Consider the following 144,179-nt stretch of genomic DNA (forward strand, 5'->3'; position numbering starts at 1 on the left):
TGTCTCTGTGATGTATTTTATATTTGGTAAACCAGGGGAAATTTCAAGATCAGAGCCCATGAACACCTAAGGGATTAAGCAGGATACACATAGCTCTGTACTCAGCACTTGCCAACTTTGAAAATATTTTAGACCACACTGTGATGGAGAAGCAGAATAAGCTGGAAAGTATCACCCAGAAATAAAGGAAGCTATGTTACTTTTAAAATTATAAACCTTGGACTCCAGAAGTCTGAATGCTGATTTTAATTGAAAGACACTGATGTAACTGATAACTGTTTAGTTGTTTTACTGTTATACATTTCATTAGACTTGTTATATTCTAAAACATCTGGAATGAAAGAGGCATTAGGTTTTAGAACATTTTTTCTAGTTGTTCTGCTGGTTTTATTTATTAGAAAGTGAGAGATACAAGCACAAACGAAAGGACAAGGAGAAGGTATTTAATGTGGTAAGACATGGAAAAAACAGCAGTAGTAAGCGAAGAATGGAAGTAAAGCTAGATGTAATGGCTGTTGTCTCCACATGATTGTAGCAGTCTTGATTTTTAGCTTGAAATCCCAACTTCTACACCATCTATGTTTGGGATATTAAACGCCCCAGTTTGTTGACATTTCCAGAAGATCACACTGTCTACATTCAAATTGAAAATAACAGCTGGATGCAAAATATATAAATTCACAAACTTCTGCATTTTGTGTAATAATGGTAACTAAAATATGGTCTTCCTCAGGTTACGGTCAGGTTACAGTCATAGGTTCATAGGTTCATAGGTTGATACTAGGCTATCTGCCCTAGGGCATTTATAAGTCTAGACAGAGTGTGTTTGGCTTTCGCCACCCTTTTAGATTAGTTGACTGTGCCTCTGTATAGTAGGTCACAGAAGATAGCCCTTTTAAGGTTAGTTTACTGTGCTTCTGTCTAGTAGGGACACAGAAGAGATCCCAGGAGTAAACCTATGATCTCCCATCCACTCGTCAAGATTTCTCTTGAAGAGAGTCAGTGAGGGGCTATGTCTAACATGAACTGGGATTCTGTTCCAGAGTGAGGGAAGCCTCTGGGATATGAATCTGTCCCTCCAGCATGTCCTATTTATTTCTGTGCTGAGGTTTAAGTCCCTGGAGCGTGTAGCTCTAAGGGATTTGGATTTCCTGAGGTGGAGCATGTCCATTAGACATGGCTTTATACGTCAGGCACACTTCTGAATAGTTGGTGATCTAACTGGAATAATGCTCCTAGACTGCATCAGTGCCTAATTTAAGCAAAACAGATGATATCCACATTATTTGCTGGCTACCTGCATGTGACTCTCAAGTCCAAAAAAGTGGATGTCAAAAATGTCTCTTATAGAAGTAGGTGTGTGTGGGGGGGGGCTGACAAAAATTGTCGATTGCACCTAAAGAACTTTTTCCCCCTGCTCTGTCTCATGGAAGACTGTCTTCAAAAACTAGAGTACAGGAAGGTACATATGTTTTTGTAAGTGCTGAGAGCTGGACTCCAATAAACTAAATGCTACAAGAGGGAAAATGGTCATCTGGGCAATTCATTACATATCACACTAGGAAATATTTTATTTTTTGACACTTAGTAAGAAATGGAATGCTTGTAGGCTGTGGATTAGATCTCAGAAGAAAACGAACAACAGAAGTTTAAGTTCTCATCTGATATATATATTTGTTTTTTAGGTATTTAGTTTTGATATTTTCTTAACTTTGCTATTTCCTATCTTTAAATGAAAAAAAAACACTCAAATGAGTATAAGAGGTACAGCCATTGTAAAGTGACTGAAGGCTTTCATAGAAAATACAGTTGTGTAAAGTCTTACCATAACGGTAGATGATCTTGCCTTCACTGCTGCAGTATTCTTAACATATAGGGGATTCCCTGCTTTGAAAGCTTGACGTCTGGACAGTCTATCAAAGAATACTGTTGCTTTAAGGTATGTCGAATGTCACCCAAATGCTCCTTGAGTAGTGTAGGGCATAAAGGTGACCTTCAGGCCTACCATAGTCAGAACTGAATGTCCCAGTAGGAACACCAGTCCAAGAAACCCAAGAGGTAATCTATACAGGAAGGCGAAGGACTAGGGGGATGGTGGGAGGGAGCAAATACTGCAGCAGTGAAGGTAAGGACATCTACAGTTATGATAAGATTTTACACAATTGTACTATGTCCTTACATTCATTGCTGCAATATTCTTAACATATGAGAAACTGCCAATGCTCAAGAGGAAACTTGGGAGAGTAGGAGCAGAACCGTCCCCTAAAAAGCCATGAAGAACAGCACTAGCAAAACCAGCCCTAGCTCTAGAGACACCATCCTACTTTTAGTGCTTGGTAAAGGTATGCACAGAGGTCCAGGTAGCTGCTTCAAGAATAGAATTAGTATCTAAGCCCTTGGAAAAAGCAGCAGAAGAAGAACCCACAGCCCTAGTAGAATGAGCCTTAACTGAAGAAGGAAGGCACTTGCCATAAAAAGCTTAACAAAAAGAAATACCCTTAGAAATCCAAGAAGAAATAGATTGCTTGAATATAGCAAGTCCCAGAGATCTAGGATGAAAAGAAACAAACAGCTGATCAGATTTTCTAATAGCCTTAGTCTTATCCAAATAAACCCCGAGTTGCTAATGCCCATCCAAAGTATGCAGCACTCTCTTGTTGTCAGATTGTGGAGAGGGGAAAAATTAGGCAGATTAATAGATTGATTAAGTGATAGCTCATTACCCACCTTAGGCATAAAATAAGGGTTAGTGTACAAGGACACCCTGTCCTCATGAAAGATAAAAAAAAGGAGGACAAGCCATAAGGACCTGCAACTCAGACACCTATCTGGCAGAAGTAAGAGTAACAAAACAAGCAAGAAAAAACAAAAACCCCAACGGGGCATTTATCTGCATTTGCTAGAAGTCAGCAAACAGGGGTAGGTAGTCACTGGAGAATAAAAATGTGTCCAACTAGTGGAAAATGGATGCAGGAAAACAGACCGACGGTGAAAAGATATGTTCAAACTGGCAGCAAAGAAGTTCTGATTATGGTAAGCCTGAATGTCACCTTTATGCCCTACACTATGCAAGGAGCATTTGGGTGACATTCAGCGTACTTAAAGCAACAGTAGTCTTTGGTAGACTGGCCAGACATTGGGCTTCCACTGCAGGGAATCCCTCATATGTTAAGAATACTGCAGCAGTGAACATAAAGACATCAAGAAGTCTCACCACTCACAAACTGCAGCAATTTTGTAACTAATGACTGTTTGCAGCAACTTCAAATTGGAGTTTTCTGAATGGATATCAGACAAATCTGGCAAAGATACACGTGTATATTTTGTCATTATTTTTCCCTATCTAGTTTAGATAGATGGCATTCAGAAAGAACTATGTATTTGTACTGTTTGATAAAGATATGACTATCTCTCATTTACTAGGTGCTCACTAAGTATAGGTTAGTTGACCACTTTCTTTTATGGAACATTATTTGTCAGATAAAGTGTTTTGTCCCACTTTTGGAAAAAAAAAAAGTAATTCACATTGCATGGTTAGTATTAAAGTCTTATTTTTAAGTATGATTATATCTTAGTACAGGTAGCATGAGGTGCTCAGGACAACATTTAAGGAACAGTGTGGCACCGTGGCACAGGCAATTTTGGCTTGACTTGGCTTTCAACAGCTTAGTGTAAGGATTGTCCAGCATGTTCTAATAGAAAGATGAGTGTGAGAAGTAGTCTTACGGTCCTCACTAAACATATGACAATAATAAATCAACTCCTGTCAGGTAGCCGATTGCATAAGAGCAAAGGTCCTTGTTTTAATAGCTTCTTAATGGTAAAAAAAATAATTACCTTGCCAGTGGAAAAAATGCTGTAGTTAATTATAAATATTTGTACAGCTGTATGGATGTTTTATGCCATGATTTTTATGTTTCATTATATTTACTGCAAAGCAAACTAAAAATAAATCTACCACAATCAAGTAACTTGACTGAATCCAGTTGTTGGGCATTTTATTTATGAATACTGACAAAAGCTTTTGCTGCTTTCTTTGTCTCTCTTTTAGGCAGGATCCATCTACTGGACCTTCCAACCTAATTTCCAAAACAAAACAAACACTGGACTACATCAAAGTGGCTCTACTTAACTGTAGAAGTCTAAACAACAAACTGCCGGATTTTGAGCCCACAGAACACTCCCTCAGTAGCTGGGTTTTGAGCTTTCCACTAGTTTAGACAAGATGGAAACTGGTGGCATATCTGTGTTTGTTAGAGACTATGTTAACTTGTAACAGATATCTAGACCCACAAGCAAAACTTAAAGAAACTTAAATTACACACGCAGGAACAGCTATCAGATCATAGCATGCTACAGGACCTCCTCTATGTCCCCAGAAAATAATAAAACATTCCTAAATATTCTTCTTGGACTCTCCTGTACGTAGGAGCACTATTTTCCTCCATGACTTTAACTAACCAGTGATAAACGGGGACCTATGCCACCAATGTAGCATATGCACAAAAATTCTTAGATTATAGAAACAAGACCTAGAAAAGATTGTTAAAGAACCCACTTAAAGCAAAACATATTTGAATTGGTCCTAAAGGTATTCCCCAATAGTCCCATCAGATCACAAACAAGTAACATTCTCCATCAAAATCTCCAAACTATCAGAAGCAAATGGTAACCATTTGAAATGTTGGTACTTGCTACACAGAGTTGCAGAACACTGAGACTGAATGGCTGTAAAACAGACTTACATGTACTAAGTCAAAGATGGCCACTTCTCGGAATATTCCCTTTTCTCTGAGGGAGAAAAAAGAAGTTTAAAGGAGGAGTGATCTTCAAGATTTGCTCTTTTTCTGGGTTTTGTGGGTTTTTTTCCTGCTTGTTGGCACTCAGAATTTTGAGTGCCAATATTTCAGTAAGGAGCTGAAGCAAATATCACAGAAATTCAAAACCTTCAAACAAACAAATTAGCTGGAATGCTATGATGAAGAGCCCAAATTTGAGTATAACTTCTTCTTCTTCTCGGCTTTTCCCGGTTAGGGGTCGCCACAGCGGATCACCTTGTCCGCTCATGATTGGCAGTGGAATTTTACGGTGTCGAGTTGCCAGCCCAGCGCCCAACCTTCCACAGAAGGCAGACACACGCATGTACTCACGCCTAGGGCCAATTTAGAGTGTCCAATCGACCTACTGCATATATAACTGTATCACCCAAAATGTTGATACTGCAAATAGTTATGTGGACAAGCTCTATTTCCACCTGGACATTAGACAAATTAATGCATTCTTGAACACAAACTAGCTACAGAAGTTAAAGACCACTTTCCCAGTAAACAAATGTAATAAAATAAAGTAAAATAAAAAATAAATAATCTACATATTCTTCTTTAGTTACATCAGGAAAATAAGGAACAACACACATTTCTCAGAGCTTATTTGTAATGGTACTACCTACTCAAGTCCAGTGGATTTTGCCAACATACTGGCAGATAAATTTAGTGCCAACTTCACCCTGGGGAAATCTATTCCAAGCCCACTTATCACACATGGGATAAAACCACCAACCATTACAAAATAATGTGTACTGAAAGTACTTTCCAAAACAAAAAACACCTTATTCATGAGTCCTGGGAACAGTTGCCTAGCAAATGGCACTGAACAAGCACTGGCAAACCTACTCCTCAAGTCTCTTTAAGATGAGCCTAGCAATGGGCTTTGGCCTACAGGAGTTGCACACAGTTGTTTTTATGCCACTCTATAACAAGGGTAGTCCTACCACTGACCCCAGGAATTACAGAATTATCAGTCTAACTAGTCTAATATGCAAAGCCATGGAAAGTATCATAACTGACCTAATTAACTATGACATCAGAAATGTCATAGGTTCATAGGTTGGTACTGAGCTATCTGCCCGAAGGCATATATTAGCCTAACCACATTGTGCGGTATTCACAGCCCCTTTAGTAGTTCCCTAGACCATTGTACTTGCAGTTAGTACCCTTGGCCCCTAGCTAGTAGTGCTGTTGGTGTGAACTTTCTGTTACCCATCCACTCATCAAGGTTCCTCTTGAAGAGTGATAGTGAGGGGCTCTGTCTTATGTAGATCGGGACCCTGTTCCATAGTAAGGGAAGTCTCTGCGAAGGGAATCTATCCCTCCAGCATGTTCTATTCATTGTTGTGTTGAGGTTTATATCCCTAGAGCGTGTAGCTCGAGTAGATTTGGTTTTGCTAAGATGGAGCATGTTCAACAATTCTGGGTTGGACATGGCTCTGTACGTTAGACAGAGATCGCCTCTGAGAAAGCGGTATGGAACAGAGAACAGTCTTAGCTTTTTCAATCGTGCTGCATAGGGCAACTGTTTGAGGCCAGTAATTCTCTTGGTTAGGTACCTCTGTGGTCTCTCCAGCTGCTGGAGATGTCTAGCCAGGTACATTCCAATTTGTGCATTGTACTCAATAATGGGTCTGATGCGGGAAGAGTAGAGGGGCACCATTACATCATCATCATCAGAATCAACCCCTTGCAATTTGATTTTATCAAGGGTAAAATCTAATGAACTTTGATAGAGTCACTCAGGTCCATACCTCTCAACCTTGTCACGCAAGAAATCTGTACAAAGCCTAAAATAATAGGGGTACAAAGGCCCAAAAACAGGAACCGATTTTAAATACTCTTATAAACAAAGAAAGTTGGTAGAATAACAGGATTTGTGTTATCATTCATTTTCTGAAGGATGTGAAGTCTGAAAATCAAATGTATGTCATTATTTAGTGACTTCAACCCTCAGTGATTTGCCAGAAAACCACGCATTTTATGAGGAACAGGCCAAAAATATGAGGGAAAAAATCTGGATATTCTGCAAAAATCTGAACAGCTGAGAAGTCCACTCAGGTCATAGACTTTGGGCAAGCCTTTCAGATACAGTACCTTGACTTCTTCAAGCTATTTTATACCATATCACATGCAAATATAATAAACAAGCTAAAGGAGCTCTAAACTGTCCTGCACATGGTTAGCTGGATAGCCAACTTGATTAAGTACAGGACACAAATAGTAAGAGTAGGGGTGCATCCTCTCACAGTAAAATGGTTACCAGTGGAGTCCTCAGAGATCTGTGTTGGAACCTCTACTGTTTGGTATCTACTTCTCAAATCTCCATAGATGAAAAAAGAATCCACAGTTAACAACGTTCATGGATGATTGCAAGCTGGGAGTCATCATCAACTCCCTCTCGGGAATAAAAGCACTCTAACATGAGCTTACACATGTCAATAACTGATATGCAAAAATGGCCTCAAACTCAACCCTAAAAAGTGCAACATTGCTGCATTTAATAAACAACCTGTAGCTTCAGCTTCTAGTAAAGAAAGCACACCACTTCAAAATGAGAGAATAGTGAAAGACCTGGGTACTTTGATGGATAACTTGCTTTCCTCTGACCTTCATGTTACAACAGTTGTTAGGAAATCTTTTTACCTTGCACAACTCATTGCAAATGGCATTTCTTCTGTATCAAAAGAAGTTCTCAGCGTTTTGTACTCTGTACTAATTAGACCCATCGGAGTACAATATACTCTTTGGGATGCACCATACTAAGCATGTCAGGCAACTGAAAAGGGCCCCTGAGTGCTTAAAAGACCTGAGCGACCATGAAAGACTGGAGGCTATATCTTTATATTTAGTATCATATAGACTCCATAGGGACAATCTGTGCTTGCTTATAGGACCATAAGGGATCCAGTAGTTCAAGAACTCATTCACCTCCAAAAATCAAACAGTCTTAGTAACACTAGTGTCAGAGATCTAACTCTACGCCAATAAATAAATACGACAAGGTAGAGGGATAGAGTTATCACGCAGCACGTACCCCTTCTCTGGAACAAACATATTCTCCAAGATAAGCACTGTGATGCAATGTCTGCCTTTTAAAAGGAGCGGGCTAAGTGAATGGATATTCAAAAATTCACCCCTGGTATGATTGCCCTGTTCCTCTTTGAAAAGGGAGATAAGGCCTAAGAGTCTGCAGTGGGAAGTTGGAAATGGCCTTTTGGATCAGTTGCCTTGTAAAGCCTATGATTGTATAAGGAATAAAATGATAAATAGTTCATAAAGTATAGAGAAATTGATGGGGACAGAGGAGAAAACAGCACCAGGGGGGGGGAACAGAATAAAGCAGAGAATCAGAATAGCAAAGGGCCTTACTGTTGAAAATATTTATTTCTTAACTGGGTGAGTAAAATTGTCCAATTTTCAGACATAGCATATTCAAGAAGACTGCAATAAACAGGGTTCAAACATTCTATACAAGGAATAACATGCCAAAATAACAACAATTTTAAGAAAAACAAGCAGCAGTGCCATTTCTGAGTTTTGCATTTACTGTTCATACTGCTGCATACATTTTTGTCTATATGATGTACGGCCATGATACTATGAAGTTTAGTACTTATTTACGGGGTAAATGTAATTATAGTTACAATTATAGTAGGGTACTTGTAAAACAGAGATAAGGAAAGGGGTTTAATATGAAAGGTGAATTAAACATATTTAAAATGCGATACTTCATATGATACATGGAGACAAAGAAAATGACAGAACTACTAAGACTATGAGAATTAAGATATAGGCAGCTAGAGTATACATTTAAGTCCATCAATAAAATTGCACTAACAGGGTCATTGTCAAGATTTATGGAACTGATACCAACTTGCACACCAACTATCAGACTGTAACTACTCCAATGAAGTTGTGGAAGTTAAATATTTTACTGTTCAAGTATTATCTGAATCAATAGTGTAATGTTGTTATGCATGGAGATAAAATTGTGTACATTACTAAGAAAAGCAAAACTAATGGAGATATACCAATACTGAATAAAATGGAGGGAAATGTGTTAAGGGTGTGGCAGTAATAAGGAAAGACAATGAAAAGAAATGTCTGCCAATATTCCCAAAATATGATGGAAGGTAACTAAAATCAAACATATTGATTACTTGACTGGTTGATATCTGTCCTTCATACATAAACACATTTTGGATTATCTGCTGCTATTAAAAGTGTACAAATCTATGAGACCAGTTAGGATTCACTATGAAACTGTGAGATAAATAGGTGAAGTACCAAGAGCAACTATTATTTCTTTGTCAAAAATCATAGAAAGAAGGGGTAAAACCTAAATACTTGAATAAAGTAGACATAGTTTCACTTAAGGCATGGAACATGAGATATGCAGAAAACTATGTGCCAATTATGTTGATGTCAGTGATTGTTAACGGAATGTAATTACCTACAAGAGAAACATAATTTAATGAGTGCTTACCAGCCACAGGGGCAGAGGAACAAAGAAAACATAGATTTAGAGCAGGAAGGTCAAGCTAAGCTAATACAGATGATTTATGTGTGACAGAAAAAAAATAAGAGTCTAGATTTGGCCAACTCATATTTTTGGATGGCTTTTGAAATGCTCCTTAATGAAAGATTGATATGCAAATTAGTTCACTGTGGACTGGATCCTGAAGGCATTTGACATAACCCCTCACAAAAGATAACTGCAAGTTAGTTTAGTGTGTCCCACAGTAGTACTCTAGATGTAAGAAACAGCAAAAACGCAGGGCATGAGGTGATAAGTTAAAGGGATCCACAGTTACAGCAGGGGGGGAAGATGCAAGTGCTCATCTTCTGGGGTCAGTTGGATTAAAAGGAAAAGTCTTGGAAGTGGGCTATATAGACTGACAAGTGACTTATTTTACAGGAATGATCAAATGCATGGCAGGTCAGATTCAATGGAAAGATGTGCATGGTAAGGAACCTGGGTTTAAAACAGGCAAACTATGAAATGAAAAGTGAGATATTAACAACAAACGCAAAGAGAAATCATTGTACTGCTACATGAGCTAATCCAGATGTGGACTATCAACATGAGAAAGCATTATGGGAAGCTGAAGATTAGTTCAGAAGCACAGGGACAGACCGTGCTGAACAAAATATTCTTCCACTGCTTAAAAAAATGACTGAGACTACATCAGGTGTATCGTGTACACCTAAGAAGAAACTATAAAGGAAAACATAATGATGCAAACGGGACAATGCAAATAATGGCAAAGAGTACGCTACTAATATATCAAGACAGAATAAAGGAACACAAATTGTGCCATTTTGGTAGACTCGTGTATCACTGTGATTTACTACAGGACTACAGTTGTTGCCAAACATGGCCACTTTTCTTCTAAGTGCACTGCTGTTCAAAATATTAAATGTGGGACATTGCTCCCACTATATGTAAGTAAAATTACCATTTAGAGAACAAAGCTGTTTATTTAGAATCACCTCCAAAATTAAGTTAACCTAACAACCAAAATAAGAAGTGCTAGCCCGAAAAAAAACAAAATGAAGTTAAAAATCAGCAAACCTTGGAGGCCTTTAAAGCTTCATTTAAAGAACACCTCCTAAAAGTAGCCTTGTGTACATGTGTTTGTGACAATGGTTAAGTGAACTGAATTATTTCATTTTGTTTAATAATTTGCAGAACAGGAACTGCAGATACCGTTTTAATGTTGTCACATGGTGAATTGAATGTGCTCATGTCAGCTTTGTAAAATATGTAACTTCATTGTATATTGCTTATCTGCTTTTTTATTTACTTGTTTTTTAATCCTTAACTTCCATGTATATTCCTACATATGTTTTGCTCTCTAAGCACAGGTCATGGTTGGAAAAGAGTCAGCAAACCAGTTCACTTACCCAATGAAGAAAAATAATAAATATGTAAAGTAAAGAATAAAAGGGTATGCCTGAGGCATTTAAGTGCACGATTTAACAAAGTACAGGAGATGAACATGTTTCAGACAAGGACATTAGGTAAGAAATGCAGCTGTGTTTTTGGAAGACAGATGGACAACACTGCAAAGGCAGTGGGAGGAAGTACTTTTTTTTTACAAAGTGAGCTGTAGATTCATGTAATGACCATCTCAGGAAAACTAGAATCAAAAATTGTGGCCAAGTTTAAAAAGTGTGGGACATACACAAAGCATTTATAGGAGAATGAACAAACAGAATATTAGAGAACTGTAGTTTATCTGGTGGGTCAGACTGTAATTATTTGCTAAAAGTTAAGTTTGTCTTTAGACAGTGACCGTTTTATCATTTCTTAAGATAGCTGTTATGAAGTTTAATTTTCAGCAATATTCTATGGAATAAGAGAGAATGCTTAATATTGCACCTGGAGCCATGCATTTTCTGATAATTATCAATCTAGATTATCTTGGACAATAGACATGCTTCCGTATTTCTGACAATCCAAATTATCCTGCAAAACAAGCATATTTCTATATTTCTGACATTTCTTCTGCTGACAGAATGCTTTCCGGTTCAGTGAAAATGTTACACCCTCAATGTTTAGTAAGTCTGCTGAAAGCAGTGTCTTCATATATGGCAGTTTCCACATTACCAAGGCATAGGCAGATGTAGCCCCTCTTTAGAGCTGCTGTCCATTTATATTACTTTAGGCTGCAGCCTGATCCCAATCATCAGCTGTTTAGCTTCCTCTATACTTTTATTTTATTTTACATTTGTTTACCTGGGAAAGTCCGACTGGGACAAAACCCATTTTCAGCGGAGGCCCGAGGAGAAACGCTCCAGATGCATGTCTTTGGAATGTGGGAGGAAACAGGATACAGCATTTGGTTGAGATACAGCAATGGCATTAAACTAAACAGGGTTGTTATATTTTGAGCTGGTCTTCTGCATGAGATACTTATCACTTATCTTTTAATCAATTAGGCAAATTCACAACTTTCCTTTTCCCAATATTTTCCTTCCTATTTCTTGCTTCTAGTAATGCCATTTTCTACATTGACAATGCTTGCTGTTATATTCTTTTACCAATCCATACTCCCAAATCCACTTTTTGTGTCTTACTTTTTAGCGAATATTCCTTATTGCTGCTTACAGATATCAACAGGTCATATTGCTTCTGGTTGTGCTGCCTTTGCACCACATGAAACATTTATTAACTTTCCTGGGGGTTACCAACAGCTTCAATTTGAATGGTAATACAGTTTTACATAATTCAGTTTACTGGATTCAGTGCTAAATTGTGTGGCAAACTCTTTATCTGCTTGCATTAATTGCAGAAACAACAATGCACTAACTAATAACCAGTTTATTAGTACAAACAGTGACTTTATTATGTGCAGAAATTACATTTACAAGTTGAAGCATTTTACTAAGTTCATTTCTCTCAAATATGAGATTATTTAGAGGAAAATATTGCTCATTCAATTGTTTCACAAGGTTTAATGTTTTTCTTTTTAATTTCCTAACTGTGTTAAACAAGGGATCCCCCTTACACTGAATTGGTTTCACTGTTTAATAATACTAGACTATCACTGATGAGAACTTTGCTTAAGCACCATAAAGATGAAATTGGAAGTTACAGAATTCAGATGGAAAAAATTGATGCTATATTTAAAGTTCAAAATAGTTTTCTTTCTCTCAGTACATTGTATTCTGGTCTTCTCTTTCGGCTGTTCCCGTTAGGGGTAGCCACAGCGGATCATCTTTTTACATTTCTTCCTGTCCTCTGCATATTGCTCTGTCACACCAACCACCTGCATGTCCTCTCTCACCACATCCATAAACCTTATCTTAGGCCTTCCTCTTTTTCTCTTACCTGGCAGCTCCATCCTTAGCATCCTTTTCCCAATATGCCTATCATCCCTCCTCAGCATATGTCCAAACCAATGCAATTTTGCCTCTCTGACATTGTCTCCAAACCGTCCAACCTGAGCTGACCCTCTAATGTACTGATTTCTAATCCTGTCCATCCTTGTCACACCCAGTGCAAATCTTAACATCTTTAACTCTGCCACTTCCAGCTCTGACTCCTGCTTTTTTGTCAATGCCACCATCTCCAACCCATACAACATAGCTGGTCTCACTACCCTCTTGTAGACCTCCCCTTTCACTCTTACTGGTACCCGTCTGTCACAAATCACTCCTGACCCTGACACTCTTCTCCACCCATTCCACCCTGCCTGTACTCTCTTCTGCATCTGTCTTCCACACTCACCATTACTCTGAACTGTTGATCCCAAGTACTTAAACTCATCCGCCTTTGCCAACTCTACTCCCTGCATCCTCACCATTCCTCTATCCTCCTTCTCATTCACACACACATATTCTGTCTTTGTCCTGCTGACCTTCATTCCGCTCCTCTCTAGAGCATATCTCCACCTCTCCAATGTATCCTCAACCTGGTCCCTACTCTCACTACAGATCACAATGTTATCTGCAAACATCATAGTCCATGGGGCCTCCTGTCTGATCTCGTCTGTCAACCTGTCCATCACCATTGCAAATAAGAAAGGGCTCAGAGCTGATCTTTGATGTAATCCCACCTCCATCTTAAACGGATCTGTCACTCCCACTGCAGACTTCACCACTCTCACACTACCCTCATACATATCCTGTACCACTCTTACATACTTCTTTGCCACTCCTGACTTCCTCATACAATACCACAACTCCTCTGTAGGCACCCTACAATATGCTTTCTGCAAGTCAATAAAGACACAATGCAACTCCTTCTGATCTTCTCTATATTTCTGCATCAACACTCTCAGAGCAAACATCGCATCTGTAGTGTTCTTTCCTAGCATGAAATCATACTGCTGATCGCTAATCATCACCTCCCTTCTCAACCTAGCTTCCACTACTCTTTCCCATAACTTCAAGCTGTGGCTGATCAGTTTTATCCCTCTGTAGTTACTACAACTCTGCATATCATATCCCATACAATAATCTGAACTCCCTACGTTCTTCTAACAAACTCCTTGCTAGCTTAACAAAGTCTAATAATGCAGCTGGTGACTCTCTGTTTACCAACACAGCAGGAAAAAACTGGAACCTGCTACCCAATGAACTAACTCTAATAACATCCTTGCCACTTTTCAAGCTAGAACTTAGAAAACACCTCCAAAAGCACTGGCTTTGCCCTTGTAGTAACCCTGACTAACCACCCTCATCACCCCTGTTTCTTCCTCTTCTAACCTAACTTCCTCTCTTCTAAACACTTAGTCTTGTAAATAAGACTGTCACTAGTTAAACTCTAACCTATTGCTTAAATCCATGTACCTTATGTGGAGTATTGCTTCCTTAATCTGTAAATAAGACTGTCACTAGCTAAACTCTAACCTATTGTTTAAATCCTTGTACCTGATGTGAAGTATTGTACGTAACTCTCCTGTACTACAACTGTTTTTAGCTTCCTTAAGTAATATTCTGTTTATTGCTACTTTATATCTTGAATGAAAAAGCATCTGTTTTATTGTTTATTAATCCTTTACTTACCTTGTAACAATATTTTTATACTTTGTATATCTGTGTGGAGCTTTTCTCCCCGGGCCTCTACTGAAAATGGAAATATGTCCAGCTAGACTAGCCCGGTCAACAAATGTAAAATAAAAATAAAAATAATAATATCACCCTTATTCTTAAAAATAGGTACCAAAACACTTTTTCTCCAGTCCTCAGGCATCCTCTGACTTTCCAAGATTTCATTAAACAATCTAGTTAAGAACTCCACTACCATTTCTCCTAAGCACCTCCATGCTTCCACTGGTATGTCATCTGGACCAACAGCCTTTCCATTCTTCATCCTCTTCATAGCTGTCCGTACTTCCTCCTTGCTAATCTGTTTCACTTCCTGATTCACTATCCCCACATCATCCAACCTTCTCTCCCTCTCATTCTCTTCATTCATCAGCCCTTCAAAGTACTCTTTCCATCTACTCAACACACTCTCCTCACTTGTGAGTACGTTTCCCTCACTATCCATTATCACCCTTACCTGCTGTACATCTTTCCCAGCTCAGTCCCTCTGTCTAGCCAATCAGTACAGGTCCTTTTCTCCCTCTTTAGTGTCCAGCCTTTCATACAACTCTACATATGCCTTATCCTTAGCCTTCGCCACCTCTCTCTTTGCCATGCTCCTCATCTCCTTATACTCCTGTCTACTTTCTTCATCTCTCTGACAATCCCACTTCTTCACCAGCCTCTTCCTTTGTATACTCTCCTGTACTTCCTCATTCCACCACCAGGTCTCCTTGTCCTCCTTCCTCTGTCCAGATGTCACACCAAGCACCTTTCTAGCTGTCTCCCTTACCATCTCTGCTGTAGTTACCCAGCCATTCGGTAATTCTTCACTGCCCTCCAGAGCCTGTTTTAACTTTTCCCTGAACTCCACTTCACACTCAGCCTTTTTCAACTTCCACCATTTGATCCTTGGCACTGCTCTCACACTTGTCCTCCTCTTCTTGATCACCAACATTATCCTACAGACCACCATTCTATGCTGCCTAACTACACTTTCCCCTCTCCACACTTTACAGTCTCCAATCTCCTTCAGACTGGCCCTCCTGCATAGGATACAATCCACCTGTGTGCATCTTCCTCCACTCTTGTACGTCACCCTATACTCCTCCCTCTTCTTAAAATATGTATTCACCACAGCCATATCCATCCTTTTCGCAAAATCCACTACCATCCAACCTTCTGCATTTCTCTCCTTAACACCATACCTGCCCATCACTTCCTCATCCCCTCTGTTCCCTTCACCAACATGCCCATTGAAATCCACTCCAATCACCAGTCTCTCACCCTTGCGTACACTCACCACCACTTCATCCAACTCACTCCAAAATTTTTCTATCTCATCCATTGCACACCCAACTTGCGGAGTGTATGCACTAACAACATTCATCATTACACCATCAATTTCCAGCTTCATAAACATCACTCTATCCAACACTATTTTCACCTCCACAACACTCTTGGCATACTGTTCCTTCAGGATAACCCCTACCCCATTTCTTCTCCCATTCACACCATGATAGAACAATTTGAACCCACCTCCTATACACCTGGCCTTACTCCCCATCCATCTGGTCTCTTGCACACACAATGCATCAACATTCCTTCTCTCCATCATATCAACCAGCTCTCTCCCTATACCAGTCATACTGCCAACATTCAAAGTTCGTACCCTCACTACTACACTCCTAACCTTCCTCCTCTCTTTCTACTTTTGGGCATGCTTTCCCCCTCTTCTTCCCCTTCGGCCAACAGTAGCCCAATTTCTGCCAGCACCCTGTTGGCTAACAGTACTGGTGGCGGTTGTTGTTAACCTGGGGCTTGACCAATCTGGTATGGAAATCTGTATTGTTGTCTGCATATTTTATTTGGCAGAGGTTTTACATCGGATGCCCTTCCTGAAGTAACCCTCCCCATTTATCTGAGCTTGGGACCGGCACGAAGAAATGCACTGGCTTGTGCATCCCCAGTGGTTGGGTTTTGTATTACATTTACATTACATTTTGCAGTACACTGTATTCTGGTATTGCAGCCAAAGCTTCTTGTTTAAGAGCATCTATAGTATAGAGAAAACAGGGTAAGCTTAGAAGGGATTTTGCAACTTATTCTGGAGGGACAGCTTATCCCTTAAAAACCCTTGTTATGTCTACACAACAGAGTAGGGGTAGCAAAAACATAGCCACTTTAGTTCTGCCTTGTGACACTGCAACTTTTGATGGAGGTGTGCCTGATGCGTCTCTTAATGTTGCTCCCAGTACAAGTGGTAATGCACCTCAGGATAATTTCTCCCCATTACCTGTTGGTTCACCAGGTCCTTTTTTAGTGTACCCTTCAGGGCAAATTAGGACACTGAAGTGGTCAGCCAAAAAAAACAAATGAAAGGCAAAGGGAGGGGGAAGAACAAGGGGAAAAATAGAATATAAAATTGGAGTGTTGAGTCTTAGTGAAATTCCTTTGAACCTAGTGGATGTTTCTGTTCTACAAAAAGGGATAACATTAATTCCAAGCAACTCAGTTAACATCACAAGGTTGCTTATTGATTTCAAGCTTGATATAAGGAAGATAAATTTGCAATGTGTTATGGATGATGGATCTACTGCCTGATCATTTAAAGAAATTAAGCACATTTAATCCTATACTTAATGGCACTCTTCAAACATTTAGCAACATCTGTGAGGATGAGCTGAGGGCCAATTTAGCTCTAAGATCCATATACTACAATTTGAGTGCCACTAGCAGGACTGCCTTGAAAGACCTTTCCGGTAATAGAAATTTAAGGATTATGAAGGTGGATAAGGGTGGAATGTTGGTCTTTATGAATAATAATGATTACAACCATGAGATACAGAATATGCTCATTGATGAATCAAGTTACAGACTAGTTTCCAGAGATACCATTAAGAGGAGTTTTTCCATTGTTATTCATATGTTGTTCAACTTATACAATTTTGGTCAACTGGCTGTGGACACCTGCACCTATCTTCAAGTAGATTTTCCCAAAATGGCACATTTTATTTTTGGGATACCAATGGTCCATAAGGATAAGAACAGATGTCATTTTAGGTTAATTGTATCAGCAGCACATTTAAAGACTGAGCCAATTTCTACTTTTTTGGACCACAACCTATACCTGATAGTACAGAGTTCACAATATTATTTAAGGGACTCCTGGCACCTTCTGGAGCTCCTGAATTATTTTTTTCATTAGCAACTTTAATTTTCATTTTACCTTGCTAGATGTACACTTGTATTCTGCAGGAGGCTGGAGTAGAGTTTTTAAGGGAATACTTGACTACTCATACCACTTTTGAGGTGGGCAAGATTAATATGATTTCTTCCCTTTTGGATTTGGTTCTTGACAATAACTACTTTAGTTTTCTTGATAAACTCTACAAACAGATCTCAGGAGAAGCCATGGGGCAAGGGTCACCCCTGGTTTTGTGAACTTGGTCATGGCTATGTGGAGACAAACTTCTGATGAAGCATCCTTTAGTGGAGAAAATCTTGTTCCATACATAGATGATCAACTTTTTCTATGGAGTAGGACTCTGGATGATTTTTTATGGTTCAGTATCAGTGGTTTTGGTGATGCCTTGTGTGAGGATATCAGATATTGTTACCTGTGCTAGCATGACTGGCTGAAGTTTTGTAAATAATTGAAAATTACCCTGCATTACATATGCCAGCATGACTAGCTATAATGTTGTAAATAAGTTTATGTCTTTTGATTATCACTCTGATTTATGCAAGATGTTTGAATGTCAAACAGTGTTCTTCTGGGTGACCAAACGTACATGTTCTTTTAAAGAAAACTCTGAAAGTATGGTATGCAGAATCAGCTGACCTAGATGTGATGTCATGGTTTCCAGGGCTGGGAGAATAGAATTTTCACTGCAGCTGTTTGTTTACTTTTCAAAGTTTGATATGAGTGAGTAGAATTCTCATAGCAGCTTCCTTTTACTTTTAAAAAATCTGCTATAAAATCAGGTTCTGAGTAAGTTGTTCAGTTGTTTTCCAGAGCTGTTCAACAGTAGTAGTCTAGTTTTTCCAAGAGTAGTTGTTCCAGTCGCTGAGGAAAGACAACAGCCTGGAGTGTGGACATAATTCCTCATCTTGCCTTGCAGAAGTAAGAGTATAATCTTGCCTTGCTAAGTTCTTTAGATTAGAAAGGGGCAGTTAAACTTTAGATAGTCAGGGAACTACAGCTAGTTAGTTAGAAGTTTTCTAAAATCGATGTGAGATCTATCCTCCAGTATTATTTTCATATTTCCTGTGTGTGAAACTCTGTTGTTTATTGGAATCAGTTATTCAATATTTACTTTTATTTATTATTAATTGTTTTATTACCTCTCATTGTGGCTGGTTATTTAGTGAATATTTTAATAACTTGACAGTGTCTGTTCTTACTCTGATAACCAGGACCATTTTGAAAAGCCTTACTGCTTGGGATACATGCTACCATTTATTTCAATATCTATTTTACCCAGTATAATTGAATGCCCTTTTTGAAGGGGCTTTGTATTTATTTGATTGGTGGCAGCCATTACCTTGTAAGTTGGGCAAAGAAACACAACAGATAAATTTGTGTCAGTCTTTCCCAAGAATGTGTGCATGTGTGAATATCAGACATTTAAGAGTGACTGTGTCAGATACCTAGAACTGGGACACAGTGTTCTGCAGTGGTTAATGTGGAGACTCATTTGGGGACATGGAGTGAAGCATATAGTCCAGTCCTGGGTTTGGAACCTGTTCCCGGTGTACTCTTAGGGGAAATTGTGTTATTTCTATTCCCGGTTTTAGTGACAGTCCCTTACTGGAGGCAGTGGTGAGGATTGAGACCCCTTACTACCCTGAGGTGAAGAGGGCTCGTCACACCTTGGACTTCCTTGACCTAAGTATTTTATATGACACCACATCTCATTCTTTTGTGAGTAAGGTCTTTCACAAAGAGATGTTTGTTAACCAGTACCTTCACAAGGACAGCTTATACCTCTCCCACATGAAAAGATGGGTGATTAAAGGACTGATGATTAGACTCAGTAGACTCACTATGGATGAGTTTACATTTCTGCAAGAGTTGACTAAGCTAAAGGCATTTTTTTCATTGACAGGGGATATAATTCAGACTGGTTAGGTACCATCAAATGTGAGGTTTTGGTGCTACGGGCATCCAAAGCCGGTCCTATTTTGAAAAAGAAACATTGAAAGATTTCTGCTTGTCAGGCCCCTGATGTTTTTTCTGAAGTCCCTAGAAAAAGTTTTTTGTTTGGCTTTTCTTTTTCCAATTTGTAATGAGATGTGGTTGATCAAGAATATAATACAAGAAAACTGGAAGGTCATTTTGGGAAACACAGACTTATATAAAATCTTGGGTGACAAGCCCAGGTTCACCTTTAAGAAATCTGTTCATTTTAAATGTATGTTTGAACATAATAACTTTGTCCTGATGGTGTACCTGCAAAAAAAGGTCACCTTTTGAACTTACAATTGTGATTTTTGTAAGCAATGTGGGTTCATTAACAATTCATCCTCAGTAGTTTTTTCAACACTGTAACATAGTGGTTTGAGCGAGGGAAGGTTCAGCTGCATTTCAAAAAATGTAGTTTATGCAGCTGTCAGTGTTTCTTGTAATGCATTTTACACTGTCAGAATTTTGAACAGATTTATGAGAATATTTTAGCTATTACAGAAAATAACCATAAAAAGGCACTAGCCAAACATGCTGCTTTTTGTACGGCTTTTAAGAAGTTTTTCTTTTGTGTAATTGACTCAGTTAATGCTGTCTGCTTTAATGGAGATTATAAAATTCAGTTAGAATATAAGGAAAGCAGTTGACAGATTAGAATAAGGGCAGACAGAGCCCCAGGTCTTAATGAAACAATGAACATTAAATGCTTTTTACAAGCTTTAAGGATTTAATGTTACTTGGAAGTTAACTTTGTTTATATATGCTTTTAACAAATTACAGTTGCTCTTTAGTCCTATCACTTTAAATTTTCAAGGGAATTTTTTCAGGTTTGTGACATCATCAATTTTATCTTTCATTGGCTATATGGATTACATGATTTATATGCAGCCTTTTTAAATTCTTGTGGTGGATCTACATTTTACATTTTTCTTATGAAGATCTGCTCTGATTAAAGTAGAACAAAAGCATTAAACTTTGTGTCCGGAGCCTTGCCTTGATATTTCTGTGGTTTTAGTTCAGAGTTTTTAAGTTTGGTTTGTTTTTGGAACACTGCTACAATCTTATTGCTATATAAGTTATAATTATGTTATTACAATACTTACACTAATGATTGTAGTATTTCTTGATTTTATATATTTTATAACTGTCTTTACTGTAATACAATTTGTTGTTCTACTTTGTTATAATTAATCATCTTTGGAGCTTTCCTCACCAGGCCTCTGTGAAAATGGGTCTTATGTGGCCCAGGCAGACTATCCCAGTAAATAAATACAATTAAGTAAAATAAATAAATAAATTTGTTGATTTCTTGGACATTTCAAATCTGTAAGTGGCTGGCAATTAAAAAAAAAAGATCTGTACTGTTTTTTAATATGTTATTACTGCAGTAAGGAGTTCCCAAGAAGACTTGAACCTTAGAACAGCTGGGCGTTAAATACATTTTGCAAAGTTTTCATTATAGGTAACATTTTAAGGTGTAATTATTATTCCCAGCTAAAAGAAGAAAAACTCACAAAATGAGTTGAGAGAGTAGAGGAGGTGGCAGCCGATATATCCTTTTCATGTTGGGTAGTGTTTGCACAGCTAATGCAAGACCCAGAAATTGACTCCAGAATTTCAAACTACTGCTTGTAATTGATACCAACACTTCTGTTCGGTTGAATACAACTTTTTGTAGCCTCAAAAGACTATTCACTTCCCCTCTAGAAATGCCAAAAACAACCGCTTTCAGTTAGAGTACCAGAAATAGTATTTGTGAGTGTGTTCCTCAAAGTAAATGTAGAAGACTGTTGTAGGACCCATTCAGCAGACTGTTATTCCCACCAATGGGACACTGTATTATATCACTGACCCAGAAGATGGCAAAAAAAAGAGTTTCTTGTACAAGTACACCAACACAATTAACAAACAAGCAAATAAATAGAGACGAAAACACTCTAACAAGTTCTAACTGCGATGATCAAAGACAAGGAAAGCTGAAACTGAAAAATCTGTGTTTTATGTAAACTTATCATCAGCAATAAATTGTGTATTAGAGCAGAATGCAATAAAAGAACACCACTCAGATGTACAGTTAACAGGGAGTGAGTTTCACTGCATGGGGAACTGTTTATAATGCCAGACTTGCACACTCAGACAACACAGAATTAGAATAAACAGCATGGATGTGAGGGGCACAATCCACATGCATGCATACACACACACACACACACACACACACACACACACACACACACACACACACACACACACACACACACACGGGGTACTGAGGGACTTCACCTTGCTTAAACACGTATTTTATGTTTTTTATGTTGTTGCTTGATTCTTAATACTTTCTTTCTGTTTAGAAGCACATAGTCCCTGGGATTTTGTAGCTAGAGATTTTCTTCCATTCTTGTTTGAGTTTCTGTGGATCAGACTTATCTTACTTATTGAGTTCTGACTTAATACAGGGTATTGTTTTATTATTTCTATTACCATTACCTGAATACCATTAGTTTTTTATTCCTTCAGAGCCATCACCCAGGCAGGCATGGGAGTTTTCTACTTGAGAACTAATCCTATTGCTACCACTGCTACCTAGCTACACGTCCCACTTTAGCAGGGATGGCAGTGCCAGGTGCACTATTACACACAAAAGTCAACCGAGCTATAAAGCGTGACATTACATGGCAGTCCTTGCCTGTAGCTGGCAAATTATTCTTGGCAGATTCTCCTAGCCTCTGTTTAAAACCAACAGCATGATGGCTTAGGCAGTATCCTCCTCCAAGATGAGGGAGATGCCATCAGCCTCTCCCTCCCTCCCAGCTGATTTAGCCAGCACACAAGTTGCTAATCAGTCCTAGGCTGCCTGGATAACAGTTAGGACTATCCTTCTAGGTCAGTAGATCAACCATATTTGGTAATGTGTAGCAACAGAACAGGCATTTAACAACATATTCCACAGAAGACAAAACCGGGCATTGCCAAGTGACTCGCAACACAGTACAATGAAAGTATCCTTTGTATCTATTACACGATGGCAATTTGATTCTACCCCAGTTAACTATGTATATGAAAGAATATTTGGTAATCCAAGCAACAAACTGTTTTTAGTCATGTTTGTCATCATTATAACCTTCTTACGATCAGAGTGGGGTCCAACCTGTTCCTAGGAGCTTTGATATTGCAAGTGCTGCAGAATACATCTGCTTCTACCTAGTCAAACATGGTTATAGTGCAACAGACAACATGGTAACTTTGTAAGGTGGACGGATAATAACAGACATGCTCTTCAGTAATCCTTCAGTACATCAGGTTTGAAAAGAATTCAGTTTGAGGTCTTCTGGAAGTGCCTGCAAATCTATAGTGCCAGTGTATCCTAAGGGCAAAGACTGCCTCCTTTACCTCGGTGAAGCTATATATTCTCGCAACACACATCAGGAAAACAACAACGCCAATAGTTTGACAGTGCAGTGCCTTCTGAATCATAAGGGGAGGGGGCATTCCATTGAATCAGCTGTCTAGAAGTGGGAGATTGATACATGATAGGGTATCCTTGCAGAAACCTAGCACCGCCATGTCATGCAGGAATAGTATTACTTTAATGATACCCAGTGCAAAATAGGCATATGTAAACACCTGCACTTCCCATACAGAATTTCTAACTTATTTCTCATATGGGAACACTTTACCAAAAACTACAGCTGAGGATGTAACGAATCTTCAACCATTCTGTAACAGAATGCCAAGTAGAGAGAGTATTTAAACACAGGAATGGTTGTTCTTTCTTTCAAAACTGAGATAAGCTAAATTATTAGGCATCAAGAAAATTTGGTTTAAAATAGTTGCAGATTGCTAGAAGAAACACTATTACACATCTTGAAAAATTAAACCACACATTCATATAACTGAAACATTTTCTCTGCATGCCAAAGACATTTTTGATCCTGCTAAATGATTTAAAAGAAGACCAGAACTTATATCAGCTAGCTTTGTTTTTGAGCATTTCCAAAGAGTGAGCTATGGTTGTCCCTCTACCAGTCACTGTGTGCTGGCTGCCCTCTAACTTATGATCAAACTGCTGGCTCATAAGTGCTACCATGGAACTAGTGTAACATATGATCAGTGTGATTTATCACTTCTTCTGCTGTGAAATGTGCACTTAGTTGTGGAGAAGATACTTTATTTTTATACACTTCTAACTGAAATAACTGTCATATAAAGCTACCTAACTAAAATAAGTTGAGCTCCAGCCAAGAAAAGAATAGGTGTATTATTAGTGATGGTATTAATAGTAGCATTAATTGTTTGCATTATTGTAAGATAACTGCTTTAATACTGTCAAATTTATCAGGAAGGAGTAACTGCAAAAAGGAAGACATTACAGAATACAGGAAGATAATCTGATGAAGTCTGAATGAATATTGCCAATAAGATATATATGCAAATAAAATAAAACATTTTAGGGAATACTAAACCAACATGGAGCTTGGCATGTGTGTGTGTGTGTGTGTGTGTGTGTGTGTGTGTGTGTGTGTGTGTGTTTATGTATATATATATATATATATATATATATATATATATATATATATATATATATATTTTTTTTTTATTAAACTCACTTGCTATCTTTTTGCTTTAATATGAACATATGTGTTATTGTGCAAGATGTGGAGAAAACTGCTAATCTCACATAAAAGCCACAGATTTCATTGTTTCACTTTTATTTGTATATGAACTACAGAAACAGAATTCCTTACATACTACTGACTGGATAAAGGATGTGATCAGCACAAAAAATAATCTTGAAAGTAACCTTCATACCGCAAAATAATCAGACATTCATGACATAAGTCTTTAGATGTTACAGCTCAGTTGTGCCTTCAGGAAACCCAGAGGTGGGCTAGCCAGATAATTGAATGGTAAGATATAGTTTATGCCTTCTAACATTGTGTCTGACTTAAGGGACAGCGATATCAACACTATCTTTCAAATCATTCACACTTCATTCATATCTCAGACAGATATTTTCTTCTTCAATGCAGAGTCTGCCTTCCATACGGAAGAAATTTTGTGCTACCATCTCTGAACTGTTGTTTGCCCAAAGGTAAGCTGTTCTTTATTTTATTTTGTCATAAAGGTTGAGGCATTCAATACTACTGATCTATATAGGTATTGCTTTTATATTAGTATGTGCAACTGAATTAGTTAATAAACAAATATAGTAGTATGATGCCAACTCTGCTTGTTTGTATGATTTTGCTGTATTATTTGGCTCAGTAAATAATGATAAAATGAGCAATGGCTAACAATTTTCGTAGCACTTATGGCATGAGGAACATAACAGTAACAGTGTATGTGACAGCAATTGCTGTGGCTGTCATTGAATGTATTTAATAGACACATCACACATGACAGCATGTGTGAAGAGTTTTAAGGATTAAAAGGCATATATGAAAGGAAACAGTTCTGTGAAAAGTTGTAACACATCATCTAATGTACTATATAAAAAATGATATCAACACCAGCAAGAAAATGGGCAGGTTTGTAGCATAACACCTCGCAAGACTTTGGGACAAAATGCCTTTACACATATGACTAAATACAGCTCTGGGTAAATTTAAAAAGCAACTATGCAACTGCTCGTGAGATTAAACACTACAAACAGACACTAGTAACTATAACAGTCCTCATTAACCTTTGGCTGAAGCTTGACCTCTTACAATGAAATTATGAGTGGCAATTAATTTATCTGATTAGTCTACAAAAAAATGGGTGGCTGAGGAGTTTTGGGGTTTGGTTATGTACTATACTGCATGCATCATAGAGTTTGTGAGAAACTGTGCATTCAGCCATTAAGATAAGACAACAGATGAAGGTATGCATACACTGGAATAAGAGGTATTGTATCAAAGTGCAAAGAGTACTGTGAGTGTGTGGGAAGGAAAAGAAACATTTCCTGCACATTGCAGTGACACTTTAGCACAAGAAGAGTAGATGAATATTTTTGTGTTTTACTACTATGGCAATCTGTTATTTTGTTCTAATCTATGGTGTATGGGGACATAAAAGGAATGTGATGTTACACAAAAATAGATAAATAAATAAACACAGTCCTGCTCTGTATCACATGAAACTTGGTCTAGAGCCTAGTACTTTACACATGTTAAAATAAACAAGGAATGACTACAGAAAGACAGTTGCCACATTTGAAACAGTACTATTAAATTAACAGAACATAGCCGCAGTTACCTGTTACACTTTAGCTGATAATGTCACTTCAAGTTTAACTAATCATGTTCAAGATTGTTTCAACATTGTTCGTAGGAAGACTCAGTTTTATCAGTGAAATGTTATAAGCCAATCATGGCTCCTGTTTGGCACCACTCTCAGCCAATAAGCATTCAAGATTTGTGAAGCAGGCCCTTGACCAGTTACAGCGCAACATTTATGAAAATAAGGGTAGTTAGGCACACTGAAGGCTAGAGAGCATGTCAGTAAAGCTCAGTGGGACCATGCTGTTCTTCAGGATAGGCGTACCAAGTAACTGCTCTTCTCGCCTAAGCAAAGGATCTGACAGTGGGTCAGAGCATGTCTGATTGAAATCAGAACATTACATTCGCCCATTATTTTTGTTAAAATAATAGAAATAAGATTTCCTTACTGTTAGAATCAACTATTATGGCTTCAATGAAACCCTTCTTGAACTGTCTAGTATTCAAGATATAAAAATTCAGTACAAATAATTTCTGTTTTTACATCTAATTACAATGTAATTGTAAATTCTAATGCATTTAGATCAGAATAAAACACTGGCTTTCTAAAATGTACTTAAGAGGAGTGTATTATCAGATAAATATTTTAGGTGTTTGACCATTTATTGAGTGGCATGTCACTGACTTTGTTACAGTCCATTTAAAGATGACAGGAATAATATGTGATAAACACATGACCAAATATAATTCTGATGATGAACAGCTTAATAACTTAAGTAAGCACACTTAAATAAGGGCTCCTTAACTACCCTATAGGAAAACTGCATAAGTTCATAGGTGGTTACTAGGCTATTGGCCAAAAAGCCATTTAAGCCTAGCCAAACTTATCCAGACTTACCAAAATATTGCTGACCTGTCAATGCTCCAAGGAATGTTATGGTTATGATACAAGCTTATACACATCAAGTTTTAAAGCCTGCCCTGTCCATTAGGGACACAATTGCCAACCCAGGGGTAAATTTGCGATGACCCATCTATTGGTCCAAGTTACAGTTGAATATGGTTAGGGATGAGCTTTGATTCATGTGGATAGGAAGTCTGCTCCAGAGAAGGGGTAATCTTTGAGATGTATACCTGTCCCTCCAACATGTCCTGTGTATGCTGCAGACAAGGTTTAGGTCCTTAGAATGGACATTTCTGATGCTATTTGTTCTGTGGATTATGTTCTGGTTTCCTCCCACATTCCAAAGACATGCAGTAATTGGACTGGGCACTGTAAATTAGCCATAGGTGTGAGTATGCATGCAAGTGTGTGGCGTGGAATAACTACCATGCTGGGGCTGGCCAGCTGGTGTTGTAAACCTTGTCTCTAGATGATTGTCACTGTCGAAGTGACACCCTGACCCCAAGTGCAAATATGGGAAGAAGGGGTTGTGGATGGATGGATGGATGGCTGGATAGATGGATGGATTGATGGATGGATGGTTTTGTTCCATCGATTCGCAACAAATCCATCAGTGTGGGATCAGAAGGTACCTTGTAGGGCTACACATATATCATCATACAGCAGTCTGTAGGAGACTGAGTACAGGGATAGGGTTCTAAGACTGTCTGCATAGGACTTTTTACTCCCTATACTGTTTTTGTGTGGAACCTCTGTGGTCTCTCAAGCTGTTTTAAGTGCTTTGTCAAGTACATGCCAAAGGATGAGTTATACTCAATGAATGGTCTGATCAGAGTTGAGTAAAGCTGAACAATGGCCACCCTGGACCTGGATGCCATGTCCTTACTTATAAGTTGTGCAGCACTGTATGACTTCCTCATCACAGTAGACACATGGTGATCAAAGGTCAGGTTACTGTCAACATCTGTTCCCAAATCCCTAAACACTCGGTCTATTTTTAGGGGTGTATTACCATTGTGATAATTTCCAGGGTGACCCTCTTTTCAAAGGGTACTAATATGCATTTTTCACATAGTTTTAAGCTACAGTTCTGACACCAGTTGTTGTTTCTGCATCAGACCCTCTTGAAGTATATTTGTGTCTTTAGTGGATTCAATGGCCATGCCTAGTTTGCAATCATCTACAAACTTGGTCAACCAGAGGCTCTTAATTTTTGCCTTGACTTTGGAAAAGCAGATGTCAAAAAGTGGAGGCACCAGCACTGATCCCTGAAATACACTGCTAGTGACTGGCCTCTTTATGGAGGTGGATTATCCCATCCTAACTTCTCATGTCCTATCACTGATATTTTTTTTTCGTTCAGGCTTTAAAATATTAAAACTGGCACAGTTCCTTTCTATAGTTTAGTCAATTATTAAAAAGTAGACAAATCTAAAGCACTCAACATTTCAACTGCATGAATATGTACCTGGGAATTCAATAAACTCCACATAGGCTTTGTGGAGTTTACATGTTAGTGTGATGAGCAGCAACGTTAATCGCATATTCATGCTGCTCATTGCACTTACATGCATACAAGCATGGTTTCATGGTGAGCAACAGTGCTGCCACTAGGAAATATTGCAGAGCATCAAAGGCATGAAACAAGAAGCACTGAAGTTTGTTTATGAACAAACCTACTGAGTGAGAATGTGCGGACCGCCACAATGACTACCAGGGGTGAAAATACTGCAATAGCAGCAGTATTGACACAGTGAAGAAAAGCATACTGAGTTTAATGTATGGCACAATTATTTGCAGAATGAGATAATGGTTGAACATCAAGGGCAAATACAATGAAACATACACTATTCAGGGAAAATGTACTGGTGAAAATGGGTACAGTCATGAATGATAGGAATGAGGAAAGAGGAAAGAGGAAGAAGGCACGGTATATATGGCAATGTCCTCAAGATAAGATACATCGATATATGTACACTTCCAAGACAAGGCAGTAGCGTTACAATAAGCACATATGTAGATAACACAGTACATACTGCTGTCTACACATCCACTGCAAATATATTATATCTTCACACACATGATGGTATATATGCGATGGTTACAAAAGGTTATATGTCAAGGAGATGAATGGTTGTGATATAAACATTACTGACTTGCTCACTGAAGCGAACATTTAGCAAGGACAGTATATACAACAGGGGTATGTGCATAGTGTGAAGATCTGCAAAGTGACTTGCTTGAATATGACATGTCAGCATACCTTAACACCAATCATGCACACATAGCAACAGACTCGTGGACAAATGTAGACAAAAACAGGCACAATCATGGACACTTTTAAAATATTATGACCATTAATCTGCAGCATTGACAGAATATGTGAATATGACTTATTACACATCTTCTGCAGAAACAGACATGTACAACTATAATGATTGTCAGTATTCTATACTGGGAATTCACCACCCCTTCCCAAAAATCTACCAATTTTTGAAGGAGTTAAGAGGGACAGCATTAGACCTGGAATTTAAATTATGGGGAATCGTGGCCAGTTGAGAAGTTTGCATGATGCAGAAGCCACAATACACACCTGCAAGAATCAAACCCATGTCATCAGTGTTGTTACTGACCTGTGTATTTACTGGGTACAACACAGAAAGACGTATCACTCTTGCATCTAATAGAACACCTTGAAGGGAAGTCTACATGTCAAATCCTAATGCATCCCAAAGAATAGTACTGTATGGCTGGCAAGATGTGTGGGAGCTCACTGTGACAAATGTGACACATTTGACTAAAACATCCATGGCCAACATAGGTATCAGCCATACAGATAACATTTACAAACAACACACTGTGATGAGTGTATTCCCTATACACAGTTGTGTACTGCGTGCATCTGCCACATGTAATAGAAATGAATATCACTTGATGCATCTGAAATTGATGTGTGAATTAAGAAGTGATCCATTAGATTGAATGGTACAGCAGAATGTGAGACTGATGGCAATGCATCACGTATGCCCATGTGGACAAAAATTACAGCAGTGTAAAGTCTAGTGTCAATGAGCATGGAAGCTGTCACTGTGATATTGTACACATACCAAACAATATAGGGAGCCCCCTCTAATAAGTACATGCCAACACTCAGCACATGTGCCACACAATCACTTTTCCCTTGACATTGCCAGTGAAAATGCAAACTATCAAGTGGTAATTCTAATGTAATGCATTGATACATGCATTACGCAGTACAGTCACAATACAGCTGTACCTATGCTGAAATTGGATTTCAGCCTGCACATTCTCATTATTAAGCTGCCATGCTCTGCAGCATGAAGTGACTGATATAAGGTAAAGAAGGGTAGTTAGCTGTTGGACAACTGGCTTATGACAATCAGAACAAGGTGGGATAAACATGTAAAAGTTGTGGGTATGAATGTCAATCCAAATAATTTGTTTTGGAGAGTATCCACCATATCTCCATGAGAACTCATAACTGAGGAAAATGTTAAGATGTGGGTGATTAAACATATCATAGACATATAATAATCACAGTAAGAAATTATGTGAGAGGCATCTGGAATTGAACTCTTGATGCTATGGGCAAAAAAAAAAATCTTCAGTCATGTGATTTATGTCAACAGTCCACTTTGAAAGTTAGACTTTGTTACACCCAGAAGTGTACAGAGCTGTCAGACTGTTTCAAAGTAGTGCCTTTACCCTGCTTTAACTCTCTATTTCTAGAGCACAGCATATTCAAGCACCATTCTACATAGATAACCATACTAGTGTGGCAAACTCACCAGGTGTTTCCATAGGAAATGAGCAGCCATTTACCACTGTTCAGCACTGGTGCACAATACCAAACTCTAAGCAAATACTGAGGACAAAAAGTGAAGGCTTTTATGGGCCATTTCTGGCCAAGTTTGTGGTATGTGATTCTATTTTTGACCAAATTAAAGATGTAAAAATAGGGTAGATAGGACAGTGGTAAAATGGGGGGACAAGCAGGGAAAAGAACAAAAGAGAAGCAATAAAGAATTTGCGGTGGAATTAAGAAAGAACCATGGATATCCACTTCTTCACGAGAGTAATGTACACATGTAACAAAAAAATCTGATGAATTTGGACTGTCAGCACAAAAGAGATGGGTGACAACAACACAATTATGTTGGATATTCAATGGGATCAAATAAAATATATCAAGAAGACACATATGCAAAGTGGAGAGCTATGCATGGGACGCATTTTTTGTGGAACAGGTGCCCATTTTTTTTCAAAAAGAGAGGAATGCTGAGGAAGGGACATGGGGATATCATGGACAGCTAGGTAGGGTAGGTGAGGAAGCAGGTGAAGACAGGACAAACAAGACAGTCACATGGATGGTCATTGACAGAAATGGTTGGGGGCCACCGTGATTGGGGATAAGTAGGGGATATTGGAGCAAATGCCCATCAAGCATGTGAACAATGACAATCTAGACTTCACCCTCAGAATTGTCATCACTGTCCCCTTCCTCAGTTCCTGTGAGACTGCTTGAAGTGGGAGTCTCTTTTCAATTGTAACAAGCAGCCTCTCCAGGCAACTGATGTGGGCACCATGGACAGTTTCTATTAGCTCATGCACCATCCCTGGTAGCTCCTGGAAGTGACATAATTACTGCCTCCAACAATATGCCTGGAGCATACCAATGCACGAGCACCCAGGCAATACTACCTGATGTGGATGGGCCAGGTAGTGCAGGGGCTGCACAGGCAGTAATGCCAGGTTGCATCCCAGAGTTGCTGGGTGTTGGTGCAGCAGGTGGTGGAGGGTTGGCAGGCTGAGCTGCAGCAGTCAACCTACCTCTCTAGGCTGAAAAGCATTTGGTTTGTTGGCAGAAAGGTATGACATCAGAATGATGTGATTCTAAATAGCACACAGACACACACACACACACACACACACACACACACACACACACACATGACAGATAAAGAGGTGGGGTAAGACAAAAAAGAAAAGAGATTATTAGAAACATAATGTGTGACTTTCATGCTTTATTACAATAAGTATCTTTTTATTATTATACAAGGTATAGCACTTTCAAAATAAAAAAATGATTGTGAATTGCTACAAGTAATCCTTGGAATATGCAGATATTCTACATATGCTTTAAAAGATACTACAGATTAACTTAACAGCATGGCATTAAAGCCAATATTGCTATACATCAAATGTAGAAATGATACTTGAATGTCAAACTGTCAGTTACTTGTGGGAATTGAGCCCACATTATCGGAATACACTATTACACTTGCCTAGTACAATTACCAACAACTAGAGCATACAGCATGCATGCTTGATGTTACAGTTAGGGTATGCATGCTGAACTTGATACTGATCAATGGAATCACAATATAGTTATTACAGTCAGGATCAGTTGTGCCGCACACATATTCCTTGCCTCTCTGAGTTGCTCCAACCTCTCAGCATGTGCCTTTCTGTTCATCAAGATTACCTCTGCAGCTGTAAAATAGAAATTGAAGGAAAGGGACACAAAAACATTATGCATACTAGTTTTAGCTATCTACAACTTTCCATAACATTTAGAGTTGCTTGAGCTGTATACTAACACAAATTGAGGGTGTCAGCAATTCTAAACTGATACAGCCATTTGTCAAGTTGTGTCTGCTTGCACCTCTTTAGGTCACTGTACCGGTGCCCACACTGCTCCCAGTGCATGGTATGCCAGTCCCGGTATAGTCCCCCAACAGCAGCAGCCTACAGCTGTAGTGCTTCATGAGGAGTGCAATAAATATTTTTGACTGCACTCAATTCTGTGCCCTGAATTTGGCACCATCCTTCCCATCTCCTGTCATGTCTGCAGAGGTCCTACAACAACAGTTGTAATGTATTCCCATCAATTTGTGATATCCTGTTTTATGACCAGTGTAAAAACATACACAATCATGCCAACTGCATTTGCAAGATAGTAAGCAAAGAGAAACACTGGAAAACAAATAGGAAAGTAGTTTATGAGACAGCAATGATAATATTTGGCATATGGCATGTGTGCTGCTATACCTGATCACACTTTGTCTAATGGTCAACACTGAAATGCTAAATGCCTTAGCTTTTAAGCCATGACTTTGGAGGGATCAAAAGAATTACATGGAATATATTTCACTGGGATTTACATGGTGTTAAAAGTAATTTGTACAATGTAGGATTCAAACCTATGTAAAACAGAATGCATTTAATTCCACACTAGTGATTATTCCTCTTTGCCACAGGAGACATGTTTGTTAACTATGGTCATTACAAATATACGGCTTAAATAGTGACTGGTACTAAACTTCAGTTAGATATGTGTGTGACGGTAAAAGGTTCTGGCTTATGCATTCTCAGGTTTGATGCAGGACTAATATCTGACAATATACTAAAAATGGATGGACTCGCATTCCTTAATACATTCTGTTTTATACTTATACTTGGGTTCTGTGGGGTCTAGATGATTGCCAATAAACTATTGCCTCCATCAGAGATATGCAACTGCATTTTCTATTACATAATCATCATTGTTATGCTAAACCAGTGGCATGCATAACATATAACACATATGATACATACAAAAGTATGTGCATGCAAGCAGTAATGATATCTTTTTGTCAATCAACCTGCCATACATAGCTATTTATATGAACTATTACCCTTATAATCAACATTTTGTGAATATTTACAGTTGGATACCCTTACCAAAAAGTGGAGAGTGCTGGTTTGAGCCTGACTTACCAATGTTTTGACCATGAACTTACTGCACTTATACCTGGTGCCATAGGGAAAGCTGGGCAACAGGTGTATTTTCCACACTCAGTACTGTCCAGAGTGCTGATGGCCATGCATTGCCACTGAGCCTGTTCAATGCAAAGGAAGGTGAACAAAATTAAATGTTTTACTTTTTTCTTTAAGTAGTGAATCTTGTTTGCACATAGGTGGGCAATGTGCAAATGTAAAAGGAAATAGTGAACATATATTACTTGTATAAATATTCATGATGACCCTTCCCCAGTAAAATATAACTACTGTGGGACTCTAACCATGCTTTACCTGTGTTCTCTGCTTTTTAGCTCAACGTATTTACACCTTGTGCTACAGAGACATCCGGGTAATAGGTGGAATTTCTGCAGTTATTACCATCTATGTTGCTGACCACTCCACAATGCTGCTAAGCATGTTTATACTCTAGAAGACAAATGACATAACATTTTCAGTTTTAAGCAGCTAAATGTGTTTGTGCTATATCACACACCATGTACATGGAAAAAATAAAAAAAAAATAAAAAAATAATAAAAAAACAAGGGGAAACTAAGGGTAAACAATTATACAGCTCTGGATTTGAACCATCAGATTACTGCACTTACACAACACAGTTGTAGTGGGTTATCTGTCTTCAGCTTTGCAATACCAATCAAATCATGTGCATACAAGCAATTCACGTTTCATATCCAGTATTAACAGTTCATACAGTTGGACATTCTCATTTGGTTGTACATGTTTGGCTAACATATTCAATGCAATGACTGATCACACAATTATTTATGAATATGTTTACAAAATGTAGCTCTGTCTTCTTTTTGTATTCTGGTCATTCTTCCCTTATCTCTGCTTTATCATCAGACATACAATCTGTAGAGCATTTCCTATCATTTTTTATCAAGTTGTGATACAAATACATAACAGTGGACAACATTTTTCAGCAAAGGCTGCAGGCTTGTGCTATTATGGCCAAAAATTATACAGGTATGATGTTTGATTTTTGTAAAAGTTAATTCCACACTTTGTAAGTGTATCTTCACTGACAGTCAGTGCATGGAAGGGTGTCTGACATGCTGCTGTGTTTTCCTTTGCTCACACTAATCATTCACAGTTGCAAGCCATTAGCACCTAACAATGGTGTAAAAGCTACACTATGTTTACATCTAGTACACAAAGCCAAGAGTTTGGTATTCAGCATTTCTAATGAGTTTGCAACTCATTAGCATCTTCATAGTGCTCAGAGGGCTGAATCTACACTATAAAAAAGTAACCATGTAGCTGGTGAACTTGAAGGTAAGGAGTCTTGTTTCAGACAAAACAGCAGCTTGGTATTTCTTTGAAGGAGATTTTTTGCAGGGAAGCACTTATTTTGCTAAGGTATGTTTCTATTATGCAAAGACATTTGGATTGTAACCTTTTACAAATGTAATTATATGGCCGGTAGAAAAATGAAGTTTGATATGTATGCACTTTTTATACTTCACTGTTGACACAGGCAGTGTTTGCAGGGCTTTGCATTTGTGAGATACACAGTTTATGCTTACAGTTGTTTCCATTTGCTTTTGTAATTTCACATGGGATTGCAGAGAACTATAATTATGTTTTTCATTTAATTAAGTGGCTGTACATGTGGCTGATAGTGGTGTTAGGCTTCTCAGATGCTCCAGGGCAACATCGCACAGTTTAAAAACTGACTGGCATGCCTAATTTTCATTCTTGACTATTTAGCAATGCTAAGTGTCATGCAGTAATCAATGAGATAACTGTATTCTTCAGTATGCAAATGTTTACAGAATGGGGGTGTTTGTCCAGACCTTTACATTTGTGTTGGAGGGTGGGGGGGCTGCAACCTACCATTCTGTTGTCCTAAATAAAAAGTGTGTTTCAAGTGCTTTATGTTAACAATGTGTACACAGCATGATTCTTTTTTGGAAAAATACATTAGCTATGTGATATTAATGTTTTTTGTCCTTCTCTGTTACATAGGATTATGGCACCAAAGCCAGGAAATTCATCCCTTTAGTGAGACTGAGAATGAGGTCATCATTCAGGCTGTGAGGTGCCATGAAGTCTTTCTACTTGAGACAGGTCGGGGGATATGACTGCCAGAAAGGGCACATGGAACCAGGTATATGCTGATGTCAATGCAGTTGGTGGTCATGGCTGCAATTATGATCAGGTGCAGCATTCGGCCACTGACAAGATTTCATCAGCATGGAGGAGGGTGGCTGCAATTGCCCAAGAATAGCTAGCTATGGGGGGTGGACCTGCTACTGAGCCACCACTGACACCAAATGAGGAGTTCCTGTCCACTGTCAGAGATCCCAACAGCTCAGGGGAGCCTTCACACTGTGTGATTGATGTTGGTGCTGATGTGGCTGGGAGGCCAAGTGTGTCCCAGGACCAGATTCCCAGTAGGCTTACATATGGCAAAATTATACTGTCTTGCAGACTAAAGTACATAATTTAGTTGCTACTGCTTGTGATACTTTTATATCTGTACCTATTGATAATTCATAGTTATACAAGACAATAGGGCAATAGACATGGGGGCAGAGGGATGGCTCAGACAAGATTCAGTTATAGCTATTGCTTATGGAACATATAGCCAATTGTTTATTCGCTGTCCCTGTGTTATTCATATTGTGATGCTTACTAGCCATCTCGACATTACTTCATTTCTTCCAGGTCCATCATCCCTGCAAAGTGTTGAGACATCTGCACATGGTAAGCAAATGTTTCTTTTCTTATTACTAAGCATCACATAGATATATCACTGGTATGTGTGAGGAGGGTGTAATGAGTGGCTGTATTGATGTAGCATCTACAGTTGTCTGACCAGTGCTACTTTTTGTTCAGATATTTTGGGTTAATATTTAGGGGAGTAGTAATTTCATTAACAATGTTGCTTATTATCTCAGGTAATCCTGACAGTGGAAATGTAGATCTCCTACCACCTGATGTCGGAGTATCATTAGGTTCTGATGATGGTGGCCAAACAGAGAGACAGTCTGGGAGTGTAGAGGTTTGGACTGAGACTAAGGTTGTGACTCACACATCCTCTGGATTTCCTTCAGACACAATCAGTATGCCTATGCATACCTATTCCACTAAGCTGTCAGATAGTGGACAGGTTGAAGGTGACACAGTTGATCAATGTAGTGTAGTTACTGCAGTTTCAGTGCTGGTTGACTGGCTCCAGTCAAAGTTTTCAAGCAGGAGGGTTGCTAGGGGGGTTCGGAGGAGCCTGTTGCCCGCCTTCTGCTTGACATATTTATAGAGCCATCATGGAGGCACAGGCATGTTCCACTAGGGCCTCTGTGGACATTCTTAGGGTTCTAGATGTGGTACAATCTGATGTGCATGACTGCATCCACCATATGGTGGATTTAATGGATCTGATGAATGCCACACTGGAAAGAGCAGTGTCTGTGATGGAACATCTGCTGGAAGGGGAACTGCATCCACATGGCCATATGGCCACAGTATCATCTGGTGTTAACTGATGTGGCAGTCCCTGCTCTTGTAGTGGCACTATTTCCACTGCTCCATCATTGGTTGAGGTGCCCACACCCAGACATGGTAGGCCATGGGGTCATGGACCTGGGTGTAGTCATGAGGAGAGTTTGTCCAGCAGACATCACTTACATTCAGGTAGCACCAGCACATCTGACCAAGGTCATGAACGTGCCAATGCAACAACTGCCGGAGCCACATCTTGTGGTTGGGGGTGAAAAAGGTGAACTGATACTCCTAACAGGCTCACACCTGTCCAACATGCTAGAACTTTGTGCTACCACAGAACATGGCTGTGTTCATGCACACACACACACACACACACACACACACACACACACACACACACACACACACACACACACACACACACACACATTTCACAGAGAGTGCCTATACAGACCCACAAACATATACCAGCTGCACAAGGCATTAACGAGGGTGTCAGGTCATCCTGTCTCAGTAGCCCTTTGATATTCTCTATATTCCTGCCTGCCTGTGTTTCTTACTTGCATGCACTCACTATTTTGGTGTCAGCCTTGGCCTACTGCCCCCTAACCCTCACCCCCACCCCCACCCTGTGCAAATGATGATTACTGTACCATGACCTTGTTTCTATCTTTTGGATTCAGGATTACATTTGTATATATCTGCTGCACAGGGTGGAGAGCTAACTGAGAGCGTAGGATATGTATTGGTGATGTAATTCTGAATTTTTTTCTGAATTATTACAGCATTTTAGTTTAGTGATTCCTACCTTGAAATGGTTGATACAACATTCATGCTTATCGGTCCACTTGTGAGAATATAGGAAAGTAGACTTTGGACTACTTTTTCTATGCTGGGTCTTTTAGATGCCTGAGATAGGTTAGTTGTTAAACTGCATAAATATATATTACAGAAGTCAGTCACATCACATATTGATATCATTGCTGGACAACTCATACATATTCCATTTACGTACGCATATAAGTAATGGTATGCAGGTATCTGCAATTCATTCACATTATTTATTTATTTATTTATTTTACATTTGTTGACCGGGAATGTCTGACTGAGCTGAAGCCTTTTTTCAGCAGAAGCCCAGGGAGAAAAGCTCCAGTTTATACAGATTACATTTAGTCATTATACAGATATTATATAAGTAGAAAATGGCAAACAGCTAGATGATAGCAACAGCATTTTTTAAAAGTATGCAGATTACATTTAGTCATTATACAAATATTATATAAGTAGAAAGTGGCAAACACCCAGATGATAGCAAAAGCATTGTTTAAAAGTAGTAGTAAATATAAAACAGCATCGTAAAACAGCAACATAGGAGCAAAGTATTTTTTTTTTTTTTTGCAATTGATAATACTGGATAACAGTAAGGTAAAAGAGAGAGAGAGAGAAATACATAGATTATCAGAGTGTTATCAAGATGAGTTTGAGCAGTGGCAGATCCATTGCCCTTTGAAATATTCTTTTAAAGTTAGTTTAAATTGTTTGGAATGTGTGAGTGTTTGAATTTCAAGAGGAAGTTTGTTTTATTCAATAGAGGGGTGGTAGCTATATAGGTTGCACCCTGCTTTAGACTTGGACTTATAGATATTTAAGAGGTTTTGGGAAGAGCTGCGGAGGTTTCTTGAAGGAGCATGACAGAGTATAAAGCTGGACAGAAAGATGGCTGGTAAACGATTGTATGGTTTGAAGCTGAGAGAGAAGGAGGTGAGGCAGCTTAAGCCAGTTTAAATATTTTAGAGAGACAGTGGTGACAGCTATAGGATTGTTGAGTTGCAATTCTAGCTACTTTGTGGTATGTAGTCTCAAGTCTAGTAAGGAAAGAAGAGTTAAGGTTAGTAAGGATTTGTGAGCAATATGTTAAGCAGGGGAAAAGGTAAGCGTGAGTGAGAGCAATTCTTGCTTACACATTTATTTTTCTTTTACAGGTTCAGCACTTACTGTCATAGTCCTGCAGTTATAACTGTTGTCATTCAGGGCTGAGTCTGTCTCATACTAGCAGTACACAGCCATTACATTGGTAAATAAAGGTTTTGAGGGTTGCCTGAATTCAATTTTACTGTATGCATGCACACAGGTTGAAAGGTGTACCTCTTAGATGGCAGCATGTTTGCTGTTACCCCCTGGCCAGGGTGAGGGCTTATTGTGCATGCCTACATCTATCTACACCCACAGCAGCTGGGATTTCCCCATCTGACTCACCACCTGCATGTGGATATGGTGACCTTGCCAGTGGTGGTGGAACATTTGCTGCTAGGCCCTGGTGTTCCTGTTGCGCTGTTTTCACAGGATGATATTGTGTAGGATAGCACAGACTGTGATAATTTTGGCACAAGTAATAGGATTGTACTGCAGAGCCCCCCAAATATCTAGACACTGAAATGGTGACGTCAACAGCCCAAACACACACTTTGTGATATTTCTTGTTTGAGCATGTGCCTCATTATAGCATTCCTCAATGGGTGTGTGTGCATTTCTGATGGTCATCATCATCCATGGCTTGAGTGCATCCCCTGAATCCCCCAGTAAATGGCCTTGTGGGACATCACCCCTGGAAAACTGCTGGTAGAGCTGTGAGTTGTGCCAGATATGGGAGTCGTGGTAACTGCCGGGGTTGCCAGTACACACACATTCAGGATGGTTCCCTTAGGATTGCACATGCTCTAGCAGTTAATAGAGTGAAACCTTTACTGTTGATGTAGACCCTTCCATGTTCCCCAAGTGGTGCCTTCATCTCAATCTGTGTGCAGTCTATGGCACCCAAGACTTCAGGAAAATGTGCTTTGGGGTTGAAATCCTACATAGTTCTAGCTCTGTCCTTAGGGGGAGGGGGAAATATATAGAGTCACTGGCATGCTGTAGCATAACATTCAGGAACTGGTGTGGGATCCTGGATGCTGATGTTTGTGACACCCCCAGCATGTCCCCTGTGGGTCACTGAAAAGTTCCTGTAGTTAATAGTCCAAGTGCTACACATACTTTGTTCTTCACAGGTATTGGTTCCTCTCAGTTTATCCTTGCTGTCAGGTGAGGATGACAGAACTTGCAGAGTTCATGGAGTGTCTCTTTATCAACGCTGTAGTGTTCTATTTCCATCTCATGCAAACCATGACAAGTTTAATAGGATCTAAATCCCCTTCTCCTCTTTGCCAGAGGTCTATCAGCAGCAGCAGCACCATAGACTTGAGCCTGTTGCACATATACATGCAGATGAGCAGCAGCAGCCCCTAACATCCTTTATCTCCGGTGTAGTTTCTGTGGATGTATTCCAATATGTTTTGGAGTGCAAGGCAAAAGGCTTCACCAAGTGTACATAATTGCTTTATAGCTTGTTGAAGAGCCCTGGCATCCTGGATTGACTGATTAGCATACAGTTCAGCTGCTTGTGCTGTAATTAACATGCCACAATGTTTACCGTGTTTGAGTGGTGCTACACATCATATAGAGCCACTTACTGAATACAAATCAGTGTGCTACCATGTGCATGTTGCAGCATGACATGCACACAGTTTCAGCACTTTGTAGGGTTTATTGAATCCTGCCCACAAACTTTTATTATCAAAATATTGCTTCTTACCTTGTAATGGCTTGCTGAAAAATACATTAGACGTACCTTATGCTTTTCATACTAAAATAAACTTTTTATACTTCTTCATTTAACATGAAAGCATGTTCAATAAAGTTGTAAACTAACATGTTTAGACAATCCCTGGGATTCATGAAGCTTGTTCCAGGCGCAGGCGTAGCGTAGGCATTCTAACACCAAATATGGCCGCCGAGCGATTCAGGTACGATCCGATTCCACGTGCACTACCAGCGTATGCCAGAGCTGCGCAGCTCTCGGCACATGTATGCTAATCACCCCATGTGCAGTAGTGCAGCATGCAAATGAAGGTACATAGCGATTCATGAAGTGGTGCAGGCGTAGCGTAAGCATACAGAAATGTAAACCAAAAAAAAAACAGTTTACATTTTTTCAAACAGAACATCGGAGCCATGAAAGCGGACCAAACTTACGTATTACAAAGTTATAGTTATACAGCCAATGGCATAAAAAAACACACACAACACATAAAAAATAACATTTAATGTCATGTCCACACAAATGCAAAGTACAACCGCAGGGCATGTGTGTGCAAATGGGAACACAAGGAAAATATATATAGATGTCATAAAACTGCAATGTAACACAAATCATGATTTCGCCATAATAGTCAATGGTATGCATGCCACACCACAACCAAGGCGCAAGGGTTGCTAAGGGTTTGTGACAGTGTTTGGCATGGTAACTATGAATTGGTAGTCAATGCCATGCAAATGAGGCAAGTAATACTGAATCGCAAACGCCTTGCCGGCATAAGGCTGTACCACACGGCGTAGTAGTATAACACCAAGGGTGGCCTGGAGGTATACATGACATCAAGAGAGGGGTGTACCACCGTAGCTGTAAGCACACTGGAGCATTGCTAATCCAGGTTGCCCATTGCGAAGTGAAGCCACAGGATAGGGGTGAGAATGTAGCCATGGCTTTGCTTAGCTGAGAGCACACAAGGTGACTGAAAGCGCATGTGTACGCGGATGACAACTCGCTCAAAACCCGGTAAATGGCTGCATGCGGCGTGCATCACAGCTGAAACAAGGTTACGGGAAGACAATAAGGAAATGCCGCAGCAGGATAATTGGAGTACAACTGAGTAATTAACACCTATTAACTCACAATAGGCCATTGACGGTAGCTAACAAGGCTGCTAGCAGCAACCTGCAGAACAGGAAAGGGGAGGTGCCAGATTGCAAAGAAAAGAGAACTGTCACAGTAGAGCAAAGCAAACCTGCAGTAGATTGGCTATAGAACACATTTCGCAACACAATCCTGGGTTGGGAAAGTATAAAACAATAAAGCAGGCTGCTGGATGCATGCCTGACAATGGGAGGGGAATTGGTTTGAAAAATGAAGGCAAGAGCAAAAGTTGATCCACGGCAGCCAAGTGTAATTCAACACTAAAGGCACCACAATAGCTGTACCTGCGGTAAAACACATAAGATACCCTGCAGTTCGGATTGTACATAGACACCCTATGACATCATCAGCTTCCAAAGCACAATAGTATAAAGTGTGAGGGCACCTCACACACTCTTGTGTATTCCCAAACACTGCACCATTGGTGTAAACAGATGGGAAACTTTTACAATGTACATGTTGGGAGCTGCCATAGCTTTGATTCATCAGAATGTGTTGGAGACTGAAGGTGATGTGGAGGATGATGCTGACAACCACCTCAGGCACCAGAGGAGGAGAAGAGTGTCCAGACCAAGGGTAACCTACCAGGGGCTTGATGATCTGGAGATAGAGTGTTACACAGTGGACAGGGACATCATACAGCAAATCATTGAGCTGTGCCGACCACGCCTCAGAGCCAGAAACAACAGAGGGGAACCCATCCCAGTGGACACGAAGGTATGTGTAAGCTTGAGAATACTAGCCACAGGTACCTTTCAAAGGGCAACTGGAGATATCATGGGGATCTCACAGGCATCAGCATCCAGGGTACTCCACCAGTTCCTGGATGCCATGTTACCACATGCCAATGAGCATATATACATCCCCCAAACTCACGAGGAGTTGGCCAGCAATATGCACCTCTTCCACCATGTGGCAGACTTCCCGGAGGTACTGGGTGTAATAGACTGCATGCACATACACATCAAGTCACCACCCGGTGAGCAAGGTAGGTGCTACATAAACCACAAGGGATACCACTCCATCAACTGCCAGGTTGTGTGCAATGCCCAGGTCATTATCATGGATGTGTGTGCTGGCAGCCCTGGAAGCTACCACGACTCCCACATCTGGCATGCCTCACAGCTGTACCAGGTATTTGTCAGGGGGGGTCATCCCATATGGCCACCTTGTGGGGGATGCTGGCTATGCACTGGAGCCGTGGATGATGACTCCCATCAGAAATGTACACACACCCATGCAAGAACGCCATAATGAGGCACATGCACAAACCAGAATCATCATAGAGCATATGCTTGGGATGCAGAAATCACTGTTCCATTGCTTGTACATATTTGGTGGAGCCTTGCAGTACTCTCCAGGCACGTATGCCCATATCTTTATAGTATGTGCCATGCTACATAATATGATCCTGCGGAAACAGCTGCAGCAGGGACATAATGGTGAAGGCCCTCACAGCCCACCGCAATTGCCAAGGGTACCACAGGCACAGAGGGACTCAGACCACGAACACCCTGAGCCAGCCCCAGTAGGCAGATGGAGGCATGTCCAGTATGCCCATGCCTTGGCAAAGAGGGAACGTATAGCACATACACTGACAGTGTAGTTCCCTACGGACTGACACACTTCTCCACCTGCACACACAGTAAAAGGGATGGCACACACACACGACCACCTGTAAATTGTCATGTATAGGTGGTCTACTGTGTGCATCCTACATAGGCAGCCCTCAACTATTACACACACAACTGCTATTGGCACAAGGTAAGTCAATACCTGAACAGTAAATTAAGGTAACAGCATGTGTTGATACTGTATGTATAGGTTCCTAAGTACAGCGGTAGGTACATGCCTAACTGTCAGAGGCCATTCATAAGCCTAGCCAAAATGTGTCTGCTGTCGTCACCCCATTGATTAACTAACTGTCCCTCTGTGGAGCAGAGCCAATTGTGGGACCCCTGGGGTGTAACCACTGTTCTCCACCCACTCTGCAAGGATTCCCTGGTGTGTTAATCAGGGGCTCCATATAATGTAATCAGGGATGTAGTTCCAAAGCATGGGGAGTACCCATGACAGGTATTTGTCACCCCAGCATTCTCCAGTTATGGTTGTGGCAAAGTGTAGCACATTACAGTGTGTGGCTCACTGTGACATGGATTCCCATAGCTGGAGAATATCCATTAAGTATCACTTGGACATACCATTAATAGGTATCATCCATATGTACAGCAACTGAGTTACACATATGTTTGCCTTATGGAAGAACAGCCATAGTACACTCTACATACTAAACACCATGACACTTGTACATATCCCAGATGCCTCAGTGGTAAAGCCACTGACTGTCTCGTTCATGGTCCCGGTTCCACGACCTGCAAGGGCTGTTACGTAATTCTGATGTCCCTAATAATGGATGTTGGATGCAGATCATTACAGCACGTTTAAGCATATGTTAGCGGGTTTTTGCACTGGTAAGTGCCAGTAAGGAGCATTTAAACATGACTACATGGATATGCACAACACAGGTCTAATCTTCGATGAATGTCATGCAGATAACGGGCAAAGCTGCCCAGAACCACTGAAATGTGCGTTATTTACCCTTGTACTAATAGTGCCTGCTCTGAGAGGTAAAAGGAACACTGCCAGGAGTAGAACACACAACCATGTATACAATCTTCGCAATAATCTACCACTAAGCTACCTGAGATGTACCAATGACAAGTGTGTATTGTGAAAAACACAAAAGGGAGGAGTTTGAGGAAATAGTATACACCGTCATGTACACAATGAAAGGTGTATTCTCCCTCTCTCTATCTCTCTCTCTATATATATATATATATATATATATATATATATATATATATATATATATATAAAATATATAGAGAGAAAGGGTGATAGAGAGATATATGTCGATATATATGGATATACATATATATGCAAATATATAGATAGGTTAACAACATCTACAGAACAATGAAGGTACATATAAATAGGATACTACCAAATACCGAATACCAACGCATGTAATCACGAGGCTTAAAGACCGAAAGACCACAGTACCGGAACACCAAAACCGTGAGTACTATTATCACAATGTTAAGGTACATTTAGTTAGTACTTCTGGTGCTGCGGTTCAGATAGGTACTGTGTGTAAGTGTGTTTCTGATTGCTGTAGTGTGTGTAAGTGTGTGTTCTGAGTTTGGTGTGTGTTTCCGGGGGACTGTAATGTGTGTGTGTGTGGGTTTGCTTCATGTGTCTGTTTGTGCTATCTCGGAGGTATATTATTAAGTAGGTGTGGTGTGGGGGGAGCAGTCACCCACATGGGGGTGTATGGGGGGGGCATGGCCACCTGGCCATACGTAGTGTAGGATGGCTTGTTTGGATGTGATGGTTAGCAGTGTGTCTGTGCGTGCGTGTGTGTGTTCCGTGTTTGTGTTAGTTCCGGGAGTTTGACTGTTGCGAGTTTGAGTGTTCGGTATTGTGGGGTTTGGGAGTCTGGGAACAGTAATGTGATCATTGGAAGTGTGTGAGTTCCTGAATCCATGGGTATGCCGTATACAGCAGTTGAAGTCTTCAAATATGTGCATAACATGGACCATAGCAATCACACATTCCATCACAACCGAATGTTATGAACAAAGGATATTGAGAGTATATATGTCTATACACTATTACAAATATGTGCTATGGACATGAGCCAAAGATAGGGTTACCACCTGTCCCACCTTGCGAGGGGCAGTCCCTCTATGTGCAGTAGTGTCCTGACCAAAATGAGTACAAATACTAATGTCCTACAATCTCGAGACATTTGGCATGTTCCATATTTAATGTAATTGTTGCATAAAATAGTCATCTGTATCTAAAATACCTACATGTAACAAGAAACAGGATAAGCAAGTAAACCGCTACAAGAATATAAGCTTTTATATAGGCATATATGTAAAGTTCTATACTTTGTACTGACCGTGGGTATGTAAATTCGATGTGTGTCCTGCAAATGTCCCACTATGGCTATTTGAAAAGGTGGCAACCCAAGCCAAAGAGGTTCAGTCACCAACACAACTCCAATGAGTGGAAATATCTGTGACAGAAATACACGAGACAGCTTTCATGTAGCAACATTTCATTACATACCGATGTATTTCCGAAGGGATTGAAGGACCAACATCACCTGCATGCTATACAGGAACCAATTAACAATGGCTTAATGAATCGGCCTGCAATTTACATAGTAGTAGTCGATTAAAGGATAGGTCTTCAAAAAGGGAAGGAGCCCTCACACACATATCGAATATTTATAAATGCAGTTTCTACACACCTGCATCTATGTACACTCACCTACATCTCCCCCACACCCGAAACAATTGCAATACAGACTGCACTAACATCACAAACATCCACTCACTCTATGACATCTGCAGAAGCCTTAACATACCTTGTCAGAGACACACTATAATGGCCCTATGTGAAATCTTTGCTGTTGTACAATGGATTAGACGCCGATGTTACAGGGTTTGGTTGCAATAATCCCATATCAGACGGCTGATATAACAGCTAGATTCACATGTAGAACTACATACTCTAGCCATTACACACAATCCATGGGGGCCATGAAGTTAATATATCTCTGTGTGTCTCCATGTAGCTGTTGCAATTCATTACAAACAACACATCCAGGCCGTCTTTCTCGAAGTTAGGGCAAAGGGACAACGCCCAAGTGGAGTATTCAACTATACCCCACTGTTGCCATGTCATTGGCTAATGGAGTAGCTGCACAGCTGATGTGCATGTAACCATCTACTCTGGAACACCAATTGGTGGCAGGATACCACATGTTACTGATATCTAAGTATAAAAGGATGGCTTGTCATACATTCAAACTGTATGTACATACCAGAAAAACGTTAGAACAAGGATTGCAACAGAAAACTAATAGGATTTATATTACCATCAACTTGAGATACTAATAAGGTATGTAGAACACTCAGTATGTCAGTGTATGTAGTACCTGTTCTGTAATAATTAAAGTGTACGCAATGCATATAGTGGGAAAACGTATTATGTATGATGTATTGTTGAGCATAGTAATGCTCATAGAAATTGTGTGTACTGCTGTAGGCCATAAGGTAAACACCTCATACACCACAAGGGATGCTATATAAGGACTTCGAACACAACAATTCCACTCCAGCCACTGTCAGTGGCAGGGTTGGTCCAACAAGTACGTGCCATAACAGGGGATAGTATATGTTGATATACTGTAACAGTAGGCATATGTATGGGCATATAACTGAGAATAACCTGTCTAAGGTGGTCCTGCTGTGCAATTATGATTTGCATTGTGGGATATTGTGGACAAAATGTGAAATGTGCAGTATTGTAGGCAGATATGTCTAACATTTTACATAGCATTACTGTTATGTTATGCAAACATCAGGTATGTCTATTGGCATGTACAATACACAATAACAGGATACACTGTCTGGTGACTACAAGTCATATGTATCAGCATGATAGCTAATTGAAATGGAAGAGCTAGTCAATTATCCATGTACAAAGGACATGTAATAGCTTCATAGGTTCATAGTTAGGCACTATGCTGTCTGGCCAAGGCCATTCATAAGCCTAGCTACAGTGTTTTGACTTGCAGCACCTCCCTAGGTTAGTGTCCTGGCCTGTGAACAGCAGAGCCATTCATTTTTGTTCCTCTGTACAGCAGAGCCACTGCAGTGATCCCTGGTGTACATGTCTGTCTCCCATCCACCCATCGAGGTATCTCTTGAAGAGTGCTAGTGAAGGTCCCTGCCTGATGTACATAGGAATCATGTTCCAAAGCATGGTGAGTGTCCGGGTCAGGAATGTATCCCTCCACCAAGTCCTAGTCATCGTTGCATTTAGGTACATATCCCAGAGCATGTGGCTCTCAGATGCTTTTGCTTATGTGGAGCATATCCATCAGTACTGTTTTAGACATGGTCCTTGTATGTTCAGCAGAGATCACCTCAGAGTATGCGGTATGCAAACGAGTTCAGTTGGAGTTTCTGTAGTTGGACTGCAAACGTCATCCTTCTGAGGTCAGTATTCCTCTTGGTGTGGTCATTTTGTGGTATTTAAAGCCGTTGCTGTTGTCTCGTAAGGTACATCCCAAATGGGGTGTTGTACCCTTTAATGTGTTTCATAAGTCATGAGTAGAGAGGCACAATGTCTGCCTTTGTTCTGGCTACAAACCCATTAGAGATTAGGGGGGGCACGTAGCAGGATATCCACACCACCTTGGCAATATGGTTATCAAAGGAGTGAATGCTATCTACTTGGATTCTAAGATCCCTTATTATGTCTTATATATGTAGGGGACTACCACCTATGTGATAGTCCATGGGTGATTGGTGTAATCCAAAGGGGATGTCTATGTACCTTGTGGCATGCAGCTTGAGGTCATGTTACTGACACCAGGTATCCGTCCCAGTGACACCCTTATGGAGGGTGTCTGCATCAGCTGGGGAATCAATCATGGCCCCTAGTTTGCAGTCATCTGCAAACCTTTTTAGGGTAAGTCCTCCTGTGCTAGCCTGTACCTCAGAGAAGCATATACCAAACATGAGGGCCCCTATGACCGAGCCCTGGGGGACGCCAATTGTAACTGATTTACAGTAGGACCTAGGGTATGCTACCCTCACTATGTGGGTTCTGTCCATGAGCCACTTTGCATAACATCTCGTGACATAGGGGTTAATGTGCAGGTGGATGTGTATGTTGACAATACCAGAATGGGGAATGGTGTTGAAAGCCTTTGAGAGGTCAAGGTAGGCTGTGTGAACCTCTTTACCCTCATCTACTGCCTTGATAACTGTCTCAAAGGACTCCACCAGGTTTAGGAGGCATGGTCTGGCCCTAACAAATCCAAACTGGGTGGGGATCAAAGGTTTGGAGGCCACCAATGTCTCTGTGAATGAGATCCATGATGATGTGCTCCATAGCCTTGCAGAACAGTCTAGTCAGGCATATAGGGCAATAGTTCCCCTGGTCAGTTGTGGCACCACCTTTGTGGAGTGTGATAACTGTTGCTGTGCACTATTCAGGGGCCACAATGCCTGATGCAAGGCTATTAGTGAATATGGTGCCCAAGTGGGGAGCCATTTTGTTCTGAAGTTCGTGGAAATCACAGCCTGGGATGTTGTACGGTCACATGGATGCTGTGTTCCTGGCTTTGGAGAGTGCAGCTTTGAACTGCTTAGTTGTGATCGCAGGGACTCTGCATCATTCTTGTATAAATATGGGCCCTTTAGGGTGTGAGAGGGGAGTGAAGTTAGCACTGAACCTATCTGTCAGGATGTTGCCAATATCAGTCGGTTCCTCAATGTTCATGCCTTACTGCTGTATGTCAGAGCAGATGTGGGTATCGCCATCGAGAGTAGTGACATACCCCTAGAACACTTTGTGGTAGTCCTTGGAATTAGTCGCGGTTATATTTACGTAGCTAGCTTTGGAGGATGTGATAAGGGATCTCAGATTCTTAGTAAGACTGTCCAGGGAGCTCCTCCACTCATGGGATTGTACTCTACTTTGCAATAGTCTCCTCCTTCTGTTGTACATTATGTCCATGGCAGTGGACCACCAGAGTGGCCTCTGTTTTCTGGTGGGTACCGTCATGGTTCTGTTTGGGATAGCATGATCCATGCAGTCGTGTAAGTGCTAATTAAGTGCAGTTGTGTATGATTCAGCGGTTGTAACTGTATTGTCAATCTGCACGGGTGTGATGACGTTTACTACTGCTGTCATAAGAAGCCTGAAGATGGCTTTGTAGTAATATTGCACTGTATTTTCCATAAAGGGTGCAGTTCTGGGATGTGGATAACAAGGGTGATTAGCGTACGTTTGGATCTGACCAATGAGGAGATAACCCCAGGTGTGGAACACCAGTCACACATGTTGTTAATGACCAGGTCTAGGATATTGTTGGCCCTGGTGGTGGTGTGGATAGGTTGATCCAGACAATTGGAGGTTATGAATCCCAGAAAGCATTGGCCTAATGTGTCAGTACATGAGTAGATATCCCAGTTAATGATGGGTTGCACATCAGTAGTGTGTCTGTTTGAACCCTACTTTCCAGTACACCAAGAAGTGAGGACCGTTAACTGTGGGGTATGGTGGGGGATATGTAGCAAGCTACAATTTGTTTAGAAGTTATGGCCAGAGTTAGTTGCACTTGGATAACCTCTGATGCATTGTGTTAAGCAACCAGCCTGGAGGTGTGGATATCCTCAGGAAATATGGACACACCTCTGCCGTGGGTGTTCCGGTCCTGGTTACATGACTGAAAGGTGTGGTATGAATAATAGCCTGGTAGTGCAGGGGTGCTCTCAGGAGCCTAGAAGCAGGTCCCAGTCACTGCACAGATATCAAAGTGGTCCATTACAAGGAGTGCCTCTGGTGAGTGCATTTGAGATGAAGACGTCAAGCATTGAGTAGCATTACCCTCAGGTTTTGCTTGGCTATTCCTGTTATGGTGGTGAATATGTTATTTGAACCATGCCTAAAACAGGCACTATAGGAGCAGCAAGAGCCTTAGCCATTATCAGGAATCCCAGGGCTGACAGGTGCAGGCCATCTGTGCCAAATCATCGTGTTCTGTTGACCATGTCATTCAAAGCAGACAGATACTGGATACCCTTGGAATGACACCAGAAGCATAGCCAATTGTTGAAGTAAATAATTTTGTCCTTGTACTGCGTTATCAGTCTGGATGATGGCAGAATGCTACTCAGGGCTAGGGTGATATCTGCCTGGGCTACAAGATCGGAGAGCTATTCCATGTCTCTTTACATGTAGTCCAGGAAGGTACATCTCAGGGCATTCACACTAACATGGAGAATGACACAGTCATATTGTACCTGTTGAGGAGTGACCTGAGTGCATAGGTTATGTTGCGGATCTTGTTACCCGACAGGCAGCTGACAGTAACTATCACCTTGTGTAGCCTGGTGAGTGGGACATCAGTGTGACCGCCTATAGAGTCACCTATGACTAGTGTGTTGGGTACGTTATATCACTCTATTGGCTGTGGTTGATGGGCACACTGAGTCTGTGGGCTATAAGTAATTGGTGTTGTGTTGGGGGATGGGGGCTGCCTGCGTTTATGCTTTCAAGTTCTCTGTTTCCTAGATACAGTAGTATTGAGAGGCTCCGCAAATGTTGTAGTCTTACTATGTGTGGCCTGTGGTGGTGGAGATCTAGTGAGACTATGTGATGAGTGTGGTGTGGTGCAAACGTTTAACATCCTCACATGATTGTCAGGTTCAGTCTGGGTTGGAGAGAGCTTTACCTCCAGCATGGCTAGATATGTGCATATCCCACAGGTTGTAGTGTTGTATGTTAGAAGGGGAGTATTGACTGTGTACACGAGACACTTTCTATATTGCCTCATGATGCCCATATTCATCATATAGACAGGCGATAACACTGGGAATTGACACTTGGACATGCCTGAATATTTAACTATTTCCCACTAGATAAGTGTGGAAAGTGTGTACAAGAGCTGTTTTACTCTAAGCAAGCATGAAATGTAAGTACAAACAGTGTTTACCTGTAGGTAATGAGGAGTATTGAGTGCTATAGTAATTAGTAGCTCATGTAGTGCTTACATGGTCTGAACAAGTGCTGAGCATGAATAAGCAATACAGATAGGGTGTTGGATAACATAAACACACTGCCCCCCCAACAGGTACACAATCATATATCCATGTACAATACAGAGCCCCTGTAACTATAACTATGATGGTACAAGGTGCACTCAGGCTGCATGGGACCTGTCCACATCCCTGTTTGTATCATACACATATGGCAAAACAGTTTGCTCTACACATACACATCATGTAAAACATAGCTTCATGTCAGTCTGTGAAAACACTGAATGGTGCACACCAACAGTTATCACAACCCACAAAGTGGAGACATCACTCATAATGGGAGGCACTGCACTACTACCCTGCTGAGTCTGGTCTGAAAGTCCATGAACCTTAATCAACGTATATGATGTTAGCAGTACAGATGTAGATGACGGTACGGATGATTTCACACTGCATATCATACCTGTGACAGGTCATAGGACATTATCACCCATACTGTGCTCCACCTACACTCAGTATACTAGATGTACATTTGTATGTCACAGGAGTGTTCTGCCAGTGGACTGTTGACAGAACCAACATTACAAAAGGTGTCCGAGTAATATGTGCATATCACACCAGTGCCAGCTATAGAAAAACAGGGTTAATTCATTGTACTCCCCTCTTTGTAGCCCATACCATACAGACAAATGGGAGGCATCTGCCTATGTAAGTATGTGAATGGCTATGCCTTAGGAGCAATAGCTGACTCAGTGTTGAGGACAACATACAGAAGGGGCTTTGTGGGTGAGGTGTGTGACATATGTGCACAATCTGACAGCTGCATATTGCATTGTCACCGCTAGGTTAATAACCCTGTACCCATGAACTATCACCTAGGCAGCAGTCAACATAATGGACACTGTGTGTAAGGGATGCTGCTGTGCAGTTTACCTCCCTGACATCACCAAGCCTATTAGGTAGTCATAAGAGGCAATCCTAGTCATGACAGGGTGCCATCCATGAACATGGAGATCATTGTACAGCCATACTCATCACTCAAGTGACCAATATCAGATCACATATCACCTTTAAGGGGTATTGGCCATGTTTGGATGGCCGACACCAGCCTTCACAATCCTCATCTCCACTATGTAGCATGATGCCTACCCTGCATAAAGACATGTCCAACACTGTGATGTTGGACATGCTACACATACATATCCTGATCTGAAATACATACGTCATGGACATCCACCTTCCTAGTACAAGGATCGCCACATGCTGGACAGATCCTTGTGCCATACACGTTACATATTCCTGCCATACTATGCAACCCTGTCCAGCAAAGCTGCACATTTCAACTCTGTCAGACATGGTGTGATGACCGCATGGTAGATGTATCATTAACCGTGTAGATCAGTTATGTGGCACTGCTTCACTGGTGCCAGAAACACGGCTGTCAGCTACAGCTATTTAACCTTACATCCTAGGCTCATACATGGCCAGGGCATACAGACTACTAGATGACCTTGGCTGTACATGCTATAGTTGATAACCATTCCTGCAAATACCATCAGGCTAACCAGTGTCCCATGTGTATCACGTGCAACACAGGCGATATGCGGCAGGATGCTGAACTGTTGTACAGTGCCGTGTAGATGTATATGGCAAAACACATGCATGTAAAGGCTTCCGTGTGTATGTCTGTATTGTCACATGTCATGTCCATTAAGGCAGTGTATGTGTTTATATGTGACATATACACAGCATCAAGGTTGACAGCATTAATGTGGACACATTGAGGCATGTGCTGATAGGTAAGAACACCAGTACAGGCAAACAGGCATGCCCACATCAAGACAGCATCCACATGGAGTATGAGCAATGTAATCAGGTGACACACATATATGGTGATAATATCCAATCCCCATTGGGTGTCACATGTGTGCGACACAAACATGTCAGTGGTGTCAGTGTCATGAAGATTTGCAAAGACAACTATTTATATGTAATAAATGTGATACACATGTATATGCAGCTGTATCTCTGTGCATCTCTGAGATACTGTGACCTGTCTCCATCATTATGTCTTCCAGGTATGCCACGAGCAAGGTTCCCAGCCTATACAGACTTGGAGGATGCGGCCCTTATACCTTACCTCCAAGACAACTATGATGTCCTGTTTAGCCATGTGCCACAGGATGCCCAGCAGTGGGATGACCTGTGGCAGGAACTTCGCAGGAGGCTTAATGATGTGGGTGGCCATAACCACACATACCAGCAGGTGCGCAGACACTGCACAGACCTGATCAGACATGCAAAACAGCATGCAAATGCAATCGGCAGGGAACTAGGTGCAACAGGTGGTGGGCCACCAAGCCAGCCCCGACTCATACGTACCGAGGAGCTACTGGCCAACCTGGGGACACCGGCAGAACAGCATCCACAAGCCTTAGCTGACATCTTGGAGGTGGGTGTCTCTCAACCACCAAGCCTGGAGTTGCCTGGTAAATCACTACTACACATATAACTATTATATCCCATATAGTTGCATGTGTCACTGTACAATATGTAATGTAACATCATATGCAAGGCATGTATACACACATGCTGCATTCTATACATGTGCATACTCCATAGTATATCCTATTGTACTGGCAAATTTGTTAACATGCACATTGCACCCTGTAGCTGTCATACAGGCGTGGATAATGATCATACTGCTGTGTCACCCCTATATAGGTACCTCTGGCATTCCGCTAAGATAGCAGGCCATTGCAGATGAGACAGTTATAAGTATCAGGCATGTTAATGCACAGATCTATTTGCCATGTGGCCAGTTAACACATGTACACATAATATATGGTCCGGTCACAATATACAGGTCGCATCTGCAATCCATCACAATGGCTACCCATGTGCAATACTTACAAACTAAGTGAAACACTGACATGAAACCTCAGAAACTGTCATTGCTAGATGTGTGGCCAGCTGTGCATACAACGGTGGAGGTATTGTTCAATGTAGGAACATGTACTACACATCAGAACTACACATGTGGGGTACGCAAACAGTACTACACAGTGAGCTGAAGTATGGGCAGCCCACAAGATTCACCATTATGGATTATGCCCCTGCTATGAGTGCACACACTGTGATGTGCCATCTGACATATCCATGACATGTAGTAGGCCAGCTGCAACATTGTCTCACTATCCCATAAAACATACCCCACATACCAAACATATAACCCTTTGTCTGCATAACCCTGTGGACAGTGGAGTATATGACATCTATGGGTGCATGTCATATGGGACAGCACAAACGTGAGATAGACGGCCATCACAACTGTTTGACCAACACATGTTCACACATGGCCATGGAGGATGGCCAGAGACATGTAGCAACACACAGTAGATGTGATGTGTTTGTGTGTATACCCTGTTGTACATTGGCTACACATGGTCAAACTATAGCCTTTGTTGAATGGTTATATTGCAGATGTGGAACACTGGACATCCTACAGGCCTGTGCACATCTTGTGGAGGCGTAACATCATTCGACCACATAAGATGTGTTGAACATCATGACTGTGTCACAGCATGACAGTAGTAGTCTGTACAGCATCCACATACATACACAGACAACCACATCAGGCCACAGATATAGTACATTTCCTCGCTGCTGTTGGACATCACTGTCAGCCTTGCACCTCATGTGTATGGTACACAAATGTCATGTGGAACATGGTGTATTGACAAGTCTGCCATGTGTGGACATGGTTACCAGGCAGCTAAAATATGTTTGCAGATGTGCTGGGGTGTCATCCGTATGGCCTTCAGTGACCTGTGTCACACATTCCACATCATGGTTTAGTGTGTATACACCTCAGCGATGTGGGTCAAAATCCACAGTATACATGTATTGTGTATGCACACAGTCATGGCTATGCACTGTGTCTGTAATTCACACTGTATAGCAATAGAGATGCCTCATAATGCCCTGCAATGGTCATGCACATCTGCTAAATGTGCATTTAATCTGTAGGGCAGAGAGACAACACTGCAATGTGACACCATTTCCCCACTGTATATGTGACAGGACACCATTGTGTTAAACATGTATGCATGTCAATGCACACGTCAGCAGATTACATGTCATAATACATGTTAATGTCAAGGTCATATGCCACACATCAGCCATGTGTACAGTTAACCTGTGCTGGTCCACATGGTGTAACTCAGGGATGTATGCTTACTACCATGATTGTGTGAAATGCATGGCTTCTGCTATGACACATGCATTCTGTTGTGTGCAACCCAGGGATTTATGATAACTACCACTATTATTGTCTGAGTTGCATGCCGTCTGCTGTATCACATGCATGTTGCATGCCTTCTGTCAAATCACATGCATGGTGTGTGTCTGTGTGTGTGTGTGTGTGTGTGTGTGTGTGTGTGTGTGTGTGTGTGTGTGTGTGTGTGTGTGTGTGTGTGTCTGTGTGTGTGTGTGTGTGTGTGTGTGTGTGTGTGTGTGTGTGTGTGTGTGTGTGTGTGTGTGTGTGTGTGTGTGTGTGTGTGTGTGTGTGTGTGTATGTGTGTATTGTAATGTAGTGTCTTTATTTGCCTTCACAGGTGATGTAGGTGCGTTACCCTCCTGCGGTCCATCTGATGTTAGTGTCCCCACAGACTCTAGCAGTGATGATGAACATATGTTTGAGGCACAGGCAGGGTTGTCAGGGGCTGAATCTGTGCCATTGGTTGCCATTCCACCTATATCCCCCTCATCAGCACACACAGATTTCATGCCAACACATACCACATCACCAGTGGCCATAGAGGAAGGACATTTGGCGTGTGGTAGCTTGGAACAGGAAAGTGTGGTGGCTACAGAAGGTGTGCATTCACACCATGGTGTCAGGCAAATGACTAGAGATGGGCCACACAGGCATGTGGCCAGTACTGCTTGTAGGAGTACCTCTGGCCGACATGCCCCTACAGGACAGAGCGCAGCAGCTGGTGTCACCAGACGCATGTTTCAGACTGTAATGGTGGCACAGGCACGTGCTGAATTGCAGAACAGAGAAGGGCAGAGGCTTCAGAGGGCTGCTATCCATTCTTTAAACGACAACATCCAGGCATTGGCAAATGCTCATCAGCCGATTGCTGAGGTTTCGGACAGATGATTGGGTGACATGGTAGGAATCCTTGACCGTGGCATGACAATCCACGAGCATGAGCTGTCTGTGCTGGAACATCTGGTAGGAGTGAGGCAAAGGGCACATGGACATAGGCCAGCTACGTCACCTGGTGCAGGTCTATGTGAATGAGCTACCTCACATGCCCGCTCCCATAGTGGCAGTAGCAGCAGCAGTGCAGCTGGTGCTGCGCTGTCCACACCAGGACACAGCAGGCCACGTGCACATGGCCCTGGATGATCCCAATGGGGACACGGTTCCAGTGGACATGTGTCATCGGACAGTACCCAATCTGCACCTCTGCCTGGTAGTGCCCGTGCAACCCCTGGCAGGCACAGGTCACATGGCCGAGGCCAAACACTGTGAGCTGTATAACCTGGTCTGTACAGTCTGGAGCTGTCAATAATACCCTTGTGTAGGCCAGACACATGGCAGAACTGTGTGCACACATACACACACACACCAGAAACATCTGTAGGGCACCGCAACACTCACATGTGTAACAACCACACATGGCCAATTAGATCACAGGCCCTAACTCACACACATGATGTCATCCACTGGTGCAGACTAGACCCCTGGCAAACATTATCACCCTGTGCATATGATGATGCCTGTGCCGCATCCCTGTCATCCACACCATCGGTGCAGGGGCATGCTCATATGGTCTGATGCACAGGGTGAACAGAATAGGGAGATAAGTGTAGATTACAATTGTGTACTGTTGACACGCAGCAGACATACCATGTAGTATAGGTTTAGAATGCACTGTTTTCTGTTCACAGTATGTGTCTTGGTAAAAACAGTAACAACATGTTGGTCATGTTGTCCTGCTTCCCTCCTTCAGGTCTAATTGCATGTGCCGTTGACTGCCAGTGTTTGCAGTTTCCCATGTGTAAATGTGGACTACTCACAGGTATGTATGGCAATACCAGCATGCTATTCATATCTTCAACCTCACTGTTAGAAAGGCTGACATTCCAAAGATGTCTACACATCTACTGATCCAGGAGCATGGGAGCTATGTACTAAGCTACAGTGGCTAGAGACGTGACATCAATACCGGGTGACATCACAGGTACATTTACATGGGGCGGAGAGTTTACATAGCAGTCTAGCTGATGAAAAGGGTAGAGGCCAGTTGATAGCTTGAGGCCTCACTGTGTAGCGGTAATGCAGATTCACATTACAAGATGAGAACACACAACTACACACACACACACACACACACACACACACACACACACACACACACACACACACACACAAACACACACACACACACACAGGTATTCACATACATGTATTCAGACACACAGTAACACGCCTACACCCACAGGGTCAACGACACTGTAACACACACACACTTGATAGTGTTGAGGTGAGGACTCCTGCCTATGTGGTAATCACCATTACAATACTGTGCACCCACATGACGCGACACAGAAAATACACATGTACAGGTAGTCAGTAATGCCTAAGATCGACGGCATCAACAGGGTAGTAGATTGCATCACCTGGAGGGGTTAGGGGTCCTATCTGTTCACTATAGTAACATACATCCTCACTCCATGGACCAGACAGCCATACATACATATACACACACACACACACACACACACACACACACACACACACACACACACACACATACTGTGGAGTCCACAACTGAATGCACCTATGTCATGCACATACAGATAGCTCACATGTGTGTTTTACACACCCCACCCTTGCCTATGTCTTGCTTCCTACAATGCAGTATGTACAGATCTCTACAACAGTGTACAGGACTGTGAGTAACAATTGGGATGTATTCCCCACCATACCTGGCATATATGGACACACAAGCAAACACACATGGCAGTACTGTGAATCACACACCTGCTATCTTATGATATGTATGACAGACATGCAGCAGTACTGCCTGCATTACAATGTGTACCGATGCTACCTTTGGCAATTGTGTTGATATATGCACACGGGAGGTCCTAAGTGTTACAGGTGTCAAGTGATTTACAGTCAGTGACACCCTGACTGCTGCATAGATTGTATGTGTTCCCCTTCAATTAACAGAAACATAGCTTAGTGTTTGCACATGTTATTGTAGGATGGCTTGTGACACACCTGTGAGCTGTCATCAGCAAACATCCAACTGCAAAGATGGCCCACCACTTAGTAATGTCCACACATCCGTCCATACCTGATGTGCATCTTACTGTACTGTTAGTATATCACCATATACAGTTGGCAATGATGGGGCTGCATTGCAACTGCATGTTGTAGTAAGACACACGTCACCTGCAAACATCAGCTACTGCACACACATGATAGCTGAATGCACACCACTACATGTACATGTGTGTAGGACCTACATTCCTGTCATTTAGCCATGTTTGTAGGCATTGCAAATGGTGGACATGTGTGATGACATACATGACACATGGACTGTTGTATGATATGATAGTTGTCATGGGTAACCAGTACAGGGGGAATGTTAACTCAGTCAACATAGAAATCACACCTTATGTACTGTTAGCATTCAACAGCCATAGATCTACCTTCCATGTTTCCATGTACATGTGTGTAATTGCTGTAGCCACCTGTCTGCATGAAGGACAGCAACAGCTATGCTATGTACATATGTGTTTTGTGTGTGTGCGTGTGTGTGCGTGTGTGTGTGTGTGGCATGTACATATTCACGGCAGGTACATGTATGTCATATCCAAACATGAGGGTGTTTACTAGTGTACAGCAACAGTCATCTGTTACTGCTGTATATGACCCAGGGCCCCTGTTATGTGTACAGCCGACCTGGTTACGAACTGTGGTATCATTGCATTGCATAAAACATGATGCAACTGTGTCAGTACATGGGTAGTCTGCACAGTTGATGTAGAGCTAGGTACAGTCCACTGGTCATGGGTCACATGGTGTTGTACTAATATATGTTCTACCACATGTATGGATGTATGTTGCTGGTCCAAGGACATGGCGATGTCTGAGGGCTACATCCTAGAATCTGGCTTTTAAAACTGTGATCTTCACCTGACACATCTGTGATGCCTTTTGAGGGTGTACTGGTCAGTACATGTGAGAGGTCTTCATGTATGTGGGGACACCACCACTAGGAGCGGTCTGTACCGGTGTTATGGTCCACATGTCTGTATCTGAAGTATAAGGTGGTAGTGCTATTGTGCACAACTGAGCCTTCAGCCAGGTGTTCCTCACTGCACAGATGTTAGTATTCCCCATTGTTGGATCTACATTGGGCAGCTGCGATTACGAATGCTACACATCTAGCACTGTTTAGCATACACATACAATGCAGTTGTCATCTAGGTGTCAGGGTGTTAACCTGGTCTCAGGACATTTGTCTATCAATGGCACTTTATGGGCGAAGTAGCCACTCCTGGCAGGACATCACCAAGGGTGGTAGTAGTGTGCCAGGTTTAGATTGGTACATCTAAGGTGACGGACAGCAGCAGATGTTGTGTAGAAGACCAGTGTCAGATATATGTAGTGCAGCGTTCCTGCTAACAATAACAACTATCAACACCAGAGTCCATTACAATGTGTTGTTCATGTCTAACTGTAATAGTATGGCCACTGTGCCCTTCTGTGTTTAGAATCAGAGTGCATACAAAACAGCCTTGTGCTACTACTAAGTGTTTGAGCATGCCCAGTATAATGTTGTGTAGATGGACACATAGTGCATTCCAAACGGCCGTGTGCTACTAAGTGTGTGAGCATGCCCAGTGACACCTTGTGTTGGTTATGTGCCTCTATGTGTATGGGCATGGCCATTGTAACCCTGTATAATGATAGTAGTCACCCAGTCAACAGATGGCCATACCCCACTTCAGGATGGATTCCTACATTGAACACACAGGGTCACAGGTATGTACATCGTAACTGCCAGCATCCATGTCGAGGTCCACATTCCTAGAAGGTCATATTGACAGTTTTGAAAGGTGTAGTGTCTGTGGTGCAGCTCGTATCTATGTAGTACTGTAATAGTGGTCCATAGATAGGCAGTTGTTCTGATCACACCACTGGTGTCTGTTTGTCCCTGTCTGCTTGGGGACAGAAATATGCTTTTAGACTGCTCACACTCCATACAATCTCTATCGCCGTCTTTGCCAGTGCTGATGATTTCACCCACATAGAAGTGCACATCTGGGAGTGCTGTGCCCCAGTAATCTCGGTAGCATGTTCTGTAACTGTGTAATGCTGCAGTATGATAAGATAGTTAGGTCGCTGTTCTAATCCCAGCCATGCCAAGTGTGGGTGTCTCTGTCTGCCTGTGGACAGAATAATGCTTTTAGACTGCTCACACTCCATGCAATCCCTATCGCCGACTTTTCCATTGCTGATGATGTCACCCACCTAGAAGTACACCTCTGGGAGTGGTGTGTCCCAGTAATCTCGGTAGCACATTCTTTAACTGCATTAATGCTGTAGTGTGATAAGGTAGTTAGGTCAGTGTTCTAATCTCAGCCATGCCAACTGTGTGTGTGTGTGTCTCCATCTGCCTGGGGACAGAATAATGCTTTTAGACTGCTCATACTCCATACAATCCCTATCACCAACTTTTCCATTGCTGATGATGTCACCCACCTAGAAGTACACCTCTGGGAGTGCTGTGTCTCAGAAATCTCGGTAGCATGTTCTGTAACTGCATAATGCTGTAGTGTAATAAGATAGTTAGGTCAGTGTTCTAATCCCAGCCATGCCAACTGTGTGTGTGTGCGTGTCTCCATCTGCCTGCGGACAGAATAATGATTTTAAATTGCTCACACTCCATACAATCCCTATCGCTGACTTTTCCATTGCTGATGATGTCACCCACCTAGAAGTACACCTCTGGGAGTATTGTGCCCCAGTAATTTCGGTAGTGAGTTCTGTAACTGGGTAATGTTGTAGTGTAATTAGGTAGTTAGGTCTGTGTTCTAATCCCAGCCATGCCAACTGTGTGTGTGTGTCTCCATCTGCCTGGGGAGAGAATAATGCTTTTAGACTGCTCACACTCCATACAATCCCTATCGCCGACTTTCCCATTGCTGATGATGTCACCCACCTAAAAGTACACCTCTGGGATTGTTGTGTCCCAGTAATCTCGGTAGTGCATTCTGTAATTGCATAATGCTGTAGTGTGATCGAATAGACAGATAGGTGCTCTATTCCAAGGTATGACAGGTGTGTGTGTTTGGCAGTCATATCCTATGTGTTGGTGTCTGTGAGTGGCTAGCTACTGGATGTGTTGAGAAGCGTGTTTTGTTGTTTTCCTATATAGTGGCCATAAATGTCACAATCAGCCAAAAGACTGGGTTGGCAAGACATACACATACATTCAGCAATAGGTCTGGTGAGTCATGTCAGCAGTCCTAATCTTACTCTTAATATAGTCTGAACCCGTGTGATGCACAGAAACACACTTGCCATGATATTAACAGCAGTACATAATGCAGGAGCCGCATGTGGTTTCCCTTTCATTCCTGCCGAATGCTTTGGTGTCACGTGGTCCGCTGTTGAGATATCTATTCTATATCTACGTATGTATATCTGTATATATATATATATATATATATATATATATATATATATATATATGTGTGTATATATATATATATATATATATATATATATATATATATATATATATATATGTGGACATTAGCACACATAAATCTAAATGATGGAAAACATGTCCTATACTGTTGAATGCCTGTGCTGGATGATCTGTATGTGATAACCTCCGATGTATGTATATCTGCCATGGCTTAGTGGTAAAGCACATCATCTGTGGTGTGCAGGGTCCCGGGTTCAAGACGTGCAGAGGCCGGTTGTTTTGTTGCTGGGAAGAACAAGGGATATCGAATACGGTGATTGTAAGGCACTTTTGACCAGTTGTGTGTGGGTCTGCGCGACAGCAAGCAGTGGTTATTTTTGGGGAGGCTCAGTATGGGTCATGTAACTATGCATTAGAAGACAATACTATGCAAATGAGGTGGAAATTAGTGAATCCCGTTTATCCCCAGAGTGTGGTGCAGATCCCAAGAGTGTATGTCTATAGATAGCTGGGTGCAGGACTCTAATATAGGTGAAAGCATGGGGGGGTTGTCAGGCATACTGTACGTACACTGGAGCCCTGTGTCTCGGGATTGCTCCTGGTTTAGCACGCCTAAGCTAGGGGTGTGTCTATACCTGCCTAGTGCAACTGGGAGGGACAACAGTAGTAGGAGAGTAGTCAAGGTGAACAAGCTGGGCAAACAAGTGATAATTATCACAATCAGTAGATTACAGGCCCAGCCTGGCCCAGAGCACCATACAGTCAGGTTTTTTCCACACTCTACACTACCAGTGTTTATATGCGGGAAAATTTTATAAAACAATCCAACGAAATGTGAAGGGCTGAAGCAGGCAACATAGACCAACATGTGCAGGAGTCTGAGGGTGGTGAGGATGTGAATGCTGCCAAACAACCCTCAGTGAGGAAACAGAGAAGACTGTACAGACCCAGGGTAACCTACCAGGGGCTACAAGAGCTGGAGATAGTGGAGCCCTATGGGGTGGACAGAGACCTCCTACAGCAGATTGTTGAGCTGTGCCGGCCACACCTGACAAATCAAACAGGCCGAGGGGAACCCATGCTAGTAGATACCAAGGTATGTGTAGGCCTAGGTATACTAGCCACAGGTGCCTCCCAAAGCACAACTGGGGATATCATGGGGATCTCACAATCATCTGCATCCAGAGTATTCCACCAGTTTCTGGATGCCATGTCACCACATGCCAGTGAGCACGTACATTTCCTCAACACACATGAGTGTTGACCAGCAATATGCGTCTCTTCCACCAAATGGCAAACTTCCCTGGGGTAGTGGGTGCTATAGCCTGCACGCACGTACACATCAAAGCACCACCTGGTGAGCAGGGAAGGGCCTACATTAACCACAGGGGCATCCCCTCATCAACTGCCACGTCATATGCGATGCCCAGGGCATTATACTGAATGTGTGTGCTGGCTGCCCTGGAAGCTATGACGATTCCAATATACAGCATCTGATGCAGCTGTACCACAGCTTTGCCAATATGGGCATCCCCTACGGTCACCTACTGGGGGATGCTGGGTACCCACTGGAGCCATGGCTGATGACATCCATCAGAAATGCACACACACACAGGAACAACTATGCCATAATGAGGCACACGCACAGGCCAGACATATAATAGAGCATGTGTTTGCGATGCTCAGGTCAGGGTTCCGGTGTCTGGACACATCCGGTGGAGCCTTGCAGTACTCACCAGCTACATACACCCAAATTGTTATGGTTTGTGCTATGCTACACAATATGATCCTGCGGAAATAGCTGCAGCAGAAACAGCATGGGGCAGGGCCACACAACCCCACCAATGCCAAGGCCTGTACAGGCACAGAGTGACTCAGAGGAGGAACAACCTGAGCCGGACCCAGTAGGCAGAAGGAGGCATGCCCAGTATGACCTGGCCTTGGCAAAGAGGCAATGCATAGCATATGCACTGACACAGTAGGGACCCAGGGAATGTCACCCTCTCTGACTCGCACAGACAGTAAAAGGGATGCCAAACATGACACTACCTGTGCTCAGCCATGTACAGGAAGTGTACTGTGTGCATCTAACATAGGCAGCCCTCCAGCACCATCCTCAGGTCTGGCACACCCTCAAGGTAAGTCAATCAACCTACCAATTGGCAGTTGTATTAGAATGTGCTGTTACCTGTAACTATGGTATGGATGTGAGCATGCAAGGGAATTTGGTGGCCGAATGTTAGGGCAGCGGACAGTAGACATCCATAGTGGCACCATGACATCTGTAGCACATACCAGGGTCACCATAGTAGCCAGTAGTAGACAGGGTGTCTTTACCCACTGTGGGTAATGGGCTGAGCATCATGTGTGTCCATACAGCCCACACAAGTCTCAACCAGATGGACATGTGTAGACCAACACAGACAAATGCTGTACTGTAGCCTCTGAATATGCCCAATGGATGACCCCCCCCCCACAGACCCACACAGACAGACTACAGCAGGCCAGGCAGTTGGATGTAGGTTGTGAAGGCTAGGACGTCTGAAACTAATATGTTGGTAATTAAAGCTAAGATCTGGAGAACACTGGTATGCCTCTAGCCAGTACACTAGGTAGGTCTACACACTGAAATGCTGTACTTGACATACCAGTACAGTAGTAGCAAAAGTGTACAAGTGTCAGCTGTGCCCCCCTTCCAAAGTACACATGTAACAGTCAGGTGTGCCCACTCCTGGTGCTGTGTAGGAATGTGGATACAGTCAGATGTCCCCCCACGCTGTGCAGAAATGTAGCAACAGTCAATGCCACTTGACTGATAGATATGCTGCAGACACAGCATGCCACCTGTCAGTGTACAACCCAGAGGTCGGCACCACAGTACTGACTACCTGGACATGTAACACATGCAATACAGTTGACCATACTGGGCATGCTCAAACACATGAAGGTATGATGGCAATGTCAGTCGACAACATGCAGAATGGTCATACTGGGCATGCTCACACATATAAACACAAGATGGCCAGGTCTGCAAACACCAGTGGTCCGGACATATCTGCCGGTACATTGCTATACTGTTGGATGATTGTGCTGTATGGTTTGTGTGTGGTACTGTCTATTGTCTATATATTTGCCATGATGTATTGGTAATTCACATTAGCTATGTGCACAGGGTATTGCTACCAACACTTGCAAAGGACGGTTATTTGTTTGCGGCCAGAACAAGCCCATTGGATACGGAGTGAGTAAAGCACATTGAAGCAGTTGGGAGCAGTTGTGCTTGGGTTTGCGTGGTGTTAAGCACTGCTGACCTCTGGTTACAGCTTCTTACACTTGGTTAGACTCCACATTTCTTTACCAGTGCAATAGTCGCATACTGGTAGCCAAACACGCTTACACCCGCTTGCTCCCTCTCTTGCACATGCACCGACATTAGTGCTTGCATGTGTCACTCATGCTGGGTGGGCGCAATCCCTTGTGATGCCTATTACATCGGACTACATGACTACAGTATCGGGTATGGCTGACCATTAGACGATGGCACGGTATTCAACTGTACGGAATCGGTGGCCTGTCCAGTGAGTTAATCATATTATATGCGTGTTCCTCATACAATCTGCACCCATCTGGCTGATACGTGTGAACTGATACTCTGCAATGCAGACAAGTAAATGTGTTTTGGGACCCACATCCATCTGCCAGGTCATGCTACCACATACCTATTGTAGGTTTGCCACCTTTTAAATTGGCCGAGGTGAGACTTTAGGATTAACACCTGTCCCACTTTGCGTGGGACAGTCCCTCCTTAGGCGTATGTGTCATGCGAAAATAATCAAGACATAGCAAATGTCCTGATTACAGGACAATATTATATTCTACGTTTCTCTAATAGTTGCATGTAACAGTTATTGTATATATGACACTTCTATATGTTATGTGAAGTAGCATAAGCAACTAGACTGCTACAAGACTAAGCTTTTATTTGTGCTAATACGTATAGTTCTGTACTATGCACGGCTGTAGGTATGTTCTGACCTTGTACGTCTGACATTTCTATGGAGCAGAACCCACTTTGGCCATTTGGAAAGGTGGCAGCCCTATAGGACCTATATGTAGAGATGTCAGATTTGGCAAGGCAACACATACCCACAGCCAGTAGAAAATAGACTACTTCACTGGTTTGCATAAGTAAAGGTTATTCTTGTAGCATTATAGTTGATAATACTCTTTCCTATAACATCTAGGTGTTTCAGATACAACATAATCATTTTATGCAACCACTACAGACAATATATGGATTCTTTGCCCTAAATCACAGGACATGTGCCATAATAACATTTATTTTGCAGGACACAACTGCCCAGAGGGGAGTGTCCCTCACAAAGATGAACAGGTGGCAACCCCAACCTATTATGCTATTATCTACCTAAGGTGGTCATCGGAGTATGCGCTTTCCATCACTAGCAGACCTCACATACGAATGGGGGAGAATGAACACTGAATCAGGGACACTGCATAACACCCTCAGGAACACATTTAGATGATTGGTACTATTAACCTGACACATTGACAGTCCCAGAGCATATGTATTCATACACATTTGTCGAGGTACATGCTGTTTATGACTCATACATGTTGTCATTATTCATTACATGTATTCCGCCACCTATCCACCTAATATCACTAGTTCTGGAAGGGTTTAGTTGGGACTGTGTTAGATTCTGATTCATAATCATGGACGTCCATGATAATCGGGTAGGGTTCACTGATATAGTCCCTATGTGTTCCCCCAATGGTTTACGGACTATCCAGTAGATGTGCTATTAAGGTTTGGGAGGTATGGGCATCTGCTATACCCACATAGGAATATTAATTACTTCCACGGGGCGGGCCTAATACATCTCTGCCAACCAACACCTGCACACTTAGGCCCATTATTGCATACCTATGATTCCCCTACCTGACACCCCTCTACAGCACTCATCCTTAGTGTGAGCGCAGCTGGGGTATGAACACACCCCTACACACTGCCCACTCTCCCGGTGTCCAGACACATGTCGTACATTTTGTCAAACCATGTGTTATCAGACTTGCACAACCTACTGCTCCGTGTACACCTACATCCTGGTCACATCGATCATCATAGCGTTGCCTAAAAGGGAAATTTTTCGTGTCCCACAAGGGACCCCATGATCCATGTTTAAAGTGTAGACCTTTCAGATCTCTCCCACTGGTAGTTTCCTGCTGGTGGTCTGGAAAGCAGCAGTGTATTAACTTTATTGGGTGTCTGTATGTCTCACCAGCCTAGCTAGGGGTGTGTGAGAGGTAGACGTTTGTTTATTGGACCTCCCACTAAAATATGCCCGGTCTGAACATATGTTACCCATAATTGCTGTAACATAACCTAGGTATGTACATGTGTATATCTACAGTAACATATATCTCTATATAAATATATATATTTTTTTGTGTGTGTATATATGTGTGTGTGTGTGTGTGTATATATATATATATATATATATATATATATATATATATATATATATATATATATATAAAATCTGTGTGTCCATTAACCAATACATTTCCAGGCCATATGCACTTACACATGCGTATTGGGTTTTATATATGCTTCACCAGCATACTATTGCCTTAGTCATTATGACACCGACACTTTACTCCAGTTATCTTGTAATCGGTATTTAGCACATTATACAGCAAACAGATGTCGCAATATGTTCATGTACAGATTACTGATGGTAATTGGGATGTGATACAGTGTCATCTGACCTGTTCCTCGTCTGCACAGCCTATTATTTCAGCTACTGTCTTTGTTTGTCTGTGCACATTCATATTATTTATGTCAATAAATGGAGTGCATGTGTTACAGAGAATGTACTTCAACATATTGTTGTCTGCATGTGAGTATGCATCTATACCTATTACGTACTAGCTGACCTACATGGGGCAGTCCATTGGAACAGGCACAACCAACCCTGGCACTCCTGGATCCATAATCGCATAGCCATAGTTCCTCCACCCCACCCGTGTTGAGTTTCCACACGTAACAGCCATTATCCACCTGATATCGCAGCCATGACACACCTTTACACATTGCTCTCTCCAGAGCATTTGGGGCCCTACACACATTTTCTACTTCCTAGTGTATTCACAGGGTCTCCCGCCATTTATATTTGCACATATGTGCCTTTCCTGGTGTTATGGATTACGGCTATTTGCGGTTTACAAGTGTAGGTGATCCCAACATGGACTACATTCCGTCTGTGTGTAATGTAGATGTAGCAGTTCAACGATGTTATGCTCACTGGTAGAACCCTGCCTGTGGTGTGAATAGCGGTGCTCTTCTCACTCTTGGGCAGCTTTATCTGACAGACGCTGCAAGCACTATATAATACCTTAGTTGCTCTAGATTCCCTTCACAACCCTTGTGTATGCTTTATTCTTACGGCGTTCATTCTTCAATATATATATATATATATATATATATATATATATATATATATATATATATATTTCATGTCTGTAGATATATATCTATACACACACATATATATATCTATATGTATATTTATATCTATGTGTGTGTGTGTGTGTGTGTGTGTGTGTGTGTGTGTGTGTGTGTGTGTGTGTGTGTGTGTGTATATATATATATATATATATATATATATATATATATATATATATATATATATATATATATATATATATATATATATATATATATATATATATATATATATATATATATATATATATATATATATATATATACTCACATATATATATATATATATATATATATATATATATATATATATATATAAATTACATCTGTCCATAAAAACATACATTTGCTATGCTGGGAGCTGCTTACACCCGCGCAGACGCACTCGCATATGCTTACTGTGAGTTACATATGTTTACTGCCGCTTATTTGTGCTTACATGTGTCTTATTCATTATGACTGTACCACATTGATTGAAGGAATCCGGTTAATGGCCCCATGCAAAACACACGTTCACCTTTACATGTTTAAATGTTGGCTTTACAGCATAGCGACATTCATTCCACTAGGAAATGATATGTGCTATAGTCGAACTTGAACCGGGAATGCCTTTGCATTAGGCAGATGCTCTAACCACTACACTATTGGCGTTCTGCTTCATTTATATGTATACCCATGGTTCATAGTTACCTGAACACACGCCTCAGTGCTTCACTTACACAGCAGGCACCCATTCTCCTGCTGGGAAAATCGCAGTACTACACATGCGCCATTCCCTATTCCCTACTGCTCTATACCCATGCTGCATGTTTACTCACTCCGAGGATATTCAGAACTCCAAAGCTTATAGTCCTGGCACATACGTGTGTTTGATTGTCAGGGTGTTCATCTGGTCATCCGAGTTTAGGCTTGTCCGACTGGAGACCAGAACAGCCCTGTACCCATTTGAAAATCATAATTAGCACGTGGCCAGAGTTAGTCCCAATGTAACCATTCTACCTGTGTTTACAGATGCAGGTGTTTGCCTACCTCTGACCGGCTTGATATGTCAGCACTACATGATATGCGGTGGGGGGTTTTCCGCTGGTGTTTCCCTTCAAATTCATTACGACTGCTTTATTCTGACCATATTCATTAATTCATTCATATATATATATATATATATATATATATATATATATATATATATATAGATATATATATATATACATATATATATATATATATGTCTGTACATACACATACATATACACCTACATACCTATTTACATTTCCCATTCATTCATTCATTTATATATATATATATATATATATATATATATATATGTCTGTACATACACATACATATACACCTACTACATTTCCATTCATTCATTCATTCATATATATATATATATATATATATATATATATATATATATATATATGTCTGTACATACACATACATATACACCTACATACCTATTTACATTTCCCTTTACCTACCTATATCCGACGGACATTATTCTGGCCATCACATAAAATTAGCGGCCCTTGCATGTCTTGGACCCAGAAACAGACACACCTTAGTCACCGGTTTGACCGCTACACCATCTGTGGTACATTCCGCATGGATGGTAACTAGGATATATGACTTCACTACAGGTATTCAACAGTACTGGCAACAAATGTGACGGTTGGTGTACATATGTGTACGGACCTCTCAACCACTCAGGGACTAATTTCAACAATAACAGGGACAAGGCAAGGACAAATCAGGCACAATCACAGACACCTTTACAATATTAGTACTATTAACTTGAAACATTGACAGATTCAAAGCATATATATTAATACTTATTTTCTGAAGTAAAAGACATCTGTTACTCTTAATTATTGTCATTATTCATTCAGTGTAATTCAACACCTTTCCTCCAGAGGTGACTGGTTTTAGGGGGGATTAAGAGGCTGGCCAGTTATTGTGCGAATGCTCTGACCATTGGTAGGGTTGCCACATTTTCATATGGCCAGCATGGGATATATTAGGGGCACACCAGTTTTTCAGGCCAACACATACCCACAGTCAGTACAGGGTTTAGAGATTTACTTATTTTTCTAGATGAGAGATTATTCTTGTAGCAGTTTAGTTGCTTATTCTGTTTCTTGTAAGATTTACATATTTTACATACAAAAATAACTGTTTTATGCAACTGTTACATGAAATATGGTACATAATTATTTCCTACAATCACAGGACATTTGCCATTGTATTATTTTTGGTCAGGACACACCTACCCAAACAGGGACTCTCCCTCACAAAGTGGGACAGGAGGTACCCTGCTTATGTCAGTGCCTTAATCACCCTATATCCAACTGCCACTATGCGAATGTTTAAAGTATATATTCTCGATAATTCATGTGGGGAGCCATGCATCACGGTTAGGTGTTTAACCCCAGGTAGTAGGTTCTGCATGACCAGCTGGAGGCTGAGCAGTCTCGTGAACCACTACTGCACATACAACTTGTGTCCAGATGTCTACAGGACTGGACATCATGTCGTGACACCAAGTCTGATGTTTACACATGATACTTATCCCATGAGGGATATCCAAAAATTGAACAAGACAATAACCTTCGATATTTTTGGATTTACAAAAACGTGATAGGGATTTACATGCAAGGGATACATAGTCTGTAATCCTGACACTGCCTAGGGTGAGACTGCCTACTAGATATGAGTAGTGGTCACTATGTGCAGATATGGCTGTGCCAAGCTAACAGCCCGAGTATGGCTGGATTTGGTGGACGTTCAGGAATGGGGGGGGGTTGTGTGCTGTAGAGAGGACGATGGGTATTCAATTATGCATCCAGGTGTGTTGTAGTTGGATGGCTCAGTTCAGTCCAAACCATTATGTGGGCATGTGCCGGTGACGTTTCTGTACATGTGTATCGCACATTTTAATATTCATATGTTTGTGGGATTGTGTTCTACAGTATGGCCTGTCAGGTTGCATTGCGGATGTGTATGTTTGTTCTTTGTCTTTCTTTCTGATTCACCCACTGCTCCCTCATACACCTCCAGTTCACCTATTGTGCATCCAACACAGTCTCCCCTTTGCAAATTATTATATTACTCGTCCCCCCCACACCCATATTCTACACACTCCATTCATCCCTTCTCTGGTTGATGGCCCATGGCACAGTCAAGGGAACACATTGCATACACTACATATCTCTGGTACCTGTATGGTTGTGAGGACTACCCTAGCATTTTTCACCTTCCACATGCTGTACATCACGCACATAGGTACACGCAAATACTTATCTTTCATGACATGGTAGGTAGACCCGGGTAATATCCGTTCATCTTTGGCCCATCCTGACAAGGACGCCTTGGACCGCAAATGGGCAGATTTTGGGCGAATGCTCTGACCATTGGTAGGGTTGTCACCTTTTCATATGGCCAGGATGTGATATATTCAGGACACACATCAGATTTTACAGGCCAACACATACTCACAGTCAGTACAACGGACAGTACTTTTGTTTTATGCCTAAATGTAAGCTTATTGTTGTAGCAGTTTAGCTGCTTCTTCTTTTTCGTTTACTTGCTTATTCTATTTCTTGTAACATGTAGGTATGTTACATATGGAAATAACTATTGTATGTGACTTTTACATAAGATGTGGGACATAATTATGTCCTACGTTCCCAGGATATTTTACATTTATAATGGTTTTGGTATGGACACAACTGCCCAGAGGGGGACTGTCCCTCACAATGCGGGACAGGTGGTAACCCTGACCATTGGGCTAGACTTAGCTATTGGCGGTGCTCTAACACGATGCGTTTCACTTCCACTTGGTATAACTATCAACACTACAATAGAATATGGGCACGGGGTTTTAAATGTCATTTGTTCGAGGGATGGGGACTCAATATTCAGCTACGTGCATTTATGTTTGCTTCTTATTTCTGTGTTCCCAAAACTGTCTTGCATGCTTTGCATACGTTTCAGTATCCATGGACATTGACAGGCGTGATTACTATTGGAGGCAGGCTGTAATATTCAGCATTTTAGGTTGCACATAAACAGCTGACATGTCCACGCCTCCGTGCGGCGATTCAACACACCCCATGCACTCGCACACGTTTCCTATGCACGTGGATGTGGTGGCAGTGCGCCTTCATTAATATGTATATGGCGCTACTTCGCCATCTCTATGCCGCACAGTTGGCGCAAGCCTAACGCCGTCCTTGCACTGAGCTTCATGAATCCTGGGGAATGTAAACAACAGTACATTGTGCAATACTGATGGGTCACTGAAGGGAAAGTCTACCAGGAATAAACAGAAAGACATTTTACAGTGAGTTCCTTTCTTTCCCACTTATGTAGAAGCCATTTAACAATATCTTTTAAACTAAATGCACTGACTGTGAAATCTCATTACAATGAAACAAGAAGGAATATTTGGTTTGCTGAAGAGCTAAATATTCCCTCTATCTCTGATAATGTACAACCGTGGAGTTATTTAGTTGGTGAGGCTGTGGTCAGAAACACACTTGTGCTAGGGGTACAGAAAGGTAGAGTACACCTGCATAAACTAATTCTGTATATTTTTATTTTTACCATTTTCAGAAATTATGTTTCGGTTATCTGGTCTCCTCTAAACGAGCTATTAACTCAGTCAAGAAATGTAAAATGAAATAAATAAATAAACACTTATTTGACTCTCATAATTTGCATATGTAAAAAAAAGCAGCCATGTATCTGAACATTTTGTAATAGTTAAATATTTCAAATGAAATGGATTACAGATATAGCTGTCAGAAATCTTAACTGATATATGCCATTTAGGCAGTTAAACATGTACTTTCAATAGGAGGTGTACCCTGTGATTCAGCAACATTCCTAGCTCAATCACATTAAGTCTCCTGCTAGTACAGCTTCTAGGGTTATGCAGCAATTAATTAGATGGAATTTCATGGCCTATACTACTGCAGTCCAACTCACTTTTGCCTCAGACTTCTTTGGATGCCTATATGGTGAGGTATGCTAGTAAAGAGCTAGCTAAGGGTTATGTGGGAGGGTATGTTAGTTGGGGATTAATTTAGTTACTATCAACTTCTGTCCATTAGACACATGGGGTCCAGACCTGGGGTGAATTTGTGATTTTCCATTCAATAATCAAGGTTTCTTTTAAATAGGGTCCAGGATGAACTCTGCTTCATGTAGATGGGGAGCTTATTCCATAGACTGGGAATACTTTGAGACATGTATTGGTCCTTCCGGTATGTTCTCTTTATGCTGCAGGCAATATTCAGGTCCTTGCATCAAGTGCTTCTGCTGCTTGTCTTGCTGATGTGCAAGAGATCCATCTGAGCTGGATATGAGGATGCCTTAATTGCTAGGCATAAATCACAACTCAGTAACCTGTAGGGCACTGAGGACAGAGACAGGACTTTAATAACACGATATGTGCAGGACAGGGTATTCATACCCTGAATTCTCATGGTGAGGAACATTTGAAAGTGTTCCATCTGCAAGCTATACAAACATGTCCCCCTGCCTAACTGCCATGGAGCGTGCTGCATGCAACTACACCTGCCAGGCCACTGATTCATTTATCAGTCCAGCTTAGCAGATATCTTGATAAAGCCTGATATTAGTCAGGTAAAAGCGCTTGATTTAGTATTTCTGTGATTTTTATGCAATTAAAGCTTTGGAACTATTACTTCGTGCCAGTTTGATGTTTCTTCAGTCTTTGAAGGTGCTTTTGTGATTTAGTTTTGGTTCACAGCTTCGCAGATATGTTCAGCTCACAATGAAAAAAGAAAAATGAAGAATAATTCCCAGAATGAAAGAGACCTTGTCAATGAAATAAACACAGGAGCTTAAAAAATCCATCAAAGCAACATTTGAGGCTAAAATAGTTACCCAAGCCAAATACAGTCAAAATGCCTTTTTTAGTAATATTCATAATCTCAAAAGTGCAGCAATGTGCTGAGTTGATTATGAACAACGTCAGCTACACTGAGGCTGAAAACATAGCAAATGTACTGGCCGATAACTTTAGCTCTAACTTTACCCCCCCCCTCCCCTTCCTCTGTCCTTTAAGATATACCTGAGACTGTCTCACCTACAGCTATCACACAAGACTAAGTCCTAAAAGTGCTGTTAAAAACTCAAAATGCTGGGGGTGTGGCCAAGGATGAGCCTTGAGTAGCAGCACTTTCTCTCAGCTCTGCCTTATCAAAACTTTTATGACAGGAAATTTTGAATATATCTATCTAAATATTTTTTTACATATTTGGATTCATCTAATAGTCTATTTAGATAGTATCTTAATATTTTTAATTTTTTTTTTATTTTTCCTGTCAAAATATGAGAGACAAACTTCTGGCACCAGACCAGTATGAACTTTACAAAATCTTCTCACCAGGATACATAATTAAAATAGGACCTCCAATATTTACTCCACCATCCAAGAACTATCCACAAAAATAAACAGAATGGACCTGAAGTTAGATAACTTTAAAGAAAAATGTTCTCAGCAAACAGAGACTTTACATCAAGATCTAAAATAGCAAAACGAACAAATTAGAGGTATAGAAACATCATTAAATGACATGGACTGTAGAATTCAAGAAAATGATCACAATTTAGAATTTCTTTTAAAACAAAACTCCCTTCTGTAAACAAAAATAGATGATCTAGAGAACAGATCACGAAGAAACAACATCAGGATCTTTGGGCTACCGGACAATATTGAAGAAAATAACATGGAGAAAATTTTAACCTCATGGTTACCTGAGATTTTACAACTTCCTGAAGCCCTTTCCTTTGGTATTGAAAGGGATCACAGATCGTTGGTCCCATATAAAATAGTAAAAGTAATTCTACAAAATCTGTAATAGTCAAATTTATATCTTCACATGATAAGGAAATTGTATTAAAGTCAACATGGTCCAACTCACCCATTAAATTCAAAGATAACATCATATGCTTTGATAATGACTATTCTTCTGTAATTGCCAAAATGAAAGTATTTTTGCCACTGCTTAAAGAACTTAAAAAAGCACAAATAAAAACACACTTGCTTTTCCCAGCAAGGCTAAAAAATTTTCCTTCAGGATGGTCCTAAAGTATTTGAAGAATTAGATACAGCTATTACATTTATCAAAACAAATAAAATACTGGAGAAAGAAATGGATTTGGCTACCTCTAGTCTTAAAAGATTTGCAGAAAATGGATCCTGGAAAACACCTGAACACAAAAAGAAACTAAAAAAAAATGACTTGAGTTGGATTATAATGTCCTTGTTTTTTTCATACATAAATAATTATTTTTTTTATGACCCAGAAGTCTAGTGAGATGAAAATGGTTCAACAGGTGAGTGTTGATGTTATTTTTTTCTTAATCTTTTTGGTTTGTGTTAGTTATTAATTAATCTACACTATTTATCCCTTTGTTGTTAACATCTTGCTCTATTTCATATACTTATTAATAATAGTTTATTCTTTCTTTATAAATTTCTGAATATAAGGTATAATTTATTCTCTATAAGAGCAAGATTTGATAATACACCGACCAGCTACTGAGAGTTTATTTGTTGTCCTTTGTTGCTTATTCTACTGTCAATGTTGGCATTGATGCTTAAATAATATAAAGCTTATAGTTACTATAAACATATTTATTGAATTAATTAGCTATATAATCTGCTTGTTATAATTTTGGGGATAGATTTCTTTCATAGAGATTTAAACTTTGCCATTGTCTGCTTGAACTGTCTTTTTGAGTTTGTTGCATGGCTTTCTTGTCTCATAGCTTTGTATGGCAGTGAGGACTTAATATAGTGCTTTGTTTGCTGGATAATGTGTTCTGCTTTTGTTGTTTGCTGTTTTTTTTTTTTTGGTGTCTGTGGAATGGTCGAAGTGTTGCTCTTATGATTTTTCCTCTAACTATGTTTTTTCTGTAGGGGGTTTTGTGTCTTGATGCCACCACTGTGTGAATTGTTTCAAAATATATGCTTCTTTCATTTTGTTTTTGGCTGGTGGCTTGGCAGTGAGTTAAGCTTGAGCAATTTTCTCACTTAAACTTGTTATTGCTCCATATGTATTTCCGATGTCTTGTGCACATTGCGAGGCACCCTAAACCTTTAATTATTGTCAAACCAGCTTACTGTTTCCCACTGGAACTCCTAGAACCTTTTTTTAAAAGCAGCAGCTCGGCAATGTGTTTCTATAATTTCTAGGAGTCTTCTCATTGCCGTGTGATGTCATCAGCAGCTCGATCAAGTTACGGAAAGCTATGCTTCCTGAACATCTCTTCATTTAGCTGTAATGGGAATGGAATAGGCTGTTATCAGAGAAACAAAAAGAAATTATAGACTGTAAGATACCTTAAAAGTCAATTTTGTTGTTTTCTTCTCTTAAATGTGATAGAAGCCATTAAATAAGCTTTACTATTATGAATAAATTTTACATTATAATGGATAAAGCACAGACTAGGTCATACTCATGCTGGTAACTATACTATGAAAGCAAAAAGAGTTGTATTTCCTGAATCCAGTAGTTCTTTTAACTTCTATGTATTTTTTTTATTTTTACTATGCTAAAAATTGCATACTATTGAATAATTATTGGTTTGTATACTGTTTAGTATTCATTTAATATTCTGAACACAGTCCATTCAGCTAATGTTTGTGCTGCATTCTAACCTTTGCTGTGCTTTACTGAGTCTACAAATTCCATGATAATATCATGGCTTATGCATTCCAGCTGAAACAATGCTTACATAGTTCAGAATCATTTGGCCCTGTGATTGTTTGTTTAAAGAACACCATCATTTGCTCCAGATTAGATGTGCTATGCTCTTGAAGAAGTTGGGTGAGTAATGGCCCCATGTTACTTGTAATGTTTATAAGTTTACTGTACTGGGTCAGCTCAATTGATCATGCAAGGGTACACTGCAAGTTAAAAATAGCCAACGTATTATATTCTGATGACAGGAGATCAGCACCAAATGAGAGGTTATCACTCCTAGGTAGAATGACAGGTGCCAGTGCATGGTTTTCAGAGAAGATTCTGTTTTACAGTAAAGTATAACTGTAAAAATCAATCCTACACTGCACAGACTCTACCCCATCTAGCCCTCTAAATAACTGAGACCCCAAATGTAATGACCAGCACACTTTGGGGGGCATTAATAGTCTAACCTGGATTCCATCATGAAGACAAGATTATTTTCACAGAACCAATGCAAAACAACCTCATATGTTACTCACAAACTCCACTTTCATATAAAATAATATATGTTTCCAATAAGTTTCATATATAATGCCAACAGTGGACAGGATATACTGACTAATCAGTCTAGACAATAGGCCTTCTGAGTCTAAGTTATGTGGAGACAAAGAAGCCTTTAATCATTTCGTGATTTTGTGAAATCATCATAGGAAAGTTACGAGTAACCTTAACAGAAACTTGGCATCCTTGCTCAGTGACAGTACTTGAAGCCAGCTTTAGTGATTCAGACCAGATGCAAGCACAAATATTATACCAGATATTATCACAATCTTGTCAGAAAGTAGGTAACTTGAATGCCTCAAGCAGCATTCTGTAATAGGATCTACATTTCCTGTTTTGAGTATACATAAAACAAACAAACAAAACTATAAACTTTCATAAAAAGAATATGGTCATAGGTTTATAGATTGATAGTTTAATACTATGCTGTTGATTCAAAGAATCATTGCTGGCCTAAACTCAATATATTAAATCATAGTTAGCCATTCACTTATATGCATTTAACCCCCCAACTATCCATATTTTTTATATAGTCATGTTATACAGTAGAAAAATGGATGTGTTATGCTGGAGAAGAATTAATTTATTTCATTTGCAGTATTCTGTTTACACTAAATGTTATTAGTATCAGGGCTTTACATCTATATTTTTAAGTATCTTTTTTATATCCTTTCCAGGTCAGATGCTCTATAAACTAGTGTATAGTCACATTACAAAGTAACTATATAGTCTGACCTATATACCTAATGCAGTCTTTAACTTCACACTATTTTATTTCAAGGAGTACTGACATATAAGCTTTGTATATGATAGAAAGTGTTCTTATAAAATATATGATTTTTGTTTAAGATTTCTTTAGCTAAAGCAAAGCAAACTCATCATAGCTAAATACACTTACTGTTACAATTTAAGCACTGTCTTGAGTACTCTCCTGTCAAATGGAGCAATGTTTTTTTTTGTTTTGTTTTTTTCAATACCATCATCAATATATTGTGGTTCTTAAGAAATATTGATCTATAAGAAAGATAAAGAAGAAAAGGGATAGCTTAAATGTAATGGTAAAAAAACACAATAAGTAAACTAGTATTACAGAATTTGGTTATGAAAGTTGAATGGAATTATTAATGCAGCAAAACAAGTCAGTCAACTGAAACTCAAAGTTATAGCTAATCTATATTAGACATCCTTAGAAATGTATCTTTTACAATCTTACTTTTCATGCAGACATTCTTTCAAGATCTATAACTATTTGATTATTGCTGTCCCAAAATGTTGCTGATTAATTTAGTATCTGAAAGATTTATTCTTATGCTTATTATTGTTATGTTTTTGATTTTTTTAAAACTTATGGATATTAATGATAGTATACAAATGAGATGTAACTGCTATTAGTACGTCATAGTTGATTTCCAACCACTTAGGATAGTAAATAGTCTTATTTTAATATATATTACTAAAAAATAGTTCATTTTACTATTGGAATACACATAATAATGTCCTATGTTATTACTCATTATTATTTAATACTAGTTAACAAGTTAATGGTTTTATAAATATTTCATCTAAGATAAGTTTATTTCTGTACATAGAAGATATAATTTCACTTAAAAGCTTTACTTTTTAATTATGTATCAGCTTATAACTAGGCAGTTCCTGACTGAAATTTGCTGCTAGTTAGAACATTAATTTGAGTGATGTCACTCGAATTAGGAGTTTATAACTCCAGAAGGGTTTGGGTGTTTTTTTTTTTTATTTTGTTAAAAGTTTCTGTTATAATTATTTGATAACATTGTTTTTGATGTTCACTACAATTTGCACAGTTGAAAGCTATTTAAACATATCTCTTGTTATACCTCTTCTTTATACTTCATGTATAATAAACAGTTGTATTCCTTACATCTATCTATTATCTACAAATAGACAAAAAATTTATAAAACTCACAGTCAACATGCATTATTAGATAAAAAAACTACATCATGACTTCTTTACATTGTATTTCACTTAACATTAATGGTCTAAATAATCCTAATAAGAGAAGATCTTTAAATAAATATCTCAATTTACAACTCCCCAATAATATTTCTTCAAGAAACTCATATGATATCAGATGATATCTTTAAATTAGACTCTATCTTCTTCTATTCTGATTAGCTCTGAGCATTCTAAAAAAAGAGAGGTGTTGCAATACCATGGAATAATAAACTTCCCTTGCCTAAAATAATAGAAACATACTAAAATAACAAAGGTATGGTAGCTTCAGTTATTATAGAGTTTAACAACACAATATTCACTTTATTCAATATATACTAAATTCCTGGCTTTGAATTCAATTCAGCACAGCAACATATAGAACACATTACAGATTTTTCTAAAGTTAATATATTAGCTGGCGACTTTAATTGTATTTTTGATAGCAAAGATTCTACCTTTATTGGCAAAAGAAGGATTTTGACTATGGCCAGGCTACTGAAAGAAGTTTCTGAATCTTTTTTGATAAAGGACATTAATAACTATGCAGACTCAAAATCACTTTTTATACATTTTATTCACATAGACATAATTCATATTCAAGGATAGACATAGTTTTTATTTCCAATAACTCAGGTGATTCTTTAATTAATGTAAATGTGATTACATGTCCCCTTCCTGATCATAATTCCATACCTTTTGTTATTTATATATATATATATATATATATATATATATATATATATATATATATATATATATATATATATATATATATATATATATATATATTCATTCAATTTCTAATGTCCAGATAAAAAGGATCCCAGGATATATCAGTAAATTAAATGATTTTAATGCCTTAATTTCTACAGAAGTTCATAACTTTGTAGAACTAAACACTATTAATGATACATCTGAAATTTTCATTTGGGATGCAGTGAAGTCCTATTCATATGGTAGAATAATTGATTGGTACAAAAATAAAAGAATTTCATGGGATAAAGAACTAAAAGAGATACAGTCTAATCTTGATAAACTGAATCTTGATCATTCAAAAATTAAAGAAGACAAAGCTAAAAAAAGAAATAAATTCTTTAAATAAGAAGTATCTTGAGGTATTAAATCACAAAACTATGATTAGCTTAGAGAAATTTAAATGTATTACTTTTTCAATAAATCCTAGATCCATGAATATTCTAGCTAATAAAACTAAAATATTAATAAATTCAATCACATTAATGAACTTTATTCACCACAAAAAAAGAAAATGGTCTCTAGTTTACATAATATATTAAACAAATTTAGAGACATTTTTTTTCAAACTAAATCAGTCCACTGAGTTAATAAACCCTAAAAAAAGATATACAGACATTTATTAATAAAAATTAAACAAAAAATTAACAGAAGGGCAAGTTAAATTATTAGATAGTGAAATTACTTTTAAAGATATTCAATTGCAAATTAACAATCTTAAACAAAAATCTCCGGGCAATGATGGCATTATTCCAGAAATATACAAAAATTTACCTATTAAAGCTCTCACAATTTTATATTCTGTTTCCAATATAGTACAAAATAAAAATATTATCCAACCATCAAGGAAATATACCTTTATTACTCCTATTCTAAAACAAGACAAAGACCCCACTAAATGTAATTCATATAGAGCTATTTCCTTATTAAATACAGACTACAAAATGTGTATGTCTATATATGCAAATAGGCTTAAACATTTTCTTCCTAGCTTAGTGGAAGTGGACCAAACAGGCTTCATAATAAATAGAACTTCTTACGATAACATTAAGAGAATAATAACCTTAATTGAATCAGTATAGATCTCAAAAAATAATCTAAATATAATTAGCTTAGGTATAAATTATGTTTTTGATACAATGAACTGGGAATATTTATTTTTTCTTTTGGGGAACTTAATGTTTCAAAAAATTTTATAAATCTTATTACTCAATTATACAGCGGTTGTCAAGCATATATTAAAATATGTCCTAATATCTCTCAGTTCATACCAATTGTAAAAGGCACTAAACAAGGCTGCCCATTCTCTCCCCTTTTATTTACTTTAATCATGGAAACTTGGGCAAATTTGATAAGGGACAACAATAACATTAAAGGATATGAATGAGTTTTAATGAAACATCAAAAATACAAATGTTTGCAGATGATATATTGATTACATTGGGTGGCAAGAATCCATCTTTACAAGATTTATTTAATGACATGGATAATTTAAAAAAAATGCAGGCCTTAAATTCAATCATAATAAAACACAAATCCTTTTAGTTGGTCAAAAAAAATTTCACATACAAGATAATTTTAAAAAATATATAGCGCATATCTCAACAAATAACATATTTAGCGGTGGTGGTGCTGCGGTAGCGTTGTCGCCTCACAGTTAAGACGTTGCCCATTCGATTCTCAGTTAGATCATCTTCTGTGTGGCGACATGCATGAATGGGCATTCCTTCATTGAAGGTTGTATGTTAGGCCCAGCAAGCCAGTATGTAAAAATCTACTGCCAATCACTAGCGGACCGGAGTTCTGCTGTGGCGACCCCTAACTGGGAAAAGCCAAAAGACACAAACATGTATAGTTATTACAAACAACATAAAATATACTTTAAAATTTAATTTTAATAAAAGTTTTGCAACCATAGATAATTTAATAAATAGATTGTCAAAATAAAATTTTTGATGGATGAGAAATTGTCACTTATAAAGATGGTATTACTCCCTAAAATTTTATAAATAGTTATGTCTATATCTATACCCCCTTCATATTCAATAATCAAAAAGTTTAATACAATGATTAAAAAAATCATTTGGCATCCAATTAAACCTAGAATTGAGTTATACCATCTGTATAGCTGGGGAAATGGAGGTATTGCATTACCCAATCTAGAACTTTTCTCAATCTCTTCAGTAATTAAATCACTCTCTCATCTTATGGACAGCAAATATTCAGCAAAATGGAAAGAATATATTTTATTTTTATCTCAAAATCCAAAAAGTAATAGTGATACCTATATGTTAAATTTAATAAACAACTCATTTCTCTGGAGATTGAAATAATTTTTCTCTATCATACCCAAACATTTAAATCTAACTACATAACTCTAATGTTAAGATCCTTTAAAAATTTTATCCTTAGAGTTAAAATATATGAAAGTTGGATATTCCTTATTTTCCCCATAGCTTATACACAATGGATCATTTTTACTACAGATTACCATAAAATGTCTCTATTCAAACAAAAGCACCTGATAGCTTGGCATCAAATGATCACAAGTTAAAATCAATTAATACCCTTGTAGAAGAGTATAATATTGATTCAATGCTATGGCTAGATTTACAACAAGCTAGGAAATACAGCAAATATAAACTTGATCTAATCCCCACTTCAACTAACACTTTAATCCCTAAACTTATACAGTATTTAATTGTTTTCACTCAGCAGAATAATTCAATGAAAATTAGTCTTTCATATATATACAGAACAATAAAATCAGATTTGGATATATACACAGATAATTAGTGGAATTTTTTCTCTATCACTAATCATTGTTATCCTACAGAAAAAGATAAATTAAATATTTTTCGGTCAGCTGGGAAAACTACATCTTCACTCAACTTGAGAATATTTACTTGGAGATTTTTAAATAGATCATTTCTCATTCCATACAATATTAATAAGATAACTAAAGATAATGTTTTATGTTGGAGATGTAAAAAGGAGGTAAACGCAGATTGGACACATATATTTTATGATTGCTTACTTTTAAAGAACTTTTGGGAAGACATTAATAATTTCCTACAGGCAATCTTTACTGATAATTTTACACTCAACAAATCATTAGTCTTATTTAACACCCCAATTCCAAATAGTGTAAAACCGAGTAAATATTCAATTCTATGGTCTGTATTATCCATTGCCAGGAAAGAAATCACAAAAAATGGAAATCTTCACATATCCCATGGGTGCCGGAAATATAGAGCGGGGAGGAGGGGCACCCCCTACTTTTGCAACACTTGCAACCTCTCAACCATTCCGAATAACTCATCATCACGTGCACAATTGCACAATGACCACATTATACAGTATTTAATTGTTTTCATTCAGCAGAATAATTCAATGAAAATTAGTCTTTCATGTGTATATATATATATATATATATATATATATATATATATATATATATACAGAACAATAAAATCAGATTTGGATATATATATATATATATATACACAGATAATTATTGGAAATTTTTCTCTATCACTAATAATTGTTATCCTACAGAAAAAGATAAATTAAATATTCTTCAGTCAGCTGGGAAAACTACATCTTCACTCAAATGGAGAATATTTACTTGGAGATTTTAAATAGATCATTTCTCATGCCATACAATATTAATAAGATAACTAAAAATAATGTTTTATGTTGGAGATGTAAAAAGGAGGTAAATGCAGGTTGGATACATATATTTTATGATTGCTTACTTTTAAAGAACTTTTAGGAAGACATTAATAATTTCCTACAGGCAATCTTTACTGATAATTTTACACTCAACAAATCATTAGTCTTATTTAACACCAAATTCCAAATTGTGTAAAACCAAGTAAATATTCAATTCTATGGTCTGTGTTATCCATTGCCAGGAAAGAAATCACAAAAAAATGGAAATCGTCACATATCCCATGGGCGCCAGAACCATAGAGCGAGGGGGGGGAGGGGCACCCCCCCACACTTTTGCAGCATTTGCGACCTCTCAACCATCCTGAAAAACTCATCACATGCACAATTGCGCAATGACTTCAGCATGCATTGTATACTGCACACCTGTTTGAATACAGGATTCATCTATCACGCAGAGCTAAGCCACAGATTTCTTTATTTAACTACATAGCTGAGTGTCTTTATGGACTGCCATTCGGGCAGAAGGATTTATTTTCTTCCAAGCGGATTTCTTTATTCAACTGCAGAGCAGAGCTGAGCCATGGATTCCTTTACGAACTGCCGTTCGGGCAGAAGGATTTATCTATGCAGTGCTCCTGCACCAGAACTGGAAGCGTGTGTGTCTGCACGCACGCACACATGATAAACTACATGTGGATCCATTACTAATCCAATCTTTTTCACTAACTCCTTCAAAACACGACTGTTTGGCAAGAATTTTGTAATATACACCCCCCCTCCCCACACACACACACACACACACACACACACACACACACACACACACACACACACACCTTGTTTGACATTGTCCATTAAAATGACAAAACAAGTAATCGGCATTCAGAATCACCAATGAGCTGAAACACCTGATGTTCATAAGGATCATTTGCACATATCCCATGTGCCTCTGTTACAAGAGGTTTGTGAAAATTATAAATTATTAGTAATTATTGTGCCCAGGTCCTTATATTCAGAAACCTCTTCTAGCAGTGATCCTTGTAGATAGATTTATTCCTTTGGATGACATTTTCCCAAAATACACAATTTTACATTTATTATTACTAACCTGGATCCTTATTTCAGATGCCATTTTGCAGTCTTAGATAGATGCATATTCATGTTTTGATAATCCTTAATAGCTGTGGCAAAACAAATCTTGCAGTCATCTGCACATGTCTTTTATATAAAATTAATTTTGTTTTGATATACTTAAAAAAAACTAAATGAAACAGTAGTGGTCTCAAGACTGATACAGGAACCCTCTGTATACATTTACAGAACTAGATAAACAGTCACACGTAATTGCCTTTTGGGATCTCTCCATAAGCCACCTCATAATACAGTATAAAAAGAAGTGTATCTAGAAAAATTACTTGTCAGGATAAACCCAAATCAGTAGCTATTGTTACTTGACCATAAAATTTTATTAAATGTGTAAGTGATGACATTCCTTTTATACATCTGTACTGTAGTAAGTCAGTTATTTTTGCACTTATATCATCTTGTAATAACAAGTCATTTATACACCACTCAAAACATGTACTTAAGCTGGGAGCCACACTTACAGGCCTATAACTTAAAATTTTATGCATGTTTCTGAAGTCAAGTCTTCTAAAACTGTGGGGTTAGCAACTCATGTAGAGGTATATATATATATATATATATATATATATATATATATATATATATATATATATATATATATATATATGAATCACTCTACCATTTCCACACTTGTTTTCAGGGTATCTCTGAATCAACCCACTCAGGGTGGGGTCTTCCTTCACACAAAATCAATTACCATAAAATGGAAAACATTTCTGAATCTCAGGGATATATTTTAAAAGAGCAGGTTTCATTTTTTATACTATTGAAACCTTCTTGCAATGACAGCATCACTAACATCTGTAACACACACTTGCCCAAGGTCAATATTTGATGGACTCTAGTCCTTTTAATTTTTTTTACAAAATGGAAAAGTGCCTTTTACTATATCAATTTCCAGGAACCGTCATCAACAAGTTCTTGATATTATAAGTGCAGTAAGAATCAATGCAAAAATATGGAGTGCTTTTGTTGAATTGTACTAGCATAACCAGTGAGAGACTGTTGCTTTACGTTATGCTGCATGCAATGTACTTCTGGCCTAGTATTGTTTTAGTTTTCTTTCTAGTGTAATAATATCTAAAGATATGGTCAATACTTCTGTTCCACCTTAAAACTAATAAAGTGAAACGTTAAAAACACTCCCACTTGTTGAAGTCACTCAAGAGTTTAGTAGAATATTTATTAGGATATTCAATTGCTCCTATACTAAAAAAAAGAACAAAGGCAGACATTTCCCCTTTGCTGTGTATAAACACCAAATTAATAATAAACAAGAGAGACAGAAAGCTTGGAAAACATGGTTCCAACAAAAACAAAACAGAAAAGTCATGACTACTTTATTCATCTCAGACATTTAGCAAAACACAAGATAAAAGTTGACAAAAAGAGACTTTTACACCTCCTTACAGACAGCACAGCACTGCTAAGTTATACTGGTCCTACATTAACACCCCCTTTAACGCCTTCAAAACAGCACAATCTAATCCAACTCCAGATATTCCAACAATGTAGAATGTATATCAGATTCAATAGTTGCTTCATTCCAACATAAAGCAAGCTCCCATACCCCCAACCACAAATTGCACACACACACACACACACACACACACACACACACACACACACACACACACACACACACAATTTCTTTATCATTCAATGCAAGCATGCACACTCAATACCTACTTGATAATCAACTGTTTCCAACCCGTACGGCTTCCTCCCTAATCACAGTACCAGCACAGCCTTGACAAACTTTAACGCAATAAACATAAGTACAACCAGGGTAAAATAGTCTCTGCTCTGTCCTTTTTTAAAAAAAAATGTATACAATTTCCCACCAAAAGCTAGTAAACAAACTTCACAACCTTGGTCTTACCCCAAACTGCCTGTGCTGGTTTAAAATCTACTTATCTGAAAGATTCAAAGCTGTAAAATGGCAGTCTGTATAACCACATTTTCTGTTCATCTCTGCAGGGATTCCACAAGGATCCATCTTGGGTGACTTACTGTTCAATATTTTTGTAAATGACCTACAGTCTGCTGCTAAGCATGCCATCCTCATCCAGTATGTTGGTGACTTCCACCTTGATGTGTTCACCCCCTACCCTACCAAGACTTCAAAGGCTTATCAGAGTCTTTCTCCTCTGTGGAAACATAGCTCATAACACCTCTCCACTGATTTTTAATCCTACAAAAACTTAAATTACTTCTATTCACCCTCTAATATCATTCCTTCACCTAATCACTAATACATCTCTAAACAATGCAAAAATGAAAACTGTACCCAGTACCAAATTAGTAGGTATCACAGTTCATGACTTTTAATTTGACATCCGACTACCTACACACACAAAAAAGCCTTTTTTATAGAGCTACACATTTTGTCTCACTAACTCTTCCAGAAAAACTTTTCCTTCGGCCTACCTACTTCACACTTTTTCTATGCAGCCCCAGTTCTCACCAACCTACAAGCTACACTAAAAACAAAACTCAAAGTTACAATAGAATAGCCAAATTAATCATAAACCAGCCCTATTGATCCCAACACTGCATTTCCCTTAATGAGTTAAACTGTATTGAGATAAATCATTACTGCATACATTCTTAACTAGCAGTTATCCACAAACTAATACATCAATCCAGTAAATGTCCAGATTTACTCATTCTCCTACAACTATACTCACAATATCATTATCTATGCTCAAAGGCCATAAGCAAATAACAGAATTCTGCTGGGGACACCATATGCTTCAATCGGATCTCATAAAAACAAATTGAAAGGCAACAATCTTTTAAATATGAGCTCATACTGCTACTACAAAAATCCCGAATATGTCCCTGCTTACCTCTGGGGTGATGCAGGGCAACTGCAACTATCTCCAGCACACCACTACTATGACTTTTCTAATGTATACTGCAGGATTACCCTAACACCCTCTGTATATTGTATTTCTAAAAAGCATACTATCCTCAATCTGCCCTACTCATTCCCCCTTCACATTTAGTAAGCTAACATAAATTCCAATGAATTATCCATCTTCCTCTGACTGCCCTTATCATACCAGTCTTTGATCACCTTCTTAAAGACCAGTTAGATCAGGGACTTGGAAGATGGCTGCAAACTGAGGAACAGTTTAATTTCAACTTCAGCTCTCACACTGTGAAAACAGAGACTCAGAATAGAGAGCCAGCGAATTTGTCTTTTTGGGAAAATTTCAATTACTGGCTATTAAGTGTGCTCCCTGGATGCCTGCAAAAAAGAAATTTAGAGAATCTGAAAGAAAACCAGCCACAAAAGGTGAGAAGAAAACACTAGCTGGGAAGAACCCTGCAATTGTTCGCAAAAAGCATTTCAAGCTCCAGCTTTGGTGTACAACCTGACTTCCAATAATTTAGAGGAAAAAGTAAGTCAAATGTGCCCAGAGCTAATTAAAATAAATGAAACACTGAAAGAGTATATCAACTCAAATAACAAAAGGCTGGAAAATGGAAAAAGCTTTAAACAGATACTCAGATGAGCTGATAAAATTGCAAAAACCAGAGGCCAAAAAGAAGAAAGGGCTGGCTGAGTATGAGACTGCTCAAGAAGAATTTTATGAAAGCACAAATAAGCAACTGGACTGGTATTCCATATCAGGAGATGTTAACTGAAAGGGCACAATGTGTGTATGCCCCAAACCTGGCCATGAGAAGGCAGACTAGACCTTTAATAGTAAAGATGCAATCCTACCAACAGAAAGAGTCAAGTCTGACAAAACTGTGGTAGAAGGACAAAGTACTAAATGCTGTACTCCAGGTAGAAGAGAAGTACCTCTATTCCAGCAATCAAACAATCAAATAATGTTAAGAGCCAAGTGTGAGATTCAAGCTTCTGTGTCCATCTACTTAAGAACCAGGAGCACATTGGAAATGAACTGGAGACTGGAGTTGGGAGATGGAGAACAACAGAAAAAAAAAAAAAAACAGCAACTCAGAAATGAACAAATAAATGCAGGATTACAAAACATCTCTCACATATGTGAAACATGGCAGAACAAGAAATCTTAGAAATATGGGACTTTTTTGACTATGCTACACTTGTAGGGGACTTCAAAACATATGCTATACTTCATGTAATTAAACATTTGGAAGAATATTAAGGAGGCGGAAGAGTAAAGAAAGCGGTAACTGTAACTAAAACTATTTTTGTTCTTAACAGCATTTTAATAAAATATGACATACGCTACATGTTACATAGTAAAGCATTTTCAGTTATTTTTGTGTATTATAGGGGAGATTAAAGTAAACACGTGCCCTTTTTTCTCTTTTCTTTCTTATTGTTTAATTTTAAGAAATGTAGGCACTGCAATATAAAAAGAGAAGAAAGACGGGACAAAAGGATGTTTAAAGTAATAGTCTGTGATCTTAGATTGTTGAGATGAGAGGTGGGTTGTAAAAGTATAGAGAGCATGATACAAGTAAAATTGATATGCTTTTTTCTTAGTTTTGCATAGGATAACTGGATTATAGCCTTTAGCTTGATCTAACAACAGGTTTTAAGTAGAAGCAAGTAAATAAATGCACACTGAATGTAATGAAAAGTTTTCCTTTAAGAAATAAATGATCACAGTGCAACATGAGAAGCTTGTAGCTGAAAAGGAGTGCTACAGAATCCTGAAAGCCCAAAATCCTGAGACCAAAATCTCGAAAGTTCAAAATACTGAAAACACACAGGATACCAACACTTACTAAATTCCAGCACAAGTACACACAGAAACATATTACCCTTCAACTATACACAGGGGGGGCAAGCCCCCCTGCACTCCCCACCCCACCCCCTGCTACTTAAATATATCAACTCTGAGATTGCACTTCACTACACTAAATGCAATCTTGGAGTTGATATATTTAAGTAGCAGGAGGAGTGGGGGGTGCAGGGGGGCTTTCCCCTTCTTATACTTGGAGAAGAGTAATATGTTTGTCTTTTATTTGTTTCTGTTTGTGGTTGTACTGGAATATAGTAAGTGCTGGTATCCTGTGTGTTTTCAGTATTTTGAACGTTCAAGATTTTGGTCTAAGTATTTTGGGCTTTCAGGATTCTGTTGCGCTCCCAGCTGAAAGCAATCATGTATCTGGTTCTCATATTTCTGTGGAGACAATCTGATAAGGGGGCAATAAAAACAGAATACATTTTTTTTCAATTGCTAAAAGATAATGTTTTCCAAATGCATTCAAGTTGTTTTCTACATCTAGGAGAGGAATAAAGATAAGACAAAAACAGACAGCACTAAGTGTAAGTAAATGCACAAGCTGTATCATGCATCTTAGCATGGATAACCTTCATTATGGATCAGTTAAAGCCTGTGAGTATAGCTGACAATCTGGGACTAATGTTGCTATTAGGAGGGTTAAACTTCATTATTTGAAGATATACATAGTTTTGTGTGTTTCATTAAGTTAATACGTTTGAGGGGTATTTGTTATTTTGTTTGAGGGTTATCATTAAAACAAAATGTTTTATAAGATGTGACATAGTTTCAAATGGAGATGACAAGAAACAACTGTATAAAAGATCAATCTGCCATACATAAGTGTATGCATGTAACAAAAGCTGAAACTAGAAATTTTTAAAAATCTGCCTTACATAAAAGGTAGGAATAATAATCTCTTATCATAATAGCAACACTTTCCATATTATCTTTGAATGTGAATGGTTTCATAGGTATATAGAAAAAAGAAAGAGTAGTGAACTATATTAAGAAATGCACAGTGCAAATACCTATGCTACAGGAAACACATGTGCAATGAGCTGATTGTGTGAATTTGATAAAGGTTCAGGATGGTTATTCAGTGGAATATCTGGGACCAAGGAAAAGGAGAGTACTTATATTAGTTGCTAGAGGAGCTCCAATAGTGATAGAAGAGGAAAAAAAAAGATAATGATGGTAGATTTGTAGTAGTTAGGAGTTACTGGCAAGGGGGTGAGGATTATTCTGGCATATACTTACATTCCACCTAAAACTGCTACAATAGAACTTATGAAAATTCTAGGAGAAATAATTACCATTCAGCAGGGAATATTAATTATAGGTGGGAACTGGAATTTGTTTAGCAACAGTGAGGATGTATCTGGGAGGCCTAGAAGTGAAAATATAACAAAACAGGCTAAGTTTTTGAAGAAATTTATTAAAATATTTGGTGTGGAAGATGTGATTTCATTAATAGGAGCTTGGAAAGAATTCACATATTATTGCCCTAGGCTAGACATTATATTTCACAAGAACATGTACATTTAATTGAAGGTTTTGATATGCATCCAACAACTATTTCAAATCACACACTAATAATAACTAAAATAAAATGACACATTAGCTCTTCCCACCTATCTGATAAACACAGATAAATTTAAGAAATTGGTAGTGGAAATTATTTGGGAGTTATTAGGAAGACAGAAATTTCTTCAGAAAATATAGATAGGGAGTGGGATATAATGGAAGCAGAGTTTAAAAATATGCCTGAAATAAAAGAAAAAGAGATATGGTTAAGAAGTAACAAGAATTATTTAGAGGGACTGACAAAGGTTAAAGTATTGCAGAATAGGGGGAATCTCCTAGAACAAGAAGACGTGAAACTAAGCAGTACTAAAGAGAAAATAAGGGCTACCTGGATAGTATGAATGAGTTTGGAAAGACCGCTGTTTAGCAACTTTTTTTTTTTTGATACCTCCAGAGTACAAAACTTTTAGTACAATGGCTCAGGCAACAGAAAGCAGAAAGGGTTGTTGCCAACCTTACGGAGCATATAACAAGGAAAATAACAGGGATCCTGTGGCAGTTTTAGAACTATTTTGGATATTTTATGAAAATCTGCATAAAGCAGAGAAATGTGGAAATCAAGAAAAAGTACAAATGGAAATGTTTACGGAAGAATTAAATATGCCAAGGTTAGAGGTGGATGAGGTTCAATTATTAACAGGATATGAGGAGATGAGATAAAAATGGTGATATATAACCACTCTACAAGAAAGTCTCCAGGAATGTATGGTATTCCTGTAGAAGTTTAGAAGCTAGGAGGGAATAAAGTGATAAACGCCTGGAAGGTTTTGTTTAACAGCATTTTAGGAGGAGACATATTAATATCTTGGAAGAAAGCTGTGGTGGCTGTAATACCTAAAGATGGTAAAGACCCATCAGCTCCAGCTTCATATAGGCTCATTTCCATTCTAAACCACAATTATAAAGTATTTATGTCTATAATGGCTAAAGGAATGGCAAAGATGATGCCAAAATTGATAGATATGGATCAATGTGTTTTTGTGGAGGGAAGGCAAATAGCAGACAACATTAACAGAACAATGATGATGATCCAGAGGGAAGCAAAATGTAAGAAAATACCATCGTTGCTGGTGGGTCTTGATGCAGAAAAAGCATCTGACAGAGTAAGCTGGGATTTTAAGAGTAGGACAATGGAAGCATTTGAATTCCCTGACACAATAATATGCCTAATTAGGAGGATATATGAGGGATTGGAGGCAAAAATTAAAGTTAGGGGTGGTGTCCTCTTGGAGTTCTGTTCAGACAAAGGAACCAGGCAGTGGTGCCCTTTTTCCCCTTTGTTATTTATACTACATTTAGAACCACTGACAAAGAAAATAAGGGACTTAGAAGTTCAAGGATATAATTGGTATGGTAATCAAGAAACATTAGCTTTATTTCCACATGATATTATTTTGTACCTGATAAAACCAAAAAATGACATCTTAGTGTTGTGGAACATTTTTAGACAGCTTCAAGTCTTTTCAAGATACAAAATGAATGAAGATAAAACAAAGGCAATAGCGGTAAACTATGTACCCACACACCTATTGGTTCAGCAAACCCATATTTACAGGGATGTGATCAAATAAAGTATTTACGAGTATGGGTTAAAAAGGATTCTGCTATGACAGCTAAGGATAATTCAAAAATTGAGACACTGAAAGCGCTGTTTTATGGATGTGGATAGCAAGATACAAGCAGTGAAAATGATTAGTCATTTTACTTTTATACATAGGTCAAACATATTATCAAACAGAGAAGAAGTTGTGGATAGCAATTAATAAAGATTGGAATGACTTTATCTGAGAGGGGAAAAGGGCAAGAGTCAAGTGGGGTAACGTGATCCTTCTAACAGAACAAGGTAGCTTGGGACTACTTGATTTGAATGGAGTATTTCAGAGCAACACAGTTAAGGTTCCTATATACAGCAAAAGCAGAAAGATGAAATTCAAAGTGGAAAAGGATGATGATGAAATATGGGAGAAGCCCAAGAAATAAGGTGAGACTGGGATTTTGGATGCAAATTCCCAAGAAGAAGAAGAATAACCATACAGAATTTTACATTCATAAAGTAGCAGAAAGGGTTCTAAGATCTAATCCAACATGGGAATGGAAAAAGAAGATTCTGCCGATAGGGATGACTGCATTTAGAGGTAGAGAGAATAGGTAAGAGGAATCTGGAATTTGCTGGAAAAAACTGGAAAAGGAACCAAGATATTGCGGGAAAATAATTACAGAGTGAAAGATAATAGAATGGGAAGAGACAAAGAATACACTTGGACTGCAAGATAGAGATTGTCTTCCCCATCAAGGATTGATATCAAAGTATAGGCAAACAAAAAGGGCTTGGGGGATCCTAAGTAAAAGACAAGCACTGGTAGAGTTTTTAGTAGAATCAGAACAGAAGCCACTGTTAAAAAAGGGATAATTCGTAGGGCATATAGATACTGCATGGAAACTATAGGAATTGATCAGAGGAGGTTAGAAAGGATTGGAAAGACAGACTGAATAAGCAATTCACAAAGAAACAATGAGAAGATTTAGGATTTTTTCTTGGAAGTGTTTGCATAGGTATTTTTATACCCCAAGCAAATGCCAAAGAATCTTTTCTAAGGTAGACTGCAAATGTCAAACGTGTGATGGGGAAGAAAGAGGTAACTGGGAAGATATTTTTTGGAGTGTAACGAGTTGGCAGACTTTAAAAGTTCCCTGCAGACTACATTGTCAGAATTAATGAGTGAGCAAAGGGGTGCAACTAAGGAAATGGGTTTTTGAGCTGTGATACAGACATTTATTTCTGGTGGTTGTCAAAAATAGAATTACTAGAGAATGGAAAGCAAAGTCAACACTAAGTGTACTAGAAGTAGTAAATACAGAAACAGAGATAAAAGAACTGGAAGTGGGGTCTTTAGAAAACAGTAGGATCGAATTATATAAAAAATGAAAATTGTGGGAACTAAACATTCAGAATAATGTTTTGGAGGAGGAATGAGGTTTAAGGGAAGGTAGGAATTGAATAAGCTATGCAATGTTCAAATGACAATGGCTGCAAAATAGATTATATGTGTTATATAATGTTTACAATTGAAAATATGTCAATATGTTTTTTCATTTATATAAATGTATAACTACCTATGTCATAAGTGATTCAGTAAAGATATTTCTTGTTTAAAAAAGGATCCATTAGATCCAAGACTAATCATTTACCTCATTCATCTCACAGTTCACTTTATCTTACACTACCCTACCACTAAAACTCTTACTACAGTACTGCTCTTTCTCCAGTAATATCTAAAAAACGTCACTAACTCCTTACTAATCTCTCTACAGCCAACACAGTTCTACTTCTTAAATATTTAATCTGTGATTCAGTGTATCTGAACTTTATAGGTTCATAGGTTCATAGGTTCATACTAGGCTTTCTGCCCTAGGGCATTTATAAGCCTAGCCAGAGTGTGTTTGGCTTTCACCACCCATTTTAAATGAATTTTGCAATGCCCTTTTTCGAGGTTAGTATACTGTGCCTCTGTCTAACAGTGACACAGAAGTGATACCCGGGGTAAACCTACAATCTCCCATCCACTCATCAAGATTCCTCTTGAAGAAAGTCAATGAGGGACTCTGCCTAACCTGGACTGGGATTTTATTCCAGAGTGAAAGGAGCCTCTGGGTTATGAATCTGTCCCTCCAGCATGTCCTATTTATTTCAGTGCTGAGGTTCAAGTCTCTCGAGCGCATAGCTCGATGGGATTTGGATTTTCTGAGGTGCAGCATGTCCATTAATTCCGGGTTGGACATGGCTTTATACATCAGGCACAGATCGCCTCTGAGCAGGCGGTATGCCACTGAGTAGAGCTGGAGTTTCTTTAACCGGGCAGCATATGGCATCTGTTTGAGCCCTTTGATCCTCTTGGTGAGGTACCTTTGGGGTCTTTCCAGTTGCTGCAGGTGTCTGGTAAGGTACATCCCAAAGGGGCATTGTACTCAATTATGGGCCTGATGAGGGATGAGTAAAGAGGCACGATGACCTCCCCTGATCTAGATGTGAATCCCTTCATGATTAGGTGGGCTATATAAAATGTTTTTCTAACCACTTTGGCCACATGGTTTTCAAATGAGAGATTGCTATCAACTTGGGTCCCCAGGTCCCTAATTACTTCTTCCGTACTTAATGGATTACCACCTATGTAGTAATTTGTGGGCACTTTGTTTTTGCCAAAGGAGATGACTATACACTTTTTGGTGTTTAGCCTGAGGCCATGGCTCTGGCACCAGTTGTCTGTTTCTATGAGGCCCTTTTGTAGGATGCTTGTGTCGGCTGGAGAGTCAATTATGGCTCCTAGTTTGCAGTCATCTGCGAACTTGGTCAGCCTCAGTCCTTCCGTATTGACCTGTACCTCCGAGAAATATATACCGAACAAGAGAGGTCCCAGGACTGAGCCTTGTGGGATGCCACTTGTAACTGGTTTGGAGTCTGACATGGCTCCAGCAATTCTAATCATGTGGGTTCTGTTCTTGAGCCAGTTTGCAACCCATCTAGTGACATAGGGGTTTATATTTAAGCTGGTGAGCTTATCTATAATGCCCGAGTGGGGTATTGTATCAGAGGCTTTTGCGAGGTCCAGGTAGGCTGTGTGGACCACCTTCCCCTCGTTAACGGCCTTGGTGACTGTTTCAAAGAAACTGACCAGGTTTAAGAGGCAGGATCTGCCCTTAACAAAGCCGAACGGGGTAGGATCCAGTGTCTGTAGGTCCCCAATATCTTTATTTATGAGGTCCATGATGATCCTTTCCATAGCTTTGCAGACCAAGATAGTCAGGCTTATGGGGCGATAGTTTCCAGGATCCGTTGAGGCACCACCTTTGTGGAGAGGGACAACTGTTGCTGTACGCCACTCTTTGGGTACATATCCTGTAGTAAGGCTGAGATTGAACAGTAGTTTTATGTTTGGGTTTAGCTCTTCTTGAAGTTCATGTAGGACGCAGCCCGGACACCGTCTGTTCCCATTGATGCTGTGTTTTTTGCTTTGGAGAGGGCTGCTCTTACCTGAGTATCTGAGATGTCAGGGGGGCAGCACTCTGCTGGGATAGATATTTGCCCTTTTGGTGGGGGGGGGGGTTTGTGCTGAACCTGTCAGCTAGGATTTTGGCAATGTCTGTGGGTTTGGTGTATTTTTTGTCATTTTGGACTAATTCTGAGCATATCTGGGAATTCCCACCCAGGTTCCTAACATAACTAAAGAAAGCCTTGTGATTATCCTTAGTGTCCTGTGCAATTTTTCTCTCAAAGCTGGCCTTAGACGATTTTACGAGTGCCCATAGTTTTTTGCTAATACTGATCAGAGATGCCTTCCCTTTTTGGGATTTTGCTCTATCATGTAGTAGCTTCCTCCTTCTATTGTATAGTTTGTTTATGGCTGGGGTCCATCAGACAGGATGCCTGCCTTTGGAGGATTGGGTCTTGGTTTTATTTGGGATTGCATGATCCATGCATTCCTGAAGGTGTTCATAGAATGCATTTATAAAGGATTCTGCGGTCTGGGACATATTTTCCACTGGCCCGGGGGCTTTGAAGGATTCCACCTCGGTTTTGAGGAGTGTGAAATTTGTTTTAGAGAAATTTTTCACTGTGGTTTTCTAGGCAGGGGGTGGGGTCGGGATGTGAATATCCAGTGAGATTAGTTTATGGTCTGATCTTACCAGTGAGGGATACACTTCTGGTCTGGAGCATAGAGCCCCCATTTTGGTGATGATCAGGTCCAGTATGTTTTCCCCTCTTGTGGGAGTGGTAACAAGTTGTTCCACAGCATTTGAGTTTATAAATTCTAGGAACCTTTGGGCTAGGGTGTTGGAGCTAGAGTAATGCTCCCATGCTCCCAGTCTATGTTTGTTGAACAATATCCCTGGTTTAGGCATCATAAAATGCACACCATCAAACAGCATCAAAACAACAAATCAAATGTAATTTTTTCAAACAGTTATCATTTTGCATTGTATGTAATGATTTTTGTTTCACTTGTAAAATATTATTTTATGTATTTTTTGTATAATAATATTCATCTTTTAGTTTTATACTGATGGCAATGTTCTTTTGTATTACTATGAAACTTTCCTCCCCAGGCCTCCACTGAAATAAGTTACTCACCCAGATGGACCTTCCCAGTAAACAAATCAAAGCAAATAAATAAATCTCTTGCTCTGACAAAAGTAAAATTTGTCCTAAATTCAGTTTTTTATAATATTTGTGCAAAGGATCATTCTGTAGCACTCAGAGTTGTGGTTCTAAAGTCTGCTAAGAAAATCTGGATGTAGATTTGCAATGACATCCCCATGACAAATGCAGTTTCAAATACCTTCAAAGTTGAGAAAGTACAGTTGTGTAAAATCTTAGCATAACAATGGATGCCCTTCTCTTCACTGTTGCAGTATTCATAACCTAAGGGATCTCCTGCCAAGGCTATCCCTATGTCCGGCCAGTATACCAAAGCCTTTAGTACTTATGCATGCCGTATTTCACACATATGCTCTCCGTGTAAGACATAGCGCATAAAGGTGACGTATGGATACAAGCATTCAGAAATGAATTACACTAGAGGAACAGAATACTCTCAGGACAAAAGAGAGTATGTATATCCAGAAGCAAGAGATAGAAAAGTAGGGGAAAGAGAGAGAGAGAGAGAGAGATAGAGGGACCAAATACTGCAACAGTGAAGAGAAGGACATGTACTGTTATGTTAAGATTTTATACAACTGTACTATGTCCTTCTATATCACTGTTGCAGCATTCTTTACAGAAGGGAGAGTACAAGAGCTAAGAAGAAGGCTGGAAGGAGCAGAAGAACCTTCTACAAAACCATGCAGAATAGCCCTGGTAAAACCTGCCCTGATTCTGAAAATAACATCCAATTTATAATGTTTAGTGAAAGTATGAATAGAAGCCGCGGTGGTGCCGCGGTTAGCGTTGTCGCCTCACAGCAAGAGGTTCTCCCGTTCGATTCTCGGCTGGAGTGCCTTGTGTGTGGAGTCTGTATGTCCTCCCCACGGTCAAGTGACATTAAAGACATGCAGGTAGGTGCAAGCGTGAATGGGCGTGCCTTCGTTGAAGGTTGGGCTTCGGGCTGGAAACTCGGCACCGTAAAATCCACTGCCAATCATGAGCAGACCAGAGTTCCGCTGTGGTGACCCCTAACTGGGAAAAGCCGAAAGTGAAAGTATGAATAGAGGCTCAAGTAGCAGCCTCAAGGATGAAATTGGCGTCCAAAATCTTGAAAAAGGCACTAGATGAGGCAACCACCCTGGCAGAATGTGCCTTTACTGACAAAGAAAGACATTTGTCATAAAAAGAATAACAAAAAGAAATTACCTTAAAATCCAAGATGAAATGGTTTGCTTGTAAACAGCCAAACCCAAAGTCCTGGCGTAAAAAGAACCAACAAGTTGCTTAGACTTGTGAATTGCCTTTGTTTTATCTAAATAATATCTGAGCTGTCTGTGGAGATTCATGGTGTGAAGAACCTTCACAGTGGTAGACTGTGGAGAAGGAAAAAAGGAAGGAAGGTGAATGGACTGATTAAGGGACGACTCGTTAACCACTCTAGGAATTAAAGAATTAGTCTGAAGAGACACCCTGTCACTGTGAAAAACTAAAACATGAGGAATAGCCATGAGAGCCTGGAGTTTTGACACTGTCTTGGCTGAAGTAAGAGTTGAAAGAAAAACAGTCTTCCAAGAACATTGTTGTATGGAAGCTGAAATGACAGGTTGAAAAGGAGTCTGAGTTAATTTCTCAAGTACAAAACCGAGGTCCCAAGAAGGCAGAATAGGTTTTCTGGGAGGCATGATATGAAAGATGCATTTAAGCAATTGCTTGACCTAAAACCAAAAGGCCAAAATGAGGATTCAAGAGCAGACAAGCAAAGGCTGATGATAGGTGAGCTTTAATTGAAGAATATGTCAATGCAATGTGGAGCACATCACACAAATAAGAGAGAACCAGTGGAACTCCCCCACAGTAGGGGATCCCGATAGCAAGTGATGCACCAGACAGACAATATTTTCCATTCATTTAAATTGGTGGTGAATGCCAAACACACTCTGGCTAGGCTTACAAATGCCCTAGGGCAGATAGCCTAGTATGAACCTATGAACCTATTTGGACATATACGATTTTCTGTTAGTGGGTTTCCTGGCCTACTGAAGAATCTGGAACATGTTCTCATAAAAAAGGTGTCTAAAAGGGATCAAAACCATATCAACCGCAATTGTCAACTGAAGAGTGGACGGGTGATAATGGATAAGACATCCGTTGCCTTGTGTAAGAAGATCCACCTAGTGAGGTAACATTTGGTAAATGCCCCTGGTCAGATGATAAAGAAGGGTGAACTAATACTGTCTGGGCGAAAAGGGAGTTACCAGCAAGATTTTGGGAGAATCCTACCTAATTTTCTGCAGACTTCATGACAATAGAGGAAGGGCAGGAGGCATACAGAAACATTTCCTTCAAAGGAAAAGACAAGACATCCACTTTCCAAGTCAAATGACTTAGAAATCTTGAAAAGAAGAGACGAAACTGTCTGTTTAGAGGGAAGGCAAAAATATCTTCTTGAGGAATACCCCACTGATAGACTATGTCCAGAAACACGTCTCTATTAAACATCCATTCATGAGCCTGTGTTCTGGACTTGCTCAGTCAGTCTGCCAGTAGATGGTGCTTTGAAGGAATATAAACCACCTAAATAGTCACTTGATACCTGATAGCTAGATCCCATGGCTGAAGAGTTAATCAGATAAGGAGACAGGACCTTCTAACCCCTCCCCCCGCTTGTTGACATACATCACAGATGTATTGTACATGAAGACTTTGAGGGGGTGGAGTGGAAAAGAGAATGAAAAGCTTCTGGAGCCAGAAGCAGAGCTCTCATCTCTTTTATGTTGCTATGATCTGGCCACTGATGAAAAGGCCAGAGATGCTGGTCCTTTAGAGAGCCACAAGAAGCCCCCTACCCCCAAGTCTGAGGCATCTATGAACAGTTCCTGAGAAGGAATCAGAGTCTGAAAAGGGAGCCCCAGACTGAGAAAGTTGTTGAATCAACCACTGGAGCTCACATTTGAGACAGGGAAGTAAAAAAGCAATGGAACTCTAGAGGGTGGCAATTTTGAAGCCACACTGAATTGAGTACCATTGCATTTTCCTCACACGGAACCTGCTGAGATGAATAGGAGAAAGCCTGAATGAGCAGGGTCATCCTGATGGGGGAAAATTTGCATCCTTCGAAGACTGCAAAAGCAATGACAGGAGTGAGGCATTCAGTGAATACTCTTGGGCAATAGAACAGCCAAGGACAAAGGGCAAAGCAGAACACTTAAAATGAGAGGAAGAAACAGAGAAACATAAAACTTTCCTGAACAGAGGGTGATAGGGATGTGAAGGCATGCATCCTTGCAATCTAGAGAATTTAAAAAGGCCTGGGGAAGAAGAAGAGGAACAAGGTTTGTGGAGACAGCACTCACAAAGATGGGACATTAATAAAGATGTTGAGCAAAGAAAGATACAGAAATTTTCTCCATGTACCCCAAAAACAATCTGGAGTAAATTCCTTTCCTACTTGTGTGGGTGGAATAGGATGAATGGTTTCCTGATCCAAAAGGGACTGCAAAAGCTCTGGAGAAATGTGGAAGCTGTTCCAGAGGAGGTTGTGGAATGCCTGAAATGGGGGGGGGGGATTTGCAAACAAACCATGAAATACCCCTGCAAGTGTCACCCAAGAGTCCGAGGTGATTTGATGCCAAGCTGGAACAGACAAAGAAAGACAGAGAGACACGGGGACCTGGCTGAGGGGAAGAGGAGGCCAAACATCAAATAGAAACAGGCTTGTCCTGAAAACAAGGCTTCTGAGATGGAGTCTGAGTGGATTTAACAGAAATATGCCTAGACCACTTCTTACCTTTGGTGGGTGCATGAACCTGTCTATGCAGAAAGGTAGACTTAGAAGGGTAATTCCTCTGGAATTTGGGAATAGGGGAGCAAAAATATGTTTGAGTTCCTGCAAGGCCTCTTTGGAGGGCTTTAAACAGGTCAGCAACAACTGTCTCAAAAGGACTTTTGTTATTCAGAGGGACATCAAAAAGCTTGGCTTTAATATCTTCAGGTAAAGCCTGAAGATGTAGCCAAGAATAATGCCTCATCACAGAACCAAACACAGCAGCCCTGGAAGAGGCATCAGCTGCATCATAGCTACATGTTATGGAGTGATGGGTGACCTGAGAAGTGGACCAAAGCAGGGAAAAAGCTGAAGCATTCCCATCCGAATCAGGAAGGTCAGACACTACCATAGTTAACTAAGAAAGAATAGCTCTAAAAGAAAAGATGGTAGTATATACTTTTGTACCCAATCTTTCCATAGCTCGACTGTCCGTATCTGAAAGAAGGAGCTTAGCAGATGACAAAAGTTTAGATGGCTTATCAGTGGACCTAGAGACTACTGAAAGATCAGCAGAACACATACAAAAATTTTCAAAACTCAGTAACTTGTAGAACCTATCAGGTTTCTTAGGAGCTGAGGGCTGAGAATCAGGAGCTACAGAGGCAGCAGAAAAGGTGTCCAAAAGGGTTGACAAAACAGGAGAAAAAACAGATGGCTTAGGAAACTCCATTTGCAAAAGCTCATAATACCTGTTTTGAATATCAGAAACTTGAGAGAAATCCCATTTAAAGTACTTTATCATACAAGCAATAATATCCCCAAAAGATAATTCTTCCAAGAGGAAGTCTGGGCTCAAAGCATCCTCTTCCTCTGAACCGTAGTTTAGAGGAAAATAAATTTGAGAAGAGTGAGCAAGGGATTCCTCTCCAGAATCTAAGTTCTCATCTGAGGAATCCAATTCCCTAGGTCTCTTAAAAGGAGAGGAAGATGAGGGAGAGCAGGAACTGACACCCCTTGAGGAGGCTTCAAGGCCATCAAAGGAGTCTACATCAGTTTGTTGAAAATTAACTTCAGCAAACGGCTGTTCATTCATCAAACACTCACATCAGCAAACATGTTTCACAGGGCAGTGAGTAACATGTCCAACATACCGACCATCACACATACCACAGTATATCAAACCCACCAAGGTGCAGGGCTGCGCCACCCACCCCACCTCCTTATATACCAAGTCTGAGATTGCAATAGAGTAGGGAAAAGGGCACATTTCCTAATGCTGGTCAAATAACTTACTGCTCTGTGGAAAATGTTTGCTGATGTGTACGTTCTATGAATGGCCATTCGCCGAAGTTAGTTTTCGATGAACTGATATAGACCCCCATCAAAGCATTGAACAGACTAAGAGTAAAATTCTGCCATTCACATTGGGAATCTTTTGTAACAGGGGTAATATGTTTAGTTTTTTTCTTTTACTTGAGCAGAACGTCCACTCTGAGGACTCTCAGTGATTCAGACCCTTGGCAAAATTAATAGTAGGAATCTCTTCTCTCACTAAAATCTAAGGTATCCCCATCGATCACTCAGAAATAATCAGCAAAGGTGCCTCCTCGACATCTGGAACAGACATTAGAAAAGCCTCAGAGGACTTGTGAAAATTTAGATTCATGACAGTGTCCGACAGGGTTAAGTCAGAGGAATCTAAGGCAACCACCGCACAGTCTTCACGTCTTTCACTACCTTCTATTGAGATGTCCAAGGGAGGCTGGCCATCAACCAGATCAGGCCTTCTTCTTGGCAGATGGCTGACTCTTGGGAAAGGAGGATTCTGCCATAGCATCCTGAGCCCAACAGTTTAAGTCATTGGTTCTCAAGGTATATGGATAAGGAAGATAAGTGACTATGAAGGGTCCAGACACTTGGCAGATAGAGCACTGCATGTGCTTGTGGAAAACGCCTAAGCAAAAAAGAGACTGGCCATGAGTCTTTATGGGGAATCTGCCTCCTACACTGACATTTTCCCTTCTTGGATGACATGAACACAAGTAAACCACAAATTGAAAAACAGTTTTGAAGAAACCTCAATGGAGCACTTATCTGAAGATGGCTTGGTAACCAGCGCAGCTGAGGGTTGTTCAGACTGATGTTCATCAATGACATTTAGACTGGTGGCAAAGGAGTTCTGAGTGTTTGCATCAATATGTCACCTTTATGCCTTATACGGGGAGCATACATGTCACATATGGTGTCTATAAGATCTAAAGGGTTTGGTATACTGGCCTGATGTTGGGCTATCCTTGGCAGGAAATCCCTTTTGTAATGAATACTGCAACAGCGATATGGAAGGACATCAAGGGTGTCATATATCCTTCAACCAGTACATTTTCTTGTGGACATATAGGTTATCTTTCTATGTCTAAGGCCTATGTATTTGTCAATGCCACTGATCTTGTCTCTACTGAATGACAGATTGTACTCCATTCTTAAAATCTCATACATGCCAAAATAAAGAGAACACTGTGTCCATTACAGGGGTTATAGAATTTATAGACATATAACTTGATGTTCAATGAATGAATGTCAAATACAATATTCAAATACTCAACAGTAAGCAAATGACCATGAAACTGAATACTCAGTTCTATTTACGCAACTCAGACATCTAAACAGGTATTGATGTCTTGCTCTTTGCATTTGCCTGACAAGATACATAGGTTTGAAGGATACTCTCTGTGAAACCAGATTATCTCCGTCATTAAGACCTTTGTTTAACTCTCATGTTTAATCTGTAGATTCCTTACTTCTAGAGACTGAGACAATACTAACTATGCAACTTTCTATCTAAACCTCAAACCATAATGCCTGGCCACACTGCACCGTCCTTTGGCACAGTGTCAACTTATGTTAAACTCCTTAATTTATTCCAGATAGTCAAGCAGTGCACCTCTAGTAACAAAACTTAAACTTCTTTTTTGTTCATTAAGTAAGTCTGTAAAATGTTCAGTTTAATTTCCAAAATAAACCAGAACGACAACCAAAAGACAAAAAACACGACCAGCACCAAGGAACTAGCAGTGCACTATCAACCATAAACGACAAATTTTGACCTAGGTTTCGTCTTTATTCAGACTTCTTCAGAACAAACACAATATAATCATCAAACATCTTAGTTTGATTTTACACTGCAATATTTACTAAATTTTTAGCTTTTTATTTATCTGTTGCTTTAAAATGAAGTGTGATTGATTAATTAATCTATTATGTAATTAAGCATGTTTTTTTATAAAACTAGGATGTTTGATGATTATATTGTGTTTGTTCTGAAGAAGTCTGAATAAAGACGAAACCTAGGATAAAATTTGTCGTTTGTGGTTGATAGTGCACTGCTAGTTCCTTGGTGCTGGTCGTGTTTTTTGTCTTTTAATTTCCCAAATCCCTAGACTAAAAATAAAAGGTAATCCTGCTTGCCTTCCTTCTCTTACCAGCCTCATAGCACTTGAGATCCTTAGTCAATGTGGCAACTGCCTGATGTACACAGATAATGAGCTCTTACTTAGTCCAAAACATCCTGTTTGTTAGAAAGGCAAGTATTCAACAAACATAGAGGACTCACACTCACAAAAAATGCAGAATGTGAGCTATACACTTCCACAATACCCTACACCAACCAACGTTAAAATGCTTTATGCAGTGGATGAAAAAAAATGGTTCGCTATTGAAATATCGTCACTCAAAATGCCAAGTGACAAGCCAAAAAAAAAAAAAAGACCAAAAGCACAGGAGGAGATCAAATTTTGAAAATGGCTCTTCTTCTCCTGATATATACCAACTCAGAGATCACCATGCATCAGAGAAAAGGGAATATTTGAAGAAACGGCATCTTGGATTAGTATACGTAAGTCCTATCTTTCGGCCATTCAGTCTCTGTATTTCAGGACTCCCTATAGGGTATCCCAACATTTCAAATGGTTACTATAAAACAGAAAAAAAATCCTCCTATACCCTCAAAGACTAAGTCTTTGTGGAAATCTACAACCACATCACCTTCTGGCACATATACAAAGATTCTCCAAAATTTAAGTAATCTCAAATCTAGTACAGCGGAACATACTACAAACAAAAATATGTTAGTGATTTGTTACTCTATAGTCACACACTGATTTGCCACTCGCTAGGCTGGACACAGAGAGGGTGAGAGTGTTGTCTTTTTGGTGTCATGGTCTCTGAGATCTCAAGGTGTCTTTAAGCCCTTTTACCTAGCAAATACGATTTTGACACAGTGCCAGTCATGCAAAATGAAGTATATGCAGAGATTCATGCCAGAAGTCACCATGCATGTCACAAATGCAGGCAAGACTCTGGGCCTGAGTGGACTACTTCCTTCTCCAAGAATGATTACCAGGTACAAAGAAAAGATATCTGGCTTCAGCAACTGGATAAATAGTTGGTGTCATTCCAGGGGGATCCAGTATGCATCTGCACAGCATGAGATACTTGACAGTCTTACTTGCTTTGCCAAACATGCCCTATACCTCTTGTTCAAAGATATCTACATACTGGTTGAAGTGCTTGCTGCCCCCATAGTGTCATTTGTAGGCAGATATCAAGTGTTGGACATCCTAACATAAGTTACAAACAAAATCAAATGCAGGATCATGTTAAGGTGGGTCTGTTCAATGTCAGAAGTCTCAACAACAAAATGCCCAACCCTGAAGCTCTACTAAATTTGGAGCACATCCATGTTTGTGTAATTACTGAAACTTGGTTTTACATCTAGATCAAGGGAGGTCACGGTTATAAATAGCTGGTCTTGTTCAAGAGGAATCTTGACCAATGGATGGGAGATTGCAGATATACCGCTTGACAGAGGCACAGCAAAATGATAGGCATCTTATAAATGCCCTTGGGCAGATAGCCTAGTATGAACCTATGAACCTATGAACCTATGAAAAAGCACTTCCTGACTACCTAGATTTTGCACCTATTATTCCTTCAGACCCACTGGTGACTGTGGTTATGACTCCTTACTTATCACCTTTAGACAGATTCCTAGAGACCTAAAAAGAAAACTCACTGAGCTCCAAATCATACTAAGCAAGTCAAACTATCAGTTTACAGCCTATGCCCCCTATCATCTAAAGCTCCTAAATGTACTTGAACTCCCTATTAAAAAAAAAAACTCCATTAATTTGGAAGACTTTAGCTACCCATCAATAAACTGAAACACCTATACCTCAAATGTAAGATACTTCCAAAAGTTCTTAGAGTTCAAAAACAAAAACTCCCTGGGCCAGATTGCTAACAAACTCACTACTGGGCATAACATTTTGTGATGGGTACTAACCAGTGTAGCTTCTTCATGTACTAGTCCACAGTTATCTCCTTCTCAGTTAAGATGGATCATAAACCAGTGACCTTCGCCTTTAGTATATCTAAACCTTTAGATATCTCACAATTTAAGGACATCAAGTATACAAATCTCATCAAATTCTATGATAAAGTTTCAAAATTCACTTATAGTGCAGAACTCCCAGTCATTGCTGAGCAGGCAGCTACACAAAAGAGTTCTATATCCATTTGGCTAACTGTATAGAACTGTTAGTCCCAACCAGATCGAATTATAATGTGAAATTTAAAAGCAAACCACTCTGGTGGCTAATCAACATAAATCCATCCATCCTCAACCCCTTTTCCCATTTTGCACATGGGGTCAGGGTGTCATTTCCACAGTGACAATCATCTCCAGCCAAGGTTTACACTGCCAGGTAGCTAGCCCTGCCATGGTAGTTAATTTGCACCACTCACATGTGCACACACTCTCAACTATGGCCAATTTTAGAGTTTCTAATCCACCTACTGCATGTCTTTGGAATGTGGGAGAAAACCAGAGTACCCAGAGAAAACCCATGAGACCACAAGGAGGACATGCAGACTTCACACAGAAGGCACCCCAGCCAAGAATCAAACTGGAGAACCTCTTGCTGTGAGGTGAGGTGACAACTCTAACCACTGCACCACTGGGGCTCTACAATAAAAGGCATCTCCTTAAAGTGTATAGGAAATCAAAAGACCCATCTAACAAGATTAACATTAAAAATTTGAAAAATACTATTAGAACTACTAAGACATCCCATGAAATTAGGTTAGCATCTAAAGCAAAGGAAATTTACAAACCATTCTTTAGTTACATTAGTAAACTGAGAAATAACACCCAACATCACTATGAACTTATTCATAATGGCATCACCTACTCTGAGCCAGTAAACATTGCCAACAAAATAGTAAACACATTCAGTACAAACTTCAACTGTTCAAAACCCACTTATCCTAGAAGCTTTCAGACCCCTCCATCACTAAAGAAAATACACAGAAGGTATTCTCCAAGAGTAGCTGACCTGATAAACCAGGACATAAAAAAACGATCAGGCTAGATTAGCAGCAGTTTGGCTTTGTTCAAGGTAGATCCTATCTAATGAATCCATTTAACTTCTTTGAAAGAGTAACACAAGCTTGGTGACAGCAAATATACTGTCTACACAACATACCTTAACATGGCCAAAGTCTTTTATACCATTCCCTATGCTAGAAGTGTTAGCAAGCTTAATGCATCATAAACAGATCACTAAGTGGTTAGATAGATAGCACATTGGCTAAAGAACAGAACCCACATGGCACGGTTAGCAGTACCTTATCATATAGTATGAAGGTTACCAGTGGTGTCCCATTGGGTCAGTGCTGGAACTCAACAATGGCATGAGCAGCTAGAAGGATCATGATTGAGTGCATTTTTATTAATACCACTGCACTGCATGATGTATAAGCATGTGATCCAAGCACTGGAACTTGAGATTTAAAGAAAAGCCACAAAACGTGATAGAAAAAGAAGCATATCCAAGTGTTTTACCCAGTGTAGAAGCCCCTTACTATTAGAATCCAATGATTTTAGGCAAGGAGTTGGAACAATCTTGTGGCAAGAAACTGGGGTGCCAGTAAATGCACGTCAGAAGACTTCAAATGAAGTTAAAAGAATCGCTGCCCACCCAGTTTGTAAAATGAATACTGGAATCCTCGGGTTACATCGGGTTGCATCCAAGTTCGGGGAAAGTGATGGGCCATAACATACAGATATAAAAGGAATCAGCAAATCTACCATGGACCACTGGGTGAAATGAATGCCCATGATACAGAAAAGGACCAAAGGAAATCACATTTTGGCACAGAAGATAACTGCAGTCTTAAGTTAGACAGCAGGCAGTTCATCAGCCAGCCTTGACCTTGTTGACGTCAATTACCCAAATTTATAGATTGTTACTTTTAGAAAACTTTGAAAACTATGTTATGAATATGCCTTAGAGGTTGATGGCTTCTAGTCTGGTTCTGTTCCGCTCAATCATTAATCTTCAACTTAGTGAAACAAAACGTTAGGCTCCTTTAGTATCATACAAAACTGAAACACTGAATAATAAAAGACCACATAGTTTGATTCCATTTAGATAGCAACTCCTCCCCGCGATTATTCAAGTTAAAAAAAAAAAAAAAACATCAGTGCATCTTAGGGGCAAAACACTTTTCAAACATTTGCACATTTTGGTTTTAATGACCATGATTTTCTTGTTATGCTTCATTTGATCTAAATCATATTTGATTAAAAAAACACTGGTACATTTGATTGAAAACATATTTGGACCAAACTACAAATAAATGAATCACATTTGATTGTAAACTATGTAAGTCTGTAGAAAATGACTGTTGGTGTGGTTCTGGAACAGAGGAATTACAATGCAAATCAGTATTGATCAGTATTAGGTTCTTGTTAATGTCCACTGTTATGTTATGCCTCCAGGTCTAGAACTTTGTGTTTGACCAGCAGCACTGATTCAGTGTATGAATATTCTCTTTTCTCCATGGTTGTGCAAATGTGGAGTTAGTATATTTATCCTAGGGATGATGGGAGGAAGCAGGGGGCTTGGCCCCGATAAAAAAAGCACTTTTTTATAGATATATGTGACATTTTTTTATTGAAATGGTTTGTGGTTTCAAGGTAATGCATGTTAGATCAAAAGCGTCACTGGATTTTGGAGATTTTTTTTCTGATGAAATGTGCTTTAGATTAAATTAATTGCTGTTGGCTTTCTGTACTGTGATAAGTATAACATATCCCAATTGCTTATTATAGACACTATCTAGTACTGAAAATGCAGAGAAAATGCTTAAATATTTGGAAAAGAAAATAAATCTTCAAGGAAAATCACATGAACACCAAGCTGCCTCTGTCAGAGTAATATACACTGATGGATAGTAGCAAAGAAAGGGAATAAGGTATATTCCCATTTTATAACAATATTCAGCTGTTGGGATTCATGAACATTTTTCCATTGAGCAATAAGGCAACGTATTACTGTACTATGCAGTGCATCATTGATGGCAGTGTGAGGTTCATAAATTCCCATCCCGGAGATTCTAGCATGGTACAAAAAGATTCAAGTATATGCACCCTTATCATTGAAAAACAGCAATGCATACAAGAAAGCCAATGAACATGTCTTTGTGCAATATGTGTTTTACCTGATTCAAAAAGAAGAAGAAGCTTTGTACTGGTACAGGTTCAAAGGCTCATGGGAGTGTACTAGACTAGCAGGGGCCTGGGAGATGACTCATTTACAGGCTGCATGTGCTCTTTAGAGACAATGATACCAAACCAAGGGTACATTTCCAGTTTCCCATCCAGTAGTCCAAGTTACACTTGCACTGGGTTAAGGAGAAACTCTACTTCACATAGATGGGGGGCCTGTTCCAGAGAAGGGGTAGATATATACCTGACTCTCCAGCAGGTTCTATTTATATCACAGGCAAAGTTTAAGTCTTTTAGAATGGATAACTATGGTGATGATTATTTTCTGGATATGCAGATCTATCGGACTCTGGTCTGAAGATGCCTTGTATGCTGGGTATAGAACTCCCCTCAAAAGCCTGTAGGAGACAGGATACAGAGATAGGGTTTGATGTGGCCTGCATGGCATGTTATCTATACCCTGTATTCTTTTAGGGATGAACTTCTGTGGGCATTCCAGCTGTTGGATGTTCCTGGTTAGGTACATACCAAAGGAGGCACTGTACCAATGACAGGTCTGATGAGTGCTGAATATAGTGTTACTATGACTTTCTTGGACCTAGGTGCCATACCTTTGTTTTAAAAGTTGCACAGCACAGAATGATATCACAATACCATAGACAAGAGATGGTCAAAGGGTAGATTACTGTCTACATGTGTCCCCAAGCCCCTGACTACTGGGTCGACTCATGGGGCTGTCAATATGGTAGTTACCAGGGGTAGCTGACTTCCTAAAGGATATTGTTATGCATTTCTTGGCATTCAGATTTAGTCCATGGCTCTGACAACAGTTATTTGACTGTGTCAGCCCTTCTTGGAGAACATTAGTGTCAGTGGCATAGTCTATGACTGCTCCTAATTTGCAGTCATTTGTAAATTTAGTTAGCCAACAGCCCTTGACATTGGCTTCAACTTCAGGAGTGTCCTAGGACTGATCCCCAAGAGACTGCTAACGACTAGCCTATTTGTAGAGGTGGACTCCCCAATTCTAACTTCCTGGGTCATGTCTGTGAGCCAGACAGCTATCCATTGGGTTACATAAGTGTTTAAACCCAGCCTCTTGAGTTTGTAAACAGTGCTCGAATGGAGTACTATGTCAGATGCCTTGGTCGGGTAAAGGTGGGCAGCGTGAACCATTTTTCCCTTGTCCCTTTCCTTGGTAACCTTCTCAAGGAAGTTCACCAGGTTGAGTAGGCATGACCCACCCTTGATGAAACCAAACTGGGTTGGGTTCGGTGTCTGGAGGTCTCCTATGTCATTATTGATAATTTTCATGATAATTCGTTCCATGGCTTTACATATTAGACTAGTGAAACTTGTGGGTCTGTTGTTTCCAGGGTCCATAGATGGCCTGCCTTTGAGCAGAGAGATGATGGTTGCTGTTCTCCATTTGTGAGGCAACAGTTAAATAATGATTACAGAAGGCCTGATAGGCCATTTTTCATACTATTTAGAAGACAGCTTGGGATATTGTCAGGGCTCATCAATGCAGTAACTTTAGAAGAGGATCTGTTCCCTAGTGATAGATGGGGGAGGTATATCTGACAGTATTTCCTGAGTAGAGGCTGGGGGATGGGTAGAGTTTGAGCTGAATTTTGTCTGCCATAGGGGTTTGTTATATCTATTGGCTCAGTAGAGGTGGCTTCATTAACAATGATCTCTGCACACAATTATGTGTTGCCTTTGAAGTTGTGGACATAGCTAAAGGGTGCCTTGTTGTGGCATTTGGCCTGAGTGGCCAGATTTACCTCAAATATGGGGTTGGTAGACTTTACTTGTGCTCTGAGTTGTGTGTATAGTTTGATGAGGGTGCTTTGATCCTGCTGGGTGCTATACCTCCTAATTTTTGCCAGGATTTTCTTCCTTTTATTATACAGCCTACTGATTTTGTGATTCCACCAGTGTGGCTTGTTTTTTGAGTTAGTCTGGTACTTGTACCTGGTGAGTACAGCTGCATCTATGCAGCTATTAACATGCTTGTATAGGATTACTGTGAACAGGTCTGCATAGGAAGTAGTGTTCTCACAGTTTAGGAGGGCTTGACATTTTGCCAGGTTATCACTTAACAGTATGAAGTTAATCTCTTGTTCATGAAATTTCCATGGTTAGCTAAAATTCTAGGTGTTATTTTTTACTTCAAAGGAGATTGTTTTGTGGTCTTGTGTGGTCTGGCCTTACTAGGGAGGACATTACACTAGGAGGTGTGCAGTACTCTTCCATATTAGAGAAAACCAGATCCAGTATGTTTCTGCCCCAATCAATGTATTGATAACATGGTCCACACAGTTTGTGTTTACAAAGTCCTAGAATCTCTGTGCTTGCATGTTTGGTGTCATATATGATCCCCAGTTAATAGCACCATGATTAAAGTTGCCCATGAATATTGTATTGGTTTAGATGGTAAGTGTCTCCAGCAAACTCAAATATGTTTTATGGGTTTCCAGGGTCATACATGGGGCCTACAGCTTTCATGAACGTGGTATGGGATTTTGTCTGTGGTGACTTTAATGGGAAAAAGCTCGTGTGTTGTCCTGTTTGACTATCCGTGAGGTATTTTTATTTTTGATGGAAATTAAGACACCTCCATCTTTAGTCTCTGCCTGTGTAGTAGCTGATTTAAAAGTGCAGAAGGCATTATAGCCTTGCACTGCTGTGGTGCACTCTGCACCTTTAAACAATGAATGACTGCACAGACGTCAGCGTTCTCTAGGGCAGGAGAGCTTGTAGGGAAGTAGTGTTACTTGTTTAGACTCCTGGTGTTCAGCAGTTAACACCTTTAGATTTTCTTGGTTTTGATTTGCTATCTTGGAAAGATTGTTAGGTTGGCATTGCCTAAAAAAGGCACTTTGGGGAGGACAATGTTATCACTAATATTTGAAAGCCTAGAGGGAAGAGATGCAGACCATCCCTGTCAAAGCAGTGTGGTCTATTTGACCATCACCTTCCATACTAACAAATGTAGCATTCCCTTAGAATGGCAGCAGAAATTAAGCTAACCATTAAAGTCAGTAATCTACAGCTCATTTTATGGCATTATCCTTGGAGAAGATAAAATGCTGTTCGATGTTAGGCTCATACCAGACTGGAAACATGTTCAGAGCTCCTTCATGTCTCTCTTCATATAGTCTAGGGAGGTACATCTTAGGTCATTTACACCACATGAGCAATGACTGAGTCATACTGGTACTTGTGATCCAACGACCTGACAGCGTGTATGTAATCTGGGGGATTCTGGCCCCTGCTTCAGACTTCCTCCTTACTCAGCCTGATGAGTGGGGTATCAGCGTGCTCACAATGGAGTCTCCAATAACAGAATGTTGGGTTTTGTGGTTGCTTGCCTTATGGGCTTAGAAGCAGAGACTCTCTGAGATGTCCCTGTATGTGTTGAGGTAGGTGCTGTTTTGAAAAAGTTGATTTGGGGCTGCTGAGGGCACTTGTTATATGTACTTTGTCTATTTATTTATTTATTTTTTTATTTATTTTATTTTACATTTGTTGACCGTGCTAGTCTAACTGGATACATGTCAATTTTCAGTAGAGGCCCAGGGAGATAAACTCCACCTTAAACTAAATAAATCAAGACAGAAAAAAGTCCAAAAATATCTAAATACATATACATGAAGATTTTCTTCAAGAACTTGATTATACAGAACTAAATTATACAGAATGTGACTACTGAGTTTAACAAAGCAAATACAGTACTATTATCATGGGAAAGTGATTGACATTCATCATAAAGTATGTTGGGTAGGAATGTACATTTACAATGAAGTATATAGGTTATAAAAAATATAACACTGAAAAATAAGAAAATTATTAAATATATATACTTAAAGAAGTAATTACAGTCATAGTGAAAGAATAGTTGGTCTATATACAAGGTGGAAGACATGTTCTCACTGCAGAAAGAATGCTGTAAAGAACATACTGAGTGATAGCTCCCTGGGAGTAAGATACTAAGAAGGTAGTGAGGGATGAATTTGCTAATACTGCAAAGTGGGTTATTGGAGGAGAGTTACAGAATAATGTTATACTGGGGGGGGGGGGGTGTTAGTCAGGGTTAGTACAAGGACATAGCCATTGTGTTTTTAGTTGAATTTTTAGTTGCTTTTTAAAGAGAGGTAATGATGAGAGAGATGTAAGTTTAATGGGAAGCTTGTTCCAAATCTTCCCCACTGAATTAGAGAAAAGAGAATCACCTGCCTTGTTGTGGGATTTCTGGATGGTAACCAGTAGTTTATTTGCTGAGCGAAGGGTAGTAAGATTTGTGTAGGGGGAGATGAGGCTACTGAGAATAGGAGTATTACTAGGCTGGTACAGAATCTTATGGGTAATGGTGAGTTGTTGAAATTCTAGCTGGTTATGTAGTTCTAGCCATCCTAGAAGTTTGAGATTTAGACAGTGATGAGTTCTAAATGGGGACCCAGTAGCAAACCTGGCAATATTGTTATAAGAAGTGGTCAATTTGTTTAGGTTGCTTTGGAAAGATTAGTATACATGGGTGAGGCATAGAGGAGGGTGGAGATCAGATGGGTCTGGGCAATAACAGATCTAGCTTCTGGGGTGAGAAAAGGTTTTATCCTATACAAGGATCCAAGTTTTTTGTTTACTGTTTTAATAGTAGCATTAATATGTGAGTCAAAGTCGAGGTTGTGGTCAATCATTACACCTAAGAGTTTGGTAGTTGGATCAGGAGCTATGATTGTACCATCGATTGATGTAATACAGAAATATATTGCGGGGATTTAATAGTTGGAGTAAATAGTAATAGTTTGGTTGTTTTGGCATTTAGGAGTAGGCAACGTTGTTGGAACCAGTTTTCTACTAGTTTAAATACTGTTTGGGTGATGGATTGGAGTTCAGATGAAGTGGAGGCTTTACAAATCAAAGTGGAGTTATCTGTGTATTGTATGCAGGTAGGTGGAGGTAAATTTCTAGAAAGGTCATTAATGAATATGGAGAAGAGAGAGGTCCCAGGATAGAGCCTTGAGGGACACCAAGGGTAATAGGGAGATGTTTGGATAGGTTATTATCCCAAAGGACAGCCATCTGTCTATTGTGTAAGTAGGACTTGAACCATTGTAATGCCTGTGTGTCAAGTGAGAAAGAATTGAGTATGTTAAGAAGTATTTGATGGTTAACCATATCAAAAGCTTTAGATAGGTCAATGAAGAGTGCAGATGAGAGCATGTTATTGTTACGATGTTTATTAATGCAGTCTGTAAAGGATAGGAGAGCAGTGGTGGTACTGTGGAATGGTCTAAAACTATGTTGACAGTCAGCTAGAAGGTTGTTTTGGAGAATGTGGTCAAGAAATTGTTGATGGATGCATTTTTCCATGATTTTGGCTAGTGGTGAGAGTAGGGCTATAGGCCGAAAGTTAGAGAATTCAGTTGAGTTACCACCCTTGTGAAGTGGGATTTTGTGAGAGATTTTCCAGAGAGAAGGAATAGAGCCTTCAGTTATGGTTCTACTGATTGGGATAGAAATGGGATAGGCAAGAACTTTTGCAGCAGTTTGAATGTATTCAGGTGGTAGGAGATTAGCTGAGGGAGTACAAGGTTTAAGTTTATGAAGTAGAGTATAGATGAGGGATGTAGGAATAGGTTTTAAGTGAAAGGTAGATGGTATGGTTGTTAGGGAGGATGAGAGGGTAGAGTTAACAGGTGGTAAGGTGTTAGCTAGAGATTGGACAGTTTCAGTAAAAAAGGTATTGAAAGCATCAGCAATCTGGTTTGGAGAGTTTAGAGAGAGAGTCCTGATGGGGTTGGTGTTTTGGAGTGGCCTGGATGTAAAAGTTTATTTATGCCTGACCAGAAAGTTTGGGGTTGATTATGGTGCTTTTTCTGGAGTTTAAAGTAATAGCTTTTTTTATCCTGAACTATTGATTTTTTGGTGGCATTTCTTACCTGTCTAAAGTATTGCTGATCAATTGGGTCTTTAGTGTTTCTCCATTTGGACCAGATTTTATTTCTTTGTAGGATTTGTTGTCTGGTTTCTTTAGTAAGCCATGGGGCTGCTTTGCTTCTAGTTCTTATAGAGTGTGAGGGGGCATGGAATTCGAGAATTTATAGGAATTTGGAGTTAAAATAGGATACTGCTTCATCAAGGGGGAGGTGCCTTAAGGGTGACCAGTCACAGGCTTGAAGTTCTGCTTGAAAGGTTGCTGGATCAAAATTGTTTTTGTTGCGGGTGATTTTAAACGTAGTTTAGTTTGGGATAAAGGATTTTTGTCTAGATATATAGGTAAGTGAATGGTCACTAATATCATCAGGAAGGGTACCTACTTTATAAGAGAGAGGGTGGCTGTTAATTAAGATCCAGTCTAATATACTTTCTTTGCAGCTGGGTTTATGGATTCTGGTGGGGGTGGTAATAGTTTGGAAGAAGCCATAGAGGTTTATATGGGTTGTGCGTTTATGAGTGGTACAGTTGTTCCAGTCTCTATTAAAGTCAACAAGTACAATGGTTTCCTGAGGGAAGGATGTAGAAAGTCAGCAGAGGATACTTTCTAAGATGCTGATGTTATTGCCTGGGGTAGGTAGGAGCATATTATGTATATAGATTTAGTAGTATTGAGCTGGAGCTTGGAGATAAGAATTTCCATATTAGTATCTAGAGGTGGTTGTACTAATAAAGAAGTGACCTGTAAATGAGATTTGTACAGTATTGCTACCCCACCACCCTTTTTGGTAGTTCGGTCTAATCTCAATATATTATAACCAGGTGGGAGTATTTCATTGTCTTTTGTAACAGGTTTGAGCCAGGTTTCGGTTAAGCATAAGATATCAAAAGAGTGTGTATCTAGTATCTTGTCTAGCAAGTCTTTAGGGTTTAGGAAGGTTATATTTAAGTGTCTCAGCATATTTGAGTCTATGTGTCTACTTTGCACTGTGTTTGATAGGAGCAGTGTGTGTACTACTGACAACCTGATTAACATCAGGAGTTTTTTGTGCAACAGCTTTGCCTCCAGCAACATTTTGTAAATACATTTCTCATATACATTAACAGTGTGTTTGGGAAATAGCTGGTAGTCAGTCAATATGAGGCAATTTTGACATCCCAACAGGAAGCTCATATCTCCCAGCTGGCAACAGAGATAGTGGAAAGTTTATATCCACAGCAACAGGCCCTTTTTATTTATTATACAGTTGCTGCGAGACTAGAGAGTAAAGTCAAGAGTATCTGGGGGTTGTGCTTGTTACTGGGCAAACTAGTTGCCTTGAGCAAAATTAGGTATTAGTGAAATTTCAAGGGAACTTTTACTGGGAAAATGACAACTCACTGTGCCTGCATCTACACTGGGCACTGCCAAACACTTGAGTAAACTACTGTAGTAGACCATGACGACTTATCCATGAACTATTTAGGGAAATACTCTAAAGTTAAAGTTAGGCAGTAGCTAATCAAGCAGTACTTACTGAAAGACAGAATTAGCTTTGTCAAGAATACTGAATAGAGAAGATTTGCCTAATTGGCTAAAATTAGTGCTGGCCTCACCACAGCTTACACTGCTGGGATTCAGTGTCCCTTTGCTTCTTCTCTCACCAGAAGCAAAACAATAACACCATTCACAAGATGAGGAGCAGGCTACATGTTCTTTGTGGTCATCAGTCTTGTCCCAGATGATGCAGACTTTCTGTAGCCTTTTTCTGATAGATGCTTTGAATATAAACCAGACCAATCAGGAATACTGCCCATAGACACTTACTGCCTAACCAGAGATCCTGTGTTTCCTCTCTCACCAGGAGTGAATCAGTAGCACACATTCCAAGCTGGCTCCTATTAAGCAGCTATCAGGCTTTCTGGTGATCACCAGTCTACATGAAATAATGTTCCTTCATTCACTAGGAGCAAAAAAGAGGCATCTAATTTCAAGATGACTACTGAGAAGTGTAACGTAGGCTCTTCAATGATTGGTGGTCATGGACTAGATGTTGTAGACATTAAAGGTAAGATGGAAAAATGGGTTAATAAGAGTTGCAGTGTGCACAAAGCAGTTAGGAAGATATGAAAGAGGGGTAACTTGAGCTTTAGTAGTCTAAGGGGAGAACCACTAATTCTAAAAGATCAAGATGGATTGGATGTGGGGGTGGCAGTCGGTAGTCTGGCTCTATGGCAAAGTCTGAGTGAGTGGGAGGGCCAGTTAAAAAGCTTAAGGGGAATTGACTTCACAAGATGATAATTTCCTACTTTCTGACAATAGCCTTTAAGAAGGAGAGGGAAGGAATTATGTGGTCAAATTAACATAAGAAAGATGCAGCTAGAGAGACAATGAGTTTAAGAATACACCATCTCCAGGGTGGGAGAGTGGGTAAAATCAATTTCTGTGTGACTCACAAGAGAGACAGCTTTAGTTTCTTTCCTACTTTAAATTATAGTATAATCATAACATGGCATCAAGCACACTCAAGGGGCTCAGAATGCCTATTTTCCTCTTCTTATAATGGCTTAATTCCCTCCTTGTTCTCAACAGTATGTATAGTATAGCATCACTTGAGAGGCATATGGATGTTTTTGTAACTATTGCCTTCCACTGCTGGAAGGGTCATTACATTGCATAGACACTCCATGATGACTACTGAAAATGATGGTTGCATAGACAGCATATTTTTGAAATGCACTTAGCACTTGGAAACCACATTACAGCATGGTGTATTTCTTGCTTTTGAATGGTGCAAGCCAGTGTGCCTTTGATCTTCCTTTCTCCTATACAATTTACTCAGGTTTAGATACCGACTAGCTATTTATATTATTTGCTGCTTCTTCCCTCAAGCTGTACACTAATTTTCTATGTAATTTCTTCCAAGATGGGCTGAACAGTGGTACAGTAGTCAGCACTGTTGCCTGAAAGCTGTTGGTTCTCTGGTGGTTCAAGGAGTAGTAAGAAAGGAGCATGGGAAGCTAAGCCAAGGACTCTGGTAACTGGGGTGCATAGTATAAAGCCTATACCTGGGTGTCGATATTTTGCATGCTCTTGAAGTCAAGCTGGACTTAGGGAGTTGTTTAGTGATTCGTTCTTATGTGCCTTTGTTATACTTGAATCTGCTTATTGCCAGCGGGGTCACTCAGGACACCATCTCATTGGTGGCCAGCAGATTTATGACTTAGATAACTTATTTATGAACAGTGCAGCAAATCCCAGGACCACAGCCCCCTCTCCACATTACTTCACAGTGGTTGACAGTACTGAGATTCTAACTTCCCATTGCATGTAGTAGTATGTTGTTTGCAAAAGGACTTAATACTACACTAACTATTGTAGCACCTCAGTTGTAAAGTACATGTGTGTAAGTCAACTCAGCATAACAGCAGATGTTCTAATACATCACTGTTGCAGTACCCTAAACTATTTGGGTCCTGCCCCAGTAACTAGTCAGCTTTCAAAGCTTAAGGGTACCTTCAGTGTACTCTGTCAGCTGCCTGAGGGAATCTCTGCTACAAAGACAGGCCACCAAATTAATCAGAACTTTTTTACCTAGAAAAGGGAGGCAAATGTCCTGAAAGGACAACAAAGGTCAAAAAGCCAAATATACACAAGGATCTATGCATTCGCACCCTGGCTATACAAAAGGAAAAAAGACAAAATAAGGGGGCTGGGGAAGGGGTGGTTACTTTCATAGTGATCTATTAGAACATTTACTCTTACTCTAAGTTTACTTACACAATTGTACTATGTTCAGCCTTAAGATCACTGTTGCAGTACCCAAAGCTATTTGGGTAGTTTATCATAACTTAGAACATAAATAGGGTGGAACCCCTGGAGAATGGTTCTAACAAAGCCTGTTCTGGACCTAGAAAAGGAGTCCAATTTGTAGTGCTTTATAAAAGTATGTAGAGAGGCCCAAGTTGCTACCTCTAGAATACTTACAGTCCACTACTTTTCAGAGTCACTAGAAAAGCCAAAGTCCTAGTGGAATGGGCCTTAACCCTGCCTGGAAGTGGCTTATTATGGTGAGCGTAGTTAAAAGTCAATAGCATGAGACAACCATTAGGGAAATAGTCTTGCTGTCTTTTCCTCTTACCTTCAAAGGAGACAATAAGATTATACAACTCTCCCAAAAAGCTTGGGTTTTGTTTAGGTAGTACCTGACCCACCTGTGAATATCCAGAGTGTGAAGAATCTTTGCGCAATGATGTAGCCAGGTATACTCTTTGTACTATACTGAGTACATTTTTTTCTGGGCATCAGTATATCAACATGGCTTTTTTCAGGTCATAGTATGTCAACAACTATTTAGAAGTTCTGTAATAAACGGGACGAAAGCGCTTAAAACAAGCTGGTTGCTCTGTTCCAGTGTCGCTTTTATTTCTATGTCAACAACTACCTAAATGAATGCCTTTAACAGCAGATACAATATTGCTAATCTAAAATGTTACTTATATTTATTAAGTGGTGGGATGGGGGGGGGGCAGCATGTTTAGAGAGATGTGTCCATTTTTATGTGATAGGTGTCCAAGGCGGGTAGTACTAAGAGCTTGTGAGTACAAAATGGAATTTGCTTTCTACACCCCTTTGTTCTTTGGTTCAAGGAACAAGTCTTGGAAATCAATAGTCTGTGCAAGGTAAACTCTGAGACCCTTTCTCATAAAGGAGAGTTAATTCTAAATGAATTGCTGCTCTTGTATAAAAATAAGGTAAAGCTGACTCACCTTATCCTACAGAAAGGCCTCACTGAGACCAATGATTGGTGTCAAAACGATGGCCTTAAGCTTAATGCCAAAAAATGCATTGTCATTCCCTTTGGGAAAAACTCAGTTCCCACTAATTACCACATTGATGGGAGCCCACTGAACACTGAAGGCATTATAAGCGATCTGGGGACACAGGTTGACACCAACCTGTCCTTCGGCCACCACATTGCCACTGTGGTCAGAAAGTCCTTCTATGAGGCACATCTCATTACCAAGGGTTTTGCATCCAGGAAGAAAGAGGTCATCATCTCTCTCTACCCATCCCTTATTAGGCCAATCATCAAGTATAATGCCCCATTTAGCATGTACCTCACTAGACACATGCAACAGCTGGAAAGGCCATAAAAGTACCTCACACAGAGGATCCTAGGCCTTAAACATGTCTTACATGGACAGACTAATAAAACTCCAGCTATTCTCTGTCTCATATCATCTACAAAGAGGTGATCTCTGCTTGTCCTACAAAGTCCCATGTCTAACCCAGCTCTGTTAGAAATGCTACATCTAAAGAAATCCCAATCCTTCCACACCACACACTCCAGAGACCTCAATTTCATTACCACAATCAACAGAACATGATGGGTGGACAGGTTCATAACCCAGAGACTGTCAAGCAGAGCACCTCACTGGCCCTCTTCAAGAGAAATCTTGATGAGTCGATGGGAAATAGAAATTTCACCCTGGGGATCACTCCAGTGGCTCTACTTAATAGGGGCACTGGGAACTAATGTCAGGTGGCACAATGCCAGGGCACTTCTATGGGCTGGGCTTGTAAAGGCTCCAGGGCCATTAGCCTAGTACACACCTATGAACATATGAACCATAAGAGCTGTAACTCAAGAAAGCAGAGCAGTGAGTAAAACAGCCTTCCATGTTAAGAACCTCAATTTGGCCTGATGAGCTGGTTCCAATGGAAAAAAAAAATAAGCCTTTCAAGCACAAAGTTAAAATCCCAAGGAAGAGCCAGATGTCCCTAGGTGGACAGAAATGCAACACACTTTGAAAACTGTTTAACTCGAGAATGGTTAGAAAGGGGGATTTAACGGCAGACTAGCAGAAATGGCCTTCAAATGAACCATGACAGGGTAACAAGAAAGGCCTGAGGACAGCAACTCTCACAAATGATCAATAACCACAGGCAGCTGGGCCTTGGACTGTCACCAACCACAAACACATATATAAACTCAAAGGTATATACTAGGCTAACAATCACCACGGTCTTTATAAGCCTAGTCATGCAACCCAACCCAATTGTGTCCTTTTGTATCATGGGCTTTTATTAGGAGAGAGCATGTTAGGAAGTTTCTAGAATTTATGTGGGGGTGGGGGGTATGTGTCTGCCTCTGTCTGTGAGAGACATGGGGTGAATTTCTAATTTCCCATCCACTGATCAAGGCCACGCCTAATTAGGGTCAGGGATGACCACCACCCCACATGGATAGAGAACCTGTTCCAGAGCATGGGGATTCTCTGAGATGCACATCTGCTCCACCAACAAATCCCATCTACAACGCAAGCAAAATTCAAATCCATAGAACTAGTGGCTCCTATCTGGTTAATTTCAAAGATCTGCAAAAGGGTCATCTGCAATGGATACGAGGATGCCCTGTATGCCAGGAACAGATCACCTCCCAGTAACCCTAAGGAGACCGAGTACAGACATAATGCCTCAAAGTCAATCTGTATAGGATAATGTGTTTGTACTATGGATTCTGCTGATAAGAAACCTTTGCGGGCGCTCCAGTTATTGCATGTGTCTGGTCAGGAAGATGCTGAAGCAGGCATTATACTCAATGAGACATGGAAGAGCTCTCTGATCATGTAGCCCAGGCAGGTATGACCCTGACCCTGAGTAGCATCCTGCCCTCACCAAGAATGATGCCACAGTATAAAAAAAATTTGCAACTTCAACAATTGGCTAGTTTCTGGTATCATTCAAAGGGGATCCAGTATCTGTCTGCCTGAGATGACATGCTCAACAAGCCACGTTGCTTCACAAGAGATGGCTTGCACCTGTCACCCTTAGGCTTTTGAATACTGGCAAAGGCTCTTGCCACCCCCATAGTGCCTTTTTTAGGCAAGGCTCAAAAGACAAACCCACCACCATAAATAGCACAAGTAACCAAAAAAACTGAGGGTAATGCTACTCAACACCAGAAGTCTAAACCTCAAAATAAACGCACTTGAGGCACTCCTCAGTATGGAGGACATCAATATCTGTGCAGACCTGGTTTAAGGCTCCAGAGAGCACCCCAGCACTACCAGGCTATAACTCATACCATACCTTTCGGCCACAGAACCCGGACCAAAACACAAAAGGTGGGGGTGTATCCATATTCATCAAGGATACTCACACCTCCAGGTTAGTGGCACAGCACGATGCATCAGAGATCATCCAAGTCCAACTAACAACGGGCAAAACTGCAATCCAAATTGCAGCTTGCTACAGATCACCCACCATGACCCAGGACCCCCATTCCGCATTTCTGGAGACACTGGGAAATATGAAGGTCCTACTAAACACCCTAATACTGGGTGATTTCAACTACCCAAACATTAACTGGAAGAACTACTCAAGTACTAACTCCCTTGCCCAATGCTTCCTAGAATTTATAAACTCGAACGCCCTGGATCAACTGGTCAACACCCCCACCAGAGGGAACAACATATTGGACCCTGTCATCACCAACATGGGCGACCGGTGTTCCACACCTGATGTCAACCCCTAGCTGGTTAGATCAAACCATAGACTAATCACTCTGGATATTCACATTAAGCCCCCAACACCAATCAAGGAAACCACCACGAAAAACTTTTCAAAAGCAAACTTCATGTTGCCTAAGACCGAGGTGGAAAGGTTCACAGCCCCCATGCCAATGTCCAGACTGCTGAAACCTATACAAAGGCACTCTATGATCATCTGCAGGAATGCATGGATCGTGCTATCCCAAGTAAAACCAAGACTCACTCCTCCAAGAAAAGGAAACCAGTCTGGTGGACCCCTGCCATAAACAGGCTCTACAATAGAAGGAGGAAACTAGTACAGATAAGAGCAAAATCCCTAGAAGGAAAGACATCCCTGATCAGTATCAGCAAGAAACTACGATCCCTCATTAAATCATTCAAGGCTAGCTTTGAAAGAAAAATTGCCAAGGACTCCAAAGATAACCACAAAGTGTTCTTTAGCTTATGTCAATAACCTAAATGGAAACTCTCAGATCTGCTCTGAGCTGGTGCAGAATGGCACAAAATACACTGAACCGACTGATATTGCCAACATTTTGGCAGACAGGTTCAGTGCAAACGTCACACTCCTCTCACCCCCTAAAGGGCCCATAACCATACCAGAAGAATGTAAGGCCCTGGCAATTGCCGACACACAGGTTAAAACAGCCCTATCCAAAGCCAAAAACACATCCTCAATGGGACTGGATGGTGTCCCACGCTGTCTTACAAGAGCTCCAAAATGACCTAACCCCTCACCTAAACACACTGTTCAAACTCAACCTCTCTACAGGCTACGTACCCACAGAGTGGCGCACAGCAACCGTTATCCCACTCCACAAAGGTGGTACCACAACGGATCCCAGGAACTATCACCCTATAAGCCTGACTAGCCTGGACTGCAAGGCTATGGAGTGCATCATCACGGAACTCATTAACAGAGACAAACTCACCAACCCAAACATTAACCCTTACATCACGAGATGGGTTGCAAATTGTCTCATGGACAAAACTCACATGGTGAGAGTTGCAGACTCTAAGTCTGACTCTAAACCGGTTACAAGTGGCGTCCCCCAGGGCTCAGTCCTAGGACCCCTCCTGTTCAGTATATACTTCTCAGAGGTACAAGCAAGCACAGGAGGACTTTGGCTGACCAAGTTCACAGACGACTGCAAACTAGAGGCCATAACTGATTCTCTGGCTGATACAGACACCCTCCAGAAGGGTCTCACTGAAACGGATACCTGGTGTCAAATTCATGGCCTCAAGCTGAATGCCAAAAAGTGCATAGTCATCCCCTTTGGAAAAAACAAAGTACCCATGAACTACCACATAGGTGGTCGTCCCCTAAATACAGAAAAAGTAATAAGGGATCTGGGGACCCAAGTAGATAGCAATCTCTCCTTTGATAATCATATTGCCAAGGTGGTTAGAAAATCCTTCTATGTGGCCCACCTAATTTAAAAAGGGTTCGCATCCAGAACAAAGGAGGTTATTGTGCTTCTCTACTCATCACTTATTAGACCCATTATAGAATACAACACCCCATATGGGATATACCTTACAAGACACCTGCAACAGCTGGAAAGACCACAAAAGTACCTCACCAAGAGGATTCTGGACTCAAACAGATGACCTATGCAGCCCAACTAAAGAAACTTCAGCTGTACTCGGTTGCATACCGCTTACTCAGAGGTGATCTCTGCTTGACATACAAGGCCACGTCCAACCCAGAATTTATGGATATGCTCCACCTAAAAAAAAACAAATCCCTGAGAGCCACATGCTCTAGGGATATAAACCTTACCACAATGATAAATAGGACGTGCTGGAGGAATAGATTCCTGACCCAGAGACTCCCATGCTTTGGAACAAGATTCCAATATACATCAGGCAGAGCCCCTCACTAGCACTCTTCAAGAGAAACCATGACAGGTGGATGGGAAACAGAAAATTTACCCCGGGGATCACTGCAGTGGCTCTGCTGGACAGAGTCACAGGGAACTAATGGCTCTGCTGGTCAGAGGTACAGGGAACTAATCTAAGGAGGTGGCGAAAGGCAACACACTCTAGCTAGGCTTATAAATGCCCTTGGGTAGATAGCCTAGTACTTACCTATGAACCTATGAACCTATGATGGATCTGATAAGGGCTGAATAAAATGGCAATATGACTTCCTTGGACCCAGATACCATGCCCGTTCTTATAAATTGGGCAACACCAAATGATTTTCTTACTGCCTTGTTATGAATACCAACAGCCCAGGAACTACAAGAATGAAGTCAAATAATGCAAAACTGAATATTTCAAATGTTACAAATAAAAGCCCTAATCAAACCTGATTTCTCAATAAAATATTAAAACAGAACTCTACAGCTACCAGAAGAAGAGACTAAAAGGAAATTAAAAAGTATTTGCATGCAGTGACTAATGTCCAGTGTATATAACCACTTAAAGGTTTAATTAATATTCCAGATTACAAGAACACAAAACCCCCCAAAAAAATCCAGTATGTAGAGATCATTAGTCCAATAAATGGAACTCAATAACATTTGATGGCAAACAATCACTTTGTGAAGTGGTGAAGTTCAAATCCAAGCAAGTACACTAGTATACTGAAAGTGGGACTGGCACTAATTCAGCTAGTCAGATTCAACAACAAAACATAAAATAATAGTCACAACTAAATCAGACAAAAATAGTCCATGAACAATAAAAGTCCAGATAACTGTATACATACTACTTTAAGCACCACGGAAATGAATCAGCTAGAAGTGACAATCTGTTTACAAAATACTCTAGTGTTAAGTTATTATAGCATCACAAGCAGATGAACACACAAAAATGAGACATTTTCTCCAGTTAATATCCAAAGCAAATTTTAAATTTGTAACTTAAATATTTCTCTGCATTAATAAACAATCTTGATCATTTAAGAGAATTTTTGAAGATTCTGTTGCAACATCATGGTCAAATTAGGGCTGTGGTGATCAGGCATGACAATAACTATGTTAACAGTATCTTAGTCATCCTAGAGGCATATATATAGAGAGGCATATATATATATATACGCTAATTACTGTAGAAAATAGTAATGCTGAGAAAAACGTCAATACCATTCAGTCTGAAAGAAAAATATACAGAGATATTTATTTGTACCTTAAAGTTGAAAAGTCTTCTAGTTAAACTTTGCATATATGCATTAATAAAGCCAATAAATTGGCTAGCTCAAGAAAAGCACATCTTTTCACATCTGACGCAGTTTAAATTAAGATTTTGCAAAAGCAGAAGAAACCCATGAAAAATATCACTGGCCCGTCATTATCATAATAGTCATGGCACTTAAGCTTAAAAACACAGAGGAGATCAGCATACATGCTAATGACATGATGACTAACACTTCAAGACTGAGATATTTGACACGCATAATAAGTAGATGACATTAATTAATGGTCTACAGATGCTCAGCAAGTTAGAACTCAAATCTAGTCAGCTCCATGGCATGGAGGGAAGGAGCTGTGCCCATGATCAAAGTCACTAGTATGATTAGTGACCCCAGCACTGGGGAAATTGATGAGGCAAGGGAAAGGAAGAAAAGGGATTGTGCCCACTCACCTCTGTTTGGAGCAGTTGGGGATTGCATGCTGGGGAGGAGTGTAGCCGCTGGACTGTTGATGTGATGGAGAGCATAGCAGAATGCATTCTTGGTCAGCAGGAGGCATGCCACAGGGGAGCTGACCTGCTGAACTGCAGAGCTTGGGCATGACCTTATGGTCTCCATTGTACACCTTATGAGTGTAGTTTATGATAAGCATGTCACCACTGAGGTATGAATATTAGCCTCACAGGCCACACTGCCCTGATGTGAGCCTGGAACAGGCATGGGGAGGTTAAGTTATAACTCCATCAGTCTGTGGTATAACATACTCTCCCTGGTCAAGTCAACCCTCACCGATGTTGGTAGCCAGGGAGAAAAGCTCGTAGTCAATGGGGGGTGAAAGATAAGAAAAAGTTAGAACTCAGTGGTTATCACAAGATAGAGTTCGGCCTAGACATTAAAAATATTGCAGCCTTCCAACCAGCTCTTTGCATAGAAGGAAAAAGCCCCAACTACAAACCAGGCAGACTGACAAGTTAGAAGCCAGGGGATGGAGGGGAATAAGCCCATCAAACTCTCTCAAAGAAAGAGGTAAGGTGCATGCCCTTGGGCACACAAAGTGCACGTTTCTCTGCAGACCACCACAGAAACATGTACAATGTCATTATTATTCGAGGTGGAGCTGTTTGTAGACTTATTTCACACACAGAAGTGACAGTCTCACACTGTACCCACTGTACATTCTTAGAGAAGAAAGCACAGTGTGTATATCTAGGGAGTTAGGAACATAAAGAGAAAACTATTTTCTCTGTATAGGCACTCATACCTCTATATTTCACTTCACCATCAGTGAGCCATAGACTCTCACCCCAGAGAGGAATAAAAAAACAGCTTAGCAGTGAGGGCAGGCAGGATGGTCAATAAAGCACAATTGTTTTAAAACTGAATTCCACAAATCATGGAGATCAAAGAGAATGCAAAAACAATCACTGCGGTTACGGTATATGGGAAAACACAGGAGGGGCATGGCATCTGCCTGAGAAGGATGGAGAGTTTACAGACAGTGGTTTGACTCTAAATAGAGAAGAATGTTAATCTGATAAACATAAAGTGCAATTTTTGTGTGGTTTATATTATCTGAGGAAAATATCTCACTAGATCAGAAAAAAAATGAAGGGTATAAAAAGGCACCAGTGCTTACAAACCATATCAGGAAACATTTCAGTCAAACTGGGATGCTCTATCATATTTTAACTCACTGGGACTACATTTAATGGCCCAAATTTTGTTCTAGGAATGAAAAAAAATTGGATGGTTTAACAGAAAGCTACAAACATGGAAAAACATGTGATAATAATAATAATCATAAAAGAATAAAAATAACAGTAATAATGCAAACTATCAATACTAGTGTATCGTATGACTTATTACCAGTTACGCTTTCTGCATAATGGAAGCCCCATCAAGTCACCACTGCTTAAATCCTTTTGAATCATTTGTGCTAGAAAGCTGCTCAGATTATTTATTGGAAAAATCTCTGAGGATTGTTAGAGGATTTAAGTGATACGGGAAAGTCTGATGCTGGTGAGCATAGAAGGGAACTGGAGGAGTATGTCTCAACATAACCAAAAGTACTAAAGGTTAGTAGAAGAAGAAATAACTATTAATAGTCCTGAAAATCAACAAACAAGCTATGACAAGGCCACCAAGGAAAAAGGTAGATGTCAGAGGGAAGCAAAGTTCTATTATTATCAGCTTCCTAGAAGAACACACAGCACTAGTGAATTGTTTTATAAGCTCAACCTGATCTTATGATGTCCCACCATACACCTTTTAAAGTCTTGGAATGAGCAAACAACATTAATCAGTAAAATACCAGAAATTAAAAAAACGACCTCACAAAAATGCAGACCTTTATTCAATGATATGATAATTATTTACATATATTCCTTTGAATATTTCTTAAGTTATATACACTATATAAATCAAAGGAAAGCAAGTGGGAATGCAAACTGTATGCAGAATACTTGCAGCACAGCTAGAACTTGTCAAACAAATGAGAGAATAAAGGAAATGGAAGATACATAAAAAATACACAGTGAATGACAGCTCCCTGACAAGTGTAAGGAAAAATAATGAAAAATATAACTTCCTAAGCAGTAGATCTAAAAATAAAATAGCTACAATTTATAGTCACCCAAGATCACATATTGATGACATTCTACATAAACCAGGCCAAGTAAAGGTATTTTCATTTTGTGTGTTTATATAGGAATATTTCATTAAGAACATTTTTGAAGTGTACGCATCTACCCAGACCTCATCTTGACTTTTCCATTGCTGTACAGTACCCTTCATTTTGTTCTGATTTCGCACCACCTTTCAAGGATTGCTAGGTTATTATAGGGACCAAAGACCATTGTTACGACCCATGTAGACAATGTAATTGATTTGAAAAATTAAATGAAAGATTGTGTGCAACACCGGCAATCTATTTTTTAAATGTTCCTATAGGCTAGAGTTCCTTTGAATGGATTACAATGCCAATTTCCTTATCAGGTGCAACTTTTATGTTCATATAAGGATATGGGTGAGTCTTGTCAAACCCTAGTATGCTTGTAAAATTTAAAAAAGTACCAGTACCACATGGTTTTGCTGGCTCTGGTAATGCATCATAGAACATTCATTACACATTTAGTAATACTGATGGCACTGACAAATGTGTTAAAGATCAAATTTAATAAGTTTCAGTAGGATTGAAGAGATACATTTTCCAAATAATACAAATTACATGTAGTTTCCCTGTCAATTCAAACTTCATGAAACCCTTTATATTAAATACTGGTGCTTCGGACATGAGGTTAAAGGCAGTTTTGTATCCATTACACAATTATTTTGTAATTTACTTTAGTAGAAAATAACATGACAGTGAAAAATCTTATTTTAATTAATTTTTAAAGGAAGAATTATATGCATGAATTGGGTAACTGGAACATTATGATATTATTTATAGGACCAAGAGTTCATAGTTTATAGGGACCACAGCCCTTCACAGTAGACATTAACCGTGAAATATGGGAATTCACAAATTATGATGTGGTACCTTACTCTACAGGACCTCCATTTTTTGCAATCTGACAATTCATTCAAGAAAATGTGGAACATGATTTTCGTTGATGTTTACTGATGCATAATTCATGTGACTGGAGGGCAACACATGATTTTTTACTAATAACTATAACCCAAATATGATTTTCTAGTAAGAGTTTATTTCACCTCTTTAGTCTATGCTGCACTTCCTCAGAACAGAGGTGCCTGAAGGATATCACACTTCTATCATCCAGGCAGTTAGCTGAAGACTGGAGTGTAATAAAGATCTCCCATCTTGTGTGGCCAAATCAGTTTGAAGGGAAGACTATGGTTATTGTCCTTGACCAAATTGAAAAGAAGGAAGATACACTGTTACCGAGGCGAAGAGAGTCACTGTCACAATTGTTGGGAGGTTTACCTTTATATTACCAATATGCACAAGTTCAATCCCAAGAAGGTCGAAAGTGCATTTTCAGAATCACAGAATGTCGAAAAAAAATGGTCCGAATTTGCAATGAGCAAATGCACATTGGTATTCGCTCACTGCAGATTTGGCATTTCAAGTGCAGATCGCACTATAGCGGGGATTGGGAAATGAACCCTTTCCCTCATTGTAGTGGATCTTGGAGTTAGTATATTAAAGTAGGGGGGTGTGGGGGGTGCAGGGGGGCTTGCCCCCCTGCATAACGATGTGTAGTGTAATTTGTAGTTTGAAAATCATTGAATCTGGTTTTCGAGATTTTGATTTTCGAACTTTGGTGACATTCGACATTTGATTTTCGCAGTTTAAAGTCGCACAATAGTGTGTTCATAGTTGTCATTCTCTGTAATATAAATGTAAACATTTTTGGGAGTCCTTTTGGATCTTCAGAAGAACCTTCAATGTCAGTGGAAAGGATGGAAAAGCATATAAGAAAACTCTTGCCCATTCCTTGCTAAAATCTGGCTCTGTTCTTGCTCAAATCCAGACTAAACTACACTATATCCCTAGATGTGAACAAGTATCTTTTAATTCCTTATACTTCCTTACTCTAGGGAGAGAAGGTAGAATGATGTGAGGAAGTGCAATGGATTAGCAAGGAGGAAGTAAGGATAGCTATGAAGAGGATGAAGAATGGAAAGGATGTTGGTCCAGATGACATACCTGTGGAAGCATGGAGGTGTTTAGGTGAAATGGCAGTGGAGTTTCTAACCAGATTGTTTAATGAAATCTTGGAAAGTGAGAGGATGCCTGAGGAATGGAGAAAAAGTGTTTTGGTACCAGAGCTGTAGTAACTACAGAGGGATTAAATTTATCAGTCACAGCATGAAATTATGGGAAAGAGTAGTGGAAGCTAGGTGATGATTACTGATCAGCAGTATGGTTTCATGCCAGGAAATAGCACTACAGATGCGATGTTTGATCTGAGAGTGTTGATGGAGAAGTAAAGAGAAGGCTAGTAGGAGTTGCATTGTGTTTTTGTAGACTTAGAGAAAGCATATGACAGGGTGCCTAGAGAGGAGTTGTGGTATTGTATGAGGAAGTCGGGAGTATCAGAGAAGTATGTAAGAGTGTAAGAATGGTACAGGATATGTACGAGTGTAGTGTGACAGTGATGAGGTCTGCAGTGGGAGTAACGGATGCATTTAAGGTGGAGGTGGGATTACATTAAGGATCAGCTCTGAGCCCTTTCTTATTTGCAATGGTGATGGACAGGTTGACAGACGAGATCAGACAGGATATGATGTTTGCAGTTGACATTGTGATCTGTAGTGAGAGTAGGGAACAGGTGGAGGAGACCCTGGGGAGATGGAGATATGCTCTAGAGAGAGAAGTGGAATGAAGGTCAGCAGGACTAAGACAGAATATATGTGTGTGAATGAGAGGGAGGATAGAGGAATGGTGTGGATGCAAGGAGTAGAGGTGGCGAAGGTGGATGAGTTTAAATACTTGGGATCAGTAGTTCAGAGTAATGGTGAGTGTGGAAGAGAGGTGAAGAAGAGAGTACAGGCCAGATGGAGTGGGTGGAGAAGAGTGTCAGGAGTGATTTGTGACAGATGAGTACCAGTAAGAGTGAAAGGGAAGGTCTACAAGTGGGTAGTGAGACCAGCTATGTTATATGGGTTGGAGAAAGCGGCGCTGACAAAAAGACAGGTGTTAGAGCTGGATGTGGAAGAGTTAACGATGTTAAGATTTGCACTGGGTGTGACACGGGTGGACAGGATTAGGAATAAAGACAAACCAGGAAAGATAAACCAGACAGTAGTGAATCCAAAAACACATGGAGGACAAGGACTATGCTGTAACGGTTCCAAAGAAGTCTCTTCACAGTAAGAGACGAAAAGTGCTTTGTATTATTGGATGTCAGTTCATTAAACCTTTTTACAGCGTAGTCCTTGTTCCTCCATGTGTTTTTGGATTCACTACTGTCAGAATTAGGAATAAGTATATTAGAGGGTCAGCCCAGGTTGGAAGGTTTGGAGACAAAGCCAGAGAGGCAAGATTACGTTGGTTTGAACATGTGCTGTGGAGGGATGCTGAGTATATTGGGAAAAAGATGCTAAGGATGAAGCTACCAGGTAACAGGAAAAGAAGAAGGTCTAAGATAAGGTTTATGGATGTGGTACGAGTGGACATGCAGGTGATTGGTTTTGACAGAGCAAGATGCAGAAGACAGGAAGAAATAGAAACAGATTATCCGCTGTGGCGACCCCTAACAGGAACAGCCGAAAGAAGATGATGATACTTCCTTACTCTCCCTTCTTCACTTACTTTCTTACTGCTATCTAATTCGCTTCCCTGACTTTCTCTCTAAATATACCATAAGCCTGTTTTTCTCTCACTTCATACTGCAATTACTATTTGTATTAGACTAAATTACCTTTAATTTCTCTACAAACTGTCCAAAATTTCTCTAAACATTAAATGATTGTCATATACATTGTATCGATTTTTAACCAATATTTTTATATTATGTCTAATTTGTTATAATTACTTAAACAGAATATGTTTTTGTTTCATTTTTTAAGATTGTAGAAATATTGTTCTTAAAATGTTTTGTAATAATTTGGAGCTTTTCTCTCCAGGCCTCCACTGAAAATGGGCTTCTACCCAGTCAGAGTTTCCCAGTAATCAAATGTGAATAAATAAAAAATAAATAAATGAAAATGCACTTCTTCCAAACCTGTTTGCATATTTTATGCAAAATAAATAGGCTTAAAAGTAAAAGTAAAAGAAAAAGTAATGGACATTCAGAATTGCCATTTAGCTGAAACACCTGATATCCTTAAATGATAATTTGCATATATCCCATGTTGCCTCTGATACAAGAGGTTTATGATATCACACAGTGGAAAGTCTAGCTTTGCTAGATTTTTCTTTTTGTGTTTTTTAACGAATTGGTTTTCCTGTGTGACCTTTTTACTCATTGTTTTAATGTCTTGAAGTCTACAATAAGCACTACTAGAGCTACACACTTTGTTAATACTATTGGTACATTGGAAAATCTAAAGGATATGACAAAAAATTAATAATGCAAGACCAACACAGAAAATCTTAAAAAAAATGCCTGAACTGCTTGGCAATGGAATATGATAAGCAATAATTTATATGATAAGCAGTCGTTTATGTCTAGTTTTACCATGAATGCTAGAGAAGGGATAAGAAGAAGAGGTAAAAGGGAATGAAGAGAGACATTTTGGACTTTTTAATCCTGACAAAAAGATTTAGAAAGACAGTTCCAGCATAGGCCTTCAGGATCCTTCCTAGCATCTTTGGTATTAATATCTTTCTGAACAAGCAGGAAACATGGAGACATGGTAAACCAGGCAGGGGCCTGCCAGGGGGATTCCCTGGGATGGAGGGAAAGAGGGATTTCCATTGCCCTGCTGAATTACCTTAAAACCGACTTTTCTGCCACAATTGGGCACCACAAGGGAAGCTTAAACATCACACAGATTGGGTGATGCATGGGTGGGGATAAAGTTGGCTAAACAAGCAAATAGTCATGCTGACTGTAAGGATTGTCTTTGCTTTTTAGAGACTTTTCCTTTCTTTTTGGAGTCTTCTTGTCATTGTTTTTTTAACTCATGTTTATTGGCTGCTTGCTGGTTAAATTGCTTTAAAAATGAGGACTGAAAATTTTGAGTGTGTCTCTCTCTCTCTCTCCCTCCCTCTCTGAATCAGCTTTTTCCTTTAAACACACTTCTTGAGCATCTCAGCTGCAAAAGGGCCAAACAGAACTTCCTTGTCTAAAGCAGAATTTAGAATTTCAGTTTTAACATCATCAGGAAGATTTTAAGAATGAAGCCAAGCTTCTCATTACTGACCCAGAAGCAGCATCATCTGCACACTTTAAAACATGCTTAGTAACATGAGAGTCAGATGTTGTAGAGACATGCAAGGATTTATTTTATAGGTTCATAGGTAAGTACTAGGCTAGCTGCCCTTGTGGGCAATTTAAGCCTATCCAATGTCCCTTTTTGTGCTTGAAATAACCTATCCCATTTGGTTACAGATTGGCCTTACTCATCCCACATTCAATAATTATATATTACCCCTAATAAAAATAACTGGGATTGTACCACAGATAATTTTAGGGGACTCATGAATGGAATAAAGAGCTGCCTCTGTCCATTAGTAGTACAGGGGAAGTCCTGGGGTAGATTTTCTGTTTCCCATCCATAGATCTAAGTTGCACTTGAAAATGGACAGGGATGAACCCTGTTCTATAAGGACTGGGAGTCTGTGCCACAACAGTGATATCCTCTGTGAAATATACTTGTCCCTCCAAACCATTCTGTTGATGCAGAAGAGGTTTAAATCCCTAGACAGGCTATTTCTGATGCCATTTGACTTGCTGATGTGCAAGTGTTACAGTTGTTGCATGTGTCTGGACAGATATATGCCAAACGGGGCATTATATTCAATGATTGGCCTAATAAGAGCTGAGTAAAGGGGGGAAATGACATCCCTAGATCTAAACACAATCCCTTTGTTTTTAAGCTGTGCAATACAGAAGGAATTTCTTACAGCAATAGACATCTTAGTCAAAAGTTTGGTCACTGAGCACATAAGTTCCCATATCTTGAACAACTGGATCAACTCTTAGGGGGAATATTGTCAATGTGGTAGTTTCCTAGGGTAAATGACTTACCAAAGGATACAGTAATGCATTTTTTGGCATTTAGTTTCAGACCATGATTTTGACACGAGTTATTTAAGACAAATCTTCCTGCAGGATGGCTAAGTCAGTTGGGTGCCAATGACTGCTCTTGGCTTACAGATATCTGCAAACTTAATCACCCAGATCTGTTTGGTATTGGCTTTTACTTCAGAAAAGTAGATGCCAAACAGGAGACTTCCCAGCATTGAACCCTAGGGGAATTCCACAAGTGACTCATCTTTTTGTGTCCTATCTGTAAGCCAGTTGGCAATGCAGCAGCTGACAGAGGGGTTTATTCCCAGTTTATTTAGATTTTCTACTATGCCTGAGTGGGGAAATGTGTCAAAAGTTTTGGCCAAATTGAGATATGCTGTGGGTGTACCAGTTTGCTTTCATCCATTGCTTTGGTGACCATTTAAAAAAAAAATCCACCATGTTGAGTAAGCATGACCTGTCCTTGATGAATCCAAACTGAGACGGATCCAATGTTTGGAGGTTTCCTATGTCCTGATTGATTAATTCCATGATAAGTCTTTCCATGGCTTTGCCTTTGAGTTTGGCCAGACTTAAAGTTTTGTAATTGCCTAGGTCTATGGAAGAGCCTCCCTTATGCAGGAGAATGCCTATAGTTCTTTTCCATTCTCTTGCTATAAAACCTGTATGGAGGCTGAGACTGAACAGTGTTGTGGCTAAATTGTGCTTTATGCTATTTATGATGCTTTCAAAGATATTGTCAGAACCAACTGATGCAATATTTTTAGCTTTTGACAGCACTTTTAGGACTCAGTCTTGTGTGATAGCTGCATGTGAGCCAGTTTCAGGTATATCCTGATGGACAGATGGAGGAGAGAGGGGAAAAGTTAGAGCCAAACTTATCGGCCGGTAGGTTTGCTACATCTTCAGCCTCAGTGTAACTAACATTGTTCACAATCAGTTCAGCACATTGCTGATTTGTGCATTTGATATTACAAACATAACTAAAAAAAAAAAAAAAAAAAAAAAGCTTTGTGATTGTCTTTGGCATTTTAGCCTCAAACTTGGCTCTGATGGATTTTATAAAGCTCCTGAACTGTTTATTTCAGTGACAAGGGCTCTAATATTATGGGAATTACTCACTTTTGGTCAGAATTATTTTCTTTTTATTACAAAGCTTGAGGCTATTATGGTTCCATCATGTGGGTTGTTTCTGGGATTTGCCCTGCACTTGCGCCTGTGGCATCCAGCTGCATCTATGTAGCTGCTTACAATCTGGTACAGTGTGATGAATTTATCTTTGAAGAAGGAAGGTTAACAATTAACTTTTGGACGTTCTCAAAAGATAAAAGGAAAAACTTTAAAGGGACAATCCCAGTGTCTAAAATTCGGGTCCAACTACAAGTAACAAAAGTAATGCCCACTTTAGCTATGTCACTCACATTCCCACCCACAGTGTCATTTTTCTTGTAAAGTTCCTGTATTTCTTAAATTCTGTCTTCTTTTGTCTCCCACTGTCAACTATCATTTCAGTTTATGTTTCTGTCACAAATGAATCGGATCTTTGTTCCCATGTAATAAATTTTTTCCCCTGTTCAATTCATCTTTTCACTTGTATCATCAGTAATTTAACTTTTTGTTAAATATACTTTCAGTAGGATGGTTATAAGTGTAAACTGCTCCTTACAGTAACATTTTGTTTTAATCTGAGCGATCGTTCATTGTGCTTTCCTTACGCAGTGTCTCTTAAAGTCACTGTGAAGACATATTTGAGTTTCAGACTCCGTATCCTTCAAAAACTCTAAGCTCACAGTAATCTTGTTAATTGTTATTTTAACAATTTTCTAAGGTTATAAGAGTAATATTTAAAATCTGTACTAATTTTTGGTCCTTCATCCCTCATTACCTTAGGCTTTGTCTAGGCTTCTTGTTCAAACAGGTTGAGAGGCATGGAATAGGGTTTCAGTCACATTTAAAAACTGCTCCTTAAATTAAATCTTTGTTTCTTTGAATGATTGTTCATTGTGGTTCCCTTCTGTAGGAACCACAATGAATGATCATTCTAAAAAGCAAAGTTTGAATGTAGGAAACAGTTGCTAAACACATAAAAATAAAACTCTGCATGGAGACTTGCTTAACAACTGCTGGTTACATTAAAACATTGTTTTTTGGAACGGTCATTCATTGCGGTCTCTATAGAAAGAAACTGCAATGAACTTAAAACTTTTAAGTAAAAATCAGTTGCTAAGCAGTAATCACTTAAAAGTAAAAGTGTATGCACTTTTATCCACACCATCACGGAGACTTCATGGATGAAATAGCCCAGGATGGTGGGGACAAAACTGCACGGAGCAGACCTGTTCACTGTCAAACATCTGAGGTTTGAAGTCACCCTGTAATGGCATCCATTAGCAGCCACGATAGCAATCTTGTTATTCTATTAACTTTCTGTATGCATGAGAGCAGTATTTAACATTTTTCCCCTTTTCTGAATGATCGTTAATTGCATTATTTTTTTAGGAACCGCAATGAACATCGTTCTGAAAAACTTCAGTATCTCAGGTTGTAAGAAAGGGAAATCATACAAAATGTATATTCTGTAGAATAAAAAAATTGTACTGCAATCATTAAATTTGTATTGAATTACAGTAATTATACAACGACCCACCCCATTAATATTCCAAAACATGCACGCTGATTGGTCAGCGTGCACATTGTAAATCAGACTTATACTAATGGAAAAAGGTCCGGTCACCCGGACTTTTTCCATTATTATAAATCTTTTTTTTTGTTACAGCAACAGAGAACGCAAGATCTCCGTTGCTTTTTAGAAACTGTCTTGCCATGTTAAAGGAGTTTAACATAGTGAGACAGGTGTAAAAAAAAGCAACGGAGATCTTCCTTTCTCTGTTGCTTTTTTTACAGCTGTCTCACTATGTTAAACTCCTTTAACATAGCGAGACAGTTTCTAAAAAGCAATGGAGATCTTGCTTTCTCAATTGCTTCCACATACAGCTCTGATGTACTGCGTAAGCATACACATGAGCAGTACATCAGAACTGCCGCAGAATACCAGACAGCTGCGGAAGGGCAGCACAGAGGCATTATACAATACCATTATTTAAGAAAAGTAAGTATTTTTTTCTTAAATAGTAACAGTGTATAATAGCAATAACCCATGCCTGGGTATGGGTAATGCTGGATTTACCCCCGGTTGTCTTTGTTTGGCCACTCGGGCTTCACCCTCATGACCAAACCACACCACCATTCTGTCTACCAAAAATACTCTAATAAAAGTACAGCAAAACCAGTGTAGACTTATTAATGATGACAATTGATTTTATCTGTAAAGTAACACATGCATGTAACATGGGTAGCATATGGTTTAGTATTCAGTGTATAATAGCAAATGAGATATTTTCAAATATTAATCAAAAAGACACCCATTTTACCTAACGTACTCCCAAGGTGGGACTACACTTCCTTATCTAGTGCACTTAATATAGTAGCATTGAGGTTACACTACATTGGAAAAAAATGAGCACTTTGTTTCCTTGAAAAGCCAATCGCTCCCTTAATATTCCGAGTAGTGCAACTTTGGAATCTATATGATGAGTTAGCAGCAGCTGTACAGGACTCCCACTGATAATCTGCAAGCAACAATGAGACATTCCACTAAACAAAATAGTAATGCATGTTTTGCTATGTAACACACACATTACATTACTTTTTAATTTAAGTAAGGGACGGTTGGAATAATGATTAAGGTGTTTACCTCTCAAACACAAAGTACGGGGTTTGATTCTCACCTTTGGGAAATTGGCTAGTCTTAAAATGATCCAAAAGGACAGCTAGCCTAGTATCTACCTATAAATGTTAATTAATTAATTTTGTTGGGTAAAACATTTCCCCATCTCTATGATTCATTATTATTGTTATTAGCATCTGGTACAGGTGTGTCATTAGTCTGTAATCTTTAGTGAATGCTTATATCAGCAGATGTTTTCAGCTAGTCACTGTATATAAAAATCTTACTTGCTGTTTCATTTGGAATTGTTCCACTGATTTTTATCAAAATATAAATAAACAGAGATTTATTTAACATCCATCATGTTTTGTTTGTTTGTCAGTTATTTATTATTAAATGAGATGTTTTGTCTTTAACAATGGTGGATAAGTAGAGAATGTGAGCAAAAGAAATAGACTCAATACAGAGAAAGGGTTAAAGCAATGGAAGAACATGCAAAGTTATGGGTATGGTTCTTGACAGCAATGTACAAGGCAACATGGTGCTGAGTTCACGCAAACCTAATCAGTGCAATAAGCAACGAGATCTGTTAAAGCAGAAGATTAGAAAGCATTAGTGTGCAGTGCGGTTTTCATAGCAAACATTCCAACGGGAGATGACAGAATGGTGTTTAACTTAAAGGAGTAGCAGTTAATAATGTAATGCAACAATGAAGGGAGGCAGGGTAATTTATTTAAGTGACTGTTTCATTTACCTTTCAATACAGGGTGAATAAATGCACAAAGATGTTAGGGAATAAATGTCAACATGTAAAAGAGAGGCACAAATTTAATGAAGTTACCAAAAAATGCTGGAGCCATAACCTTGGTCATTCTATAAACAGAGATGATAAAATAGCTCAGATAATAATGAATCAATTGTGCTGTTTTATCAAGGTAGACAAAATTAATAGGAAATTACTTTTACATACTTATGACCTAGCAACAAAAGATTGCCAAAGATTTGCTTTCAGTGTAAGTCTGCCCTGCTTCTGAAATATTGGATCTCAGTGCAAGTGACTTATTTCGGTATAAGGCCCATCTATAAACAGGCTTACACCAGGGGGGCAGATTCCAAAACACCTGCTCTCAGCCAGCTCTCTGTGTAAGTGGTCATTCACACTGAGAGCAAGTCTTTTGAACCAGGGCCAAACTGTTGCTTATTTCAAGAGCACAGACTGCAGGGATTAGTAATATAATTCCTACACAGAACTGTGTAGTTTATGTCAGCATGAAGAGATTGAGGAAATGGTTGAGCTGGCAACATAAAGCTGAAATGAATGCAAATTCATGTAACTTGTGATGAATGTGCATGACTTTCATAAATGACTTGTTACTTAAGAATAATAAATAAATAATAAATAAAGATATGTGAAGAAAATTGAAAAATGAAACACTGCATCATAGCAAAGTAAATGAAAAAAGAAGAAATATCTCAGGTTTATAGAATATCAAAGAAAGGAAAAATAACACAAAAGGTACAAAATCAAAGCACAACATGCCTTTGAATATTTTTGATGGAAGCAAAACTATGTGGTTACTTAAGCAATATTGCAGTATGATGGTGTGGGTTATACAGTATTTATTCATGTGTCCTGAAGTTGTGGCAGGAGATACATTTGTGTGACCAAACTAAAGTGTAAATGGACACTACTCCACAATATAAACTCCAGCACTGATTATAACTGAAATATGCAATTATATTTTAGTCATATTTTGTTTCCATATTTTGAAGTTTTCATATTCTTATCTTATAGTTTGTGTAAGAGAAGTAAAACAATAAACATTTTGCTTTACTTGTTTATTTGTTGTAAGAGTGGGATTTTTGTAATTTTCATTTTCAAATAAATAGGGGTCCTAATAGTTTGCAGGATATAATGTTCCTTTGTGTTTTAGGTCATTATTCGGTGAAATTATTTCAGATTGTCAAAGCATTAATAGGGCTTACTGTTATTTTCATGAAGCATTGTTTTCAGTTTCATAAGAATTTCTGACACTCTGCTTGGCTTACATGTGCCCTTCTTGGTTTATTTAGGGAATTGCCTTAATGCCATTTTCTTTTTTAGTTAGGGTTTTCTTGCTATTTATTATCACAGATTATGTTTTTTTTAATACAGTTAGGATTGAAGCAAGCTCCACTGCAACACACTCAGAGTAATTCTTCTTATGTGCAGTCTATATAATGACTAGTTTTGCATGTTCCAGTAAATACTTTCTGTATATATTTAGACAAACAGACGCATTATAAATCTATTCTAAGAAGTGACTCGGCTTTTTGATCTCCACTAATTACATGCTTAAAACTATATGTCCCTATATGTATGTATGTAGGACTGCTGTATGCATTCATTTATTTATTTATAGTAGGTTTCTTTCCTTATTTATTTATTTCACTGATAATCTTGTATGCAGACCAATCATTGTGGAACTTTTCAGGACAAAATAGCTGTAAAACATATTCTGAATATATAGACTTGAAAGATACTCCCTGGGATTCAATAAAGTGAAATCTCCGTGCAGGAACAGTGTAGCTGCTCCTGCACAGAATATGTCTGCCGAGCGATCCAGTAAACTACTGTTCTGACGTGCACAAGCCTGCCTACACTATTCCTGCATGGACACCACTGCATAATGCTAATTACCTCATTTGTTGGTGAAAACCATGCAAATGAGGTGAATTAGCGATTCAGCAAGCAGGCAGGCATCCGTGCAAGTATAGTCTTAGTTGCAGAAATGTTTTCGGCTACTAGCCGAATACATTTCTGCAAAAATTAAAATGGAGGCATGACAGCTCAAATGAAAGCATGTATTATAATCTTTAGGCATGCCAATGGCCAAATATATGGCTATTGGCATGGAAAAGTGTTTCATTTTTCAAAAAATAAAGCTTTTTTTGGGAAGGGCCGATCTAGGACGTTTAAGCATAGGGCAGCAGCATGCAAACGGGATTGTGCCAAAAATAAAAAATAAAAAAAAGTGAAAACACAATTTTAAGGGAAATCTGAAGTTTGCCATTATAGTCAATGGCATGCAGAGTCAAAACAATACCAGGAAACAATGGTTGCCAAGGGGAAAGGCTCTGGTGTAGTGCAGTAACTAGGGACTAAGGCAGTGGGGTATGCAAATGAGGGAAATGTACTGAATCACAAAAATATTCTAAGTGCCAAAATGCACCTAACCGTGCAGGTGCTATAACATGATCGTGTAAGCAGGAGGAGCAGCAGACATGAAAAGGGTGTGTGTCATGCATGGTGTAAGCACATTGGAGTGCCATGGCCACCAGATAAACTAAGCTAAGCACAGTTAAGCAAGGGTGTGTGTCTGAGACTGTATTGACTTATTCCATGAAATGAAGAGCATGTTCGCGTCCAGGGAGGGCAATTTCTTAGTGTTTACATTAGCTAAATGGGATTGTGTGGCACGCACTGGATCTAAAACAAACAAACAAAAAAAACTGGAAATAGCAGGACTGTTTACATTTGGGCACCTGGTTTGTGCGTCACACCTCGAGGCTTAAAAGGGGAGGAAATGGGAATGGAAAAAAGGTAGAAAAAAGGGAAATAGCAGAATAAAAGCAGTCAAGTACAGACTGCATAGCTAGCAGGTGGAATGCATCATAGTCAGCCAATCATACAGCCATCATCTGCAGTACAACAGTATAAACTATGCAAACACCTTACAGTCTGTTTTTTCCCATAACCTCTGCACCATTGGTGTACACATAAGTGGAAATTTTAACTGAAAAAATGTTATGGGCTGCCATTGTTTTGATCCATCAGTATGTGCTAGAGGCTGAGGGCAGTGAGGAGGATAATGCTGACAAATGCCACAGACCGAGGAGGAGAAGAGATTTCAGACCCACAGTAACTTAGCAGGTGGCTACATGATCTGGAGATAGTAGAGCACAGGGAGGACAGAGACATACTGAAGCAAATCATCAAGCTGTGCCAGCCTCAACTCAGACCAGAGCCAACAGAGGGGAACCCATCCCAGTAAATACCAAGGTATATGTAGCCTTAAGAACACTAGCTACAGGTATTTTCCAAAGGCCTACTGGGGACATCATGGGGGTCTTACAGGCATCTGCATCCAGGGTACTCCACCAGTTCCTGGATTCCATGTTACCACATGTTGGTGAGCACATTTACTTCTCCAACACCCATGAGGTGAGGACCAGCAATATGCATTTCTTCCACCATGTAGCAGAATACCCAAACGTACTTGGTGCAATAGACTGCATGCACATCCACATCAAAGCACCACCTGGTGAATAGGGTAGGCTCTACATAAACCGTAAGGGCTTCCCCTCCATCAACAGCCAGGTCATGTGCAATGCCCAGGGCATTATCATGAGTGTGTGTGCTGGCAGCCCTAGAAGCTATCATGACTCCCACACCTGGCATTCATCACAGCTGTACCAGGCATTTACCAGTGGGGGCACCCCGTATGGCCATCTGGTGGGGGATGCTGGCTATGCACTGGAGCCATGGATGATGACACCCATCAGAAATGCACACACACCCACACAAGAATGCCATAATGAGGCACACGGACAAACCAGAATCATCATAGAGTATGTGTTTGGGATGCTCAAGTCACAGTTCCACTGCCTTGTCATATCCGGTAGAGCCTTGTAGTACTCTCCAGCCACATGTGCACATATGTTCATAGTATGTGCCATGCTACACAGTATGATCCTGCTTAATCAGCTGCAGCAGGAACAGCACTGGGAAGGGCCACAAAGCCCACCACCATTGCCAAGGTCCTCACAGGCACAGAGGGACTCAAAGGAGGAGGCCCCTGAGCCTGCTCCTGTAGGCAGATGGAGGCATGCCCAGTATGCTCAGGCCTTGGCAAAGAGGCAATGCATAGCACACAT

This window comes from Protopterus annectens, chromosome 3.part0 (assembly GCF_019279795.1).
Source record: "Protopterus annectens isolate FY-2018-M chromosome 3.part0, PAN1.0, whole genome shotgun sequence".
Taxonomy (NCBI): Eukaryota; Metazoa; Chordata; order Ceratodontiformes; family Protopteridae; genus Protopterus; species Protopterus annectens.